This window comes from Arvicola amphibius, chromosome 14 (genome assembly GCF_903992535.2).
Source record: "Arvicola amphibius chromosome 14, mArvAmp1.2, whole genome shotgun sequence".
Lineage (NCBI taxonomy): Eukaryota > Metazoa > Chordata > Mammalia > Rodentia > Cricetidae > Arvicola > Arvicola amphibius.
Genome location: NC_052060.1, coordinates 35558387 through 35702565, shown reverse-complemented (window position 1 = coordinate 35702565; position 144179 = coordinate 35558387). Strand labels below are relative to the sequence as shown.

At 41.6% G+C, this 144179-nt stretch overlaps 3 protein-coding genes across 3 annotated transcripts; 1 reads left to right on the top strand and 2 right to left on the bottom strand.

Moving 5' to 3' along the window:
- Window positions 1-13123: 13123 nt before the first annotated feature.
- Window positions 13124-13921, bottom strand: Neurog2 (neurogenin 2). The gene has a single exon (XM_038310759.1). It carries the CDS (start codon window positions 13919-13921, stop codon window positions 13124-13126), a length of 798 nt encoding a protein of 265 aa, XP_038166687.1.
- A 17355-nt stretch (window positions 13922-31276) lies between these two features.
- On the bottom strand, window positions 31277-85877 carry Zgrf1 (zinc finger GRF-type containing 1). The gene is made up of 25 exons (XM_038311572.1): window positions 85857-85877; window positions 84441-84521; window positions 81636-81695; window positions 80094-80279; window positions 78087-79797; window positions 74457-74527; window positions 71674-71859; window positions 67937-68060; window positions 65401-66038; window positions 64709-64847; window positions 62834-63018; window positions 60942-61138; window positions 58750-58889; window positions 56355-56498; window positions 54748-54862; window positions 52401-52663; window positions 51014-51173; window positions 45475-45552; window positions 44265-44412; window positions 39897-40024; window positions 37876-37999; window positions 32794-32970; window positions 32525-32659; window positions 31590-31851; window positions 31277-31413 (listed from the first exon to the last, which is right to left on the bottom strand). Exons 1-25 carry the CDS (start codon window positions 85875-85877, stop codon window positions 31277-31279), a joined length of 5610 nt encoding a protein of 1869 aa, XP_038167500.1.
- A 2602-nt stretch (window positions 85878-88479) lies between these two features.
- Larp7 (La ribonucleoprotein 7, transcriptional regulator) lies at window positions 88480-104089 on the top strand. The gene is made up of 12 exons (XM_038311888.1): window positions 88480-88614; window positions 93275-93462; window positions 93572-93672; window positions 93894-93977; window positions 94079-94243; window positions 94334-94427; window positions 94500-95001; window positions 96489-96646; window positions 97266-97384; window positions 99356-99515; window positions 99688-99779; window positions 103766-104089. Exons 2-12 carry the CDS (start codon window positions 93276-93278, stop codon window positions 103844-103846), a joined length of 1743 nt encoding a protein of 580 aa, XP_038167816.1. The 5' UTR covers window positions 88480-88614; window position 93275; the 3' UTR covers window positions 103847-104089.
- The last annotated feature ends 40090 nt before the right edge of the window (window positions 104090-144179 follow it).

Below are 144179 nucleotides of genomic sequence, written 5' to 3'. Positions count from 1 at the left end.
CAAAGTTCTGTAGTTAAAGTGTGTGGTGTTTTCAGTAAGAGTCTTACCATGTTGCTGTGGTGGGCAATCAAGAACAATGATTTAACCTGTGTTGTCTGGAAGAGCTCCAGGGTCTCTCTGACCAATGAATGACTCGTAAGGAAACAGCCCATGTCTGGCACTGTGATTTTTGTTTAATAATCTATGTGTGCTGTTTGTTTTATCTCTGTCAACTTGACCCAATTAGAGTCATCTGGGAAGACGGCACACCAGTTGAGGAATTGCCTCCATTGCCTCCATCAGATTGGCCTGTAGGCAAATGTGTGGGGACATTTTTATGAGTAATAATTGATGATTGATATGTGCGACTGATATGTGAGAGAGAGGCCCACTGTGGGTGGTGCCTTCCTAGGTTATATAAGAAAGCTAACTGGGCAAGCTCGGGGGAACAAACCAGGAAGGAAGTAGTGTTCTTTTTCTGCTTTAGTTCCTGCCTGCAATTCTTTTTCCATTTTTTCTCAGTGACGTTTGTTTGTTTTTTGAAGCAGGGTTTCTCTGTATAACAGTCCTAGCTGTCCTGGAACTAGCTCTTGTAGACCAGGCTGGCTGGCCTCAAACTCAGAGGTCCGCCTGCCTCTGCCTCCCGAGTGCTGGGATTAAAGGCGTGCGCCACCACCGCCCGGCTCTTTTCATTTGTAAACATCTTAGGTGTTCATTTGTTTTGAGTTGGTCTCCAACTGATGACCTCAAATAGTCTTCACACTTCATCCCCCTGAGTATCTGCGACTTACTTCAGTCAAGTTCCGCTACCTCCAGCTCTAACACACGTGTGTTTTGAACCTCTACTCTGTGGGAGCATTTACTTTAATCCCGGATTAAACAACGTACACGTGGGTAAACACAAGCTTGTCCTCCTGAAGTTTACATTTTAATGAAAGGAGGCAATACAAACTAAGTAGGTAAAAGAGTATGCTTATCGATGATAATGTATGAAAAATGACACAGCGCGGTGGTGGCGCGCGCCTTTAATCCAGCACTCAGGAGGCAGAGGCAGGCGGATCTCTGTGAGTTCAAGGCCAGCCTGGTCTACAGAGCAAGTTCCAAGACAGGCTCCAAAGTTACACAGACAACCAACACAAAAACAAAGAAGAAAAAAAGAAAAATGAATATTGTCGGGTATAACCCAAACAATTAGATACCTCTGATATGGGGAAAGAATGAAAGCTGAATATCATTCAATACATTGCCTCTGACTGAATTAATGTCTCTTAGAAGCTGGTAAGCCCTAAAAGGGAACCACGAGAAAAGTAGGCTTGCTTAATAAAAGATTATTGCTTTTACAACTTACGGTGAAGTTCAAGGAAAGGCAGCACACTCCGTTAGCTCACAGTTCTAAGCTGGCGCTCAAGGAACACTGGCGCAGAAGAGAAGGGAAAATCCCAGAGCCATTTCCTCTGGGTCTTTCAGATTCCATGGCCTTCCCTCTGCTCTCCAGCCCTAGGCTCCACGGCCACCCTCTCCCTCTTCAACACACCAGCCCGTCACATTAATAAGAACTGATCTGTAAATAGCGTCCCCTCACCCCGTCTCCACCCCCTCTTTGGCCAGGCTCCTACTTTTCGGCTCAATGGCACAGATGCAGCTTTGAGATGACGGGACCAGGCAGCTATTAGCAGCAAATCCAGTGAGAGAAATTAATGAAGGGGATAACTAATAAAAGACAGCTCAGGACAGCCAGACTAACTTGCTCGGAGCAGTAATTAACTTTCTTTCCCCCCCTTTTAGCTCATGAAGGTAAATATGCCTTCGGCACTCGTCCAGTCTAGGTCTTCCTTATTAAAAAAGAGCAGAGCTTTTCATGAAGAGCCGAGATTTAATCTGTCCCCCCCCCCCCCCCAAGAAGAGCAATTTTCAATGACTATGTGATGGGCTTACAGATCCATGCTGCCTAAATCAAGAAACACCTGTGAGGATCAGGGAGCCAGAGGGGGGGGGGCAGGATGAGGGAGGTGAGTCTCTAAATGAAAGAAAACATCCTCCCCCCTCCACCTGGAATCAGCTTAAAGAGATGCCTCCCCACCCCAGCCCCCAGCCCTGAAATACTCGAGGGTAAGTGGTACAGGGTAAGTCAGATGTCAGTGACACCTTAATACAGCTTGAAGGTTACTTCTGTTGGCTCTCCTCAAGCTTTTATCTTTCATTTTAATAAATTTGCATTTATCATTGCTATCAGCACGTGGATGCATGTGTGTATAGCCATTTTGTAGCGTCTGTTTTCCCTTCTTGCTTTATGTGGATTCCAGGGACCGAACTGGGGTCTCCAGGCTCATGCAACTAGGGCATTTGCCTGCTGGGCCTTCCCCCTCGTCCCTGGTCCCTGGCTTTCACTTTTAAAGAGATGGCCAGAAAAAGTGTTAAGGAGATTGTGTAAGATGGTAGATGTCTTTAATCCCAACACCCCAGAAGAAGCAGTCAGATCTCTATGCTTTTGAGGCTATTCCAGTCATCAACGTGGGCTCCTTGTAAAATAAAACCTTTCTGAAAACAGAGGCTGGTGTTGCGGCATGTGCTTAGCATGTGCAAGGGTCTAAATTCAATCTGCAACATGCACACACATACATGCACATGCGTACATGCGTGTGCCTGCGCACAGACACACAAATCTTTCTGAAGATAAATTAAAATGTTAGGTTTTGTTTAGTAAAATTTCTCTGTTTCATGGAAAGATTGAAAATCTTCTGACTTGAATCTTTGGGAAACCCACTTCTGATCATAAAAATTTAGCTAATCTTTTTTTGCTTCTTTGTTTTGTTTCTTTTTTTTTAAAATCAAGACAGGGTTTTTCTGTAGCTTTTTGGAGCCTGTCCTGGAACTAACCCTTGAAGAGCAAACTCAAACTCACAGAGATCTGCCTGTCTCTGCCTCCCGAGTGCTGGGATACTGTGGGACAATGGTCTTGTACCCTGTAAAGATTTGTCACTTGTATTGGTTTAATAAAACACGGATTGGCCAGTAGCTAGGCAGGGAGAATTCTGGGAAGAGAAAAGGCCCAGTCTGAAGTCCTCACCCAGATGTAGAGGAAGCAAAATGAGAATGCCTCACTGATAAAAGGTACGAAGCTACATGGCTAACACAGATAAGAAATGTGGGTTAAGATATAAGAGTTAGTTAATAAGAAGCCTGAGCTACTAAGCCAACCAGTTTATAACTAATGTAGGCATCTATGTGTTTCTTTGGGACTGAATGGCTACAGGACCAGGCAGGGCAGAAACCTCCGTCAATACTGGGAGTAAATGTGTGTGCCACCACTGCCAGTTATATTTGGTTAATTTTAGGCCTACCAGACACAGAGTCTCTAAATAACTGGAAAGACTGTGAGCTAGGCCTCTTGAGTTCATGAACTTTGGATTCCCCCAAATGGAAAACAAAACAAATAACAGCAAAACCAAACACAAATGCTAAGTTAGTGAATCATTACAGCCCTTCGGTTTAGTGGCAGTTAGCCATACTATCCCCTTTTAGGCTTCATTATCTCACTGAATTTTATCCATGTGCCCGAAGATCAATCTACTCTTCAAAGTGCCCTCCAGCCCTGTAAAACTATCTTGGGCCCTTTCTAGAACAAATGAAATAAACTGTAATTACCTGTGGGAGTTTGAATATAATTGGCTCTCATAATCTCATAGGGAGTAGCACTCTTAGAAGGTCTGGCTTCTGGGGAGTGTGTGTGACCATCTTGAAAGAAGTGTGCCTCTTTGGAGGCGGGCTTTGAGGTTTCCTATGCTCAGGATCCTGTTGCCTGCAAGATGCAGGACTCTCAGCTACTCCTCCAGCTCCATGTCTGCCTGTACACCATCATGCTCCCCACCATGATGACAATGGATTGAACCTCTGAAACTGTAAGCAAGTCACTTCAATTAAATAGTTTTTTTTATAATAATTGCCGTGGTCAAGGTGTCTCTTCACAGCAATAGACACCCTAACTAAGACACAACCGATTAGGACTCTTTCAGGGGTAAATGCTGTTCTTAAGGAGGGCCAACAACAATGGGAGCCCTTGATGAGCCACTATGCAAAAGTGAGATTGGCCCCATGTAATCCATCAGAAGGACTGGATGTGGTGAGGGGTGTGATTTTACACACACTTCCACACCAGTGATGTGAAAATGTAAAGCTTTGTAAACTGGGAGAAAAAAAAAACAGTACCTTTCATGCTTCGAAAGTAAGATCATTTTGTTATATGAAATATATTAATGCTATCAAACTCACAGGAGCATAAAGTAGAATAACAGTTGCCAGGAGCTTCGCGGAAGGAGACATGTCATGGAGAGCTACAGTTCAGTAGGTATAAAGTTCGGGTTTTCCAGATATAAAAAGTTATTCTAGAAATCTGTAAAAGTTGTACTATTTGTATAATAATGTGATACACATAGCACTAGTGAATTATACTGCACACTCAAAAACTGTTGATGAATTTATTTTTATTTATGTGTATGAATGCTTGTCTGCTTATATGTATGCGTTCTACATTTGTGCCTGATACTCATATGTTGTAAGGAGGCCACTTGTTGGTTCCCAGCTGCTCAGCCGCAAAATAATCACACAGAAACTGTATTAATTAAACCACTGCTTGGCCTATTAGCTCTAGCTTCTTATTGGCTAACTCTTATTATTAATTTAACCTATCTCCATCAATCTGTGTGTCACCATGAGGCTGTGGCTTACTGGATAAAGTTTCATCCTCGCATCTGTCTCCAGCAGGGGCTCCATGGCTTCTCTCTCTCCCGGCATTCCATTTGGTTCCCCCCCCCCACCTCTATTCCCTATGCAGGCCCAAGACAGTTTCTTTATTAACCAATGGTATTCACAGCATACAGGGGGGAATCCCACATCACTCACAGAAGCTAGAAGAGGGAATTGGATCTCCCGAGGCTGGAGTTGTAGACTATTGTGAACTGCTGGGAACTGAACCTGGGTTCTCCACAAGAGCAGCATGTACTCCTAATTGTTGACCCAAATCTCCAGCCCAAGGTGTTTTTATGAGCCATCAAGATGACTCAGTGGGTAAAGGGTGCTTGCCACACAAACCTAATGGCTTCCGTATGACCTCGCTGGTATCCACACAAGAGCAGAAAGAAAGAAACAACTCCAAAAACTGGCCACCACACACACACTGTAGTACATATGCCCACACATACATACCAAGCATACAGACACAGACACAATAATAATAATAATAATAATAATAATAATAATAATTTTTTAAAGACGTGGAAGGAAACTAGTGAGTCATTTGATGCTATAAATTCTTAAGGCTCAGATACACCTGAGTGGTATATACCACCTTGTTTAAGGATACTTTGTCTTGTGTTTTTGTTGTGGTTTTAATCGTTCTAAGAGAAGGCCTCATGATTTAGCCTAGGCTAGCCTTTAAATCAAGATTTCTCTGTCCGTGTTGGAATTACAGGTATGTGTCATGCCACCAAGCACAGCTTTAATGCTCTTTTGAGATCCTACTCCTTTTGGATTTGAAAACAATTCCCTAGAATTTGAAGGTGCATTACAAATAAATGGGATAGGTGAGAAGCTCAAGGAACAACTCCTCCCTGAAAAGTGGTAACATCAGATCAGAATGACCCCAGGCAGGGTTTCACTCACTTTCCATTCGTTCACATACCTCATTGCTGAGATAAGAAGAGAACAACACTATCGAAAAACAGAAATGTATTATGATGTCTATTATTTGGCAAAATAAAGAAATGCCGTCTACCTAGCAAACTCTCACTAGCCGTTCTGCAGCAGCCTGCTTTTCCAGGGCTTAGGCAATACCCACAAAGCACTGTGTAGGTCAAGGAAGCACCACTGCCCTGTGCTGTCCAGCTGCACCTGCTGGAGCACATAGCAACTGTGTCCTGAGAAAGAAACTCTCGGGCATCTAGAAAAGAAATCCCCCCCTTCCCGGTGCTGGAGAGCACAATCATCTGAAGTACCTGAGCGTGCGGCCAAGGAGCCTGGATACCCTTTTCAAATTATTTTCATACGGAATGATAAGAGTGAGCTTCTTGATAGCCAAAGACGTCTGGTGAAGCTTTCTATATATCTAAAGGAAGCGATGGGGCTCCGTTGCAGATGCTGTCAAGGGCTCCACTGGAAATCGTTGCTGCGCACGTGTCTATTGTTAAACAGGCATCATTTAAAGACACCCCCTCCTTAACCAAAAGGAACAGAGGCCCGGGGAGGAGCATTAGTATTTCACTAGTACAATGTTTCTTCCTTATCTGCCTTCAAGATAGAGGCATGGAAATTTTGAAAGTAGAAAAAAAAATGTGGCTAATTTAGATACATCTGATTTAAAACCACAGGTGTGGGCCATGTTCTAGGTACTTTGGTGGTAGGAGAAGCACAGATGTATCATTGCCACATTCCTCTCAAGTTGGTGCCTCGCCATCCTGCTCCAAAGCTTCCTAGACGTGTTTAAGGCTTCTCTACATCTGACTTATTTCCCAAAATGATTGGTAAAATAAAGCCAGAAAATAATTGATTTGTGTCCTGACATTGCTTCAGTCTTCTTGTATTGGTTTGAATGGGTGTTTCGGTAATGCAAAAACACAAACAAATACAATTCTTCAATTTTCATTGCTCCCATGCACAGTGAGATTTATGTATTACAGGGAAAAATAATGGCAAGCTATAGGGTCCCTTCTTTGTCCCAGTGGCACTGGTTTGGCTTCTTTCTGCTATTCTTATGCCAAGGAGGCAATAAACCCCCTTGGGAGTCACAGAGACGCCTGCAGCGCCCTGTCAGGGCACACAAGCTTTTATGCCAAAATACAATACACAAAAGGATCATAAACACGTTTGAAAAGGAAGATGACCTCTTTGTCACATAGAATTAAGCTTTACTGCAAGCTGCTGCCATGGAAACCAGCTCTCCATTCTCACTTTCAAGATTCCCGTTCCCCTTTTCTACGGAGTTTCACGCTTTTCGTTTGTTTCTACATCAAATACAACCGAGAGATCTGGGTTTTTTGCTCCGCTGTTTAACGTCTCCAGGCATGCTTCCAGGTAGAGAGCAAAGGGGACCGAAAATGGAAATGAGGGTATGAGGATAAGCGGGCAAGGTGAAGAGGGAGGAACAAATGGGACCTGGTGGCTTCGTTAGAAAGGGAGGGGCCTTGTGGACAACTGGGTGATGGAATCCACCAGAGATCTCCAGTCCTTTTTCAAAGACCACCTACAATGGGAACAGCTTCCCTTCCTGGCGTGTGTCTAGAAATGGCGTTAAGTCTTTGGTCTTCTTTTCTGAAGTTCGGTGTACTCTATGTCCGATAGCAGTCCCTAAGCCAGATCCCGAGGGCAAGCTTCCATCTGGAAGAATCAGTCGAGGAACCTTGCCTTTCTTTCTTCTAGTGTGTATTGACTTTTTTTTCTTTTAAAAGTATATACAGAGAAACCCTGTCTCAAAAAACCAAAAAAAAAAAAAAAAAAAAGTATATACAAAGAAAACCCAAGGCTTACACAGTTACAGCCTTGAAAATTAGAAAGAAAAAAATCAGAGGGTAAGTAGCGCGCAGGTGAGCGGACCACAGCTGAAGCTTTGAGATCTAAAGCCAGTGGACCACCTGAAGAATGACCCGGTGAAAGACTGGGAAAAGAAGCCGACCCTGGCGGTGAGGGTGTTCCCAGGGTCCGGCTCCTTTCTGACATCCGTTTGCGCTTGCTGAGAGATCCTTGTATGTAGACTGAGCCTGAACCCGGGCCTAGGAGTTCCGCATGAATAATCCAAGCCTAAAAAGTAAAGAGATCACAAGCACAACCCTCCCTACCTCCCCGCCCCCCTCCCTGGACCTTGGAAAAGTCATTTGATTACAGAGCATGCACCATCAGGAAACTTTCCTACCAAGCCACCTTGCAGTAGGAATAATAATAATTCCACACACAGGCTTTGGCGTTCTACTTTCCAGATGACGGGTTCTCTCTTATCCCGGGAAAGGACCCTCTAAAATTGCCCAAAAGTGCGCCCCCCCACCTTCAGATTGCACCCCGGGACTGGATCTCTACTCTGATTCGGATCCCCCATTAGATGAACCCGGTCCATCTTGGCTGGATAAACCAAACTGGGAAAATCAAACACCGGCGTGGAGTGGGGTGGGGATTGCAGGAAGACACACCACAGCAGACCTACCTCTTCTGGTCCCTGGGGACCCCTGTGGGGACCCTCGCCGAGCCACGTGGGACGGCCTGAATCCAGGCGCACCCCGCCCCCACCTCAAGAGCCTTGGAAAACAAACTCCGGAGGACAATGAACTCCAAAGCGCCGGAGAGGGGTGAGAACGTTCATCTCTCACACACGCACACACTTTGGACATTCCTTAAGTTTAATCATTAAAGTAGATCCTTTTAAAGGGAAGGCAGAGGCTTAACGTTGCTGTCAGTGACAGGCTGCCCCACACGCTCACCGCGAAATGAAAGAGAGATCTGGACCCAGCTTTGTTGCTTCACTCCCAATAGCAGACTTGGGGGACACCAAACCTCTGATTTCTGGCCACATCAAAGCACTGATTATGCAAATACCCATTTTTAGTAAGAATAAAAGAAACGGAGGGGGAATTATTTATCACACAATGAACCCCCTGGCAGGGCAGGGAAACAATAGATCAGACCAGATAGCCCCTCTAGCCCCAGGCTTGGGGAGCAGGAAGGGAGGGGTGCTGCAGCCCTCACGTTTTATTGGCCTAACCTAATCTCACTAATTCTCTTTTCACACATTTCTTTCTCCGATTCGCAGGCCAGGACTTTCACGCTCATGGGAGCTCCCACCACTGGCCGATTCAAGGGCAGCCTGCTTTATTTAATTAATACATTCAAAGCTTGCCTGGGAGCCCTAGGCGAGTGGGGGGAGGTCCTGGACCCTCGTGAGAAGTAGCTTTTAACGGGTTCCAGGTGTCGGTGCCCAGAAGTCACCACCAGCCCACGGCTGTGGGATGCAGGAGATGCTCTGGGCTGCGGGCAAGACCCTTCCGCAGCCTCAGCACCTGCGACCGCGACCGCCCAGTGGCGCTGCAGTGACCGGCGTGGGCGTGAAGACCTCTGTAGCTATTCTGACCACCCAGCCCTAGCGGCCAAGGCCACCGACGACCCTCTCCTCCTGTAGAGCCTGGAACCGCTGCCCATAAGCCCCCAGCTGCACCTCTGAACCAGGGCATTTATCTGGTCCTGCTCTTTCTCCCCCTTCCTTAGCCACAGATTTTTTTATACTTCACAACAAATAATGCGCCCAATGTCGAACCTCCTACTGTCTGTCCCTCGAGGACTGGACCAACCGAAACTAAGCCTCTTTGCTAGAAAGATCTAGTTACAGCGCTGTTTGAAATCTGTCTTCATTAGAGCCTGCTGAGATGGGATGACGTAGTTCCAGATCGGCGAGACCTGTAGTGCAGACCAAGATCTCAGGGCGCGGAGCGCAGGGAGAATGAGAAAACTCTTTGGTGCCAACTGCAGATGCAGCTGGGGCTTCTAGTCTGTGCGGGTGTTCGTCCTTACAAGGAAAAGAGAGGACCAACTGGGCCTCAGGCCCAGTGACAGTGAGACATGGAGAACTCCCAGGCCTAAGTGAGCCAGTAAGAACAGGGGTGTGTGTGTGTGTGTGTGTGTGTGTGTGTGTGTGTGTGTGTGTAAGCCAGGAGTCAACATCAGTGTCCAATTGTCAGCGCTGAAAACATACATACAGATAGCATTATACGGACTGAACAGGTTATATTTAGGAATATACATGTATTACATATACATATATACATGCAATAGCAATGTTGTTTTTTTTAAGCATGGATTTGGAGGAGAACACGGAGGGGTATGCAGGAGGTCATGGAGGGAGCAAAGGAAAAGGAGAAATCCTGCAACTGAATTTTAATCTTGAAAGGAAAAAAAATGGATGTCACTGAACCCAAGCCTCACAGATTGGGGCTTGGCTGACTGGCCAGTAACCCCCAGGAGTCTGCTTGTCTCTGCTTCTCCACGTTGGGATTGCCACAGAACTGCCATGCCTGGTTTTCTTTTCACATGGGTGCTAGGGACCAAATGCAGGTCTTACTATACAGCAAGCATGTTCTGTACTGAGCTGTCCTCACTGCCCTGCGACATGCGTTCTTAGCTATTGAATATGAGTAGGTGCCATATTAAAACAGCGGCACCAAATTTGGTGTGTCCTAGCCTGTGATTAAATGGGGAAGAAAGTAGGTCTCTGGGGGTGCTAAGCAAGAACCCCTGGCAGGTAGCACATGATGCTTACCTGTGGAATCCCTGCAAGCGCCCCCACCTTCAGGAAGTCGGCAAACTTCTGGGCCTGAAGACATTGTGGAGGCTAGACTCCCTGTTGGTGAGTTACCCAAAGCTTTGGTGGCTCTGCCGTCTACTGCTTAAGACCTTAGAACACCTGGCTATGGGATGCTCTTGAAGGATGTTTCTTTAGTGTTTTCCAGAGGAGATGTGATGTAGGACTACTATCATCATCAACATGTTTGACATCAAAACATTGATATTTTTAGCCATTCACACTGATCTTCCTCTGCTGCTGGTTAGCTTTTCCAGTACTAAAAGAACAAGCACAAATAAGAAAAATATCACTTTGTCCCCCTAACGTACCATCGCACCACGAATAAGGGTCTAAACTACAAGGGCTGTTTTTGAGGCAGAAGAGCAGCTCATTGGTAGAGTGCTTGTGCTTTCCTAGCTTCCAGGATACACTGGGTTCATTTCCTAGCCTATCACAAGAAGGGGGCGGGCCCAACAGACCCTCTTTTGTCCAGTAAGAAAGCTGAACGAAATCTTTGGACCGATTCTTCCTTTAATTGAAAAAAAAAAAAATGTAACCATTAAGATCTTAAACCCTGGAGTTGAAAAGGTGGCTTCTGAAAGCACTAGCTGCTCTTCCAGATGACCTGGATTCAGTTTCCAGCAATGGCATGGGACTTTCCTTGCTGGCCTCTTCTGCACTGTACACACGTGGTGCCCAAATATACACAGGCAAAAAAATTATTTATGTATAAAACAAATAAAAAATTTCAAAGGTATTAAACGCCATAAATTCCCTATTAGTGAAGAATTTCAGACAGAAACCTCAGGAGAAGCAGTTATTTCTCTATGCAAAGATACTGAGGATTTAGCCATGACAAAACCGGATATGACATTTATAGGAAGAAAGTACAATGAAAAACTAACTGTTTTAATTATATATTATTTTTTCTGTGTTCATCTGTTCACCTGGGGCTTAATTCTTGAATGTGATCAACTTTTACTTGGTAGCGACCACGGAAGTATTCGGAGGGTGAGTTGTAAGTCACATCACTTTGGCCTCCTCTTCAAATGACTCTAACAAAGATTAGAAAGCAGAGCTGTTTCTTTCAGTATGTCCTTTGATTCTTTGTATTTGAACCATCTCTGAATGTCTCCTTTTCTCTGGAACTTCGCCTTTTGAAGCTAACTAGCTTGTTGAAGTGGCTAGTACAAAAATAGCCTTCCATAACAAACTAAAGAAATATTGTTATATTATGCAAGTTAGAGCTGGAAGGGGGAGTTTGGGGGCTAATATACAATTCCCACAGATGGAGGGTGAATCCAAAAGAAGTTTAACTGGAAGAAATAAATTTGTACACACTACCAGCTTAGGAAGTGAAATCTTCATTTATTTAGAGACAGGGTCTTACTGTATAGCCCTGGCTGTTTTGGAACTCACTATGTAGACGGGGCTGGCTCTGAACTCATGGAGCTCTGCCTGCCTCTAAGAAGTGACTTCTTAAAGGTAAATTTGGGTTTGTGATGAATTCCACTCTTATCTCAGTCTTGGTGTTTCAAATATGATTCCATAGTTTGTAATTTCTTAGTGAAATTCCCCACCAAATATTACCCAGGAAATACAAATATACTCAATTCAACATGTCAAGAACTTTAGTGAAATACAATACATTCTGTATTAAAGGCCACATTGGGGGGGGGGAAGAATTCAATGCAAACTTATGAAAATTAGATACTTTATTTATAGCTTAATCACAAAACAATTTTCTTGTTCTTCAAGATGTAAATACATACTAGAATAAACTCTGTAGAATATACAAAAAATACATACTTTTCCCATGAAATTTTTCTTCAAAATAAATAGAAGGGAACACGTGTGTGGCTGATCCTGGAATGCCCCGTGTCTGCTTAGGTTGTCAGACTGTTGATTTATTTTTAATCTCTTGAAAGGATGGGGGAGTTCCTTCTCCCCTAAAAGGTCGAGATAAATAATACATGAAGCAATCCTCCCTCCTGATTTTTCCCTTTTCCTCCACTTTTTTTTCCTTTTGATAGAGAGTTCAGCCTAAATTTCCACGCTCGCATTCAGTCCTTACAAAAGCCTACAAATTATACAATGACTTCTAACCTGGCCCTCTAACAAAACAAGTTTTTTTCCCCTTATAAATCATAAGAGACAGATGGCAAAATGGAGAAAAAAAGGAAAGAGAAGGGCGGGACAATAGGCATTGTGACGAATCTGGGAAAAAGAACAAAGTGCACATCAGAGAGGGAAAGTTTGGTTTGACAGGTGAAATTCCCACAGCCTGCAGACAGCAATGGGAATAGAGCAGATGCCAGCCATTGCAAATGTGTGGATAATATTATTACCGGTAAATTCATTCAGATGCTAAGATACATTTCTTTCGACTGACATTAACATCTCTATGTAGAAACGAAGGTGAAAAGATCACAGGGACCAGTTGCATTCCCTCTGTGAGATTCACACGGAGTTCTCCTCCAGCAGCTCAGAGAGAGGGGAGGAGCGCCAGTCCGCTCTGCAAACTCGTTAGTTACGGCACCGGCATCTTTTCTCAGCGTCTATCTTTATACTTTCACGAAGTCTCCCCCTCGCAGCCCCTCACCCCAACCCCACACGCCACAATCCTCTTTGACCCTAAATCCTCACATCTTCAATAAATCAGAGACGGTCTGTGTGAAGTTAGCCCATTGAATGCACCTGCCGCCGAGGGCCGATTGCCAGGGCTACCTCTGCTCTGTGAAGCGGAGATCACGGCCTGGAGGGTGGGGGCAGGAGAAAGATGGGGGAGGAGGGCCAGGTAGAGGACGTATTGGGCGGGGGACGCTCGCGGCTCTAGATACAGTCCCTGGCGACGGGCAGGTGAGGTGCATAACGGTGCTTATCCGGAGGTGGGGGCTGCCAGTAGTCCACATCTGACCCGGGGCTAGCGGGCGACAAAGTACAGCTGTATGGGGACGTGGAGGTGGAGGACGCGGAGGACGACGCAGGGCTGTTGGTGCAGCTCCAAGAGGAGGAGGAGGGCGAAGGGCTGTCCCCGCTGGCGCTGAGCGCGGCTCCGGGGCTCAACAGCACCGCCTCGGAGAAGAGCGCCCCCTGGAGGCCGCCGGCGCCTGCGCAGTGGTCCGCCAGGCGCAGGGTCTCGGTGAGCGCCCAGATGTAATTGTGGGCGAAACGGAGCGTCTCGATCTTGGTGAGCTTGGCATCCTCCGGAAAGGTGGGCAACACCTCTCGCAGCGCGTCCAGCGCCGCGTTCAGGTTGTGCATGCGGTTGCGCTCGCGGTTGTTGGCTTTCAGCCTGCGGGTCTTCTTGATGCGCTGCACTGTCTCCGCCGTCTTGGCTCCCCGGGAGACAGCCCGGGCGCGCGAGGGGCGCCGCTTGCACTCATGCACCAAGCCCAGCAGCCGCGCTGGCCGGCAACCCCCAGCACCCGGACTGCCCTGCACCCCCTGCCCGGCTTCCGCCCCACGTTGCCCAAGCACGGCGCCAGGCCGCCGCAGCTCCTCGTCCTCCTCCTCGTCCGCACTGGAGGACATCGGAGTCAGGGTCGCCGAGGCCGGGGAAGCCGAGCCCAGCAGCATCAGCACCTCCTCTTCCTCCTTCAACTCCAGAGTCTCAGTTTTGACGAACATCCTGCAAAAGAAGAGGCAGATGAAATTTACTACAAGAACAGACCGGTAGAAGCGTCTCTGTCGTGTCCCCGCAAGGTGCACCCGTGAAGAAGGCGAGAATGGAGCTGGGGAGGAGCGCTGCTGGCTGAGCCACCAGTTGGCCCTGCACTTTGCGGGCCACAGAAACCGTTGCGTCTAAAGCGACGGAAAGTCAGCCTGTTCAGGGGGAAATAGCCTGCGAAGTTGGGAGGCGCAGAGCGCACACTTACCTACTCTGCTCCAGATGTGTCGCTGCACAGCTGCTGCTCTGGTGTGCGTCCCGGAATGTCCCCACAGTCGGGAACCAAGTGCGTTGTCCTTCGCTCCTTTGGAGCGCTGAGGGTTTGGCGCACCCTAGGCGCACCTCTGCGGGGGGCCTCTCTGCTGGGTGACTTTGCCAAGAGCCCCGGCGACCGCGGCAGCCCGCCCGGGTCTCGTGTGTTGTGGTGCTCGTGCGTGTCTGTCTGTCAGTCAGTCCCTGGCCGTGAGGCTGCTGGCACGCGACACTCAGGCACTCCAGTTAAAGCCGAGCTGCTTGTGGTTCAGTGGCTGCGTGTCTGGCACACGACTCTCCTTAAAACCCCTTATATACCACCTAGAAAACAATCAGATCTGCCCCGGGGCCCCCTCTTCACCTACTCTTCCCCCGCCCTCTCCTCCTCCTCCTGGTCCCCCGCTCACCCTCCCCAGCTTATTCTTTTCATCGTATTATCATCATTCATTTCTTTCCCTTTCTTTAGTCTCTCTCCCCCCTCCCCTGGCCCGGCCATCCATCCTCCTCCTCCATCACCCCTCCCCTCGTCCCCCCTTTATCTAATCAGCATAAAATGGTTCTAAAGCTCCTGTTGGCGCTCCAGGCTGCAGCCCAAGCTACCGAAGCCGCGGTGGCGGCAGTGGCTCAAGCTGCGGCTGTTGTCGCCGCCGCTGTCTATTGTGATTGGTGGCTCGCGCTCGGCTGGAGCGTGCCGCTAATTTATTAATGAAAGGAGGTCGCGAGGCGCAGCTGGCCAATCAGTGTTCCCGGGACTCCGGGAGGCCTGCGAGCCACGCGCACCGGAGCCCGCTCCCTTTCAGCAACTCATTAGGGGCCCGAGCGCTGGGGGCCCATGGCGGGGGGGGGGGGGGACACCCGGACTACTGCTCCTGCCCGGGTCCTCAAGACAGCAGGGGCTGCCCCTACCCGGATGCGCGCATACGCGTCCCACCCATTGCTGTCTGGCCTCGCGGAGGATGGGAGCCTCGGAATTAGTTAGCGGGGAGGGAAGGGGAGAGGTCAGAATCCCGGAGAAGGAGGCCGGGTGGTGCTACCGACCATGTCTCCACAAAACCTCTTTGGGGCTGCATCAAAGAGTAGACGGTGTTTTAAAACGCCTTCGTTTGGTTTGGGAAGGGTAGAGAGGGAAGAGGTACCTACGAGTGGCAGGCAATAGGCACTCTGTGAGTGACTGCATTTGAGTTTTAAAGAAACTCACATAGGACGATGGGTGGTGGGAGTTCACAGAGACGTCCCCTAGAAGGGATGATCGATCGGCGGGAGAGCAATTGATAGGCATTTACAGAAATAAACGCGCTTTCTTGACACACTCGCTTTACCTCCTACACAGTGAGGCTTCATGCGCTGACATAATGGGGGGGGGGGCTTCTGGTGTAGGGGGTATTGGGTATCAACAATACAAGCTTAGACCAGATGATACTTTAGTGTGGTTTCCTGTATGGGTGACAGAGGCAGGAGGGCTGCTGCTCCTAGGAGCGAATGGGCCACGCTGACACTTGTGTGACCTCTGCTCTGCTTGCGCGAGGGAGGGGGGGCATTGTTGGAACCCCGGCCCGTCCTTCCAATTCTCCTGCTTTTTCAATGAGAGAGACAGACAGAGATAGAGACAGACAAACAGACAGACAGAGAACTTGGAAGGAAACTTGTTCGGAATTGCTGGTCAGTCCTTTCCCCTTAGTTCCGCCCCCCACACTCGCCCCCTCCTGCCACTCTACTGATTTCTCCCAGACGCAGAACCAGAGGCCCAGAAGTGAGAGTTGCAGATGTCATTGGACTCTGTCCCCTGAGATACTTTTTGCAAAGACCTTTAAACTAGAAGTGTCTTGGGATTTAGCAGTCCTCCTGAACCAGAGAAAAAGATTATCTGCAGGTCTCCAACTCCTTGTTTGGTAGGGGCTGAAAATAAGTTGAATTTCCGAAAAGAGTGCAGCCAGGGGGTGTTCGTCCTGGCGTGGTTTTCCCAGGGTGCTAATGAGCAAGACTGGAGTGCATAGGGTGAAGAAAAGGATAATTAAGGTCCCCGAAAAGACACTTGGTCTTTGCAGCTTTCCAACCTTCAGATTTTTCTGTCAAGTTTAAAATGATTTTTAATTTGTTTTTTTTGGTACATGCTTTCATTGCTTCTTTTAAAAAACAAGCTTCCTAAATTTAAAAGCATTATTGCATCTAGTTCCCACTAGAGCCTCTCAGAACAGTTGAATTCCCCTTGTAGAAAGGATTGAAATGACAAAAAAGACCTGAAAGACACATTGTGTCCTCAGCATACAGCATCTGTCCCTATCAGAATGTCTTCTTTGGGGTCTCTGGCTCTGTCTAGGACCCCTCAGAAACAGAACAGTCTGGAAGGCAATGTGATCTAAGCAAAATATAGATTCAGAGTGAAAGATGTGGGATGGTCCACATGATTGCAGGTGCACGTGATTGTTATTTTATAAGTAGTGATCATTGAAGCCAAACACTTAACCGCTCCTCAAAGCCCCGCCCCCCAAAAAGAAAACCCACTAAGGGTCTGTTTGGCCTTGGCTGGAAGGATGGGAATTGAAGGAGCTTGTGGGAGTGGATGCAGAGTTTGTGTTTGTTCATAAACTTGAATGGAATAAAGGATGGGAACTGTAGGATCTGGTGAAATGATCAAAGACTATTAGAAACCAATACCAGAATGATGAGAGGAACCTGCTGTGTCAGCCTGGGGATAGCTCCACCTCTCCGCAGGGGCTGCCTGCAAGAAAAGACAAGCCTCTAAATTAATGCAATAGAAAACAAAGGAAGGCTTATTTGGGTATCAGTAGAAAACACATCTCTTTGGGCAAGTTGCTTCCTTTTTTTTTTTTTTTCTTAACCAGGGAGTGTTGGGTGACTTAAAAATAAAATATTGGCAGAACATAATCATAATTCAGTTAAATACAAGCTTTAAAGGGAAACCTTATGAGCTTTGTGTGGCCCCAAATAACAACATCAAGCTGGGTCTAACTAACACTTGATGCCAGTGGAAGACACAACTGAATTCTTTCATTGCTTCTTAGCAATAGTGGGGTGTTTGAGTCCCCACTTTTTAAAATCCTGCTATCATTGTATGATGTTATGATTCCCCGAGTATGTACATGCCTTCCTTTGCCAAATCCACGCCTAAGGGGCTGGAGAGAAGGCTCAGTACTTCACAGCCCCTGTTGCTCTTGCAGAGGACCTGGATTCAGTAACCAGCACCCGCATTGTGGCTCGCTACCACCCATAACTCCAGTTCCAGGGAACCTGTCGACCCTCTCTGGCCTTTTCCCTCCACTTCCGGTCTCCACAGACACCAGGCACATACATAGAGTCTATGCATACATGCATGCAAAACACTCGTACAAATAAAACAGAATAAACAAATCTTTCAGGGTTTCTCTGTGTAATTCACCCCAGTTGTCCAGGAACTCACTTTGTAGACCAGGCTGGCCTTGAACTCACAGAGATCCACTTGCCTCTGCCTCCTGAGTGCTGGGATTAAAGGTGTGTGTCACTATGCCCAGCAATAGTTGTTTTTTTTTTTTTTTAAAAAAAGGACAAGTCCACACTATGTCTGTGGTTCATGCAAACAATGCACACGGAATTGTCTGAGCAGCTGTTGACAAATGGGGAAAGAGGGTGAAAGGTGACTGCACATTTCTTATTGTGGAGGTTTTCTTCAAAGAGTACAAAATACATTCCAAAACTGTCAAGAAACTTAGAATTGTGTGCATATTCAGGTTTTGATATCATCAGTCCCTAATTCATTTAAATATCAAGATGTCATGGCCTCTTTGATTTTTACTTTCTGAGTAAGAAAGTCGTGTTTGGTTTATCAATGGGTGTGTGTTAGATTATTGTGTGAAGTACAGAAGTAAAAATTCTGAAACTAAGAATTATGTGTGTGCTGTTGCTTTCAAGAGCTGCTTTCTGTGTCTGCCTTTGTCTATCTCTCTCTGTCTCTCTCCTCTCTCTCTCTATTTCTCTCTTTCTCCCTCTTTCTCTCTCTTTGTCTAATTTTTTGAGACAGGGTCTTACCAAGTAGCGCTGCCTGATCTGGAACTCACTATGTAGACCACCGGCCTTAAACTCTCAGAAATCCACCTGCCTCTGCCTCCTGGATTCTGAGTCACAATGTCCAACCTTCCGCTCGCTCTCACTATAAAAAACAATATTCACAAAAGGAAAGAAACAAGCCCAAAGATAAGCTGGCAGTACTGTGCAAGCCAGAGGCCCACTAACCGATGGTGTGCAGTTGTCTAGATAGCAGATTTCTATTTGTTCAACGTTGTGCACAGTTTTGCTGGGAAAACCAAAGGACAACTTCAGTTTGTACTCAGCTTTGCGAAGACGTGACCAACGCCAACCATCCTTAGCTAGGTCCGTCTAGCACTCTTTTAACTTAAATAAATTCAAGAGGCACTTGTGTGGTCTGAAAGTTTGTGTGGATGAAACCCGGCTGAAATGCTGTGTGAAGGGGGCGGGGAGCGGGTGAATAGCCCAGGCGAGGCTGGCGACCCTGGGCCACGCCTGTCCATAGCGTGAACTGTCCTAAAGGGTCAAACTGTTCATCTTCAGTCCCTCTTTCAGTGTGCAATCCTACTTTAAGAGAACAAAAGCCCAAAGCATGCTGTTATTACGAAATGGGAGCCTGGTGATTTAAACTCATCCCCAACCAAGCCTTAGAAAGGAGGTGGATTGCGCGTAGCTAGAGAAAAAGTTGAAGTAAGGGGAGGGGTGAAGGGGTGGAGATCTTTAGAAAACCTTTGTTCCTTCTGAGAAGCTTGAACTTTGAGATGGCCCAAAGCCCTAAAGTTTAGGGTAGGTGTCTCTGTAGGGAGGTCAGCACTTCGACCTCACAAGTGGCTAGAGAGGACAAATGGTCCAGACTTTCGACAGATGACTATCCGGGCGTGAAGGAGGGAGACCTCCTTGCGCGTGCTCGTGGCTATCCCGCGAAGACGCCAAGAGGGCGCGTGTCTACCCTCTGCAGAAAGAGACTGCTGTGTAGCCTTAATCCTAACCCTCGGAGTGAGCAGTCCGAAAGAAAGGCGAAAAGATGGCGAGAAAAGTTAAGTCAGCAAATAACGGGGATCTTGTATATGGAGGGTGTCTGGGGCTTCCCTGCGGGTTAAAAGTGCAGTTTCCAGAACTCGGGACGCTGGCATAGGAACAATCAGCTTTCTTTGTAAAATAATCGTGCATTTAAAAAAAAAAAAACAGTTTCTCTGTGTAACAGCCTTGACTGTCCTGGAACTTACTGTGTAGATCAAGCTGGCCTTAAACTCAGGGATCCGCCTGCTTCTGCCGCCCAAACGCTGGAATTAAAGACGTGCGCCATCACCACCGGGCCCATTCCTGCTATTTAAGGTTAGATATTGGTGGTGGAGGCGGGAGAGAGTTCCACCTTCCCTGCTCTCCTCCGGGAGCCAAGGAGCCCGGGAAGCAGTATAAACTCACACCTGCTGAGTCCTGGGTTCCCCAAGCTCCTGTTTGGGAGTCTCACGCCCTCTTCCCTCTTAGGTCCGGTGAGGGGAGGGTGTGGTTTCCACCAAGTCCTGGAGGGTCCCCACTACGTGGCAGCGCTAGCTCATCCCGGTGCCAGCCCCTCCTTCTGTTTCGGAGGAACTAGTTGGAAACAATTGAGCTCAGAGGACTTTCTCCCAGGCCTGAGACCTCTGCTCCAAGCCTCGAAGCGTGCTTTGGGTGCCCTCAAGTCAAACACACTGGTGACCCGGTTTGCCTCACCGGGTCCGGTACCAGCTCTGGGGAAGGCAGGGCCTGGAAAACTCTTGTCCCTGATGCTCCTCTCTTCTTCCCCAAGAAGGAAAAAACTCTCTGGAGGAGATTCTGCTTTGTTTTACTCAGGTGAGGGGGAAAGAAGGGCCGAATGTGAAGCTGGGGAACCTTCTAGGGAGAGAACGCCTCCCCAAGTCTGTGTGCCTGCAAAAAGGGACATTGGCTATCCAGAGAAAGTGCAAGAAAGAGCACTAATCGCTGAACCAGGAGACAAACGCGATTACCAGCCCCGAGCCCTGAGTCAGAAAGTCTCATAGACTTTAAGATGTTAATCCTCGGCATAATCCTTCCTTTGGCGTGTAGGAATAGTGCAGCCACAAGAGTTGTTTTGTTATTTATATTGGCGTTTAATAAAACTCAGCCAGCAGTGAATGGGTTGCCCACTCTCCAATGGTAATTAATTCCCTATTTCAGTGACCCAATTGTCCTGGGACAGAGCAGTGGGCCCGTCCCGGTGCCCCGTCCCCCTTTGTGCGGATACACTGCCCTCGCGCTTCAACAGCTATGGAAACTCGTTCTTTTGATGTCATTCAAGGACTTTCCTTGGGCATCTTCTAAACTTCAAGGACCCTTTTCTTTCTCCATTTCATGAAAAGCAGTGCTAGCTTGACCACCTCTGTAGAATGTAATGATTTGGTGAAAAGACCCTTTGGGGTTTGTGTTAGGAGTTAGACAGAAAGGAAATTTGGCAGCCCGCTGCCTTCAAGAACTGTCCCCAACCTGGAAAGCACAAAACTTCTGCAGAGAAACGGATGAAGATCTTGAAAGCAGATCCCCCACTACCACCGCTCCTGCTCTCATTTTCCCAGTAAGGAACAAAAAAACCTAAAAACACTTCTAGAAACAAACAAGAGTGTTATTTCTTGCTTGTACGTGTTATGTAATGAGGCTGGATTGTAAATAAGTTTGAATCTCAGCAGGCACGATTTCTTAATCTACGTTTCAGGGGAGTAAGATATTTAATTAATTTATTCATTGCCTTTTCCCTCCTTTCTACATTAAAAGGTATGTTTTTGGTTTTGTTTTTTTTTTTTTTTCTTGACAGAGTTTGTCTATGTAACAGTCCTGGCTGTCCTGGAACTCGCTTTGTAGTCCAAGCTGGTCTCGAACTCACATAGATCCGCCTGCCTCTGCCTCCTAACTGCTGGGATTAAAGGTGTGCGCCATCACCACCCCGCTCAAGAATACTCTTAAGAGCATCCAATCTCTGCCAAGCACTGGGCTAGCCCGGGGAAATACCGGAGTGCACAACATGGGCCCCACTCCATAGCTGCATGGAGCTTACATTTAAACAAACAGAATTTTGATTAAACTACAGGCGTCTAAAAATAGTACGTGCTATAAGACAATGCCAAAGTGTGATGCGATACAGCATGGCAAGAGCAGGGGAAAGGAGATAGATATTCAAGCCCCCTCCCCTTAACTATTCAAGGTATATGTACACCTATAAAGCTGATTTCTTCACTCTTTCACATTTACACATACTGTGTGCCAAGCCAGGAGAGAGGCGCCGGGTCCGCACTTGGGGCGAACTCAGTAGTGGGTCACAATATTGAGATCATGTTTCTACTGGAGCAGGCCTGGGCGGAGCTGGGCCTCTCGGCCCGGGAGGGGGCGGACGCGGCGCGCCCGGCACAGCTCCCCGCACAAGTAGCTCTCCTACTTCTTTATATGCACTTCCAAAAAAAAAAAAAAAAAAAAAACTTCGCAAGTCACAGAAACAATTCAGAATTCAACTAAAAAAATACAGAGTGAACCATATGGCCTGGGTGGCTCGAGTCGGCTGCATTTTCCTCCAGACAAAGAGGGGATTGAGAGTTGAAGGAAAGGAGAAAAAAACCAACTTTCCGGCTGATGAAGCTGTTGTCTGGAGGCAATGATCCCAAATCTGAAGGCTTTATTCCGGCTCCGACGGAGACGTGATATGTCATATGATTAGCATCTCTCATATTTACAAGAGAGGTATGGGCTGCCAGTCTTGAGAAAAAGGCGAGAGAAAGAAGGGGCATATGCTGAAATGGATTTAGCATTTGAAAGAGAGAAAGGAGATCGGATAAATACACTTAAACGAGGATTTAGTTTTACTCCTGTTGAGTTCTAATGGATTGTTGATTGAGATTTTAGGGGCCTGGAACCGAGGTGTCAGCAGTAATTTAAAGGAGGTATTCAGTCCGCCAGCGCCTCTTTTCTCCATCTCGCCCGCGCGCCCCTCCCACCCCTCACTCATTCACCCCTAGGAGCAGTGCGGGGCGGAGAAGGCTTTTACAACACAACACCGGGCCTTCCTCCAGCGCCCAGCGGTGGGGACGGGGCTCCAGCAGCCCGGGGCGGCGGGGGGCTGGTGCGACCTTCAGGCCACACCTGAGTCTCGACAGCTTGCGATGGCAGCAGGAGCGCTGGGCTGGCAGGCGAGGTCGCGGCTCCCCCTGGCGGGACTTGGCAGTACGACTCCTCCCGGGGCCTGGAGGAAACCCCGCGGTCAGCGTCCACTAGGCCCACAGGGACCGAGGCGACGCCTCCCTCCCAGAGAGAGAGACAACACAGAGAGAGACACACAGAGATACACACACCAATGAGGCTTTATTAGCAAATGATGATTGCTGAGAGTAGCGCTATACATGTAGAATTCCCTTCATCAGGCTTGGTGCCAATCTCCCTTACATATGGAGCCATTTCACTGGCACCTAACTGTTCATTTGCTTTTAAATATCATGCGTATAAAGTGTCAGTGACATGGGGGGAAGAGATGGCTTGCTAGTTAAGAGCCACTGGCCACTGCTCTTGCTCTCATGTCTCCAGGCCCATGATGGCTTACGACTCCGCTCCTGGAGGCAGCCAGAAACACAATGAAGCTTGTGCCCACACAGACACAGATACATATACAACGATAAATATAAGTCGCAAATAAATAAAAATGTTGCAATTGACAGCTCCTGGAGAGGGCAAGTTAGTTTTCTTTCCTGTCATCCCTGGTAAGTCAACCATTTTCTTCTTATGAGGGTGGTCAGAATCTAATTACTCTAGAAGAGAAAGGCTAATTTCACGATGGCAATATTGTGTAGGAAAAAAAATCAAGGGGGAAAAAATGAAAAGATAGTTTCTAAGTCTGTGGTAAAAGTCTACCAAGAAACTTTGTAAGCACAAAATAAGCTAGAAACTCAAACAAAACTATGCCAATATTAATTAAATCTGAACTCATTGACTGTTGCAAATGAGACACAGTTTCAAGTTCCCCTCTGGGGGAGAATCTAATTCACCACAGAAAGGGGTTGGGGAAGACAGTTGTTGCTTTTGTAAATCTTGAATTCTATTCTTGGCAAATTCTCCAAGTCATTTGAGTTCTTCTGTTGGACAAACGCGTTCTCCAGAGCTGAGCACTGAGAGGCTTGAGGACACTGCTTTAGGGGGAAGGGCATTGCTTTAAGATAAATATCTAGCCGCTCCCAAAGAACTGCACAGTTTTGGCTTCTCCTCTGGCTTCCTTTGGCTCCCACTATCTCTGGACACTGTTCCTGGTGACACCTTTCTCCAAGCTGTTACTCGGACGCAGATCATTTACTCACAAGAGACTTGTTAAGAAACGGTTCTTCATTAAGGTAACAAACAGGCTTGCCTTCCCCAACATGATTTTTCCCTTCCTTATGAAGTGGGTCACAGAAATACACACAAGTAGCTCACTAGGCTCCATCTCAAGTATCAGGCCAAAGAGTTACAGCTGGACAGCGACTTCAGCCACAGTTCACTGACAACTGGAACTTCTCTCGAATTTTGTATTTAAGAAGAAAAGTCTGTCTCTACCAAGCAGTTATGTCTCTTTAATCATCAACGATTTGGTCAGAGTGGGAGCACCAAGTCAGAGTTCATGGCAGCCTGTGGACACGGTGACCTTCCCACTTCTGCCATTTTGTCATTGGATAATATTAATTGGACAATGCATTCCCCTGTCCCGCCAAGACAGTGTTTTCTCTGTGTAGCCTTGGAACTCCCTCTGTAGACCAGGCTAACCTTGAATTCACAGAGATCTGCTTGCGTCTGTCTTCTGACTTCTGGGGATAAAGATGATTACCATCACACCCAGTTTATTTGTTTGTTTTCTGACTCTTTTTTAGGCTAATTCCTAACACATACCTACTAAAATTTTTGAGGTCAGAGAAACTCCTAGCAAGAAAGCAGACCCAGTGATCCAGGAACTTCTATAAGAAAGCAGACACACAGTGAGGCAGAACTGCACCAGATAGGACTCTGCAGATGACTCCCTCACATAGATCCCAAAGAGGACGTTACTGCCAGTATCTGCTGTGGAATAATCCTGCACACTGAAAACGTGTTGCTCTCATTGCTAATAAAAAACAAACTGGCTGATAGGAAGATAGGATTTTCGGGACAGAGAGAATGCTGGGAAGAAGGGCGGAGTCTGAGGAGTCTCTAGCCAGCCCCAGAGGGAGCAAGACAGGTACAAAATGTGGTAGCAAGCCATGAGCCACGGGGCAGCACATAGATGAACAGAAATGGGTTGATCTAAGTTGTAAGAGCTGGCTGGAGATGAGCCTAAGCTATTGGCTGAGCATTTATAATTAATAGTAAGTTTCTGTGTGGTTATTTGGGAGTGGCTTTGGAGACAGAAAAACTCTGTCAATTATTATTTTTATATGAGGAAGTCTTGGCTGAAGATTGCCTGTCTAATAAGGGCCAACATCCCTGTGACAGTTGTAGTCTGTTATAATGGTATTCAGGCCTGAAACTCAATCATTCCCATCTCCCGAGCAGAACTGCTATGATTCCAGTGCCTACCAGATTGCTTCCCTTGATCCCATTGAACACTCCCAGCTCTGGGACTCTGGTACCTCCTGCCTTAGCTTTCTTAATTTGTGTTGCTTCACTGTCCTGGCTGGGTTTTGGTTCTCACGTTATCTTCATAATTGGTTCTTCAGATTCTCCTATTGAATTTCTTAGATGGAGCTATGCATTCCTAATTGGAACCTGACTCATGGGCTTGATTTGAATTGGGCAGTTTTACTTGATTCAGATTTAAATTGTTAACTGGAGTTTAGTTTGAAGAGTATCTGTCTTGTGTAATGAACACAAACATGCTATTTCTCATCCAGACTTGTATTACCAAGTAAAGGCAGCCATGGTCTGATGGTGAAGCCCGTGGATAACCTTATTTTCTATACCAACACGTGCAGCCCAAATCGTGTTTCCAGTCAACTTTCAGTATCTTCCTCTTGACTCTGAAAGTATACCTTTAGTCCTAGCACTTGGGGGCAGAGGGCAAGGCAGATGGATCTCTATGAGTTTAAGAGCAGCCAAGACCATATAATGAGATCCTGTCTCAAAAACAAGTCAACAAAATATATAGAAATTTAATAAAGAAAATAGTATTTTTTAAAGCAAACAGGCTGTCTGGTCACTCTACATTTTTTTCCGCAAAGCTAATTGAACCCAAAGTCTTGCACATGTGGCCAAGTGCTCTACTACAGAACTGCATCCCTAGCCCTATTCTTAATTCTTTAAAAAAAAAAAAAAGATTTATTTACTCATTATGTGTACAGTGTTCTACCTGCATGTATGCTTGAACACCAGAAGAGGGCACCAGATCTCATTACAGATGGTTGTGAGCCACGATGTGGGTGCTGGGAATTGAATTCAGCCAGTGCTCTTCATCTCTGAGCCTCTCTCCACTCCCCTTCTCAATTCTTGTATGACTTGGTGAATAGCGTTTACTGCTCACCTATCATGCTAGTGCCAGTACCAAATTACAGATGCAAAGCACAGTCTGAAGAGTCATTGGCACTGAAGCTATATCAGTTCCTTCACCGACACACAGCCTGTTTTATCCTTGGTACCTCATTCAGTTAGTTTGCTTCTTCCACAGGTATGGCACAAAATAGCAAGTAGCATCTCAGACAAGGGTGTTGAGATCATCAAGTCTCCATGACCTGTTTGCTGTTTGTTACATTTTTGCTATGCCCTGATTCTGTATTTATTTGATAGCACCATGTTGCCTAAGAAGGTTATTATCATCCATTCAAAATACCAGATATGTCCTAGGTCCTATAATACCTAAAAGGAGCCACAAAAACAACAAAAGATGCCATTTGATCTCTATTTGATCTTTCTGTGTGTCTCTCTCCCATTCTCACATACAGAGTAATTTAAAAAAATGAATTAATTTTACAATATATGAGTGTTTGCCTGCATGTGTGTCTGTGCATCATGTGCATCTGACCACAAAGGCCAGAAGAGGGCATCAGAAGCCTTGGAACTGGAGTTATAGAAGGTTGTGAGCTGCCATGTACTGGGAACTGATCCTGGGTCCTCTGGAAAAGCAGCCAGTGCTCTTCTGAGCCATCTTTCCAGTCCCCAGCAGTATATATTAAAGAATGGGAAAGAACAAGAGGAGGAGGAGGAAAAGAAGGGCATGATCCAAGAGGGAACAGAGCCCAGTATTTGTACTTCTAGAATGCTTGGAAGTCTCTGTAAGGGAGAAGGTAGCTTGCCCCAGGCCCTGAGGTTAGAGTAGCATGTAACCAGTCCCTCACTGCCTAGGTTGATCCATAAAACAGGCTGCATACATGTGCCACGGAGACTTGAGCTACACTATTTTGTTGCCCACTTCCTAATTTTTACACACGTGGAACACACAATCACACACACAGAGATTTCTCTAATTTCTCAGATTTCTCTAAAGAGCAGAAAATTAAGGAAAACCAATAACTTAGACTAACAGAAAAGGTTTAGATTTTAATTAAGACAACTAGTGTTTCCGCGTGGAAAGAAGGGAGGATTAGGGAGCAGTGGGCAGTATTTTTCCTTGACTGCATAATCAAGTCATATTACTATAACTTGGCCCAAACTTACTTTCTGCTCATGAGTAATAACGAGGCAGGCATTTCAAATCAGCGCTGAGTTAATGTTTTTAGAGCAATTATTTAATTTTCAAAGCCCAATTATCTGTCAAGTAAATCACCAATTTCCAGTTCATTCTTATTTAATATAAAAAAATCTAATTAGTATAAAGCTACTTCACAGCTGCCTTCAAATTAAACTGTAGTTGAGAGCATGCAGCCTCGGGGGCTTGCCTTGGCATATCCAAACCAAACATGTTTGCTCAAACGTGGAAGAATAATGCCAAAAGTTATGTTTTAAATTGCTGTTTAAAATTGTGCTTTGTAACTTCAGAATTGAACTTGTAATATATATGCTTCCAAACACAGGATTGGCTGCGGAGAGAATCATAAAACAAGCATGTTGTCTTTAAACCACTTGATTATCAAATCCTGAGAATTGTAAGCATAACCAGCTCGGCTACTAATACACTCCAGTCAGCATCATTCTTCCTTGCTTTTAGTAGCATGCTGGATCACAGTGTTGCAGACTTCCCTTCCTTCTATTGTATTTTCTCAATTAGTTTTTGATTGTATACAAAATAAAGGGCTTTTTAATGAAATCCCCATGCATACTTATCACCGGACTTCACTCATACCCACTCACCCATCACCCCTTTTCTTCCGTAGGCCCTTGCTCCCCAAATTGTCTCCCTTGGCCTTCCATATCAGATGGGTAGAGATCTGCCTCAAAATAAAGCATGTAGTATCTTATAATTGTAATATTTAGCTTTCTCCCATTACCCTCTTGTTTCTCCTCCTGTCTCCCCTTAAACACCTTCTGCTACATAGTTCTACAGAGTCTATCTTCAACTCTCATGTCATTATTTTAAAAATCTGAGTTCAGCTATAATAGAAAAATGTTTATCTTTCTGGATCTGGCTTGTTTCATTTAACACAACGATCTCCAGTCCTCTCCTTTTACTGGGAATGTCATAATTTTGTTCTTCTTTCTTTACTGATGAATGAAATAACATTATGTGTGTGCACGTGTGTGCACGTGCATTTCTTTATCCAATGATTGGATCTAAACTGACTCCCCAGGTTTATTCCTAGAAATCTGATGCTTTAAAAACATTTTGTGTATATGAGTGCTTTGCCTGCATGTATGTCTGTGCACCGCGTGCATGCGTAGTGCCTGAGGAAGTAGTGAGCCTCCATGGGGGTTGTTGGGAACCAGACTCTGGGTCCTTTGCAAGAACAGCAAGTGAGCCAACTCTTCAGGCAGATATCTTGTGGTTTTTGAAGCTATTGTGAATGGGATTTTATTTTATTTTTTTAAAGATTTTTATTTATTATGTTTACAGGGTTCTTCCTTCATGTAGCCTACAGTACAAAAGAGGACACCAGATCTTATTACAGATGGTTGGGATTTTTTTTTTTAAACCTGGAACTTTTTAGAAAGTTTTATCACTGATATAAAGAAAATTTACTAAGTTTTTAATGTTGACTTGTATTCTGCTCCTTTGCTGAAAGCATTTATCAGATCTAAGTTTTCTGGGAGTCTTTGGGTATTTTAAGTATTATCTACCAAAGGGATAATTTGTTTTTTTTTTTTATGATTTTCATCTCTTCTGTGTCCTTTTATTGGGTTATTGTTTTAACTATAATTTCAAGCATTTTAATGGATTAAAGAGCAAAAAAATAAGGCTGGATTAGTGGCGCACACCTTTAATTCCAACACTTGAGAGGCAGAGGCAGGATCTCCGAGTTCAAGGCCAGCCAGGTTACAGAGCATTCCAGGACACCCAAGGCTATAGAGAGAGACCACGTCTCAAAACAAAAAACCAACAACCCTTTGTCTCTACTGAGGTGATCATGTGGTTCCTGCTTATGAGTTTGTCTTACATGGACTAATTTGTGTGTTGAATCATCCTTAGATTGATGAGAATGGGATACTGAAGTTGAAGTTGCCCAATATTACTTACCTGGACAGACCCACCTTTTATAACTAGGAGTGGTTGTTGTTTTGTGAACTTGAGTCACCATTATTATACCTTCAGGATGAACTGCTCCCGTCAGTAACATGCAACAACATTCTTTTATAGTTTTGCCTGAGGTCATCTCACCAGAATTGGTCATAACTTTGGTACACCAACTCTGACATTCTTTCATGGTTTTGCCTGAGGTCTACCTCACCAGAGTTGATCATAACTTTGGTGCACCAACTCCCATCATTTGGTGCTCTCTCAGCATGTCTGCCAGAGAGATGTTTTTCTTTTCTTTCTTATTTTACTTATTTTTTTTCATTTTATATACCAACCCCAGTTCCCCCTCCTCCCCTTCTCCTGCCCCTAACTCCACTTACTCCCTCCACTTGTCAGAGGGGTAAGGCCTCCTAAGAGGTGTTTTTCAGCCCAATAGTTAGGGCTTTTTAATGGCAGTTTACATTTGCGTTACTGAGAGGTACTGGCTGGCTGTTGTTTTCCTGTTTGCTTCAATTACTGATTGTTTTTATTGTCTGTTTCCTTAGTAGTATTAGAGTTCTCTGAGTTGAACACAATTGATTCTTCACTAGTTTTTGTTTTGTTTTGGTTTTTTTGCTGTTGTTCACCTATTCCTCTCCTGAACTTTATTCTTTTCTGTACTCTCATGATTGTGATTTTCTTCCTCTGTGTGGGATTCCTTTAATGTTTGTTTAGTCTGTGTCCGTCTTGAAATGCTTGTTAATTTCTATGTCAATTTTAGAAGATAATTTTGCTAGATATACTCAAATATTCCTTATGCATTATAAAGACATGTGGGAAGTCTTATCTTTTACTTCACACATGGACAGGCACTTAAAAAGGATAACTCCTGGGTTGGAGATGGCTCAATCGGTAAAAACACTTGCTGAGCAACCATGAAGACCAGAATTTGGATACCACCACCTACATGACAGGTTGCATGTGACCTCCCATATCTGTCACTCCAGAACTGAGAAAGACCAAGAGTAGTAGGAGAATCAAAGGGGCTTGCTGTTTGCCAGTCTAGCCAAAAAACCATGAGCTGTAGGTTCAGAGGAACCTTATTCAAGGGAATAATGTAGGGAGTGATAGCAGACACATGCTGTCACCTGACCCACTCACACACGTGCACGCACCTACACACACAAATGAAAAAGAACAGCTGTTGCTCTACCACAAGTCTGGTTGGATTTACTTTTTCTTTCACATAGGAGTTTCACAGGAATGGTTATTTTTTTAATATAAACAAATCAGTTACCATTTTTATTACATTCATTTATTTAGTATCTGTGTGAGGGTGGGCCCTGTGGGCCACGGCACATGTGTGGTCAGAGGACAACCTGCAGGAGTCAGCTCTCCCTGCTGTGTACCAAGTAGGGGATCCAGGACTGAACTCTTGTGAAGCTGGGTGCACAGTGCTTCTACCCACTGCACCATCCTGCCAGCCCTAGACTGGTAAGTTTTTATTATAAGGAAATTTAAGAAATCCAAGGAAACATTTTTCTGTATTCTAAATTCTAAAATAATTCTTAAATAAATGCTAAATGACTCAGGCCAGTCACTAAAATGTTTTATTTGCTATAAATAAACACAATGATATCAATTATGATCAAGACTTTGCCATTTTTTCCATCTGGATATCAATATATTCCTTTATAAACAATGTCTAAGAATCATGTGGTTTGAAGCTTATATGTATATATTTATAGAGCGACTATAAATATAGAAAGACTAAAGCAATTTGTTAATGATTAGTGAATAGTGAATTTCTAAGTAATTTTCTTTTCTTTCATATAGCGTCTGTATTTTGCATACTTTTCTGTAAGGAGAATATATTAGCTTTAAAATAAAAAGGGTTTTATCCGTTTATTCTACATATATACCAGTAAGTACTGAGCAAATAAACACACCAGGGGGAGACTTGAAGAGCGCTAATGGTGGCCCATCCTGTCCATTCCCCCGATAAGTATCTATGAGGTATAGTGCTGTGACCACCTTCTCTGTTGCATTTTTTTAAAAGTTTTTTTTTATTGTGAATTGTTTAAGTTTTTAAGTGGTGGGACAATTCATGTATTTCAGGTTCAGAAGAGTCTGCTAGTGGTCTGGACTGGAGCTCTCTGGCACATGAACTTTTGATACTATTGTGCATTTTTTATGCATACTGATATTCTCAGGAATGGTTTTCTGACCTTTGTAAAATTGGTTTCTTTCACAAACAAGACATCTGCCTGTCACACAAACATCTGCCTATCTTAATATAAAATGCAGACCTTTTTAAAGAACAAATTTTTACATGCACTTATTCAGCATGTTATTTAAATAATGTAACTTTTTTGTATCAGAGGCTTTACAATAATGAAAAAATATTAAAAATATACAGTATAAAACAATTCTGAATTTACAATAACAATACTCCTGGTCATGTTTTTTGTTGTTGTGGTTTTTGTTAATAAGATTTATCCTTAGATTTTTCTTTTTCTTTTTTCTTCTGTTTTTCTTCTGCTTGTTTTTCAAAATAATCTTTAAGAAGACGGTCCAGCTGTGGCTCACACTGGCTTGCATGTTGCAATCCATCTTCCCTTCCTTAAGAGATACAGAACATAAGAACTGTTCTTTACAGGGGTTTCCATGTTACTGTAGCCTCAGGCATCTCCCAAGGGGACATGGACCCCAGCTTTTCCTCATAAACCACCCAGGAATTAAGCCCACAAAGTCAGCTTTGATTAAAAATGCTTGAAATAAGTACATTTTTATTTTACCTTCACAATGTTGGATCACACGCCCCCATAGGCGATTTTTCCTCAAACAGGATAAGCTTCCCACAATCAACAAATGCCTTCGTCCTCTGGTCAATGCCACATTCATTCGCTTTTCTGAGTCGATGAACCCGACTTGTCTCGTCCTCACACAGGACAGAACAATGATCTCCTTCTCAGCGCCCTGAAAGGCGTCCACTGTGGACACCTGCACAGCCTTAACATCGGGATGGCCAGCGTCCACAGCACTCAGTAAATGGCAAATCTGCAGAGAAAGGACCAGGCTCATAAAGTACAGAGATTATGAAGAACCTAGTCCCCAAACTGGTCAATACAACCAACTGAAGTAAACTAATTCAGAACATCTTTCTTATGACTCATGAGGATTTAGGTAAAAAGCCTCTAAAATTAAAAATGACATTATTATTATTTATGAAGCATAACCAAGTGATGATTAACCTAGTGCATGGATTTTATTTGTATATGATAATCTAAACTGATAAGAAGCTAATAATGAAAAAGAAAAAAAACTAAGAGAGAAAAGATTATAAAAATCTACTTAGAAGTAACTACCTCTTTTGTATATCCTTTAATTTACTGATGAAATATAATAATGCAAGAACATTTTGAAAAACAGAGTCTCAATTCCATCTGTCCCCAGACACAAAACATACACCACATTTTCTTCCTCTAATCTGTTTATTTGCATTTTGTCCCAACAGCTGTAAAGTGAATTTAATTAAACCTTGTTAGGTTTACATTGAGTTATGTAGAAAAAATCCAGGCCAGAAAAATACATCAGAATGTTCTTTTGTAAGTATACACATGACAGTCCCAAAGGTCTCAGGCACCAAAGTGAACTACTGGCAAACGTAAAACCAAATATTATAGAATATGATGCTTAACATGTGACAAATATCACCCTATGTAGCACATACCTTGTACATTTGTGATTTGTATAATGTTATCACCCCAATCATGGAGCCTGCTATTCCACTTGCAATCAGTGATTGGATTAACTTGAGTGTAAAAGCAGCTTCTGCCACATTTTGAAAGCTGTTTTCTCTTTCAACCTGGAGTAAGAAACAGATCTCAAATTATCTTCCCAGAAAGGCCACAGGAAGACTCAGTGAAACCAGGCAAACAACAACAATAAAATTAAACCAGAAATTAAGTAGTGATTCCCATCAACACTGATGTTATTCACCTGCTCTGCTCCGGTAACATTATAGAAACATAGCGTGGGCAGCCACTCCAGTACAGGGCTCCTCTCTGTCTCTGAAACGCCATTCACGAGGTTTCCTTCATAAAACAGGTCATTAGCTATGGCACTGATCACAGGGTGACAGCGGTACTGGGTTCTCAGCAGAATGGGTTTGTGACCCTAAGAAATTTAGATGGAAAAAAACAAACATTAAAAGACAGCGTTTTCTTTTCTCTAGAGAAAGAGAAATCATGTTTAAAAGTTTTTAATGTTACACCATGTTCTTAGATAAATTACAACTAGAGAACAGACTAAGATAAAGTATCTTAAAACAAATTACTAAAGTATGTTCACAGACTATAAAACCAAAAATACAGAGTAAACCAACACCGTGCTTTTATAATCTCCTGAGTTTGCTCTTCTAACATTAGGCAGGCCTGGTGTACAAACCTGTGATCTCAGCTCTGGGGAGGCTAAGGCAAGCGGATCACAAGTGCAAGCTCTATCTGGACTAAACAAGGAGTTCAAAGCCAGCTTAGACACTGTCTCAAAATGCCAAGTGAAAAGAGGGGCTGTGGTGTTTGCCCAAGGCAACAGTGTTGCCTACTATCCACAAGGCCCTAGGTTCAACACCTGCTACCACAGAAAGAGTTACTGAAGTTTGTTCACTTCTTCCTTGGTACAGCCACTGCTTCCTTCAGAATATGCAAAGCAGCTCCAGCTCTCACTACTGCGCCCTCCCCTCGCATCCCAGTCTCACCACTCCAGTGAGCTTCTGGAGCACAGTATCTGCAACACTTCCTGGTGTTACCAAAACAAGCCAAGCAATGCCGAGAGAAGAGAGCTGTATCTGGGGACAGGAGCCGAGTGCGCACGGAACAGGAGGAAGCCTTCCCAGAAATAAGACCAGAGGTTACCAGGTACAGGGAAAGTTGTTATTTAGAAGGGACAAAGTCGCCATTTGGGATGATTTAAAACAAAACAGTGTGGGCTGATGAGATGGGTAAATGGCATTTGTCATCAAGCCTAATGACCTGAATAGAGAACCACTCCTATAAGCTGTCCTCTGACCTCCATATGAGGACAGACAGACAGACACACCACACATACACTTTAAAGAAAATAAATAAAAATAACATAGTATGGCCACTAAGAGGATCAGCTCTTGCCACAAAACAACCTCAGTTTGCTCCCCAGGACGACTGTAGAACTAACACCCACAAGCTGTCCTTCGGCCTTACACATGCAACCCACAAATACACACATGTGCTTTCATATAAATAAAATAAAAATTTGGGCTTGTTGCAATAGCACACATCTTTAATCCCAGCACTCAGGAGGCAGAAGCAGGCAGATCTCTGTGATCTGGAAGCCAGCCTGGTCTACACAGAGTTCCAGGCCAGCCAGGACTACATAGAGAGAGACCCTGTCTCAAAACCAAGTAAATAAATAAGCAAACAAACAAGCATAATATAGTACTAAGCTATAAAACTATGCTAAGTAAAAGACAGATATAAAAGATACATATTGTGTGGTTCCATTAAGATGAAAACACAAAACAGGTAAATCCACACAAGCAGACTGCTGGTTGCCATGGACTGGAGGTAGGAGGGGGTGGGGAGTAACTGCTGAATGGGTATGAGGTTTCATGCGGGGCAAAACTGGTCTGGTCTACAAAGCAAGCACTGCCTTGATACTAAAAGCAGATCAGATCACCACAAAAAGAAAAAGAAAACTATATACCAATATTCCTGATGAACATAGATACAAAAATTCTCAATAAAATGCTTCTTTAAAAAATTTTATTTATTTATTTATTTATTTATTTATTTATTTATTATTTATTATGTATACAAAATTCTGTCTGTGTGTAAGCCTGCAGGCCAGAAGAGGGCACCAGACCCCATTACAGATAGTTGTGAGCCACCATGTCGTTGCTGGGAATTGAACTCAGGACCTTTGGAAGAACAGGCAATGCTCTTAACCTCTGAGCCATCTCTCCAGGCCCCCCCCCCAATAAAATACTTTAATAACTTCTGTTGGGAGCAGTGAGACCCAAGATCCTGAATTTCTTGTAATCCCCTGATCTGAGTGCCTACAGCTGCTCTGAGCACGAGACCTTCAGGAGTTCCTGATGGCAGGAGAGTGGTTTCTGGTGGGTTTGGATGGGGCGTGGCTATCTCTATATAATCTGCCCTGAACACAATAAAGGGGGCATTTTTGGGGAATTCAAGGATGACCCGTGTCTATGTCTCGCTGTCTGTCTGTGTCTGTGTATTTTAACCTCCAGCCCCTTGCCCGAATCTCGCGAACTGGGTGCCAGCACACAGAGCGCAGACACTGGGGCGTGGGGCACGGCAAACTTCAACGACATTAGGGCAGTCATACACCATAACAAAGCTGGTTTCATCCCATGGATGTAAGGATGAGTCAACATACACCACCAGTAAATAAAGTAATACAGTACAAATATAGACTTCGGAACAGCAATCATGCAAGGCATTATGCTGGTTAGTTTTAGTCAACTTGACACAAGCTACTATCACCTGGGAAGAGGAAACCTAAATTGAAAAAACTGCTCTATCAAACTGGCCCATAGCAAGTCTGTGGGGCACTTTCTAATTAATGATAGATGAGGATGTGCCACCCCGTGTACAAGAAAGCAAGTTGAGCAACCAGTAAACAGCTTTCCTGCCTTCTCTCTCAGCTCCAGTCTCCAGCTTTCTACCTTGGATTCCTGCCCTGACTTCCCTTCATGACAGACTACAGCTATAGGCTGAAATAGATTCCTCCCTCCCCAGACGGCTATCGCTGGCTGTGTTTATCACGGCAACAGAAACCTAACTAGGACAGGCTAACCTCACCAGAGGCAAAGGTTTTTGACTAAGGTCAGCACCTCTTGGGGCTAAAGGGCGAAGAAACTGGAAAGAGAAGGGACACAACAGAGGCTACACACAACAAATCCAAAACCAACTTACTCCAAATAGTGAATATTTAAATAGCAAAAACAGCTATATTACTGAAATATATTATTCAATGCTTTCTTCATCTAAAGTCCAATCATCCCTCACAGAACTAGAAAAATAAACAAAACCCCAAACTATCTGTAAAATTCAAATGAAACTGCAGAAGATCCCAGCTAGTCAAAGCAGAAGACTGATGCTGGGGACATCACAGTCCTGACCTCAAACTGCCAGAGCCATAGTAACAAAACAGCCGATATTATACAGAAACAAACAAACCAGGAAAACAGAATAAAGCACCAAGAAAGGAACCCACAAAGGTGTCTAAAGGTATACTGAAAAACAGCTTCTTCAGCCCTGGAGTTGGGGAAATGCACTATCAACCGCACAAGAATGAAACTCAACCTGCACCAAAACCAATCCAGAACAGATCCAGTAAAAACAGACCTTAGTAAAAACCTGAAACTCTGTACCTACTAAGGAAGCATGGTCACATGGGAAAGGACACAAACAACGTGCAAAATCATACCCAGTAGTGACAAACGGGACCACATGAAATTAAAGTTTTCTACATAGCAAAGTAAACTATGACCAGAGTGAAGAGTTTGGTGAATGGGAGACAATCTGCCAACTCTACACCTGACAGGCGATTAATATCTGAAACTTTCAGAGCTCTCCCGAAATACCAAAACTCAAACATTAACCCAATCACTAAACGGGCAAACTGACTACACAGTTCTCAAGAGAAAGACACATGGTCAATAAATACATTTAAAGTGTTCAACATCCTGGGACAGTAAGATAGTTTGGCAAGTAAAGGTACTTATTGCCATGTCTGAAGACCTGATTTTGGTCCCTTGAATAAACATAGTAGGGGATAACTTAGGTAATAAATTGTCTTGTGACCTCACCTATACTGTGACATGTGTGCCCCCAACTTTGCCTTCCGAATAAATAAATGTAAAAAGAAAAACAAAGCATTCATTATCCTTAGCTATTAGGGAAATGCAAATTAAAACTGTTTTGAGATTCCATTTCACAGTCAGGATGCCTATCATCAAGAAAACACATGAAGAGGACTGGAGAGGCAGTGCCATGCTTAAGAGCACTGTTCAATCCCCAGCGGCCACATGGCAGCTTAACGACTTTAACTCCAGTCCCAATGCCTTTCCTGGCCCCTGCAGGCACTGCACACACATGGTGCACAGACATACATGCAGGCAAACACTCAGTGTGTATAAAAACAAATACAATCTCAAAAACAAAATTAAAAAAAGTAAAGCAAACACATGGTGATAAATGCCAGTGAGCATGTGGAGGACAGCCTTTGGTCTCATGTTGGTAGGAGTGAAAAGAGATTTGACAACTATAAAACTTCAGTATGGAAGTTCCTTAATAAATAAATAAATTTAAAAATATAAATATATAGCTGGGCGGTGGTGATACACTTCTTTAATCCCAGCATAGGCATAGGCAGGCGGAGCTCTGTGAATGCTGCAGGAAGTATCACAACTTGTATTTACCTGCCTACAGGGGCATGGCCTCTTATACTATTTTTGGGGAAGCCCAACCTGCGTGTGGCCCTTCTTTCATTCCTCTTGCTTAGCTGCTCTTTTGGACGGCGTGCTTCAACTGCTCAAGCGGAGGATTCTGATTTGTGAGTTTACCCCTTAATGAATGACTATCCATTTCTCATTTCTGAGCTAGTGTGGGATTTCTTTTAAGTGTCCGACCACCATAACACATGTGAAATGTCAAGGTGAAAGCCATTTTTTACATGTTAACAAAAATAAATAAAAGTTTAAGTATTTACAGAAAATTCTTTTTTTTTCTCCTCCATTAGGGGAAAATTTAGAACTAGGTAGCAGTTGCTGGGTACTGTGACAAAATGTCACTTCACTGTTCCTCTTACCACTCATGGATAATGGAAGATGACGTACACAGAGAAACACTTCTGTATTTAAAGCTATGTTAGAACAAGAGGATTCCACTGTCTATAAGATGAATACTTTTCAAAGACCTCCAACTATAAACTATTTAAGAACAAGGATAGGTACCGTATCCCTTACCCACCCTCACAGTATACAATCAACGATAACCTGAAGTACTGAGGAGTACATGCCATTAAGCATAGTCGATCAAAAAGAGTTTGTTCCAATCCATTTTCATGAGCTGCATCAGAACCCTGAATTGTAGGAGGCAGCTGTTTGGGGTCTCCAACAAGAATTAACTTTTCACATTCAAACCTAAAAAGGAACAATTTATAAAATTAATCTAAGCAAAGAGAAAAAGTATACTAACACGTCATTGCTCTTTCTGAAATGTGTTCTTAGAACTCAAATGCAGAAAGTGCTCTAAGAGTGAGCAAGGTTCAACGGTGCTAACCGACATATTAAAGGTTTTGAAACGTTATCTCAAAGAATCTCGGGTTAGGCAGAGTGGATAAAGTGCTTTAAAGACCTTTGATCTCTGGCATTTCATATAAAAGCTGGACACAGCAGTGTATAAATCTATAATGCCAGTGCTGGGGGCTGAGAGACCTGAGAGACAGGAGGATCTGGGGACTCACTGCCAGGCCAGCTGAAATGGTGAGCCGTGGCTCCAGTGAGTAGGAGCACTTGTTTTTGCAGAGGACAAGGCTTGATTCCTAGCACCCACAGGGCAGCAACTGTCCACCAACTCCAGGTCACACATGATACAGACATATGAGCAAAATACTCATAGGCATAAAATAAAGTAAAAAATAAAATGTTAAAATTAAAAAAGGAAAAGAATGTGAAGAACTACAAAGGAATACATTAGATGTCTACTCTGGCCTCACATGTATACACATCTATCTGATACACATGGGTGAACACTGATGCACACACCCATGTGGACGGACACACTTTCACTTAACATACATTTTTTTCACATAAAATATATTAGGTGTCCCTTGTTTCTACATAGAGTCAGTGTTTACAGAACACATTTGAGAAACAGTGATCTTAAGACGCCGGAACTCTAAAGCTGTCTTGGAATTCTTTGGCTTAAACTATTTTAGAAGTGAGATAAACAAGGCCTGCAGGACAAAATGTCTAAGTAGGAGCAAGGCAGTGTGGGAAAGTCCTAGGTTCACAGACAAACCTGTATCCAAATCTCAACCCTATCTTTCATATCTGTGGCTCTCCCTGCTTCACGTTCTTATCAGTAACCCGGAGGGAGAAACTCCTCCGTGGCTGTTTAAAGGAGCAAATGAAGGCCACAATGTACTTAGGATACAGCAGAACTGTGTTACTACTCTGTGCTCCACCCAGGGCCTCAGTGACCCTCCAAATCTGGTTGCTGGAGAGTGACCAAATCAGTCTGATTGTCCTGTACCATTTCACTGAAAAGCTAAATGCCCAGGAGTCTCGAGTCCCAGGCAAGCCCTGACATCTGGTGTCCTACCGACTCATCAACTGGGGGCTAAGCCAGGTCTCCAGGTCCTACAGTGGTGGACTCTTCCTTAGAGGTGCCTTATTTTTATTCTCCATGGTCCTGGGATTAAACCCAGGAATCACATTAATCATGTTTAGATTTCACACTCCTAAATTTCTGGAGACGGGTTGGAGCAAAGGCAAGTGGTTAAGAGCACTGGCTGCTCTTCTAGAGGTCCTGAGTTCAATTCCCAGCAGCCACGTGGTGCCTCTTCTGGTGAGCAGGCACACATGTAGGCAGAACACTGTACACATAATAATAAACATTTAAAAAAAATACTGGAGACAAATTTTCATTTTCAATGTGCTTTTCTATATATTCTTTCAAAAGCTTAAAAAATACTTTCAAAAGCTAAACCATCAAATCATACAAGAGAAAGGAAACTGGAGGACACTGCCCAATAGAGTTAGGAACCACTGATCTAGCTAACAAATTTGAGAAGTCCTATAATGGTCCTAGCACTAACCCTCTTATGGCTTTAAGGACTGTATGATTCCAATGGCTAAACTATAAGTCCACAAAATTTTAATATATTTACTTCAAAAAGTTTCTATTTATTTACAAAACTAATGTTAGTAACTGACTCGCTAAGAATTCTGACAAGTGTCTATTAGGGACTGAACTCAGGAAAGATCTGAAATAACTGACTTGTGTGTATTTTGGGAAGAAAGTCTTTTGGATTACCTTGCAATAGGAAGGAGTGAGGCTGGTTCTGTCATCTGGCTGCACTCATCCAGCACAACCACAGGGAATTTAAGGTCATTCATGCATGGGAATGGGCAGGCTGCACAGGTAATGCCAACAACTCGAACCTTTATTTAAAAAAAGAAAAAATGTGCTTTTGAGACAGAGACAAGGTAGCCCAGGCTAGCTTACAATGCACTATGTAGCCCATGCTTAGCCTCAAAACCTACCTCAGCCTCTCTCCAAAGTGTTGAGATTATGGTTGTGAGTGACCACGCCCAGACAAACAAAAATATCACTAACCAATGGCTTTTAAAAGTAAATCAAGATCTCCTGGAGAACTTGAAGGTTAAGTCAGACGATTAACCAAACCTATGATTCCTGCTCATAAGAAAACAGTCGTCACTTTACTGCTACATTCTCATTGCTCTCACATACTAAGTGGGTGTTACAGAAAACAAGCTACTTTATAAGTCATTAGCAAGAACACATCCACTCTGATGTTCCAACATAAGAAACCTATTAAAGCATGAATGGTTCGGGAAGCTTCAAGGATGACATATGTCTTCCTTTATCTTCTAGGTAATAAACACATATTTTATTAACACTGACCCATGTTTTCCACAAAGACCACAGAATATGCTAACAAAGCCAGCCTTTGCTTAACTTCTGAAAGCTATAGCACTGTGATTACTATAAAAGGTAGCTGTCTAAGCAGGGCATGCCTGTAATTTCAGTGCTCAGGGAGTTGAGGCAAGAGGACCAGAAATTCAAGGGCAATTTGGGCTACACAGTGAGTCCCTGACTCAAATAAAATGAACTTCAAATGTACTTTTACCCATTAGTGTATCTGAATTGTATAAACCTTAAATTTTATGTCAAAATACCACTGAGTTTAAGGCACAAAGCTCAAAAGGCTAATATTTAACCATTATATAATATACAATAGAAAAATTTATGAATTTTTAAAATTAGACATGGTTATTGATCCATTATCTGTGAGTTATACATATATATGGAATGAATGCTATGTATATATATCTACATCCATTTCCCTTCCTAGTATCTATAGTATAATTACGCCTGATAACAAGAGCAGTCCAAATAAACAGAAGATCTATTTTTAAAAAATTTCTTTTTAGGACTAGAGCGATGGCTCAGCACTTAAGAGCACTGGCTGCTTGCTCTTCCAGAGTTCCTGAGTTCAATTCCCAACATCCACATGGAGGCTCACAACCATCTGTAACTCTAGTCCCATATGATCTGAATACACTTACACATTAAATATATAAATCTTTTTAAAAATCATTTTTTGAGATTATAATATAATTAAATCATTTCCCCTTCCTTTTCCTCCCTCGAAGCCTACCAAATACCCACCTTGCTCTTTCAAATCCATGACCCTGTTTCATTGCTATGTATGTCTGTTCCTAAATACATCTGTATAATCTGTTCAGTTTACATGTATAATGCTACTTGTATATGTTTTTAGTGCATCCAATACCAAATGGTTTTTTTCAATAAACCTAACTGACAAAAGTAGGGTTCTTAACTGTTGCTTCCATAGAGCCTACAAAAATATTATAAGCATTATTTGTTAATTTATTTTTATTTCATTGGTGTTTTGCCTGTATGTATGTCTGTGTGAGGATGATAGGTCCTGGAGTTACAAACTGCTGTGAGTTGCCATGTGAGTGCTGGGAACTGAATCCATGTGAGTGCAGTGTTCTTAACTGCTGAGCCATCTCTCCAGCCCCCTGTAAGAATTATTTCTATTTTTATTTATTCATTCATTCATTCGTTTGTTTGTTTATGGTTTTTTCAGGACAGGGTTTCTCTATGTAACAACCTTAGCTGTCCTGGAACTCACAGAGGTCTGCTTGTCTCTGCATCCTGAGTGCTGGGATTAAAGGTGTGGATCAGCCCCGTCCCCTTCCCCACCCCTTTCTGCTTTGTTGAAGCATTATTTTCTTGATAATCATCACTCACAATAGCTCTTTATCAGTTAGGCTTTTAATCTTTCATTAAGCCCAATGACCCAACTTTACTCCCCAGGACCAATGTGGAGGAAGAGGAGAGCTTCTGCAAGTTGTCTTCTGACCTCCAAACACATGCTATGGCACATGCACACACACACACACAAACAGACGCACACACGCACTCATACACAAATGTGATCTTAAAAATATAAGACCAGATGTGGTGCACACCTTTAATACCATCACTTATGAGGCAGAAGCAAGTGGATCTCTATGAATTTGAGGCCAACCTGGTCTACACAGCAAGTTCCAAGTCAGAGATACACAGAGAAATCCTGTCTCAAAAAACAAACAACAACAAAAAAATGTAACTTTAAAAAGACATCTGGGAGCTGGCAAGATGGTTCAGTAGGTTAGGAACCTACAGTCTCTTCAGAGGACCTAAGTTCAGTTCCCAACACCCACAATGGACAGCTAACAAATTCCTATAACTCCAGGTCCAAGGAATCCAACTCTCTTCTGTTCTCTGCAGGGACCTGCATATCTACATACAGTCACACACATACATACAAACTAAGACAAATAAATAAATAACTGAAGCCACTTGGTCTTAGAAATCCTAGCATGTAAGCATTTAGCTCTTTAAAAATAACCAATCCCTATAGCTCGTACACTTTTTAGTCCAACTCTCAAATACTATCTGTTATTTAATTTCTATACTATACTGACAAAAGCAATTTAGAAGAAAAATCTTAAATTTATAAATCAATAAACTTTTAAAAAATATTAAAGAATAAAAGATTTTTCCTTAAGAATTACATTATTTTTAGCTTGCTGCTGTTGTTTGCGTTAGGGTCTACAGCAGTGTAGCCCCTGCTGCACTGGACACACTTTGTGGACCAGGCTGGCCTTCAACTCAGAGACTCACCTGTTTCTGGCTCCCCCAAGTATTGGGATTAAAGGCAACACCAGGCTAGGCCATTTTTATCTTTTAGTTCATTGTTGTCCTGCTAAGAGTGGAACAGTAGAAGGCATTCTATTGCTGACTCGGAAGCAGTTACTATAAAGCAGGTTTTGGAAGTTTTATTGTAAAGTCAGGGTACTAAGGAGCATCAGGTATGTCTGTTTGACTGGACTGGGCATTTGTTAGTGCAGGTTTTAAAAAAAAAAAACATTTCATTTGTGAATAACTCTGGTCATAGAAAATTAATTTCAAGGGCTCTGAGAACTTCTAGCTGCTTGTGGCAGCTCACTGTTAATCCCAACACTAGGGAGGCAGAGACAGGTGATCACTGTAAGTTCCAGATCAGCCAGGACTACACAGTAAGACCCCATAACAAAAACAGAATCAGTAACCTGGGAACTCCTAGAATGCGAACCTAACATGTACTGGTCATTACTTCCTATTTCACTTTCCCTGTAAAGTTTTTATGACACCCACCACACTTGCACTGCTCACCACCAGAGAGGCAGGTGGAGGTTGCTTCCTAGCCTAACTGATGTGGGCTTGACCACATGCCTGATAAGTTAGAGCAAACAGAACGTTAGAGGACAGGACATGAACAGAAGCTTTTAAGGTCTAGCCTGCTCTCAAGTGCTGCTTTAAGTACAAAGTCGTTTGCAAACTGAACAAAGAAAAAGCCTGGCTCACAGTCTAAGCTGAGCCAAAGCAGCTGACATGGAGTTGTAAGTTGTCCTGAGATCCTGTTGTTCAGCAGCATGAGCTCAGCAAAAGCTGACCAAGACAAGGTCTTGGATAGGCTGGTTTCCCAAATTTCTTTGTAGAAATTGATCAATGTCCAAGTGGCCCAAGAGAGCCAATGACTTTCCTTTTTCTTTACCCATTGTCCTGTTCCTCAGGTACCACTTTCATAAGATGAAGCCACTGAATCTTTTATTGTACCCATAAAAGCCCTTCACCAAGGAGATAATACTTATTACAGCCCAGGCACCTAGCACCCAATGCCTGGGAGTAAGTGGAGTGCTACTTGGATTCTTGGGTACAGACAGATCCTGAGGGACCTGGCTTTCTAGGAGCACATCAAAGACAAATCTGCACTTTGATATCTCACCCAGAGTAAAAATTTTCTTTTTCTTTCTCCTAGAATACAATTTTTACTGGGTTCACCGCGAATCTATTCAAAGCTTCCCATTTTTGTCTTCAGGCTTCTATGTACAGGGAGAAGAAAAAATGTCGCAGGCATGGTAAGATGTTCACCACAAACTTGAAGAATGTTTGCAGCAATCAAAAGATGCACTAGGTAAAGTCTGAAAGGACACAGAAGGCACACACCTTGTTGAACCTAAGATCATCCATCCCACAACTAAAGAGAATCGATCTGAGCACAAGAGACAAATCAAGAAAGGAACTGATATAATTTCACCTCACCTGCTTCAGCAGAGTTCTGTTGGTCCCCAGTTTATGCTGCTCAATACTTTTTCTCACATAAACCCTTTCTACAGCAGTCAGTTCTTCCTTCATCAATGCATGAAGTTCTTTCAATTGTTCATTTTCATTTTCTGAGCCAGCATGCAAGCTGAAATTGAATTAACATGAAAAAATATTCCTTGTTTATTTCATTTCCTTTTTTTAAAGAAATTATTTATTTATTATGCACACAGTGTTCTGCTTGCATATATGCCTGCAGGACAGAAGAGGTCATGCGATCTCATTATGGATGGTTGGGAACCACCATGTAGTTGCTGGGAATTGAACTCAGGACCTCTGAAAGAGCAGCCACAGTTCTTAACCTCTGAGCTACCTCTCTAGTCCCTATTTCATTTCTCATCATACATTCTTATACAACACAAGGAATAAAGTGGATTAGATTATTTTATGTTTGTTTGCTTGTTTTTGCTTTTTGGAGACAAGATCTCACTGTCTAGTCCTAGCTGTCCCGGAATTAGCTATGGAGATGATATTGACTTCAAACTCACAGAGAAACCACCTCCTTCTGCCTCCCAAGACCCAGAATTAAAGGCATGCACCACGACATCTACTTTGGCTTACTCTTTCTAAGGTAGAATTTCTACTTAGGTTTCCTAATCTAACTAAAAACTAAAGCTATCTCTTTCTCAAAGGCCAAATTTCAGGTTAAAAAACATTTTCATATTTCCTTTTTTAAACTTTATTCTTTGTGACTTTCACATTATGCCTCCCAATCCCACCCATCTCTCCCCTGACACCCCAAAAATAAAATCAAAATAGAATTTAAGCAAAAAAAGAGGGGAAAAAAGGAAGAAGGGGAAAGGGAAATCTCATCGTGGAAGCTGCAGTGTGACACAGTGAGTCACGCAGTAAACCCCCTCTCCATACATTTTTACATGCAGGTGTTCATTACAAAGAATCATTGGTCTGGTTCGAGGCCCCTGGGCTCTCTTGTACCATCAATGCTGGGCCTTCACTGGGACTCTTCCTGGACATCCCACTGCTGCCCCGTGTTTTGGAGATCCTGGAGCCCTGGCTCCACAGGACTGAATGATACCCCACTACCCAGCTTCCAATGCTCCAGCAGATCACAGATAGGATGGATGTAGGGGTGGACCCATTTTCGTACTTCTTAGAATATTCTGTAACTTTTAGGATTTAGCAGTCTCACCTGTATGGTAAGATTGGCTTGGCAATCTTCCTAACACTGCCAACTCTGATGAACTTTTCAAATCCAAGACTGAGAAGCCTTAAAGAAAATAAGACAAAAGAGATTCTCCTTACTTACAAAACATCGTGTAAAACAGTTTCATGTAAGTTTTTCACACACACACACACACACACACACACACACACACACACACACACACTGTGTGTGTGTATAAATAATTTATTTTTTATTTTGTGTGCATTAGTGTTTTGCCTGAATGTATATCTTTATGAGAGTTTTGGATTCTAGAGTTACAGACAGTTGTGAGTTAGCATGTGGGTGCTGGGAATTGAACCTGGATCCTTTGGAAAGTCAGTCAGTGCTCTTAACTACTAAGCCATCTCTCCATCCCTTTGAACTTTTCTTTAAAGACAGTACCAGTATATAGGCCAGACTATCCTTAAACTCTCAATGCTGTTGTCTCAGCCTCCTGAGTGCTGGACATAAGATGTGCACAAACATGTTCAAGTATATTATTATTATTATTTCATAGGGCTAAGAGCCCTATGAAATAATTAGATTAGATTCAGTATGAAATATCTAAACTCAAATAAAGTAAAGCAATGTAGCTGAAAGATCTCTCATAGAACATATTTGAGATTTTTGCAATTGTCTTCCTTTCTTGGGGCTGGAGGTCAAACCCAAGACCTTATGCATGCGATATAATCACTCTACCCCTGAACTACCTCCTCCTGAGCACATTCTGCAAAGATTTTTAAATACATTTATTTTACACTAAAAGGTTACATTAGTTCTTTTCTACTGCTGTGATAAAACAGTGACAAAGGCAACTTAGAGAAAGAAAAAGAGTTTACTTGGGCCTTATGGTTACAGGGGAATAACAGTCGAAGATGGTGGGGTAGAGGCAGCAGGCAGTTGGAGCAGCAGTTGAGAGTTCACATCTTGATCCATAAAGCAGAGAGGGCTTCTGAAAGCTCAGAGCCTACCTCCAGTGATATACTTACTCCAGCAAGGACACACCTCCTAACCTTCCTCAAACAGCCACCAACTAGGGACCCAGTATTCAAATCATCATAGAGGTCATTAAGCATTTGTAAAATACCAGTGTTGGGACTGATCAGAAATAAAATGCCAGTTGGGCAGTGGTAGCACATACTTTTAATCCCAGCATTCAGAAGGCAAAGACAAGCAGATCTCTGTGAGTTCGAGGCCAGTCTGGTCTACAAAGCGAGTTCTAGGTCAGCCAGGACTGTTACACAGAGAAACCCTGTTTTAAAAAATCAAAATGAAAGAAAGAAAGGAAAAGTCTACAACATGTAATAATTTGAGAAGCAATAGATACTCCTCTAAATTTTGCATCAAGAGCATCTTCAGTATGTTACTATATATATGCACACTATCCCATCTTAGAGAGGAGGGCACTGAAGCTCAAGTGGAGATGATTTAGCCAAGCCTACATCATTAACAAGTAGACAGGGTTGAAGACAGGGCTCAGAGGTCAAGAGTATTTGCTATTCTTCCAGAGGACTCTGGTTTAATTCTCAGCACCCACATTGTGGCTCATAACCATCTATTACCCCAGTTCTAAAGGATCCAATGTGTTCTGGCCCCTGAAGACACTGTAGATTCATGAAGAACAGACATAAATGAAGCCAAACACCCATATATATATATATATATATATATATATATATATATATATATATATATATACAATCTTCAAACAAAAATGATTTTTTAAAAAAGTGTAATCAGCCAAGACTAGAACTCAGACTAGACTGTCTACCTCCAGAGGCTAGGATGCTCCTCTACAAATCCTGATCCCCTAATTAGGGCTTTGTGAAGGAGACATGATTCCCTCCCCTCTTGTATCTTACCACTAGTTCCATGCTAGCTCAGTGAGTACCAGGTCCTCTAAAACACCGGCACCACCTCAGAAATGGTAACTTAAAGAGAACTACAGGAAATTACAACCCTTTAAACAGTTTCCCCAACTGCTGACAAAAGGCACAGTGTTAGTATGTATATAAACAGATGACAATTCTTACCTTTCCTAGTCTGACAAGATCTAGAACTGGTTTGGAAGTTAAGTTTTTCATTACAACTGCAGAACTTAAGTCCCACCCTAACTGTGGGCGGCACCCCCTCCTTGGTCCCACATTAAGTAAAAAGGGGAAACGAAGCAAAGCCCCAGCCTTCGCCCACCTCACACTTTGTTTCCAGTGTATGGGTGCACTATGCCTAACTGCCCCATGCTTCTGCAGCCATAATTTTCCCACCAGGAGGCCCTGCACCTTGGAACTGTGGACATGATAAGTCTTTTCCTCTCTAAATCATTTGTCAGCATATGAAGAAAAGTATCTAATAGGCCTCAGTTTAGAGAAAAGTTAGCTACTTTGCAATCCAAAATAGTGATCATTTTTCAATACAAGTTTGTATTAAATCTGTAATGATACAGGGCAGTATGCTCAGAGCGATGCTATGTTCATGCTTTCACTTTTTTCTAAAAAACAAACAAACAAACAAACAAAACCCTTGATCTTATTCTGTCTATCACACTAGACAATGTTGTTCCAACACAGAAGAATGCTATTTCACTGTGAAGAAATAGAGGAACCCAGCCGATGTGCAATTGAGACACGTATCTAGTAAGATTCACAGGTTCACATTTCTCAGGTCCTCTTCAGAGATTCATTATATTAAATAGCCTTCTAAAAATGGCCGTGAGTGTGGTTCAGTGGAAGAACACTCACTCAGCATGCACAAAGCCTCAGGTTCTATCCCTGGCACTGTACATGTACATGCACACATGCACATGCATATACACGTGCACTTGCACACACACATACACACACACACACACACACACACACACACACACACACACACACAGGGAGAGGGAGTGAGACAGAGGGAGACAGAAAGTGCACAGACTTCCTGTATTTTTAGATTGAATGTTTACCTGCCCTTTTCATTCTAACCTCTCAATACATGTTTTCTAACAGTCTCGTGTAAATTTTCATTTCGGGCTAAGCAATCTTAGTTTGTTCTTTCCATCGAAGTGCTAGGAAATTCCTCATTATCTTAGATTTTTTTTAAAAAAAAATGCTAACCTTAGCCGGGCGGTGGTGGCACACGCCTTTAATCCCAGCACTCGGGAGGCAGAGGCAGGCGGATCTCTGAGTTCGAGGCCAGCCTGATCTACAAGAGCTAGTTCCAGGACAGGCTCTAGAAACTACAGGGAAACCCTGTCTCGAAAAACCAAAAAAAAAATAAAAAAAAAAATAAAAAAATAAATAAATAAAAAATGCTAACCTTATTCACTCTTAGATTTCTCATGAGAGTGCACAAAGCAAAACTTTCCCAATGGGCAATTTTATAAAATATATCAAAAAGCTTAGGATGCTTCTAATTTTTTATAAATATTTATTTATTTATTTATTTATTATGTATACAATATTCTCTCTGTATGTATGCCTGAAGGCCAGAAGAGGGCACCAGACCTCATTACAGATGGTTGTGAGCCACCATGTGGTTGCTGGGAATTGAACTCAGGACCTTTGGAAGAGCAGGCAATGTTCTTAACCGCTGAGCCATCTCTCCAGCCCTGGATGCTTCTAATTTTTACCCTAGCTTAGGATGCTTTCCTTAGCTTACAAGTTGGCTTGGTGGGTAAAAGCGCTTGTTGCATAAGTCACACAGGCTACATTTGATCCACAGAACCCGTGGTGGGAATAGAGAACCCACTTCTGAAAATTGTTCCCACACCTCCATGCATGCGCTGTGGCACAGGTGTGCCATAGTCTGTCCATCTGACTGTCTGTCTCTCTCTGTCACATGCAGTTTTTTTAAAGTTATTTAAAAAACAAGATATAGAGATAGATATAAAGACTTATGTCCAAGATTTTTGTCACAATATAATTTATTGGTAAAATTTTGAAATTGACTGATTAAAAATCACTTGAATAATGGTATAAGCAAATCAATGAATATAATTATGAAAAGTTATTAGGCATTGTATCACACAGCTTGAAACCAAGCGCTCAAAAGGCAGAGGTAGATGAATCTCTAAATTCCAAGACAGCCAGGGAGTAAGATCCAGTACACGTGTATGTGCACACACTTGTGTGTTGTACATGTTAGACCACTGCTTCACTACTGAGCTACATCCCCAGTCTAAAATAATCTTTAAATTTAAAATGTCCTCTGATCTCCACATGTATGTATGATGTGGTACACACACACACACACACAGAGAGAGAGAGAGAGAGAGAGAGAGAGAGAGAGAGAGAGATTAAACAAAAAGACTAGCTATATCAATCATGGATTTTTAAAATAAAAGCCTTTTTTTATTCTGATATTCAGATAACTACTAAATAATTGATAAATATTCAGCATTTCCTTGGTATTTAAAAACTATATTTATTGTCTGTGTGTATGAGCATGCTCATGCTAATTTGGACACACACGCCTACGTTCATCAGGCTTGGCAGCAAATGCCTTTGACCCATCTCATCAGTCCTTCTTTGTAATTAAAAAACAAACAAACAAAAAGTAGGAGCACTTGCTATGCCAGCGCGAGTCCGGAGCTCAGATCCCTAGCACACCATATTAGAAAGCACAAACCTGACTCGGTCATGCAATCACCTATAACCTCGCACTGTGAGGGACAGAGGCTACAGCCAGGCTCAGAAAGAGACCCTGTCTCCAAGTAATAAGGCAGAGTGATAAAGTAGGATATGGCATATCCTCTGAGCTCTATACATATAAAGGTGTGCACTTGTACCACCGAGAGTAAATTAAAAATTCTTATGCATTTACTATTATTGTTACTGCCTTCTTTGTATCCCTCTTATGAAAAACAATGGCATAACTTACATTGTTCAGCTATATTAATGTGTTTATACAAGTGCATGAGTAAGAGAATGGGCTATAACTGTTGGCTTGGAGATTGGATTTTAACTTACATCTATAATAATAAACCCAACCTCTGAGTCAGAGGCAAAGGATTTTTACTTATGACAAGAAATAGCATAAGCACCATGGTGCGTGCGAGTCCTTTGGTCCCCACAATCCCCCAGGAGATGTAGAGCATCCTGGCAGATGCCTGCATATACAATGGGTTCAACAGTCAGCTAAGGAGCACTGAGGTTGGAAATCCACCACTCTTAGCAACAAGCAGGAGGCAGTCCTCTCTTTAATTTCAGAGGACAATATTACCTCATCAGTCCAACTTGCAACTCTGAGAAATGCCTTTCAAAGGAATGCTCAGGGCTCACACCAGATGGCCTCCCCCAACAACACAATTTCAGCCCTACATGCTCTTGGCTGAACTTGCATTCTAGAGGGTTATTAAAAACTGTTTATTATAAACTGTCAGATAAATGAACAATTATTACTTAACAAACTAGACTGTTACTACTTCATAGCTCTTGGGTCAGAAGCAATGGCCTTGCATTCTTGTCAGGCAGCAAGAATACATATGGACATTGGGAATAATCTAAAATATCAGCTATTTAAATCCGCTTGTCATACTTACCCAAGAAGCACTCTATCAACAGCTACATTAGTGGAAGAAGAAATGAGAAGCTTCCAAGGCCTTGCGTTTCCAACTGTTCCAGCACCACACTTTTCAAACAGTTGTATAAAGAACAAAATCACCACAGCCAGCAAATAGCTTTTGCCTGCTCCAAAAACACCTAAAATATCACAAAAACTTTTATGAATGTACAAGCAATATTTTCTCTATCTATCCCTCCTTCGTTTAATTAATTTATTCAAAAACGATGTCCACTTAGTGCTATGCAAGAGAATAAACAGATAAACATTTTCATCTTCAGTAAGGCTACAGTCAACAAAATAAATAGGTAAAGATATGATATGGTAATAGGGTAACACTGCTATGGAACCAGAGAAGGACGACTATCTTTGCCTTGGTGGAGATGGGAAGATGTCCTTTAAAAAAAAGAAGTCGCAGAACTAAGTCTCCCAGAATCCCACACCAACAGTCTACAAAATATCAGCTAAGCATGTCAACAGCATTCTTAGAAATTTCTAGGTATATAGCAAGGAGGCAAGAATGGAGGTTTGGGTAGGCAAAGTGATAAACCACAGAGGATAAATCAAACTTGGGAGGCACAGGCAGGTGGAGTTCTAGGCCAGTCAGGCTATATCAAACAAAGATAAATCATAAGTCTACTATGGCTAAAATTTTTGAAATTTCTCTGAAAGCTGGCAGGCAGACACTGAAGGATTTTCAACAACAGGACTGACTTGTAAGAGTATGTGTCTTAGAAAAACTATGTGGAAGCTGGGCAGTGGTGGCACATACCCTTAATTCTAGCACTTGGGAGGCTCATGCAGGCGGTTTGAGACCAGCCTGGCCTACAAAGTGAGTTCCAGGATTGTTAGGGCTGTTACACAGAGAAACGCTGTCTCAGAAAAGCATTTTAAAGAGAGAGAGAGAGACAGACAGAGAGAGAGAGAGAGAGAGAGAGAGAGAGAGAGAGAGAGAGAGAGAGAGAGAGAGAGAGAGGGAGGGAGGGAGGGAGGGAGGGAGGGAGGGAGGGAGACTACATGGGTCAAATGTGGAAAAGGAGAAACTACAATGGAGCATCAGCATAGTGAATGCTAACTGTACTGAGGGTCCCACATGCTGTGCACTCCTCTAAGCATTCTACTTGCATTTAATCATTTAAGGATTCAACCATATGAGGTATGCTATTTTTAATCCACATTTCCAGGAAATTAAAGCTAAAAAGTAAGTCTCCTATTCAAAATCATACAGTCAATAAATAATGATGAATATTTCAGGATATGAAAGCAGTGTTCTAATTTAAGATTTTACATTCTTACCCACTAGAAAACTACGGAAGAGCAGGATAACCTATAAATGTCCTCATTTACTATGAGTGTCTCTTTCTTACCATGAATGATGGTGATAGGCAGGGGAGGGGTGCAGGGCTCCAATGCGTCTTCACCACTTTCTTGAGCAGCCATCATTTGAGCTATCTGAATTAGTGCTGTAGCTTGATCCTTGTTCAACCTGTGTATATGAATCAACTCACTAGCTAACTGCAGGGTCGCTCCCAGGTTCAGGAGTTCAAGTTTTGTTTTAATATTTGCAACGGCTGGTGGGATAAATTTTCTTTTACTGACATTTTTATTGCTAACTGTAGCTGGCCGAGACCTAGTAAAAAGAGAGTACACCAGAAACATGACTTTTTAAATGTGTGATTGGACTCATTCATAACTTAGCTTTCACTTTACAATTGTCATAGAATTTCTGGAGAATAGGATTCAATTTGGAGGGTGCAAGAGAACTAATATTTACAAAATACCTACTATATGCTGGCATGAACTTAAGTAGTTTACTCATTGATTTATATACTCTTCACACCAAAAAATTAATGACCCCAAGTAGAGTATGCAAATACTGAAATGTTCCCACAAAAATCACAACACATAGCTTCTACTTAAGGCAAAATTACAATAGACAAATGATTTTATTGTTATGTATAAGATATAAAAATGAAGTTATGGGCTGGAGAAATGGCTCAGTGGTTAAGAGAATTGGCTGCTCTTCCAGAGGACCTGGGTTCAATTCCCAGCATCCAAATGGCAATTCACAACTGTCCAATTCTAGGGGATCTAACACCCATGGCAAAATACCAACACACATAAAATGAAACTAAATAAAAATGTATAAAAATTAAAATATAAAAGTGACACTATAAAGCTCTAAAAACAAAACAAAACAAAAACCTAGGGCATTACGACAAAGAAAAGGGTAACGCTGCAAGATAATAACAATCCAAATTGGAAGATAGGAGTTCAGTAGTAAAGCACTTGTATGGGGATGGATGCCTAGTGCAAGAAAACATATTTTTCTCATTTTAATGGATTCACTTTCCAGTTGTTATAATTAATTTATCCATTCTTTGATTTATTAAAACAAGGTCTCATGCATCCCAGATTGACCAGAAACTCTCAATGTTGCTAAAGATGAACTAGAATTCATGATTTTCCCATCTCCACCTCTGAAATGGCAAGAGTACGATATATTACCACAGCTGCTTTATGTGGTAATAAATATGAAACCTAGGGTCTCAAGGATATGGCAAAAATCCTTGTAGCCAAGCCCCATTTCTGATTTAAAAAAAAAAAAAAAAAAGCCTTGATGTTAGAGAAATTAAGATGTGAGATACAGGTAATTAGAACAAAAATAGTATCAATATCAACACTATCAGATCGTTCTTTTGGATGCTAAGCAATATGTAACATAAAGATACAGAAAAGTGGCTGGAGAGAGGCTCGGGGGTGAAGAGCACTGGCTGTCCTTCCAGGGAACCCAGGTTCCACTCCCAGCATCCACACTGCAGTTCACAACTGGCTGTGTATCTAGTTCTAGGACATCCAGTAGCCTTTCTGGCCCTCAGACACAGGGACACTCATGGTGTACACACATGCATGTATGTAGGCAAAACACCAGATACACCATACACAGTAAAAACCATATAGATGAATAAAATTATGCACTATAACGATCCTTTAAAAAGTTGTCCCCAAGATAAAGAGAAATAAATTTCAATATGAGCCCAAACCACAGTAAATAAACAGATGGAAGGGAACTAATACATACTTTTTTCCTTTCCTCTTACAAATTTATTCATTTTTGGTGCTAGGGATCAAAGCTAGAGCCTCACACATGCTGATAGCATTCTACCACTGAGCCACATCTGGTTTATGCTTAACTTCTAATACACAATAATCTCCTAATCTAAAAGATAATTAAAATTTTGTTGGTGAAATATATTTAATGTTCTGTTATTGCACTTTCAGTTACCATCTAGGCTGATTAATTTTTTTGTCAACTTGACAAGCTCATGTCATCTGGGACGAGGGAACCTCAGTCAAGAAAACAATTCCATCATATTGGCCCATGGGAAAACCTGTGGGGCATTTTTTCAGCCCACTGTAGGTTGTGCTACCCTTAAGCAGGGGATTCTGAGTTGGGGAAAAAAAAAGGCAGACTCAGCAAGCCAGTAAGCTATGTTCCTCCATGGTCTCTGCTTCAGTTCCTGCCTCCAGGTTTCTGCACTGAGTTCCTGCCCTGTATTCCCTTCATGACAAACTATACGCTGGGAGATAAAATTAAGCCTTTCCTCCCAAGCTGCTTCAGCTGATAGTGTTTATCACAGCAACAGAAAACAACAGAAAGCAAACTAGGACACCATAATTTAAAACCAATGATCAAGATAAAAAATGACTTACATTGCTAAGAGGTATGGCATTACAGGAAGAGTTGCTGGGTTAAAGTAGTCCTGAATGTTCTGCAGTGTCGTCAGCTCTGTGCTGGCATTACAAACCAATAATGCATGGACTGTTACTACAGAGACAACGTAGAAAATGAATATTAGATGTAAATAAAACCAACACAAACAAACTGATTAAATGTCCTTACAACTCAGAGGTTAGCTTCTGAACTAGTCCAAAGACAGAAAATGAAATTTTCAGGACATGCAGAAGTGTTTAAATGTCTTTTACATTACTATGCTCTCCAGTCATTTATTTTGAGTGTGAGCACTCATAAACTGTGTAACTGAAATCACACTTGGAACGATCAGTAGTGTTAGTATTTAGGCATCTGTACTGGCCTGCTCTTGGGCTGCAGCCACTAAGAGCACCTTCTGTGCTCATTCTTACATTCCCTTTTAAAAGGCAAGCCTCGCCCACCTCCAATCTCTCTCTGCTTCTCTGCCTGTCTCCCCCCACCCCATCTCTCTGCCTCTCTCTTCACTTCTGTGCTTCTGTCCTCAGAAGCCGGTCCCTTTTCCCTAATAAAAATTCCTCCATGTGAATCCTGTTGCATGGCGTCTTTCTCTCCCGTGCTGCTTTTTAAGTCACAACACACAGGAAATGAGAATCAACAGCAGCAGTTCTTCTCAGTTAACCCAGCGCTTGTGTTGCAGAGAAGCGCTTACGAAGTTCTCGAATTTTCGAGTATTTTTTCCTCAATCACTTATTAAAACATATAAAACTAGAATGTGAACATTGCTAAGAAAGCATCTGCAACAAACAAAATTGTCCACATGAAAAGCGATGAATTGTTAAGTGGGCCCTTGTTAGGGTCATACTGCCTTAACCACTGATATATCTCTCAAGCCCCTCAAGATTTCATTATACTGTTAGTTCTATGGGACTTGAACTGTAGAACTATTTACAAAGCTGGGCGGTGGTGGCACACACCTTTAATCCCAGCACTCGGGAGGCAGAGGCAGAGGCAGGCAGATCTCTGTGAGTTAGAGGCCAGCCTGGTCTATAAGAGCTAGTTCCAATGCTACAGAGAAACCATGTCTCAAAAAAAAAAAAAAAACCCACAAAAAACAAAAAAGAAATATTTACAAATTCAACTTTCATACATGTGTTAGTTTTATTTCAACCTGACACAAACCAGGAAGAGGTGACCTCAAATGAGAAGATACTAATACTCCCATTGGACTAGTCTGTAGGCAAGCCTGTGGGGTATTTTCTGAATTTACGTCTGAAGGGCCCAGCCCACTGTAGGCAGTGCTACTTCTGGGTAGGTGACCCTGGGCTATATAACAAAGCAGGCTGAAGAAGCCACGGAGAACAAGCCAGTAAGCAGTGCTCCTCTGTGATTTCTACTTTATTTCCTGCCTCCGTGTTCCTGTCTTGAACAACTGCCATGGCTTGATAACCATCCATAACCAGTAAGCCAAAATAGACCCTTCCTTCCCCCAAGTGGCTTTTGGTCAGTATTCTGACACAACAGAGAAATAATACATATTTTAGGATCATATCGCATACAATCTGTTGTTCTGTTTAAATAGAAATTAGGTGGACATAATGATACTTACTGTTCATGGGCCAGTTAGAAGGGAAATAGCCTTTCAAAGGCAGCAGCTCCACTTCATTGACAGAAGATGGCCCATAGAAGGCACTGCATGCAATGAAGGTATCTAGTTGGAAGTCTAGGGTTTTTGAAATCACCCAAAGATCACCTGAAAGGTCAAACATTTTCAAATTCCTGCTTTACTGAGGTAAGCTTGACCAAAACAAATAAACAAACAAAACAAAACTATAGCTCGTTAGGATTTCAGCATGGCACTTTGTGGGTGGTGGTAGGGATTGAACTCAATGCTTTGTGTATGTTATGCAGCCATTCTATCATGCACTACAAGTCTAGTACAACACATATGATGTGTCTTCTGTGATGGTTTCCACAAGCAAGCTAATGAACACATCCATCACCTGACACGGTCACTGCTGTGTGCCTGCTAAGAACCCTCAAGATCTCCACCTTTTGCAGACTTCAAGTAACCATACATCATGATTGGCTGATGCTGGGATTTAGGTCACTAAAACTCACAACAGAATACATATATACTCAGACAGGTACTTGCATGTACATAAAATAAAAATACATCTTAAAAAATTATGTGTTTCTATTGTTTGTAAAAAATAAATAAAACAAAAATGTAAAGAACAATTTGCTAGGCCTGGAGGGATGGCTCAGCCGTTAAAGACTAGGCTCACAACCAAAAATATAAGAACAATTTGCTGATATTTTGATCAATGAAGACAAAAGATGCTTCACAAAACTAACAAAATAGACAAATCTCAAGCAAAACTAATCAAGAGAACAAAATATACAAACCATATAAGTTTTATAAAATATAAGTATTAATACATTGAACCAATGACTTCTACAGAGATTTGCCCAGCCCTCAGGGGGTGAGAAAAGAGGTAGTGAGACCCTGTCCCCCACAAACATGAAAGTTTTCAAAAGTTTATTTATTGAGTTCAGAGATAATAAAACAAGATGTCATTCTCTAAGGCTGGCAAGGCAGCTGAGCAGATAAAGCACCTGGAACCCACATGGTGAAAAGGAGAAAACTCACTCACTCAGCTGTCCTGATTTCTACATGCGCACTGGGATGGGTCTGAATGTAATCTAGAGATTCAACTTGCATCAGAATTCCGCAGGCTTTTTTTCATAAAACTTCACCAGATGCCTTTAAACGCATATGAAATTGCAGAGTGCCAAGAGCAATTTCTGGAAGCGAGGGGAACTCTGTATAGTATGATTATTAGGACTTAAGCTACAACAATTTAAGCACTGTGGGATTGGGACATATATATATATATAATAGAAGCCCAGCATGGTAGTAACTACCATTAATCCCAGTCAGCGATCAGGTGGCTGGGGCAGGAGAAACTGTAAAGACAGAAAGATACTGTCTCAATGAACCAAAAATTAAGAAAGGAAAGAGATGTGTCTCAGTGATAAATTCTCTCCCTAACATATGCCAGGCCTTGGGTATAAAAGAAGTCTAGAAAAGACTTGAAATAAAAAGACTTGGTACATGAGAAGATATTCACAATAAACCTGACCAACAAAGGAATAACATGAACACATAAAAATCTTTTATAAAAAGGATTGCTAAAAATTCAGTAGTAAAGTAGATGAGAAACACATACAGCTAGTAAACACATAAAGAACATTTTGAAGTCACTGAAGAAAGAAGTGCAAACCAAACTACAGGTTCACTGTATACCCACTTGAGTAGGCTGACCCACAGCTTCTCTTGTACTAAGACTACACTTGGCAAAAACTACTACGGAAATCAGTTTGGAATTCTAAGATAAAGATGGATGTTACATTTTCATGATCTGTAAATCAACATTTCCCTTTCAAGGATTGTATCTCAAAAAGTCTTTTGTATATTTACAAAAAAGTGTAAGAATCCCATACCAGGCTATGGGAGGACTGGGGTAAGAACAGGTCATGGACGCTGAGAGGTGGTGGTGCACAGAGTGAGTTCCAGGTCAGCCACTGCTGTTACACAGAGAGACCCTGTCTTGGGAAAAAAAAAAAAAAAAAGGTCTAGCACAGAGTTAAATTACTTTATTGTTTATATGGTATCAAAAATTTAGTGCAATTTTTCAGTAAAGTGGTTTCTGGAATAAAACTCTTAAAATTTTTTTGTTTTTAGTTTTTGGAGGTAGAGTTACTCTGTGTGTCCCTGGCTGTTCTGGAACTCTCTGTAAACCATGCTGGCCTCAGCTCACTGTCTCTTGAGTGCTGGGATTAAAAACTCTAAAAATTCTCAGTATACTTTTTAGAAATGATCTACAATACCACAATTTCCACTATATGGCACTGTTAAATTATACTTTAAAAATTCTCTTTACTATAAAGGATTTGCAGAGCTATGGAACTCAGTCATGAACACGGTCAGGTCCACCTACCTTTACTATAAACTGAAGAGCTCTCCTTCCGGCTCAGCTTAAGATAAATCCTAGTTTTTGTTTTACTGCAAAATTCAGGGTTCACAGTTGCAAATGTCTTTAGTTTACCGTACTGTTTCCTCTGAAGATCAAATCCTTTCCTGAAAAAAAACAAAAGATTCAAATGAATCTGAGTGGCTAAGAAATTGCTCAGGTTAAGAATAACTCCCTGGTCTCCCAGGAACCTTTGGTTCCCACATCCACATCTGCCAGCTCACAAACACTTGTAACTCCGGCTCCAATAGATCCAATAACCTCTATGCTTCCACAAGTACCCACAAACATATGCACATACATATACACACAATATGAATAAATAAAAATCTCCAGCTGGACTGGGACTGAAAAAGCACAGGATAAAACCGGGCTCCCTGAACATGGTGGACAATGAGGGCTGCTGAGAAGCCAAGGACAATGACACTGGATTTGGATCCTACTACGCTTACTGGCTTTTTTGGGGGCCTAGCCTGTTTGGATGCTCACCTTCCTGGACCTGGATGGAGGGGGGAGGAACTTGGACTTCCCTCAGGGCAGGGAACCCTTACTGCTCTTCGGACAGGAGAGGGAGGGGGAATGGAGGAGGGGGAGGTAAATGGGAGGCGGGGAGGAGATGGAAATTTTTAATAAAAAAAATTTTTAAAAACAGTTCCCCCAAAAAAATCTTTAAAAAGGAATTATTTTAATTTTTTAACACAGAACATAACTTTATTTATTTACTTTCAGAGACATTGCAAAATATAATATTATAAATATATAAATATTATAAATAGATATATAAATGTATCTATTAGCTGGGTGGTGGTGGCACACGCCTTTAATCCTAGCACTTGGGAGCAGAAGCAGGTGAATCTCTATAGGTTCAAGGCCAGCCTGGTCTACAGAGTGAGTTCCAGGACAGGCTTTAAAGTTACACAGAAAAACCCTGTCTTGAAAAACCAAACCAAAACAGAGAGAGAGAGAAAAAGAGAGATTCACAGATGTTAATCATCATCATCATCATCATCATTAAAGCCAGGCAGAGGTGGTGTATTCCTTTAATCCCAGCACTGAGGAGGCAGAGGTCAAGGCCAGCCTGTTCTACAAAGAGAGTTCCACAACAGCTAGAGCTATTACACGAGAAACCCTGTCTCGAAAAACCAAAATCATCATCATCATAGAGTCAGAGAAAGTATTTAGAAACTAAACCATCTACGTTTAGATAGCTGCAAAATTAAAATAATAATCTTAATTACTATCATCTTATACATTATTGTTATGAGCAAATAATATACACAAAATCCTTGGGAAAGACCCTGGCATCTATAAGCCTGCAATAAGTTATTAAATTTTTATGCAAACTGTCATTATGTTTAATTGTTATCAAGCCCACTTTCATCCTATCAGCTCTATAATCAGGCTTGGGAATGACCTATTCCTGTACTGTTAAAGACTTATTACTGTGATTTTATAAATAGGGTTTCCCTTAGGTTTGTGAATAACTATGAGAAGGAAGGAGAGAGGGAGGAAGGGAGGAAAAAACAAACTACCTTCTGCCAGTTGTCATGATACTATTGACATCACTTGGTGTTTAGAGAGAATCAAAATAACTTTAAAGCCTTACTTTCATTTAAATTTATAGGACTGAGAGTAGTCTCCTTGATATATACTTTCCCCATCTGTGGTGGTTTGAATGTAACTGACCCACTAAACTCAGAGGGAGTGGCACTCTTAGGAGATGTGGCTTTGTTGGAGTAGGTATGTCTTATTACAAGAAATGTGTCACCATGGGGGTGGGTTTTGAGGTCTCATATATGCTCAAGCCATATCCAATGTCTCAGACCTCTTGCTGCTGCTTGAGGGATCAAGATGTAGCTCCTTCCCTTAGCTCCCTCCCCAGCTGCCTGCAGGCTGCTATGCCCACGATGTTTTCCTCTATGAGGCTGCCATGGCCATGGGGTCTCTTCTCAGCAACAGAAACCCTAAGACACCATTTCAATTTCTTTTCAAATTTTCAAATCAAAACCACTGATGGGATGGGAATATAGCTTAGGAGAATAACAGTCAAGCATGTGAAAGACTATGGGGCTAACCCCAGAGTACCTGTTGGTGAGTTCTGTGAGGGCTGCTATTCTCTGATACAATTACAGGAAATTTTATGGTACCATAAAACATACCTCAACAAAAGCTGGCATTCCTCATAGACCGGTACCTTATGACTTCTTAAATATGAGCCAATACTCTTAACATCATTAAAAACCACGTTGGGCTGAGACTCATCCTGTGATAACTGTCCTGGAGTTGCTTCCTCAAGCCATTTGAAAAATTTACATTGATTACCTTTGGGCCTATCACATGTATAAAAGAGACGACCCTAATGGGGAAGAAGATATAAAGAATTTAATGTACAGTGTTTGCCTAGGATGCATATTAGAATACTGAAAAACTATTTCTATTTTTCTACTGTTTTCTGCACTATGCTTGTCAAGCATTATATAACAGCTACCTGTTATTAATATATTTCAAAAAACAAATCACTTATTAATTTAAGCAATACATTAATATTATAAAGTACCTATTTTTCCATTTATTTTCTCTTCATCAAGAGAGTATATTATCCTGACAACAAAACCTAATTCGAGAGACTGGAGAGTTGGCTCAGCACTAAGAGTACTTGCTGCTCCTCCCGAAAACCTGCACTTGGTTTCCAGCAACCACATGACAACTGATAACTACGTGTAATTCCAGTCCTAGACTTGAGGATCCAGCACTCTCCTCTGGCTTCCACGTGCTCCAGGTATACATGTGGTGAACATATATATATATATAAATGCAGACATTCACACATACACATTAAATAAAAATAAATAACTCTTGTTTTAAAATATATTTAAAAACTTGCCAGGCGGTGGTAGTACACATCTTTAATCCCAGCACTTGGGAGGCAGAGGCAGGCAGATCTCTGTGAGTTTGAGGCCAGCCTGGTCTACAAGAGCTAGTTCAAAGAACGGTACCAAAGCTACAGAGAAACCTTGTCTCAAAAAAACAACGACAATATATAGATAGATAGATAGATAGATAGATAGATAGATAGATAGATAGATAGATAGAGATATACAGATAGGTAGATATTTAAAAATTAGTAATAAATTATAATTTTATTTTTCACCAGTTAAGTGTTCACTAGACAACTTGACATTGACCCAGAAACAACTACTAGCAATATCTCTGCATTTCTTTCTACATACACACATACACATGCACAAACATATACATAGATTTTGTAAAACAAAATTCACCAAATGATGCATTTTATACTTTGTGACCTAACCCTTTAAACAACATAGCATGAAGATGCAAACATACTATCAAATAATCTTGAAAACAACATGTTAGTGGCTACATATTTCAATCTATATAGCTATGCTATTATTTATGAATTCTTGCTTTTGACCTTTTTTTTTGAGACAGTTTCTCTGTGTAACAACTCTGGGTGTCCTGGAACTCATCTCTGCCTCCTGAATGCTGAGATTAAATGCAAGTACTGCCTGGCTACTTTTGAATTTTTAAGGTCAAACTTATATATTTAACTAATGATGCATGCAAATAGTGCAATTATTTAATTGCTACTATAGGTGTATGCAGTTTTACAAATGAGTAAAAGCTACCAATGTGTTACGAACCCTTCTTTGTGATACCCACCATACACATTAGGACAGCATGCTTTTCTACTCACTTGGCCTTGTCTAGTGCTGGTTCAGTTTCCAACCTTCATTCCTTTCAGTCTCATCTCAGCACTTTCTAAGCCCTAAAGCAGACCCCTTTCTCAGTGCTGACACTGTGCTTAGGCAATTTTCTTTCCTGTATCAGTTTGTTTATTATGCAATAAATTTTTTGAAAATTAACTTTAATTCTTTTTTTTGTATCCTGGAACACAAATCATTCATTTCATTAGAAAAGTACTGAGAGCTTATTATGTTACTAATGCCACAAAGAAAACTCACATCTCAGTTTCCATAGTACCTAAACTATGAATAAGGTAAGTGTGGGGAGGGAGCAGAAACAATACCTTATTTGGGCCTTCTTTTTTAACCATGACAAGTTTGGCAGGTTGATTATGATGGCAGGATGGTAAATTATTTTTTCCGCTTTTTAGTGTCTCTCCTTTTGAGGATGTATATAAGGATATGTCAACTTTGGAAAGTGCTTTGTATAGCCTTTGCGCCAAACCGAATAGCAATATATTCAGATGTTCTACAAGAAAAAAAAAGAGCTGAAAATCAAATACAAAATTATTTCATATTAGTATCAATTTCACTGTTTCCTAGCCAATTTGAAAATAGCCTTTTGCCAGGCAGTGGTGGCGCACACCTTTAATCCCAGCTGTCGGGAGGCAAAGGCAAGTGGATCTCTGTGGGTTTGAGACCAGCCTAGTCTACAAGAGCTAGTTCCAGAACAGGCTCCAAAGCTACAGAGAAACCCTGTCTCGAAAAACCAAAAAAAAAGAAAGAAAAAGAAAATAGCCTTTTAACAGTCAACTGTAATACAATACTATAACATCCATTATTTTAAAGATTTGTTTTTATTTTATGTGTGTGAGTGCCTGCGTGTATATACTCACACCAAGTCTGTACAGTGCTCACAGAGGTCAAATAGTTCCAAAGGTTGTGCTTCCATGTGGGTGTCAGTAACAGAATCTGGGTCCTCTGCAAGAGCACTGAGTACTTTAACCACTGAGCCAGCCCCCTAACTATCCCTTTTGTACTTTATTATTGTCTCAATTTTGCCAAACTGAAACAAAAACAAAACAAAAAACCCAGCTTGAGTTCGAGACCAGCCTGGTCTACAAGAGCTAGCTCCAGGTCAGGCTCTAAAGCTGCAGAGAAACCCTGTCTCGAAAAACCAAAAAAAAAAAAAAAAACCCAGCTTCACTGCCATCCAAGTAATGCACAAAGCAAATACTATTGTATTAAGCCCTTATCTATCAGATTCTGTTATGCTCCCTCTGAAAGTCATCCACACTTTTTATTATTGTTGCAAATTAACTGTATATATTAAAGGACTTCACTGTATCATTCCTTTTTCTTTAAGAAATGTTATTTTTAATAACATGACTGTAATACCCAAGGAGTATTGGCTCCCCTGGAGCAGAGTTACTGATAGTTGTGAATGATGTAACTCTGGGCTTATGTAATAGAACACAGGTCCTCTGCAAGAGCAGAAAGCATAATTAATAGCTAAGCCATCTCTCTAGTCTCTCACTCTAACATTTCAATACATATAAATATTGTGCTTTTAGCAGCCACACCAGTTATTTACTTAACTTATTTTACTGTAGTTTTTGGGACCGTCTTACTATGTGGTCTAATCTGATTTCAGGCTCGTATTATCCTGCCATCTTCTACATGCTGGAGTAACAGACAGGCACTGCCACACCTCATAACAATCCAGCTTTCAAAATGCAAGTTTTATTCTTATAACTCAAAACATTCAGACTTAAACCAGGCAGTGGTGGCGCACGCCTTTAATCCCAGCACTGGGGAGACAGAGACAGGCGGATCTCTGTGAGTTCGAGGCCAGCCTGGTCTACAAGAGCTAGTTCCAGGACAGGCTCCAAAGCCAGAGAAACCCTGTCTCGGAAAAAAAAAAAAAAAAAACACACACACACACATTCAGACCTAAGCATGCATCATATTTAATGGTTTCATTTACATGTAATGGACTCATTTGTTTCTATTATTAATAGATAAAAAGCCATAATTTAAAAAATATTGCAATTTCTCACTTTTAAAGCTTTTGATCTGACATTCAAATAAAGAAATGATAATTTCTAAAATAAATTCCAGAAGAAAATTTACTATGAAAATCCATACGGTATTATTCTGTTTTATAGTTCTAATACTCACAGTAGGTAATCATCAGAAAAGAAATATAACAGCCATACCTATGATAGAAGATGTAAAGATCTGCTTATAGTGAATGGGAGACTGGAAAACAGCTGGTACGTAAACTTGCCTTTGAGGGAGATAAGCTGATATTATTTTCTGCCCATTTGGAAAGCACAGCTCAGAACCATTTATCTCCTGAAAAAAAAAAATCACCATTTACCAACAAATTGCTTTTCATATATATAATGAAGAAAACACTAATTGTAGTTTTGAATTTTAGAATCTATGAAAATTGTTTTATGATCTAAAATAAAAAACAAAATAAAGCGTGAATATCTACATAAACTTTTAACTCTTAAAAATACTAACTCTTCTCATTGGTCTCTTAATATGATTTTAATATGTTATAGCAAATTTTTAATAGATGCATGTGTCTTATTTTAATAATCCAATCAGCAAAATTGATTTAATAGTCAAAAATAAAAACAGTCACAGTGAGCTCAGTACTAGAAGGAGTGGCAGAAAGAGGAATAAGAGCTAATATTTATTAAATACCTCTTACATGCTCAACAGCATACCCAAGACTTTTAAATACATAATTCAATATTCATAATTACTGGGAAACGTCTAACAAATAACTATCTGATCAAAAAGTGAAACGTTACCAAACAATCTGCGCCTTCTTCTGCTGGAATTCACACAGTAACTATCGGAGAAAATGCACTGAGAGCTTGGAGACTTCCCTTACCTGTAAATCTTTGACTCTGGAGTTGTAGCTGGCGGGGCTTCCTAACATAGCTTGAATTTTCTCTGTCTCGGAAATCTGCTTTGAGTTCAGAGAAAAGGCTTTCTTTCTGGAAGCCCACTCTTGACTGCTAAAGTCCTGTTGCTGTTGATAGAGCATTCCTTTCATCCTCTGCAAGTGCACAGGGTCTACAGAGCTTTCCTTTGCAGCATTCCTCTGCTGCTCACTTGTGTGGCTAGAATGCAGCCCAGAGCAAACCTCAGCAAAGCTGTCCTCTGCCACTTCACCATCAATTCTGCTTAGAGCAGCTGAGCTGCACTGGGATGTGTTTTGATATTTCAGCCACTTGCTTTGCACAGAATTCTTATGAAGCAGTGAAGCATCTCCTGGAGTTCCTTTCCAGCGAGAAGTCTCACCCTGGTCCTCAGGCCCAAGGTCAAATGAAAGAACTGATTCTTCACACAGGTTCAACACAGAAGAACTAGAGGACTCTCGTGTGTCGTCATCAGCCATAAATGAACAGGAATCTAAGACTGCTGGCCCATCATCGGGAGGCAAAGTAATGAAGGGAACTGAGGCCCTGGTTGCACATGGAAATCTTTGAAGGTTCTTACTTTCCAAAAAACCAATGTTTTTCAATCCTGAAAGAAACATAATGCTGATTCAATACGAATATTTAACCAGTCATCACCCAGACTCTAGAAAACAGTTGGTACATGGGTAAGAGCAGAAGGTTCTGACTTGCTGTATAGAAAAAGAAGATAACACTATTTTATTGTCCCCTCCCAAAGTAAATGCTTTAATATCAAAATCTAAAGGTTTAAAGCTTGATGTATAGATCTGAAGACTCTTTTAAGGCTAACAAATAAGTCCTCCTCTTTTCTTCTACAGAACTAAGTATCTAATTTAATTATTCATCACATTTTAGAGCCGCTAAGTTTTCAAAGCATTCAAATCCGAGAGAAGCTGCGTCAGTCTCATTTCACAGGTCCAGAGCTCAGTGTCCATCAGGTAGAAAGAGCACAGGATGAGTTGATATCTATTCACATTCCTTCTGCGGACAAAGTTAACAGCTCACTTAATATGATGTGATTGCAACTGTTCAGTATATTCATGAATTATGATACCTTTCATAAAAAATTTTTAGCTTTTTATGTTAAATTAATCATAGATGGGATAGTAAACTCATGTCAGATTTTGTCTGAATGAGCTTTGTAATTCCTTCTTTCTAGAAGCAGCTATTAGAATAGAGACGTTGCTGAAAGTGTAAAAAGCAATAAATATCTATTGGATAGATTAATGAATCAGCAAAACTGCATAGGAATTGAATACTATTAAAGTCTTTATCTAAAAATATAGATTCTTACTTTATTTGACACAGTCTCTATTTTATAGGGAATAAATTCTGACGACCACTTGGGAAGTAGTAGAGCAGTAAGTGAATCAATGAATATTCTTAGATGAAGTGTTATGTTATAATCCAACAACCTAATTGGGTAGCAGTGACAGAAAATTAAAACGTCATTACAGAACTAAAGATTCATGCCTGTTTCAGAGGATGTATTCCCCCCATACGAACTTTTCCCCATCCTTTTTTACCCCCAAGTAGCGCAAGCTAGCCTTTAAGTACTGATCCTCCTGCCTTGTCTCCTGAGAGCTGGGATTATAATACCATCTCACACCCATCCCCACCCCATTCACATCTCCTCCTACCCTCCCTTTTTTCACCTGCCTTCAATCAGACATAACCATGAAGTCAACTCCAATTCAAGTACTGATTCACATTAAATTTTTTTCATGCTAATCATCAATTCACAACCAAAAAAAACACTAATCACCTATAACTTCAGACTAGGAAAAAAATACATAAATGAAATTATCAAAAAAAAGAGAAGTTAGTGGGAAGTGATTCTATTAAACAATACAGTTTTCAAGAAGCAGAAAATGACTTATAAGAAAAGTCAAAATGGATATAAAAGCTTGAGGCCTGAGAACAATGATGGCATCAGCCACTGAAGAGTTCCTGATACTGACAGTATCCCAAAGCAAAATGAGGAGATGAAGAAGTTACGCTAAGGTCAACCAGTGGTGTTCATGAGACATTTGCTATGAACTACTTCACAACAGGAAAGAGGAGCCAAGTGTTGGCATTTTATATGGTGCCTGTGGTTTGGGTTTTTTATTTTTTTGTTTTTTTTCCGAGACAGGGTTTCTCTGTGTAACTACCCTGGCTGTCCTGGAACTAGCTTTGCAAACGAGGCTGACTTTAAACTCAGAGATCCACCTGCCTCAGCCTCCTGAGTGCTGAGATTAAAGGTGTGCGCCACTGTCTAGCACATTGGCATTTTAGCTGCAAGAAGTCCTTCGACAGCAGAGACGCTTTCAGAGGGAGTGAAGAGACCATGGAGGAGGGAGCAAGAACTAGAAAGGAAGGAACAGCATCCATGACAGAAAAAGCCTGAGGGAGAGACAGTGGGTTCCTTGGCCCTTCTAGCCCAGCAACATTCTTAGAGACAACAGCAGAGAAAACAAAGATCACCAGGGAAAGTCCTTGCTCTCAGAGATTCCTCAGAGAACTCAAGCACAGAGTCTTCATTTCTCGTGTTGACAGAAAAAGTAGGTGCAGAGCTCGATGCAGAGATCTTTTGTCCTGGTGAAATCACCTGTCCAGAAAAAAGAAAATCACTAAGATGTTCTTACTGCGCCCTTTCCTCTTAGTTTGAATTCTAGTGACCGCTCTTCCAGAAGTCACTATTCTAAATACATTGGGAACAAAACTACAAAATTTTCACCAAAAAGGACAGGCTAGCAAAAACTTACTAACATAAACAATAATTTTAAGTACAAAAAGGTTAGGATTTATTATGAAGTGGATGGCATTCTGATTTGGACTGATTCCATTATGAAGACTTAGTTCTGAGGGTAAATTTCCATTCTAATGGGCTCAACCCAAGTCCCATCTCATGTGTACAAACTATATTTCTGCATACACAAGGTCTGAGCAGTTTTCTCTTATGTTTGTGGATTTCGGGTTATGCATAGTTGATACACATTTTAAGATATTCCTTCCAAGTACAGGGACTCTTTAAATATATTCAGATCTGAACAGTCACAATTCTCACTAGAACAATAGTTTTAAGTTGTGTTACAGATTCTGCCCAAAATCAAAACTTAATGACAATCACACTTGATGCTGTTCTAGTTTGCCTTTAGTTGCTATCATAAACACATAAAAGCAACTTAGGAGAGGAAATGGTTTGTTTCAGCTTACATTTTCAGGTAACAGCCCATTACTAAGGGATGCTAGACCAAGTACTCATGCAGGAACCGAATCAGAAACCTTGAAGAAATAATTCTTAATGGCTTACTGGCTCTTACACAGCTCAGGACCACCTGCCCAGGAATGGCACTGCCCACATCAATCAGCAATCAAGACAGTTCCTCAAAGATATGACCACAGGCAGGCCAATCTGATTTGAGTAATTCCCTAATCAAGGTTCCCTCCCAGGTGACTCTAGGCTTTGTAAAGTTAACAATAAAGAACTGTCAGGCACAGTGCCACATGTACTTAATCTCATCATTCTGGAGACAGAGGCAGGCAGAGCTCTGACAGATCAGGATCAGCCTGGTCTGCACAGTGAGTGAGGCCAGCCAGGGCTACACAGTGAGGCCATGATTCAAAAAACCAAACAAGGGGTTGGAGAGATGGCTTAGTAATTAAAAGTTGTGTTTGTTTTCAGCTCCTAGTACTGATATGGCAGCTCACAACTATCCAGTTTCAGGGACTCCAACACCCTCTTCTAGCTTCCCTGGGCACCAGACATGCAAGACATACATGTACACAGACAAACATGCAAGCAAAATACTCATACACATAAAAGAAGAAATTCTTAAGTATTCTACCCTGTTCCCCTGCCTAGTACATTCTCCACAACTGGCCAGAGTTATTTCTAAAAATTAAGCTAAATCTTTTTTTTCCTCACTGATCCAAACCCTCTAATTGTTCCCAGTCTATTCCAATGTAGACTGCTTTGTGCTATCTTACGCGGCCCTACCTGACCAGGCCCCTGGCCTGCTCTCTGGCTTCACTTCTGTCACTTTCCTTGTCCCTCATTCACTCCACATTATTCTACAAACTGGCCAACTGTCTCTTGCCACAAATTCTTTTCCCCCAGATACTGGCATGGCATTCTCATCTCTACTCCAGTGTCACCTACTAGAGACGGCTGACTTTACCTGGGTACAACAGAACCCCAGACCGTCTGTACTGCCACCCCTTACAGGGCTCTATCCTTACTCAGAGCACTCAAGCCCTTCCAGGTACTATGTATTTATCTTTATTAGCATGTAAGTTCTATGAGGACAAGAATTTGCCTCTTTTATACACAGGCCTATTTTGACAGTACAATAGACAGTGGACAGTTGCTCATGAGAATATCTGTTTGTTGCCTGGGAATACAATTCAATGATAGAGCACTTGCCCAGCAAGTGTGAAGTCCTGATTTGATTACCAATCCTGGGTGGGGGAAGGGTGGGAGGTAGGAGTTGAACGGTTGACAAACATATACATTTTTAGGAGTTAGCCATAATTCTACTTTCCTATCTCTCATTTATTCTTTAATTCCCTCTAAATTGGCCACTACACATACTATTTCATTGCAATTGTTCTTGCCAAGGTCACCAATGATCTCCAAGTAGCTAATGAAACGGGACCTATTTCTATATTCCTTTTATTGGAGGCCTCAGTAATAACAGACTCCATTCTGGAGATGATGTGCCCCAAAAGCATAGAGGCAATAAAAGGAAAAATTAGTAAAAGGGTTCTAAGAAACTAAAAACTCTCTGCATAGAAAAAGAAGAGATTAACAGAGACCACATACAGGATGGAAGAAGTACGGGCAAAGCATTCTTCTGACAAGAGACTGTGAGACAACTGGATCTATAAGTGGCAAATGGGGCTCGGGGATGACTCAGTGGCAGAGGGCTGGCCTAGCATTCACAATCGCAAAGCAAAGGCTCAAATTCGACAGCACAGCTGAAATGACATAAAAGGTAAATGACTGGGGCAGGCCTACTTACCTGCCTCCATTCCTTTCCTTCCCTACTACCTCTCTTTCTCTTTCAAGAATCTCATTATGTACCCCAGGTACACAGCCACATATAGCTCTTTTTCTTTTCTTTTCTTTTTTTTTTCCTCTTTTGAGACAATGTCTCTCTAGATAACCCAGCTAGAGCTAAAACTTATTTAGCCAGGCCAATTTTAAACTCTAAACAGATTTCTTCAAACATTATACAAATGTTGAATACTGATTATGCAAATAGCTAACAGATAAATGATGTTCACTATTACTTGTCAACAGAGAATTTACAAAACAAAACCACAATGAAAAATTATCCTACTTGAATATTTTAAATTAGAGGATTAGGAATAAGAGGTGTGCATGTTAGCTCATGCCTGTAACCCCAGCAGTCTGGAGGATGAGGCAGGAGAATCATTAAATTCTTGAGGCCAGACTGTACTACATGTAAGTTCCAAGCCAGGCTGGCTACTGAGTGATACACTGTCTCAAAAATCAAAAAACACGCTGAAGAGATGAAATAGAGAACATATATTTAAGTTCAGAGACCACCATATATTAGCAATCCATCACACTTATTGACACTATCTTGAGAGGTCTAATCATTTTGTGACAAACTCAGAATTCATACCTTATGACCATAATTAGCATATAACAATAATTAGAAATATGGCAATGGATACAAGTATACAAATTTCTTCCTCTTTTGTTCTTTTTTTCCTTGACTGCCTAGAAGTCTCTATACAGCCCAAGCTGCCTCAAGCATTTTTTTTTCCTGCTTCAGGCTCTCAAATGCTGGGATATACAGTCAAGAGCCACTAAACACAACAAGTTGCTTTTTCAATAACTCAAGCAATGGTGATCACAAATTATATTATGAAGAGTGGGAAACAGTACAGACTTGGAAACAAAGAAAAAATGCAAACCAAGATACTCAATAGAGGAAAACCTAATAATACGTAGGCTGATTTACTCCAGTAGTTGTAGAAAGCCTCGAAATCTGGTACTGCTGAAAGGAGGCTAAATCGGAAAACTACAACCATGCCAACAAGTCAGAAAGCAGGAGTGCCTTGTGCAGTCTGACTAGAGCTATTCTGGCTCTTGCCAATTTACCCATGGACTCCTTTTCTATAAGGATTTACAGAATGTAGTAAAAGAAAACAACTTGGCGGAATGCAAGTATAAAAATGACTTTTACCTGCAGGAAGTCAGTCTGCACACAAGCGCTAGGCAGCTCTGGTGTCCAGACTGGAGCACATGCCATGAAGTTTCCATAGTCAACGCTATCTGGAAGCTGACTGGATTCTAGCTGTGTGCTGTGTCCTCTCACCATTACACCACTAGTAGCTGAGCCTTTCACCTGATGGCCTTGAAACTCAACAGGCTATGGGTGAAGTATTAAAAATAAGAATTCTGTAAGTATATGGCACAGATATTCATACTGTATATATACAGAAATATTCTTCCTTATTGTACACTAAGCCCTTTGAGTGCATAGACCTTTCTATTTCATCTAAGAATCACCATGTAATGTGTCAGACTTAACCATGAGGTAGACAGTGGGATCTCTGCAGCCCTATATATCTGAGCTTTCTGCTCTGAAGTGTGACTGCAAAGCAGACTTACTCCCTCAGTGACTTCATGCCTACCTAGGCCATGCTTTCAGGTTTCAAATGGCTTTCTCTGCTGCCCCCTTGTGGATTTTAGCATTTATGCCACACAGGGTTTAACAAAGCCCACCTAGGATACAGGAAAATAAAACAGCTAAAAGGGCCAAAAGAATGTCTCTAAAGGATTTATTTCTAACGGATGGGTGAATTAACAAAATGATAACTATAGACACTCTGAATCTACTATTACTTAGAAATAAAGATCCTAAAGATCATTTAAAAGGACAATCAAACTTAATGTGCTTTTTCACAGAGCTTCAGATGAGAAAAATGCTGTATATAGTACCTGATGGGCGGCGTACACTGTATTTCTAGCCGTGCTCACCTAGAATGAATTGCTAAGTTATTAGGACAGGCGTACTTACCATTCAATGCTAGCATTCAACAAATGGACTGTCAGGATTTCTTTGGGCCAAGAAACATTGTTTTAAAAAAAAAATTACTTAATTGTGAGGGGAGTCATGAATCCAAAGAGTTTGGGACCCTGTGTACTGCTACAATTCTATTATAAATTACAGAGCATTCTTGTGCTTGCTAGTTTTATATCAACTTGACACTTGCTAGAGTCATCAGAGAGGAGGGAGCCTCAATTAAGAAAATGCATCTACAAGACTGGACTGTAAACAAGCTTGTAGACATTTTCTTAGTAATCGATGAGTAAGGACTGAGCCTGTCCGTTGTGTTTTGGGGGGGAAAGTGAAAGGCCTTTGGAACTTTGGACTGGAAAAGCCATTGAGTGTCCAAACCTCAGTAGGCTGCTCTAGAGGAGCTTGGAAAATACGGATTTGAGAGCAGCGTAGGCAGTGGAGACTTTGCTTGTGAAGTTTCAGATGTGTGAAGAATCTGTGGTGCCTAGTCAGCTGGAGCTGCGATCACCAAGAGATCGGAACCATTAAAGGAAACCCTTGCTTTGCTGAGACAATGGATGTCAGCTGGCGCTGAAGAATCAGCTGTGCTTAAAAGGCAACCAACATCACTGAGGTGAAATCTTCTGGGAAGTGGTTCCTCAGAGTCAGCATACAGCTGTGTTCCAGAAGCGGGCCAAAGTTGTAACTTGTGCTGGCAGCTGAACTTGGTAGTTCACCCATGGTACTGGTTGTGAAGGCATAAAGCACTGAGGCTTGGCACTGTGAGGCCAAGAGAGACCACTGGTGAAGATGCATCCTCAGAAGCAGTTAAGGCCCAAGATTAAAGGGTCATGCAGAGAAGGGAGAGGCTACTGATGAAAGTGCAGCCCAGCTGCTGTAACTACAGCACTTTGGAGAGACCAGTACCATGGGACGGCCCCCAGGAACAGGAGCAAGTGTAAGTGAAGCCAGCCTGAGCCTAGAGGGCAAGCTGTATGAGCTGCAGAGGGTGGAGCCTGAGAAATGATCCCAGATATTAGACACTGAATTCTTTACACTGTTGTTTTGCTATGCTTTGATTGTGACTCTGTTCTGGTTCTTCCCTCTTGAGGTAAGGAAGTATTTAACTTTTTATTGGTTTCACAGGAGCCCATGCTTTAAAAACTTTGAACTTTTAAGAGGATTCTGTATTTTAAAAGAAATTTTGGATTGTTTAAAAAGATTGTTTATAAAGTGTTTGACTTTGTAAAGACTATGGAACTTTAAGTTTTTAAAATGTTCATATTGTGGTTTTTATATTAATATATGATCTTGGGAATTAACAAGAAAGGAAAATTATAGCTTAGCAGTAATGTGTTCATGTGTCAAGCTGAGTAGGGATCAGTTATGCTATAGGCTAGTTTTACGTTAACTTCATACAAGCTAGAGTCATCAGAGAGGAAGGAGCCTCAAGTGAGAAAATGCCTCTGTAAGATTGAACTATAGAAGAGCCTGTAGGGCATTTCTTAACTAGTAATTGAAGAAGGGTCCGGCCTACTGTGGGTGGTGCCACCCTTAGGCTTGATGGTCCTGAGTTCTATAAGAAAGCATGAACATTGTCGAGAGGAACAAGCCAGTAAGCAGCACTGCTCCATGGCCTCTGCATCAGCTCCTGCCCGGTTTGAGTTCTTGTCCCAACTTCCTTCAATGAAGAACTATGATGAAGAAGTGTAAACCAAATAAGCCCCTTTCTCCCCTACTTTTCTTTTTGGCATGGTGTTTCATCATAGCAATAGCAATCCTAACTAAGGCAACACTTATCAACTATATGGTAAGAGACACATAAATACTAGGAAGGGGGCATAAGAGGTGGCAGTACAAAGTATGATCAAAGTATATGCTATACAGTTACGGAAATATTATTTTCTATCAAAGAAACACACAGTAGTTTAGAGAGAGAGAGAGAGAGAGAGAGAGAAATGTACCTGCTGAGAAGTCCACTGCTCAAGAGGACGGTCTAGCATATGGGAAACTACTGTGGCAGGTAAGTTCCTGGCTAGGATGGAAAAATTAAACAGCCTTATTTATCATATGGATCACAATGTTTCCAAAAATATTTACTTCTAAAACTGAAATAATACATTTTAAAAAGGTTTAATCTGGAGTATGAGTAAAGATTCAGAGTACTATTCTATATAGACTGGTACATTCTTAAGGCAGAAAAGTCAATATATTTAAATTGAAAACATTATTGATTACTTTAAAAAAAATTAAAACCAGGTGTGGACTCATGCCTTTAATCCCAGTACTCAGGAAGCAAAGGTAGAGAGATTATAGGTTCAAGGTCAGCCTTGTTTATATTGAGTTCCAGGACAGCCAGGGCTACCTAGAGAGACCCTGGCTCAAATAAATAAATTTCTTTATTTTGCAGGAGTATCTGTCTGCGGGCATATATTTGTGCCATGTGCATGTTGGGTACCTAGAGAGGTCAGAGAGGATGTTGGGAACCAGATCTGGATCTTCTGCAAGAGCAGCGAGTTCTTTGTAGCTGCTGAGCCATCTCTCCAGTTCCCTTACTGGTCACTATATCTTAGTGGGGATATGTTCTTACAACTTTTTTGGCACCTAATTTTAAAAAAAAATAATATATTCTAAGTCAACAGAATATATTTATCACCTATATTACAAATGTTAAAAATTGTTGAGAACTGCCCAATTGTTAAGAACAAGAAAACTGAGAAAACTACAATTAACACTATTGTATGCACAACCACAGTGGGGCAAGAGGGGCACCAGTCTATCCAAACCTATCTCAAATCCATCTGACTATAGCTTGGGAACTTTGTTATATTTGCTGGCCTGCAAACCACTATGTAGAGCAGAAATCTGCCACACAGTGTTGGAATTAAGGCAGGTACTGAAATGCCTGGCCCGCACGGGGGAACATAGTGGTAATGAAAAGGGAACAACAAAGAGACAGAGACACAGTTAAACTAGACAAAGTCAGAGTATGATAGGAAAGGATGCCACACAGAAAAATGAAGTGTTACTGAGACCTACAGCAAGGCTAAGCTACACGTCAGAAGATGTGAAAAAGAAAGCAGAGGGTAAGACTGACAAGGTGGCCGACCAGCAGCATAGCATGAGCACACTCCCAACAAGACAACACTCAGCCTCACTTCATACTGCACTCAGAAGTATTTTTTCAGTATATTTAGTACCAAAATTGATGATTTCACTATTTTAAAGTCCCCTAGAGTTAGTGCTACATAGCGTTCCTTGTTTTATTTGTTTGTTTGTTTGTTTATTTATTTTGGTTTATCGAGGCAGGGTTTCTCTGTTGCTTTGGAGCCTTCCTGGAACTAGCTCTGTAGACCAGGCTGGCCTCGAACTCACAGAGATCCGCCTGCCTCTGCCTCTCAAGTGCTGGAATTAAAGGCACATGCCACCACACATCTGGCTCACTATCTATTGTTCTTAAGTGTGTCTGCTGCAGAGAAAATATGTATGGATTGTTTTGATCATAGCAATGCCAGCACCTAATTCAATGTTAATAAATCAAAAACATTAAATAAAGTGGTGTTTAAATAAAAACATAATTAATTACATGTTGAGTAGATAAAAATGTTCTGGCCAGAGATGTGCAGGAAGCCAACCTTGCATGTCCTGTGTGACGGGTGATTCAAAAGTTTGGTGTTTAAGTTCATCACAGAACACAATGACTTCAACTAACATGAAGCAACTGGAATCTTGTCTTCCAAATGGATGAAAGAATCATGTTCTCAAATACCGCATTCCTCAAATCTTCATATTACAATGCTATGCTCGTTTCAGTTTATAGATCAGTTATCTATTCATGTTTATATTAATTTATTATAAATTTTTTAGAAAATAAATTGTAGCCGGGCGGTGGTGGCGCACGCCTTTAATCCCAGCACTCGGGAGGCAGAGGCAGGCGGATCTCTGTGAGTTCGAGACCAGCCTGGTCTACAAGAGCTAGCTCCAGGACAGGCTCTAAAGCTGCAGAGAAACCCTGTCTCGAAAAACCAAAAAAAAAGAAAATAAATTGTAACTACTATCAAATTTAGCATTTCAAAGAATTTCAGAATGTACAGTAATTTTCTCATACTTTTAGTAAAAATGACCTAACATATATGAACAAGAATTTAAAATTAAAGTCGGGTGGTAATGGCATAAGCCTTTAACCCCCGCAGAGGCAGGCGGATCTCTGATTTTGAGGCCAGCATGGCCTACAGAATGAGTTCCAGAACAGCCAGTACTACACAGAGAAATACTGTCTGAAAAACCAAAATAAAATAAAAATAAGATTTAATTTTAACATTGGGTATCACAGAGTGTCATTCATTTACTGTCATGTATTATAAATCAGTCGGAGCTATGCAACAAGATGTTGTCTTAAAACATACACACATTATAGCTGGAGAGATGGCTCAGTGGTTAAGAGCCTTGGCTGCTCTTCCAGAGGTCTTGAGTTCTATTTCCAGCAGCTACATGAAGGGTCACAACCATCTATAGTGGGATCTGATGCCCTCCTCTGGCATAAAGGCATACATGTAGATAGAGCACTCATACATAAATAAATCTTTAAAAAAAATTAAACCACACACACACAAACTGGGTGGTGATACCCAGCACTCAGGAGGCAGAAACAGGCAGATGTCTGAGTTTGAAGCTAGCCTGGTTTACAGAACAAGTTCTAGAACAAAAACCCTGTCTATAAAGACCAACCAACAAAAAAAAAAAAAAAAAAAAAAAAAAAAAACAAACAAACACACACACTGGTTGATGTTAAGTAGACTGGGGAACCATGAAAGGAAAGAGACTCAGTCATCACTATATTATCCTCTATTAAAGTTGTCATTACCAAACATACGGGTTACACTCTGCAATCCCTGACCCCCTCTGTTGAAAGATGATCTTCGTAGCAGACTGGCCTCAAATCCACTCTAGTTGAAGATAACTTTGAATTCCCTTGGTATTGCCTTGCTTTCCAAGTGCTGAGATTACAGGAATAAGCCACCATGCTCAGCCACCACATATGTAAATACAGTAGACTGCTAGTATCTTCCCTTTTTCTGAGCTACAAAGGGAACAACCAAAATAAGACAGGTGACTCTAACCTTCAGGACTGACATCTGGGTCTTGTATATGCCAAGCTTCTTGTTGGGAGGCATGGTTTTCATTGAGTATTGCCAAGCTTCCTAAAGTTGTGCCATGCTCAGACAGTGACTTTAAAAGGGACATACTGTTTATTACTTCAGAAAGTTCTGAAGAATTTCTAGAAGTAGCCGAGGATTGTTTGCCTCTCTGTGTAGTTTCCACTTCAAAACGATCACATGGCAAACTTCTAATCCACCCTAAATCTTCAGATTCAGGAATGTATGCTTCAGTGTCTTTATAAATAGGATGTTCTGTTCCTACCGGGTAAAATAAAGAACTAGAAACCTGGGTGTTGGATTCATCTAATTCACGACATTCAGAGTGATGCTGAGTGGTTTTCAATAGCTGGATACTAATGCCACTGGTAGAGACTGGTGATAAAAGCTGCCCATTACCTACGTGACTTCCCAAAATAAAAGGCTGAGGCTGGGTACCTTCTGAGAGCAGGTCACTGTTTTCAGGAGCCGGAGTACTGAGTGTGTTTAAAAAATAAGGAATATGTGAACATGTATTTATACCTTTGGGTGTATTTGAGGGTGAACCAATACCATAATTAGTCCCATCTCTTTGGATACATTTACTAGCATCGTCTTTGCTGTCTCCTGGCACATCCTCATTCCATTCCTGCGATGAGTCCAGACTGCTCCCCCTGTCACCACCCTGCTCTGGCACTGCTTCTCTAGGGTTTGCATCTTCATGAGGTCCTGTGTAAAAACCAACACAGGTTCTATCACAAAACTCTGACAGCAGCGTCTCGTTAGCAGGAAGGACGTCTTTAGGCTTGCCACTGGCTGAGGATGGGAACGGCAAGGGTTGCCGTGCAGTTTCTTGGCAGCCTATACTCCCACAGCTCTTTAGAACACATGAATCATCTGTAGGCAAGATTTCCTTTCCTCTACTCTCTGAGTCCTGGGAAAGTTTGTCGTCCTCTTGTGATGCTTCATCAGTGTCACTGTCCTCAAAATTGCTCAGATTAAAAGAAACTTCCATAAATGGCTGTGAAGATGTACGAACAGTATCCAGGCTTCCTCTCTCAGCACCACTTTTAGAACCCACGTCTGCAATGTCAGAGATGCTGGAGTTCTTACTTAGAGAAGACTCGACTTCAGTGTGTTTATATTCTACTTCTGGCAACGGTGACACTGATGAACAGGACATACATTCTTGTTCCAGTGTGGCATCTGCATCTGCCACCAGAATACTTTCTCTAGTGCAAAGCAAGGCTTCCATACACTCCTTGTCATTTTGGTGAGAAGTTACTTTGTTATTGTTCTGAATGTCAGGTTCTAATAATAAATCAACATTTTCTTTACTACTACAGTTAACCAGTAAGTTGTTGTTCTCACAAAACAGAGGCGCTCCGAAGTTTTCTTCGTGATTCCAGTTCTGGCAATTATTGTCTACTGGCTTGTCTTCATTGCACAGTTCTCCCTTTTCGGCACATGCTTCAAAGAGCTCTGCCTTTTTTTCCACCAAAAGTTCAGACAAATTAAAAATGTTCACATCTCCTTGGGCTTCAGGTTTGTCCTCTGTACCATTCTCTCTAGGAGAAGAGGGAGGCGACCTCTGGGAGGGCAAATACACGGTCCACCGGCTTGTAGCTCTTCTCTCAGCATACTCTTCCTCTAGCTTAGACATGGTCTTGGAGCACCCCTGTGGTTGTATCTTAGGAAAAGGTGCTATAATCTCACAAGTCACATTCTTACTCATGTTGGCTGATTTGGACTTCAGAAGAGCTAATATTTGTGCTTTGCTCCTGAGGTTCTGTGAAACTCCAGGACAGTGAGATTCCAAACTATTACTTCTTGTGGGCTCACTGCACAGTAAACCATCTGAATGCTGGGTTGTAGAGGTGACAGGAGAGCAAAACTTGTCCTCTCTCCTTAGTATGTCTGAGTTAATACTAAAGGATGAAGACACAAGGGAAAAAGGCCTGTCGCTTCTCTCTCTGTTCCTGAAGGTATTCTCATTGACTGCCAGTGTATAATTTATATCTTTCTCACCAACAGTAGAAAACAAAGGAAGTGTGCTAGAGAGCGGGAGAGGAAGTGTCGGGCCAGGTTTCAAATCATCAAATGAGGCAGCAGATTCACCATTTTCTGTAACAGTCACTTTCTTTGGCATCTTATATGGTCTTTGAAAACCCTAAAGACATTAAAACAATCGTTAATGATACCATTATTTCTAAGGAAAATGTAAAATAAATTTTCTAAAAAGAATAACAGATATGTATATCTTGCCCACAGTATACAGTATTTAAATTTTGCTGAATTAAAATATAAACATTCATTAGTAAGACTTTCTAATTTAGATCTACTGTCTTGTCACTTAATTAAACTATGAGGTATCATTTTACCAGCAAACCGTCATAAAAATTTATCAGCTTCAAAAATAACTTTTTAACTATACACTGAAATATTAGTGTTCACACAGAGACTTACAGTAGCCTTCCTTTTTAAGCCAGAGGGCTGACAGCCAAGAGACCGGCTCGAGGATGTAAATGTCCCTGGACCTGACTCCAGAGCTTCTCTAGGGCCATCCAGTTTAGCACCTCTACTTCCAGCAGCCTTAGCCTCCTCAACTGTGATTAAGTAACGCTCACTTTCCAAGTCATCGCCAGGTTTCACCTACATTTTAAGAAATAAACATCAAAATTGCATTTGTGCCATTTTATTTTCCTCACACACTAAGACAGCGAGCGGAAAGCTTCCTTTCACATAGCTCACTTAGAGTCCATGCAACTAAATGCAGTACTTAAAAAAGTCAAAGCCATTAGTTATCAACTCTGTATTCTTACAAATTATGTGAAGTAGAACTTCACAATTATCACAAATAGTTACATACATAACCACTTGCCTTGAAAAAAAAAAGTATTTTCAGTCATTTTATTAGTCACCAACTCTAAAGTAAAACATTAAGATTAGAAAACATCAGCTTAGAAAATATATCTTTATCATATTAAACATTTAGAAATTAAACTACCTAGGATAAAAATAACAGTAGTTACATTAATTAAGCACCTACCAAGAAAATGTCTCCCCTTGACCCTCTTTTCATAAATCTAAAGGAACAACCACTATGAATGATATAAGATTTCATGGCCAAATAGTCACAAAGTGATGTTATGAATTTTAACACAAGACATTATAATTGGTCATTTCTAATCTTTAGAACAATGCTGATCTATGTTTCTAGCTGAGGAGTGGACACGGGTCACGGGCTGAATAAAAGGTGTTTCAGAGTCTGAAAGGAGACAAAAGCAGTTCAAAGGCCTTCAATTCCTTTCCTTCTTCAAACACAAGAAAAACACTGAATACATTATGTGTGTAATGTAATTTTTTTTGAGAAAGTGTTTAAATGGGAATAATTTCAAAGACCATCAACCATGAAGGCTAAAGACAGAACACAAGGGGGCTGGAGAGATGGCTCAGAGGTTAAGAGCATTGCCTGCTCTTCCAAAGGTCCTGAGTTCAATTCCCAGCAACGACATGGTGGCTCACAACCATCTGTAATGGGGTCTGGTGCCCTCTCTGGCCTGTAGGCATATATGTAGACAGAATATTGTATACATAATAAATAAATAAATATTTTAAAAGAAGACAGAGCTCAATAGTGGAACACACAACCTCATGTGCATGAAGTCTATCATCCCATGCCCAACACAACAAATCCTCACCTATTAGATTCTAGAATCACAACCTGGGTTTGAATATGTCCTGCAACCAGCATTCTACGAGCATAAACAGCTACAAAACCTTTCTGTGCTGCATTCCTAATATAAACACATCATAACATTGTCATAAAAATTAAAATGAAATAACTAAAAGCCGTTAGCACAAGGCACATCTATAATAAATAAACAGAAATACAAGGCTATAATTATCAGCATTAGTACTATAACTAAGCCATTAACAACATTCATAAAAAAGCATCTAAGTAAATTTTTAAATTTCAAGGAAAGTAAGGTAAACACATTAAAATACCTCAAGGCTCTTAAGAAATAGGCTTTCCAAACATGCTCCTTTGTCATCATATAGAACTGCCTGTTATAAAACAAGAAAAAAGTTACAAAATTTTCCTTTTCATTTCTTAATACCTTCAATAGCAAATCAAATGTGTCATATAAGTAAATCATGTAATAAAAGAATTATACACATTCTGTAACTTGGATTTGAAAGTCCATCTATTTCAAATGTTACTGCATCCAATGAGCATGAGAGTTTAGGAATAGAGGAAGCAATTCAAGGACTCAGGCTCCGGGGAATAGCTCAGTAATGCACTTTTTGACAAGCAAAAGAACCCGAAATCAGTTCTCAGCACATAAAAGTCTGACATGGTGGTATGAGCCTACATCCCTAGGAGAGATGAGGGAGATGGAGAGACAGGAGGCCAGTCTAGCAATTGGTGAGCTAGCTCTAAGTTCAGTGAAAGACCCTGTCTCAAAAGATAAGGTGGATAGAGGACATCCAATGTGGATTTTCTAGCCTCTACACATTCAAGAACACATATATACTCACTCCCAACACCCTTAAAAAAAGAGAGAGAAAAATAAAAAAGCATAATTCCTACTAGAAAAATCCTTGAATGGAACTGGGAACAAAATAGAATTAGAATGCATTGAGTGTGGCCAATAAAAAATAAAATCAGGGACTGAAGAGATGGTTCAGTGGTTAAGAACACTTGCTTCTAGAGGGCTTGAGTTTTGTACCCAGAACGCATGTCCAGCGACTCACAATTGCCTGAAACAACTCCAATGTCTTCTTTATAAATTTACAAAACAAACATATAAATAAATAAAAGCAGGTATGGTGATTCATGCCTGCAATCCAGCACTTGGAAGGCAGAGGCAGGTGGATCTCTGTGAGTTCAAGGCCAGCCTGATCTATATCCTAAGACTATTGTAGGAGGAGGAGGCCGCTTGTTGGCTTCTGGCTGCTCAGCCCCAAAATAATCACACAGAAACCATATTATTTAAGTCACTGCTTGGCCCATTAGCTCTAGCTTATTGGCTAACTCTTACATCTTAATTTAAGCCATCTCCATTAATCTGTGCATTACCACGAGGTCGTGGCCTACCAGAAAAGTTTCAGTGCTTCTGTCTCCAGGAGCTTCATGGCTTCTCTCTGACTCTGTCTCCTTTCCCCAGCATTCCATTTAGTTTTCCCCAACTAGCTCTTTTCTCCTATAGCTCTGCTATAGGCCCAAAGCAGTTCTTTTATTAACCAATAATATTCACAGCATACAGAGGAAAATCCCACATAATTCTGTCTCAAAAACAAAAATATATGTGTGTGTATATATAATACACGTGTATATATGTGTGTGTATATACACCTACATACATACAGGCTGGCATACATTGAACTTGCAGGCTTAAGTCAAAGCTAATTTTTTAAATTATTTATTTATTTGTATTTTATGTGCATCAGGGTTTTTTTTGTTTGTTTGTTTTTGTTTGTTTGATTGTTTTTTGAGACAGTGTTTCTCTGTAGCTTTGGAGCCTGTCCGGGAACTAGCTCTTGTAGACCAGGCTGGCTTCAAACTCACAAAGATCTGCCTGCCTCTGCCTCCCGAGTGCTGGGATTAAAGGCGTGCACCACCATCACCCGGCTGTGCATCAGTATTTTGACTGCATGTATGACTGTATGAAGGTGTTGGATCCCCTGAACAGGAGTTACAGACAGCTATGAACTGCCTGTGGATGCCTGGGAATTGAACCCAGGTTCTCTGGAAGAGCAGTTAGTGCTCTTAACCACTGAGTCATCTCTCCAGACTGCTAAGCTAGTTTTTATTTTAACAAATCAAATTTTTAAAAAATACAATAAATAACCTCTTCCCTATTGAAAAGCTTCTGTAAGTGATAGTTCTACAACAGTGGCTCTCAATGTATGGCTTACAACCTTTTTAACAGATTTCTATCTCCAAAAATATTTACATTACAATTAATAACAGTAACAAAATTACAATTATAAAGTAGGAACAAAAATAATTTTACGGTTGGGGTCATAACAACATGAGGAATCCCAGCATTCGGAAGGTTGAGAAGCACTGATTTACAATGACAGAAGCAGAATAAAGACAGAATGTGAAGGGCCTGAATAGCATCACTTAAGAGCATGTGCTTCATCAGGAGGCCATGACTGTTATTAGTATGCACATGATATCATAAACTCACAACCAAGTTTCTGTAAGAGGTTAGTATTAAAAAAGACTTAGCTAAAGCAGTGTTGTTGTGGCACACGCCTTTAATCCCAGCACTCAGGTGGCAAAGCCAGGGCTTCTCTTGAGTTTGAGGCCAGGCTGGTAAACAGAGCAAGTTCCAGGACAGCCAGGGCTACACCGAGAAATCCTGCCTTGGGGGGGTGGAGGAATGAGGGGGAGACTTACCTAGAAAACAGGCCCTGGAGCCATCTCTAAATTCATGAATGACTCTTGCACTTTCAGCCGGGACTCCTGGGTAAGATGTTCCTGTGCCCCAGTTTGATCATTGGTTAAATAAAGACGAAACGCCTAACTCATAGGAGACTGGTGCAGACTAAACTGGTAGACTGAGAGCTTTATGACCGCTCATCGTAAGTCTCTCTACTCAAAACAGACTGAGTAATGCTTACTACTGAACTTTCATAATGTACAAAAAAACATAAGAAAATGATCTGAAAATTTCTTTTTCACGCCATGGCAATGTATGGCCATAACTGACATCTTATTATCAACAGAGTTATCCTAATGCTCAATCAAAAGGCAAGAACACAGCAGTTACATGCCAGAGTCAACTGCTTGGCACTCACCTTGTTGCCTAAGTGAGTGGTCTTCAGAACGCCATCTTGCCACACTTTCGACTTCTTCATCTTTTGATGAGTATATAGGACCTTATTTCCAAAAGTACAAAAGAAATCATTGCTATTTACACAGTTAATATTACAGTTTACAGGCCATAGAAAAATAAAACATCCCGTATCAAAATAGCACAGGCATCACCACAATAACAAAGTCCGTGACAGAGTCTGGAGGTGGAGCTCAGTGACAGAGTACATCCTCAGCATCATGAGGCCCTGAGTTTAACCCTCAATGTAAAAAAAGGAAACAATTTTAAGGAAAGGAAGACAGCTGACTAGGTGGGTAGAACCAAAAGGCAAAGGAAGAAAGGGCAAGTGAAGGCCTATAGGGTCTTTTAGTTAACTGAGCATCAAAAATAATTTTAAACCGCCACACCATCAGAGGGAAGGAAAACAATCTTTGGGCTACACGTTTCTTATTCACATAGCTCTCTGAACACAGTCCACAGACTCTGGACAGTCTACTTAACCTTCACAGCACCTGAGGACAGAACGATTTCACACTGCCTTTGCCTTTAGATTCCTCCTCTATTATTGGAAGAATGGAGTTTCCAAGCATTATATATGGTGCCAGATTCAATCACTGACTAAGTAGAGAAACAAGTATGAAAATCTAGCTGACTATTACTAAATCAAATGTTAAAGAAATTTAGAAAAAAAAAAAAAGCCTAGCCATGTAGAGGCTTGGAGACATAGCTCAGCTGAAAAGCATTTGCTTCGTAGGCATGAGGACCTGACTTTGAGCCCAGAATCTAAACAAAATGCTGGACATGATAATGTATTCTAGGCACACAGAAAACACCTAGGATCCCAGCCAATCTAACTTAATTGGTAAGCTCCAGACCACTAAGAGACCCTATCTCGAAGAGGTGGGTGGTGTTTCTAAGGCTGGCATGTACACACATATGCATATACACAGGCCTTAATTGTCTTCAAAAAATATCTAAGAATGCTACCCTTGTAAATGTTATCTCCTAGTGCAGTTATTTCTTTGGAAAATTTAGCTACTTATCATTAAGAATGTACATTACATTAAAATGTAACATATTAGTTACTTTTTAATATTTTTAAACTGTTTTAATGCCTAACATAAGTAATATTATAGAAAGAAGTTCTATGTACAAAAGCTATTTAGTGTCTTCAATATTGTTTGAGTACAAAAAGGTTTTAAGACCAAATTATGTGTCGCTATAGGCAGGAATGTCACCATTGACAGGTCTTAAAACAAAAAATGTTGTTTCCTGGTCAAAAGAAAAAATACTCACTAATACTTCATCAAACTTCATCAAGAGTTTGAGGCCAGCCTGGGATACATGAGTCCTATCCCCCACCCCTCTCCCCACAAAAAAGAAAATTATTAAGACTTACAATAAATTCTTGACTTTCCATTGTTCCTTCTGAAATTATAAACCAGTCAGGTCCAGAAAGCAATCAGTTTTTACTCAACAATTTTAATCCTCTAAAAGGAAAAACAGCAAAGAATGGTCAATCACCCCTGACAAAAAGACTAAGTATCAAATACAAAGATTCTCAATAAATCTTGATTAGAGACAGAAACCAAAGAATTTCAAGACTATCAGTCTATCTAGCCACCATGCGAAGCAAAAGTGTGTCTGTCGGGGAGGACACAACTAAGTGATACCACATAATGGAAAATGAAGATGAAACTCCTACACTTACTAATAATCTGTAAACATCTCTCTAGGTACCTTAGTATGTATCAGAAAGTGGATTTTTTTTTCCTTCAATAATGTTTTGCTCTTCAGAACTCAAATTCAATTATTTTCCTAAAGCATAAACCTCACCACCAGATGGCCCCCTTGTGTCTTACATTTTTCCTGTTCAAGTAGTTACTTAGTATTCAGGGACTAGTTTCAGGACCACAAATAACCAACATCTAGGCCTACATGAATTAACATATAAAATGTCATAGTTTTTTATATATAATATAGGAGTAGGTGCATATTATCCAACATACATGAAACTATCTCTAGATTATTTATACCTAATGCACTGTAAGCAATATGTAAACAGAGAATGATTAAACTGTATTGTTTAAGAAATGATAGCCAGGGTTTTTACAAAGAGAAATCTGTCTCAAAGAGAGAGGAGGAGGGAGAGAGGGAGGGAAGAAAAGAAGGAAAGGAAATAAGGAAGGAAGGAAGGAAGGAAGGAAGGAAGGAAGGAAGGAAGGAAGAAAGAAAGAAAGAAAGAAAGAAAGTAGGCAGGCTTGGTGGCACACACCTTTTTGTGTACTTTTTTGGGATTTTGTTTTGTTTTGTTTTTTGAAACAGAGTTTCCCTATGTAGCTTTGGCTGTCCTAGAAATAGCTCTGTAGACCAGGCTGGCCTAGAACTCACAGAGATCCACCTGCCTCTGCCTCCCAAGTGCTGGATAGGACACATCTTTGATTCCAGCGCAGAAGCAGCAGAGTCAAGTGGGTCTCTGTGAGTTCAAGGCAAGCCTGGTAGCCTGGTCTACATAGACAGCTCCAGGACAGCCAGGAATACATAGATGAGAGACCCTGTCTAAAAAGGAGATAGGAAATTGTAACCAAAAAACCTACATGTTCAATACTGCCATTTTTTTTCTAAATATTTCCTACTCACAGCTGGCTGGATCCAGTTACAGAGGGCTGACTTACACCTTAGCCAATGTAACCCACCATAAGACCAAACACGCATTATTATAATACCTCTGCAAGGAAACATCTTTCCTTTCTTTCCCCACTTCTAGGGGCTGACAACAGGGCCCTGTGTAAGCTAAGCAACAATGCTTCCACATGCCCAATTCTTTCTGTTTGCTTGAGACAGGACCTGGCCAAGTTGCACAATTCTCCCATCTCGGCCTTTGGAGTAGCTGGGATCTATTACAGTCAGCTGGCCACCACGCCCAGGAAGAAAACTCTTTTGAACAGTGTTGCAGCAGCTACTATAACTATCCTGTTACTGGATTAAATATTAAAAATACGACCAAATTTTGAAATCTGAAATCATCGATGATGAATTGAATAGAGATGCCAAAAAAAAAAAAAAGGCACACAAATGAGTACATTTCAAGTGTTTCCGTGGCCATGACCTGATCACTACAGGAGAACTAGACAGTAATGAACATTTTAGGCCCTATTCTTGCCTACTGAATTAGAAAGTCTAGTTCTGGTGCTCAACAAACGGCTCTAACAAGGCCCCTTCAGTGCTGGTGACGCCCACCCCGGAAACAGAATGCGCAGAAGCCTGATTCCTAAAGAAGCATTCGAGGGCGTGGTGAGCGACAGGGCTGGCGTCATCAGTAACCGGATATGTGCAACCTTATTCTGTTAGGCCGAGAGGGAGAGCTTTCCGTGAAGGCAGCGGGAAGCCATGCCACAACCTTGCTTTCTGAGAAAAGCTGCTACAGCAGTTCAATGAGAGCTCACCCGAGCTAGCCCGAAGTCCCTGGTTCGCTCCCCGGCACCGCCCAAACCACGAGCATCCTGTTAAGACACCACCAGGACAGATAACCGAAAGAAACATTACTTTCACTTGCCGAATTTTGGACTGATCTGAGTTTTATGTCCCTAAATAACAAAGGAGCCTTGGTTCTATGTCAGCCCCTAAGACAACCATGACCAGGCTGGGACTCGATGGTGACCGCCTCACCCGGCATTCGAACGGCGCCCCGAGGGCCGCTCCCGTGGAGGTGAGTCAGCGTCCAGGCTTTCCCAGCCGTGCCAAGTCGTCCGGCCTCCCCACCCTACATTCCGTAGAAAAAAGTCTTCACCTCCTCAGAAACTCAGACAGAATCCACTTTCGAATTTCTCCCGCGAACTCGCGCGACGTCATCAGTCAGGGACGGATTGCTGAGGGCTCCGTTCCCCCCCCCTCGCCCCGCCGCTGTCCGCAAAGCACCAATGGAATTCCTCATAGAAGGGCAGTCACCGCCTCGCTGTCCCGCCAGATCCCGCCCCCGAGGGGCGTCACCCATGACGTCACGACGGAAGTCCCGGCTCGGACGCCGCTTCCCACAGAGGGCCGAGGGAAGCGCGTCGCTCGTCGGATGACGCGAATTTACGCCGACCCGAAGGAACGGGAGGCGGAAAGCGTGGAAGGAGGCAGTCGCTGACCGTGGCTTTGGGGACGTGAACAGAGTAAGTCACAGATGGCCGGTAGTGCCACTCGGACGCGGTGGGGTGTACACTCGGCCTCCGGTCCCCTGCGGTCTAGCCCACCAGCCGTGGTCCGCCTCACCCCACCCCCCTCGCCCCTAGTCCGTTGGGTCGGCTGCTCGGTGCGCACGCGCAGTGCTCTGGCGCCGCTTGCAGTTCCAATCTCAGGACAGAGGGGGCGAGCCGAGCTCAGTGTTGGGAGGTTTGGGGCACGCCCGGCTTCTGGGGGGGGGGGGGGGTGGCTGTCCAGTGGCTGAGCGGAGCTCTGGGCGCTGGGCAGCTTAGGGTTGAGCTTCGGCTCCCACGACACAGCAGTAGTGAGGACTTGCATTCTAAAATTGAGTCTTTTCTTTGGCAAGACTTCCTGCCTTTTAGTCTCCTATAGAAAGTCCGTTTTAAGGAGGAGCTGGCATTAAACGATGAGTGTTAAGTTCCGAGCGCGCTTAGGAAGAACTAAGGGAAGTATGAGTGGACAGTTCACGGAGACTGCAAGGCCTCAAGAAGACTACTTTTAGTGGGAAATCGAATGGCTTTAGAAAGCATGTTTACACGAGAAGGTTCATTCGGAGCAATGATCCAGGCCACTGTCTTTTGCGTTTGGATAGTCTTGCCATGACTACAACTTTGGTTCTCAATCTTTTGGGCACACTTCTTTTTTGTTCAAAATAATAATAAAAGTATCGTGGCCAAGTTTCTTTGGAAATTTTACAAGTACCCATGGAAACATTTCGTGTATGCTTTTACAAGCAAAATGTTTACTTTACATCTAGTATAAGATATGACATTCACTGTCTTTGAACAATGTTACAACTTTGTAACTTGTAGGAGAGCATAAAAATGGAAACCATGTTTGCCCGAGTCAGATGTAATTAGTTACTGCGCTGACCAAGGTCTGTTAGCATTCATTTCTACTTTCTCCTGCATTGATCTGCTCTTTGCTTCTTTAAATGGACTTGTGACGCTAAATTTTGCCATTCATTTTGTATTTGTACATTTTGTTTTTTCTTTAAAATTTATCTTGTAACCATCTCTTGAATTTCTAAGGTTTCTTGAAACTCACCTGAAGGGTCATGGCTTCAGACTATTCCTGGGTCAGACTATAATCTGAATAGTCACAACTTGTAGAAGCTTCTACTAAAAGGTAGCAGTGTAAAAGTCAAACATACTAATGTTTGCTTACCTAACTAGCTTTGACTAAGTTGCATAACCTAACAGCCTCCTTTTAAAAAGTTGAAAGAAACTGCATAGTAGGCTTGTCAAGATTTAGAACAATGTATATAAAATATATACATTGTTTCACAATAATTTTTTTATTCTTTGTTCCAAAACCATGATTGGGAAGGGGTGTTTTTTCCACACAGGGTTTCTCTGTGCAGCCCTGACTCTTTTGGAACCCGCTCATCTGCCTACCTCTGCCTCCTGAGTACTAGGATTAAAGTTGTGTGCCATCATCACCCATTTAACAGAGCTTTAATACTTACGACAGCACAGAGAACCTGATGAGGAATATACTGATGTTGCAAACTTAGAAATAACCTTCACAAACCATATCAATATTTTGAAACATAGGCTTCTGTAAAGAATAGATGACTTGTAGAGCATGTTATAAACTTGTCGTATTCTAATCCAATTGTGGGGAACACTAAAGGGGGATGAAAACCATTTCAAAGATCAGTTTGGTAGGATTCAATGACAAATTGGTAAAGAATAGCTTGGCTGCCTGTTGTGTTCTCCAGAGCAGCTATTTTTGTTTTGTTTTGAGAATCTTTTTAATTATGAATTTATGTGTCAAAATGTGTGCATGCGTACCACATGCCCACAGAGGCCAGAAGACTGCTTTGGATCCTCTAGCTAGGAGGTTGAGAACTTTGATGTCAGTGCTAGCAACTGAACCTGTGTCCTCACAAGTGATGAGTGTTCTTAACCACTGTGCCATCTCTGTAGACCTCTTCACAGCAGCATTTTAAATGCTTAAATTACATTTTCTTTAATTAATATTCACAGTAACAATTATATAGGCAAGATTTATGTTCACATTTTATGGACCACAGAGTGAGAAAACTTGCTCGAAAAGCATACAGAGCTTGCTTAATCAGCTTTGTGAGTTAGCGGTAATGAGAGTAAATAGGCGTTGGAAGGAAAGGATAAATTTCCTTTGGAATGTTATTGCCATAGAATCTCAGGAGAGCACAAATAGCATTAGGAATATAGTAAGGACTGAAGAATAGTTCAGTGGTAGGATATTGGCCTAGGATATGGAAGACCATCAGTATCAGGGAGAAAGACAGACAAAGGGGGATAAAGATATGGGGGCTCTGTAACCCAGGTATTACCATGATGTAAGGAGGCTAAATTGTTCTACAGTTTCGTGACTTTCTATTTAACTGTATCTTGCCCTAAATTGAAGGTGTGTTTGATTGTTCTGAACTGGAATATCCTAAGCTACAAAAGTAACCCTTAATAGAACCAAGGAAGGAGGGCCTCTGGACTAAGAGAGTAGAATGATAACTGTAACATTCTGTTTTTTCTGTTCTGTCTGCTCTGCTTTAATTAAATCTAGTGATGTAGAGTAGTGTGACTATAGATTCCACTATGCTTGACTAAGATTAATGGTTCTTGACCTTCTTAATTTTCTGACCCTTTAGTACAAGTTCCTCATGTTGTGGTGACCCCCACCATAAAATTATCCTCTTCCTACTTCATACCTGTAATTTTGCTACTGTTATGAATCATAATGATCTAATATGTGACCCCCAAATCTTGACTCACAAGTTGAGAACCGCTACCTTAGATGGTGGGGTTTAATGGAAAAGTTAATGTAGAGTACTTTTAAATGTATCTAACTACTTCACAAATAAATAATGACCAAATAGAAGTTTCTCCCTCTATATATTTAGATTATAGTGGGGTGGATAGAAACAGAAGTCTTAATTGCAGAGAGTGATGAGCAGAAGAAGAAAAGCTTGGAGTACAGTTCAGATTGGCATCGAGGGTACTGTTTTAGGTTGGATAGAAGAAAAGGCCTCTCTGAGACAGTAACATGCACAGATCTGGGGGAATTAAACTGTATAGGTGTACTGGGAAAAGAAACAGCAGAAAGAATAAAGACCTGGAGACAAAAATGGCTTTAACATATATAAGGAATTTAGGGATAACATGTTATAAGCCTGCTGAAAAGACTTGTGGAAGGGCTGGAGAGGTGCCTCAGAGGTTAAGCGCACTGGGTGCTCTTCCAGAGGTCCTGAGTTCAATTCCCAGCAACCACATAATGTCTCATAACAATCTGCAATGAGATCTGGTGCCCTCTTCTGGCATGGAGGTGTACATGCAGGAGGAATATTGTATACATAATAAATAAATCTTTAAAAAAAAGACTTGTGGAAGATAAAGTTGAAGAAATATGTTCAGGTCAGATTGAATAGGACCTAGTAAACCTTTGTAAGGTCTTTGGACTCTATGTTTAATGTGGTGAGTCATTGGGAGAATTTGTACTAATTGTCCTGATTTACATACGTAAAAAAATTATTATAAGAAAGCAGTAGTAGAAGCAAGTAGACTATTAAGGAAGATCTTGGATAGTTAAGTGAGACATAATAACTTGGGCCAAATGGTTTATTAGAATGAGAAGAGTTTAATGTTCAAGCTCTATTTTAAAGCCAATGCTTGTACAACCGCTAATGAATTGACTTCAGTAGCAGGGATTGAGACTATTTTCTGCTCTTACTCTGTCTTGTAGTTCGTATTTTTTAAAGTGGTAAAAAAAAATCTGTTAAAATTTTAGACCTCTGTTTTTATCATGTTAAGGTTAAAATATGCTGTAATGAACAAATGAAGATGTCAAGTACAACTGACTACTGGAATGTAGAACTAATGAATGTGGTTTGTGAAGTATATAATAGCCCAGTACTGATTAGCCAGGACCCTCAGAAAGGATAAGTCGAGAAAGGAAGCCACGATATGACTTTAGTCATAGACAACATATGAAGGTAAAACACAGTAGAAGGAACCAAAAAGGGAAGCTCTTATTTAAAGCTGTATGAAGAAAATATTTACAAGGAAGAGCTGCTGGGAGGTCAGGGAAGCCGTGCAGTGGGGCAGACACTGAGCACTAATATCAGGCTTCCACTAGAATGGTAGGAATGAATCCCTACCTCCATTTTATGTCTTCAGCTATCAAGTAGATGTTTTATTACTTGTGAGATGTATCAAGGCCTTGCTACTGCTACCCTCACTTTAAAACAAATTTCTTTCTTTTTTTAGGAACACATGCAGGGTTTTAGATATAGATAGATACTATAGATAGACAGACAGACACACACATGCATATTGGTGTTTTGCCTGAATGTTTGTCTTTGGGAGGGTGTCAGAACTTGGAGTTACAGACATTTGTTAACTTCCATGTGGGTGCTTGGAATTGAACCTGGGTAATCTGGAAGAGCAGTCAGTGCTCTTAACTGCTGAGCCATCTCTCCTGCCCCTGAAACACATTTATGTCTGGCAGCAGGAAGGCACAAATGACAGATGCTTCAATATCATACATATACCTTTGAGGGTTACAGCAACTTCCATGTAGGGCATCATATAAAAGATGTGTGCATTCCCTATCAAAAGGTAATGTGTACATTTCTATATGAACTTACAGAATGGAAACTGAAAATCAGAAAACTATGGAAGAAAGCACTGAGAAGAGAAAAGAAGAAAAAAAGAAGCGCTCAAGGGTTAAACAGGTGCTTGCAGATATTGCTAAGCAAGTAGACTTCTGGTTTGGAGATGCAAACCTTCACAAGGACAGGTTTCTTCGAGAGCAAATTGAAAAATCTAGAGATGGATGTAAGTTTCCTTCCTCAAGAGAACTCCCAGGCCTTATGAGAACTAGTTTACATTTATATTTTACTTTTAAAACAAACATCTTATGCTTCACATTTTACATTTCAACTAGATGTGGACATATCTCTCTTGGTGTCTTTTAACAAAATGAAGAAGTTGACCACTGATGGGAAGTTAATAGCAAGAGCATTGAAAAGCTCATCTGTTGTAGAGGTAAATTTTTTTTTCATTACAAATTAACCACATCTGATGTGCTTGGGTCGGGGGTCTGGCACTGGGACCTGGACATATCCATATCCATATCCGAGGCACATAGCTTGTTGGAACATCTATGGTAGGATCATAACCATTATCGAGGGAGGTGAGAAAAGTGGAGGAAGGGGAACTGGGATTAAAAACGTACATTAACACCAAGTTTATTAATATTTTAAAAGTTGGACTTAGAGGGAACCAGAATCCGGAGGAAAAAGCCCCTAGGTGAGAGACCAAAGGATGAGGAGGAACGCACCGTGTACGTGGTAAGAAAAACAAATAAGTTTAATTCTAATTTATTTTTATTGATAAAATGTACCATTTAAAAATGCTTAAACTGTTGTTCATGACACTTTGATTTATACAGGAGTTACTTCCCAAAAATGTTACCCATAGCTGGATTGAAAGAGTATTTGGGAAATGTGGCAATGTGGTTTACATAAGTATTCCACATTACAAGTCTACTGGGGATCCAAAGGGATTTGCCTTTGTGGAGTTTGAAACAAAAGAGCAAGCAGCAAAAGCCATTGAGGTATGTCTGTAGGTCCCTGAAAATTAAGAAGTTAAAAAAAGGAGGTTAGTATGGATATAAGTTTGCATTCTCTTTTGCAAATTTTTTCAGTTTCTTAACAACCCACCCGAAGAAGCACCAAGAAAACCTGGCATATTTCCCAAGACAGTGAAAAATAAACCCATCCCTTCCTTAAGAGTAGCTGGTGAGTACCTAGTATTCAGGAAGTAAATATTTAATTAGCAGAGAAAAATAATTTTTAACATTGTCGTTACAGAAGAGAAGAAAAAAAAGAAAAAGAAAAAAGGCAGGATAAAGAAGGAAGACAGTGTGCAGGCTAAAGAGCTAAGTATGGACACAGGCAGCACGGGAGTGTCTAAAGCTAAGAGACAAAGGACTGCTTCCGAGGGCTCTGATGCAGAAACGCCTGATGCTCCAAAGCAACCTGCAAAGAAAAAGAAAAAACGGGAAAAGGTCGAGACATCCGTCTTGACTGAAGTGAGAGCAGGGAAAAGGGAGAGGAGCAGTGCTGAGGATGAAGACTGCCTCCACCCCAGGCCAAAAGCCAAGAAAAGGGCTCAGAAGGATGGCGTCAGCGAGGCTGCTTCTGAAGTCTCCAAAGAAAGCAGAGACTTAGAATTCTGCTCTACAGAAGAGGAGAAGGAGACTGGAGACACAAAAGGTGATTCACTCCTAAAAGTGAAAAGGAAGCACAAGAAGAAACACAAGGAGAGACATAAGATGGGAGAAGAGGTTATACCATTGAGAGTGTTGTCTAAGTAAGTACCCGTTCTCCGTGGCAGTTGACACAAGCCCATCACCATTGCTAAAGTGCAATTCCAATTTATATTCGACAGAGTTGTATATTAGCAACAGTGATGGCCTATGGTCAGTCCATTTGCAGTACAAGTGAAGATAAGTAGGAGCCACCACACTCAAACATGGAAGCACTTATTTTTACAAAATCACAGCAAGTGGCTCCATGTTAAAGTAAAGGAGGCCCCTTAAACGGTTCAGTGAAGTTCTCTTAAAGGCACAAGATTATAAAAGGAAAACTTACCATCACCAAAACATGGGAGCACTTACTTTCTTAATTCCAAAGCAAGTACATCCACGTTTAAGTGATGGGGAGCCCAGTCTTAATCTGTAGCATTTTTAAATTAAGATGCTAAATGGTTGAGATTATAACACACCAGGTATTCCCATGTGAAAATAGAGGAAACTCCTTAGCTTTTTCTGCTCCAAAGGTGTACATTGAATTCACTTCTACTAAAACAGAGAAGCACTTACTCTTTCTTAAATGAGACAGAAAGCACTCCCATGTTAAAGTTGAAGGGAACCCACCCACAAGGCAGCTGTTATAAAAAAATAGGAGAAAGCATGGAGAAAAGAAATAACACGCATTACAGACATACTTTACCATTGCGAACTGGCAGCAAAAGAATCCGGTTCTCTGCTTGAAGGGTGAAAGAGGGGAACTTTAGACACTTGTATTTATACTGCTCCTAAACTCCTGAACTCCTTTTGGCTTTCTATCTCAGAGAATCATTACAAGAGCCTTTGTTATTTTAATGTATCAGCTCTCAGGGAAAGTAGATCCTGGGATCCTGGGTAGGGCTGGATTTTTTTTTTCCTTTTTTGAAGTAAACAGATGTCAATGTTAACTGCTAAAACCATTACCACAAGATATCCTTCTCTTTAAAAAAAAAAAAAAAATCTCCTATCTGCTTGTTTGATGGCACAGATTAGGGTAACAATGAGCACTCCCACAGAGCCAGGAGATGCATTGTGCTTCTCTCTGGAGGAGCCCTGGCTGTTTGAAGAGACATCTACATGGTAAATGTATGTAAATAAATAAATTGCTTCCATGGGGTGTTTTTTTCTTCTTAGAAATTCCTTTCGATTTACGTAAATCCTAAGGAATGTTATCTCTCAAATTGGAAGCAATTTAACAAATCTTTGAATTTTAGTCTCTCATTTTCCCCCAAAGTTGCCTGATTTAGTGAATGTTAGAGGAAGTAACTCAGAATTTTGCTTTTGCAATTAAAAATTCTAGAAACACATCAGGAACTTAGCTGAGAAATGAAAGCATTTTACCTTACTATTAATGAAAAGGAACTTTGTGTGTTTGCTAGGTAGATTTATGACCTAAAAGCTAATTAAGTGTGTGCTTTTAAAAGAGAGGAGAGTGGGAAGACTAGGGACTTCAGAGTTCCCAGAGAGTCATCGTGTCACTATTTCAGTAGTTTGTTTCTTTGTTTTACAGAACTGAATGGATGGATTTGAAAAAAGAGTATTTGGCACTGCAAAAAGCCAGTATGGCTTCTCTAAAAAAAACAATATCTCAAATCAAACTGGAATCAGAAATGGACACAGACTGTGCAGTGCCTAGCAAGTCTGGAGAGGGGAGCGGCAAAGGTGAAGGTCAGTATAATAGTAGCTTTAGTGTTGTGATGCACTGAGGATTTTCGGGTGGTTGTGTTGCAGTGATAAGAGTGCTTTCCCCAGATTTAAGATGAACCACTACCGGAAAAAAACTGAAAGAAAGGGGGAGAAAATTGAAGTATTTGTACTCTCTCTTCATCACCAGCAAGTTTACTCACGACTGCCAGGACATATCAATAAAAACTGAGGTTTCAGTGGAAGATAAACCCTGATCATGAACATATTAAAGAATTATTTTTATTGATTGTAACATTAGTAAAGATTTATTGTTGTAAATATTTTTTATTTGTTTATTTTCGCTCGTGTATTTATTTTACATCCTAGCTGCAAACTCCCCCCACCGTCCCCTTGCAGTCCCTCCTCCCCATTCTCCTTTATTCGAGTTTTATTTTTTGGTTCAGGCAATGATGCATTTTATTTCATGTTAATTTCCAGATGAGCAGTGTGATGCATTAATAGTAATTTTAAATTTACAAGTACTAAGTTACTTCAGTTCATTAGCCTGAGAAATCACTACTGCTGTTGTAGAGTGGTGCACCTCATGTTAATGTCAGGTGTGGGAAAGTCATCTCTGGCCTTTTCCTTTTCACCTCCGCAGTCGGCCATCCAGAGTGCTGCCCTCAGGAGAAGGTTAATGCCCAGGGCCCACAGTTTGTGAACGGAGTGATCGTGAAGATCATGAGCACAGAGCCTCTGCCTGGCAGGAAACAAGTCAGGGTAATGTTTATGTGTGAAACTTACTAAAGGAATATGAAAACCAAAACAAGTCCAGTTAGAATTTGGACCTCTGATTTTGTAGAGTTTGAGTCTCTGGTAACACTGATAACTCGTAGGTTTAATCTGAATACAAATTCCTCAGGAAGTGTTCTATACATTGAAGTGTCTGAATGCCTTACCGTCCCGAGTCACTAATGACTGCTGTGTAGTTCAGGGAGAGCGGTGCAGGGATTCTAAGTTGCAGTTGTTGGGAAATAAGTATTCACTGTTGTGCTCTGAAGGTTTTGTTAGTTGTGAGAGTTTTAAAGAGATATTTGGTGCCGTAGTTTCTTAAGACTGGATTTAACAGTAATCTTGTTAAGGATTTTATTTTGAAAGATGTAACCATATGCTACTGTTTTGTTTTGAAGCCAGCCGCTGTATTTATGGATTTATGTTCAGCAGGACTAAGATTCCCAAATGATCATCCTTTTGTTGTTTTTCTAAGACAGGTTTTTTGTTGTAGCACATTATTTGTCCTAGGCCAGCAATCCTCCTGTTTCAACTTTCCAGCCTAGCCAATTTATTTTATACTGTATGAAATTTTTTATAACATTCTAGTTACTTCTTTAACATCTTAGGACTTTTAATACTATATATTATGTTGTTTTAGTTTTCTATACAACTGTACCAATCACATTTTTTAATTGAAAGAAGCAGTGAGGTAGTTTTTCTGTAATCTGCATGCACTTTTGTTACTGATTACCAGACTGTCGGTCATTATATGGGTTTCATGTGAAGAGATTAGCCTGACCAGTAGATATATAGTAAATATCTTTTGAACTATGGTACTCTTAAACTCCTACCACTACCAGGGGCTACATTACAGTTTCATCAACTTACTACAGACTGATCTCTTGCTGTATCCTAATTAATATGATTAGCTAGATTTAAAAGCTGTGAAGACATCTCAGGTATAATTCTCTCTACTTCTTTTTTTGTCTTGATTTATTAAGCAAGTACTTTTACTAAGGGTGTTCTTATGTTACAGTGTATTATGTGTAAGACTACTTTCTATCTTCTAAAAACTCGTAAATCTTTATTATCCTTTACTGTTAACTAATCTATTTTTATCCTACAATGAAATAATATTTCAAGATCCTCAATTCCTTCTATGACTCCGGGAATTCATTACATTAAAGTAATTTTAATTCTTTGTGCCTAGAAAATTCTGGTCTAAACTAAAGACTTCCTTTCCAGTTAGAAATCTGTATGTATTTCATTTGCTTTAATGACGGAAATTTGGCAGGTTAGATTACTGTAACATTCCTGCATAAATGCATTGTGTTCTGTAGAGAACCTACTGTGAGAAAAAAAATAGACTAAGAATGCAGGAGTCTTCTTAATTAGTCTTCACAGCGGGACATTATAGGTAGACCTGTCCCCTTGTGGGGTACCTCAGCTTGCTTAGAAAGGGTTACTTCTGTCGTATATCTGAAGCTTAGCGCTGTCAGCTTGTTCCAGTAAATCTACCCATGAACCCAGGATCCCTGTTGGTTACTGTAAAATGTTGAAAGATGGTTCCATGTGTTCTAGGTCAACATGGTTTTGTAAGGGCGAGTGAAAATAAATTTCTCAAGTCCTTTCCTTAATCTTCCTTGTACTAACCTGGCTAGGTTGCTGGGGGAGGGGTCATTTATATTCCACTCTACAAATCTTGCCTTTAGCTGATCCTCCCCACCCCATGTAAGTTTATGTTTAAAGACTTCCAAGAGGATGAGGGAAGGTAATTTGCAGTGAGTTGTTAGATTGCTTCTCATTTTTGTCTAAATTATTTTAAGATTATTTTTGTGTATTTTAAAAGTGGTTTATGTATTTACCCATCACTATAGAGTAACTTATTGATATATTTGACAACCTTTGTGGGTACATTATTGATTGTGAGACATTTTGGGTGTTGATTTTAAATCTTTATACTTTTTTATCATATAGGATGTTTTGGCCTCAATCTCAGAAGTTGTTTACGTTGATTTGCTAGAAGGAGATACTGAATGCCATGCCCGATTCAAAACTCCTGAGGATGCACAGGCAGTAATGAACGCACAGACTGAAATTAGAAAGAAACACTGTTGGAACCTCGAGGTCCTTTCTGGTAAAACCTAATTTGTTTTTTTTTTTTAAATAAACAGCTATTATTGTAGGTAATTGTTCTTGTTTTGCGTTGGGCTAATGGAACTAACCTTCCCCACCCCCATACATTCTCCTGCTAAGATTAGAATCTATATCCTTCTACTCGGTGATGAGAGCTATTGTTTGTTTTTAAGGTGATCACGAGCAGAGGTACTGGCAGAAGATATTGGTAGATAGACAGGCCAAACTTAATCAACCTCGGGAAAAGAAAAGAGGCACGGAGAAGGTAAGGGCAGCAGTCAAATGCATCTTCTGACAGTAATAAATGAGGATAAATTCACTTTGACTTTCCTATTAGAATACTGTTTGAGACAGAGAAAGAATGCGGTTTTCTCCTGGCTTCAAATTTTTTTTTTTTTTCGAGACAGGGTTTCTCTGTGGCTTTGGAGCCTGTCCTGGAACTAGCTCTTGTAGACCAGGCTGGTCTCGAACTCTCCTGGCTTCAAAATAGATGAAATTAAGATCGTTTGCTCACAGGGATCCATAATTGTAATTTAGAATTTTTCTGTCCTTTGAAGCAGTGATGCATGTTAAGTATACACAGTCTTGATTTGTAGCTGTTGTGTTTTGTAGTTTGAGAATAATGTGGTTCTGAGTGGCAATGAGAACTGTTACTATTATTGTTGTTGTTAAAATTGTTATTTTTCTAATAATAAATAAGTGGTCCAAGTAAACTGAAATAATTAAAACAGTCATCAACAATTTTATTTTTATGATTATTTATATAATTAGTTGCTCACCAAGAATAGTGTTTATTCTTTGCAAACAGAGTATTATTCTTTTAAATATTGTTCAGCCAAAGTACTTAAAACAACTTGTTAAGAACTTTGAAAGCCCTGATTCAAATGTTCTATGCTTATTGGCTTGGTATGTTTTTCATCAGTGCTCCTTTGGCATTTATGATGATTGACAGGGACGTTTGCTGCTATTGCTCTTTGTGAATTTTTTTTCTTGAATGGAGCCTGATCTTGCTGAGATGGGAAGGCCCCCCCTTCCTCTCTCAAGGCTCTTTTGAGTCTTGGAGGTGTTAATTTCAAAGCTTGTTTGAGATGGTCAGATGTTAAAGTCACTATTTCAGAACAGATAAATGAACTGTAATCAGGTCAGTAATATTTATTCTTCTAATTGGTGTGAAGCTCTGTTTAAATTGTATTTTTCTTACTTAGTAATTACAACATTTATAAATTTATCAAGATTCATCTTAGTCTCAGGCAAAGGAATAAGCATTTCCAGAGTATTTTATAAAATTAAACTAGAACAACAAAAATTGAAGTTACTCATTTTCCAGTTTTCACATGCTTTAATTACCAAGCTTGTTAGCATGGTCTAGGTAGAAACAGCTGACTTCAGGGATTAAAATGCAGTGAATCCTCCACACCAAGTAAATGGTATTGGAATCTTGTTAGAAGAAATTTAACCACAGCTAACTTGTTAGCCAGTCTTGTTGGTGTTGTTTTTTTCTGGTGCTGGAGTTTAAGTAAGTTTTCTGCCACTGAACTAGGGCATGATAATACTCTCTGAATGTATTAGCCTCCATTCCTGCAAGTAGAATAATAGGCATGGATAATAAATCCTCTTGTTGTCCCTTAGCTGGCCTAAGCATTACCAGCATGGCACGGAGCTTTTACATCCACCCGAGAGTTCAGAAATGTGTCATTGTAGGCTAAAAAAAAAATGGGAATTAGGTGTATAAGAAACAGTGGAAGAATTTCAGTGATTCTGGCATGATTCCTTCCACTCTAGACGCTGGTGCACCTCGAGTGGGAGAAAAGCACTTAACTTAAAACCCCAGAGTTCTTAGTTTCATGCTCTGGGGTGGAACACATTTCAGAACCTTGTTCCTGTTCAGTTTATCAGGACGGAAAGTAGAAAACTAAATCAGTACAGAGTATACTTTGCATAGATGCTTACATATGAAAATCAGTCACATCTAAATGAACTTATAAAGGATTGGGAACTTAAGGAAGGATCTGCCAAAGGGAAATGACTTGTTTTTTCTGCCCCAGATCTTGGTAGGATGCCCTTAAATGAAGTCACGAATTCCAAACCAAGGACTTACGGTGCTAGCTGAGTGTTCTTTCACTCTCAGCCCAAAAGTAAAAATTTTATTTCTTCCCTTGAGTTGTTAATATTCTGTAAAATTTTTAAGTTTTATTTTAAATTTATGTGAATGTGTCTGTGCCACAGAATGCATTTGGTAATTAAAGGACAGCTTGCTGGAATCAATTCTGTTCCTCTACCATGTGGGTCCTAAGTATGGAACTCTGATTATTAGGCTTTAAAGCAAGTGCCTTTAACCCTAAAGCATCTCGCACCACCCACTTTTTTTTTTAGATGTTTGGCTTTGTTTTTAATCAGAGTGGCCTTTTCAATGCAAGTTACTGCTGTATGTTTCCCAATAAAGGCAGAATTCCTGTTTGTGAACAACATCATTGGTGTGCTGGGGTGCTATGAATTTTTTACTCTTGTCATTTGTGAACAGTATTTTCATTTAATTATGTCATGACTGCCTGCCAATCAGATATGGCATGATATTTGATTCATGGATTGATTGATTTAGACAAGGTTTGTGGTATCTTATGCTGACCTCAAGCCCACTGTGTAGCTGACAACAACTTTGCAGTGCTGATCCTCAGCTCTTGCCAACTGAGTGCTGAACTTACAGGCTGGTCCCTCTACCCAAGTTATGTGGTGTTTAGATATCAAACCTGGGGCTTTGTATATTCTACCAACTCAGGTCCATCCCTACCTCCAGAGCCAATATTTTTAAGAGAAAAATAAGACTACACTATAATTTTTTTTTCTCTTAAGGAAGCTTTTGGCTGGCTGGTGCAATAATTTGTGCCTTGCAATCCCAGCTACTCAGAAGACAGAAGAATGACCTGGGTTACAGAGACCTACTGCAGAAAGCAGCATCTGCTTTGGGAATGTTTCAATCTGTTGTCTTATATGTTTCAAAAAAACCTTCTTTTCCTCCTTTATACATACATATATACATATGTATATACATATGTGTGCATGTATATATAAAATCATTTTATATATTCTGTAATATAGTACATTTTTATTTAATAAAGACAGGTTTTAATAGTAGATTATTTGAAATATTAATTTTTCACTTGTAAAGCAAATTTACACGTTTTAAGAGGTATAATTGGCACAAAAAAATTGTAACATGAGCTGGGTGTGGTGATTTATGTCTTTACTCCTAGCACTTGGGAATTCAAAGTCAACCTGGCCCTGTAGTGAGTTCCAGGATAGCCAAGGCTACACAGAAAAACCCTGTCTCAACAAAACAGAACAACAACAAAAGAATTGTGTAATATATGAGGTAGGGTGAAAAATTAAGTCTGGTGTAGTGGTGCACACCTTAATGGCAGCACTCAGGCTAGATCTCTCCAGTTACAGGCCAGCCCGACAGGACTACAAAGTAAGGTTTAGTCTCAAAAATAAATGAATAAGCTGGGCATGGTGGCATACGTCTTTTATCCTTAGTACTCTGTGAGTTCGAGGCCAGCCTAATCTATAGAGCAAGTTCCAGGACAGCCAGGGCTACACAAAGAAACCTTGTCTCAAAAAACCAAAATAATAAATGTGTAGAATGGCCATGTGTGTCACTCTGCTTGGATTGTCCCTCCAGTAAACAGTTTGTTTTGATTTGTTTTCCTAAGAAAGGGTCCCACTGTGTTGCTCAGGCTGGCCTTGAACTGACAGACAGAGATCCAGCGTTCTCTGCCTTTGAAGTGCTGGGATTAAAGGTATGTGGCACCTTGCCTCTTCAGTTAGCAGTTTGTAAAGCAAATATGAGTAATACACAGAGGTATCAAATCTCACTCAGGTAGTATATAATAAGTCTTTAATCACAAAGTAATTGAGGACCCCATACCATTTAGTCTTAGGAATTAATAACCAAGTCCAGAGAATATACAAAATAATGCTAAGCTGTGACTCTTCAGTGATGAGTGACCTACATTTCAGTTGAAAGATTTTGAGTTATGCAGTGTAATTGGAGGGAGATAGAGGTTTCAAATATTTAAGATTGTTGCAGAAAAATCTCCAGTTCTCTGTAAACTGATTAGATCAAAACATAACGATCTTATTTGTTATTCTACCCCTGACTTTTAAAAATGTCATTCAACCTGATAACGTAAGAATTTCATAGTCCATTTTGGAATTTCTGAGACATTCTAATTTCTTACTTTTTCTCTATAGTTAATCACCAAAGCTGAGAAGATTAGACTGGCCAAGACTCAACAAGCCAGTCAGCACATTCGATTCTCTGAGTATGATTGAGAAAGATGGCAGCTCCCTATGGGTTTCCTTGCCAGAGTGTTCTAAGAATGCTGGGTCTGCTTCATGAATGTTCTACTGAGATCTACATTTAAAGAAAAAGAAATCCTTTATTCCTCAATGTGGAACTAAGACCTTTCTTAGAGACAAACATTATATTGTCATATTTTTTTTCAATGACGCTCATGTTGAAATTATGCAGGTCAACTTCAAATGATTTCATAAATAAATGTGTTTTGAAAATTATTGTTTTGTTTTTGTTTACAAAAAGCAACATGATTATAAAAATGCATGAATATCAGATGCAAACTAACTTGCTTTTCCTTTTTTTTTTTTTGCTACAAACAGATGTGGTAAGTTTTTCATTCTATTTCCTCATCTTCCCTTCCTTTGAGCAACAGATCATATGAACTGTTTCTTATTAAAATATTGAATTTTAAAAGCATTGTTTTTCATAAATAGACATTTTAATTTGATTGAATGATGTGCCAATAAATAGACATTTTAATTTGATTGAATGATGTGCCAATAAATAGACATTTTAATTTGATTGAATGATGTGCCAGGTACTATGAGCTTGGAGGGAGTCTGGGAATTGACCTTGAGGAAAACTGAAGTCTGTTATGTTTTCCAGAAATTCGTAAGACTTAAGTAATTAAGTTGTTTTCAGAAGTTTATTTACAGTCTCTATGAAGGAGCAGCATCTCCATCAGAATCCCCTGAAAGTTGTATCTGTTCCTTGAGGTAATATATCGATCGTTTCTGCTCCCACTGGCTTTGGCCACTCCCTGCCAGAGTGGCGGTTTCTGTGTACTGTGTGAAGCCTATGGTCAGGCAGCTTAACCTCTGGACCCACAGAAAGGGTCACTAGCCCAGAAACAACAGCTGAAGTTGCCTTTGCCTTCTTTTTTTTTTTAATCTTATTTTATTTTTATTATTTTTATGTTCATTAGTGTGAGGGTCAGATGCCCTGGAACTGGAGTTACACAGTTGTGAGCTGCCATGTAGATGCTGGGAATTGAAATCAGGTCCTCTGGAAAAGCAGCCAGTGCTCTTAACTGCTGAGCCATCTCTCCAGCCCCCTTGCCTTTGCCTTCTTTTTCCTGTCTGCACTTACAGCAACAGAAAACCTGGAAATAGTTGTTATAGCCTATAACTAAAGGAGCTGCAATAAAGAAAGAATTGAACAATCAGGATTCTCCTCGTGGGATAGAAGCAGAGTTCAAGGCTAGCTAATAATAGAGTCCTAGGACAGCCATGGTTACATTTACTATAGAGTAGCATATATTGTTGTAGCACTTGAGAGATTCTAGTCAACAAAGCAAGGTTTCTTCCTCATGAAACATATTGTTTATAAAGACAAGCTTTAAAAATGAAAGATTGTTAGAAAGTTCCTGGTAACCTGACAAAATACTTCAGTGGTAAAAGCTGCTTGCTTGGCCTGGATTCAGTCCCTAAAACTCATGTGATAGGCCCTTACTACATACATGTACTCTTTTTCCGTCATACATAAATAATAAAATATGCTTTAAAAAAAGGTACCTGTCATGCATATGGTGCATATACATGCATGTCGTGCATAAAAATAAGTCTTGCTTAAAGATATTCATTCTAAGAAAACTGGGCTTGGTGGTACATGCCTTTTGTCCCAACATTTAGGAAGTAGAGATGGGTTCATCTCTTTGCTGTGTAAAGCAAATTCTAGGCCAACCAAGGTTATATACTGTGAGACTGTCTCAAAAAAAATAATCTTTTTATATGGGATTAATCACTTGTCTACTGGACCAAATGAATTATGTGTGGGTTTAATTTTATCCTATCTTATTTTTAAGTATGTGTGTACATGTCTTTGACTTTTGTCTTGCTATGGACCCATGGCTGATCTTGAAATTGCAGTGATGTCTGCTTCTGCCTCCAAGTGCTAGGATACAATGTGTGCTACCATGCCCAACTTCACATTAAATTTTTATTGAACAACATTGATTTAGGAAATATGTGCAACTGAAATTGATGACTATTTACTTTATCTGATTATACTGATAGTTACTGACTGAATCAAATGAGAATATCTAAAACTACTTCAGAAGGCTTAAGTAATATGGAGATACAGGAAGCTTTTTTTGTTTTTGATTTTGAGACAGCGTTTCTCTGTGGAGCTTTGGAGCCTGTCCTGGAACTCACTTTATAGACCAAGTTGGCCTCAAATTCACAGAAATCTGCCTGCCTCAGCCTCCCAAGTACTGGGATTAAAGATGTGCATCACCACCATATCCTGGCTACAGAGAGTATTTTTGTGCCTAGACTCCATTGATAATCTCTCTCTCTCTCTCTCTCTCTCTCTCTCTCTCTCTCTCTCTCTCTCTCTCTCTCTCTCTCTCTCTCTCTCTCTCTCTCTCTCTCTCCTGTCTTTCAAGACTTTTCTTTCGGGGCTGGAGAGATGGCTCAGTGGTTAAGAACACTGGCTGTTCTTCCAGAGGTCCTGAGTTCAATTCCCAGCAACTACATGGTGGCTCACAACCATCTGTAATGAGATCTGGTACCCTCTTCTGGAATGTGGGCATACATAGAAGCAGAATGCTGTATACATAATAAATAAATCTTTAAAAAAAAGACTTCCTTTCTCCCTCTCTCCCTCCTTCCCTCCCTGTCCTTTCATATGTATGTCTGAATGCGAACAGGTGAGCATATATGAAAGTCAAGAGAACACTTTTCAGGATTTGTCCTTCTCCAATCACCTTGGTGTCAGGGATCAAGCTCAGGTTGTCAGGCTTATATAGCAAGTACGCCTACCTGCTGAGCCATCCCACCAGCCCTTATTTTGTTGATATAATTTCTTTTTTTACCTGCAATAGATCTGGGCTTATGTGTCCATACACCTCTATAAGTATATAGAAGTCATCATGCTATAAGGGTTGGGGGTGTAGCTCTGCCACAAAGTATTTACTCTAATACTCTAATGTGGGTCAAACCTTTGATCTATTCTCTTTAAAAAAAAAATCAAGGGGGCTGGAGAGATGGCACAGAGGTTAAGAGCATTGCCTCCTCTTCCAAAGGTCCTGAGTTCAATTCCCAGCAACCACATGGTGGTTCACAACCATCTGTAATGGGGTCTGGTGCCCTCTTCTGGCCTGCAGGCATACACACAGACAGAATATTGTATACATTAATGTTTTTTTTAAAAAAATCAAGATTTGGGGCTGGAGAGATGGCTCAGTGGTTAAGAGCATTGCCTGCTCTTCCAAAGGTCCTGTGTTCAATTCCCAGCAACCACATGGTGGTTCACAACCATCTGTAATGGGGTCTGGTGCCCTCTTCTGGCCTGCAGGCATACACACAGACAGAATATTGTATACATTAATGTTTTTTTAAAAAATCAAGATTTGGGGCTGGAGAGATGGCTCAGTGGTTAAGAGCATTGCCTGCTCTTCCAAAGGTCCTGCGTTCAATTCCCAGCAACCGCATGGTGGCTCACAACCATCTGTGATGAGGTCTGGTGCCCTCTTCTGGCCTGCAGGCATACACACAGACAGAATATTGTATACATAATAAATAAATATTTTTTAAAAATCAAGATTTGGGGAATTTGTTGTGTAGAATTACTTAAAAATTACCATGGGGTGGGGTTGGGGGTGTGAAGAGAGGACTCAGTGTTTAGGTGCTTCTATTGCTCTTCCGGAATTTAGTTCCCAGCACCCTCATTGAGCAACTCAACTACCTGTTACTGCAGCTCTAGAATTACAGATGCCTCTGGCTTCTAGGGGCACTTGAACCCTGTTGCATTCTGGTATGCATGCACAACAGAGTGTACACACACACAGTGTTAAAAATTTACTTATACCCTCTGTCTAATTCTTATTTCAACATGAAAATATAGATATGTAATAAGATTGAGTGTACTAAATTTTAAAGTTAATCTTGATAGCTTGTGGGCTAGTTAATGTAATGGAAATGACTGCTCAAATAATTTGCAAAGTTAATCTTGAGAGCTGGTGGGCTAGCTGAAGAAAGAATGTAATGGAAATGACCACTCAATTTGCATTTTATAAAGTTTCACTTGAAGTCTTAGAAAATTTTGTCTTTCTGTTCCATTTAAATCTCAGATTATAAGATGTACAAGGACTATAACTTGAGCCCACTGTGCTGCTACAGCCCTCTGTCTTTCCCACACTGAGGAAAGCAGAAGCAGGAGAATTAGTTTAAGATCACCAGCCCTGGATACAGAGCAGTTCGAGACCACCATAGATTACATAAGACTTTATCTCAAAAGGAGCAACAAAATCAGTAACAACAAAACCAAATCAGAAGAGGAAAAGGAGAAGAGTTTCGAGAAGATGTAACTCTGGTTTTGTAGCTTGACGTGGTGGCATGTGACTTCATCCCAGCTTTCTGGAGACTGAGACAGGCTATTGTAATTCTGCTGGCCTGCCCTGTCACCTGAATCCCTTTAAGAGACAAGCTCCACCCACCCCCAGTCTCCCTTTTCCTGCCTAGGCAAGCTGATCTATCTGTGCCCCCCCCCTCTCTCCTCTCCCTCCCTCCTTCCTTCATAACCCCCCTTATATCCTTCCCAATACCCACTAAATAAACTCTCTATACCCATACTCTCTCTCTCTGCATAGCATATCTGTCTGTCTCCCACCTTCCAGGGAAGCTGCCAGGGTTGCACTGCCATAAATCATAACACAGGCAATCTCTGTGAGTTCAAGACTCAGCTACATAGTAAGATCCAGGCCAGCCAGTGATATATGTATATGTGTGTATATATGTATATATATGTATGTTTGTATGTATGTGTGTATATATATATATGACCCTGTCTCAAAAAATATATTATTTTCTAACTCAGCTTTGTTTTCTATAATACAACTTAACCTCTTTCAAGTTCTAAACCCCACAAAGACTTCTACTGTCACTCAGATTTTAGATCCCTTTAATCTGAGAGTGAAGTGGAAATTTGAGGTTTATTCAATAACACATTGGGGGACCCAAAACAACCTGTCTGAGAAGTCCACTGTTCAGCTTTGTCCTGAATCTAAATCCATCCTGGTTGGTCCTGCACAGATGGCCCCAAAGTCTCATGCTGCTTCTGAAACATGTTCAGGGCCCAAAATAACGGGAATTCTACAGTTTCATTCAACTTCTGAAAATCACATTAGATGGTTGTTGGGTCCCATTCTTCTCATCCTGTCAAATCAAAGCAGGGATAGATTAATGCTGGGCATAACAATGCATTTACAAAATTAAATATGCAACAGCAGACAGGAAAATGACTCAACAGGTACAAAATGCCTGCTGCCAAACCTGAAGTTCAGTCTCTGGGACTTCATGGTAGGAGAGAACCAGCTCCCGCAAGTTGTCTTTACACTTTCACATGTACTCCCCAGCATGGGAACAACTCCCTCCGCACACACATGCACATACATACACACACACATACATACATGTTAAATTGTTCAATATCCAAGACCACTTGAAAAGTTGTATCGTTTATACTTTTGACTGCAAGAAGCAAAAAGTAACAACTACACTAAAGGAAGGAAAAAGATTATTGTGAGAATTCACGATAGGTTTAACAAATCCAAGGAAGAAATAAATCAAGATTTCAGTACTAGACACCCTTGGGACATGCAGCAGCTTTAGCCAACATAGAGGTCTCAGTAGTGGAGTATAGAGTAACTCAGTACTTCATGGTTGAAGTATTAGCCACAAGAGTACTCATGGGCCAAAATGCAGCTCCTATTTCCGGTCCCCAGAGTGGCAATGATTCCATGGTAGAGCAGTTGCACAGAACATGTGACATTCTGCATTCAATCACGAACCATCTGAATAACCTAAATGTACCCAGTTGGGCCTTTGCCTAACAAAGCAGTTTGTTTGGAAGCACAAAACAAATAGTAGAAAACACAAAACATCAGTAGAACTGTCTCACAGAGATAATAACAGAAAAAGTCTGAATGAAGACAATGGAGTTTTCAAAAAACCTATTACTTTCCTTGGCTTGGAACACAGCAATGTATAATTAACAGAATGTATGTGGTACTTAAGAGTATTATGACACGGGCATTTCCTTAATAGTACTACCTAATCAGACATGATGGCACAATCTGTTATCTCAGCACACACAGGACGCAGCCTAAGGACCTTAAGTCAGAGTAGGCCACAAGTAATATCCTTTCTCGGCAACACAACAGAACACACACAACACAACACAAAGTACAAAAGACAACAATGGTCCCAAATATACTTGGAGACGCGCTAAATTTTTATTTTATTTTATTTGGATAATCTCATATATCCCAGGCTGTCCTTGAACTTGTTATGAAGCCAAGGACTAGAAGACCCTCCTGCCTCCACCTCCTGAGTACAAGGATTGCAGGTGTGCACACCCACACCTGGTTTTGAGATCAAACCAGGACTTTGTGCTAAGCAAATACTCTACCAATTGAACCACCTTCAGCCATCACTTTAAAAAAAATATCTTTTTAAACAAATCTCTTCTTTTGTTTTTATTTTATGTGCATTGGTGTTTTGCCATGGGTGTTGGGTCCCTTGGACATGGAATAACAGACAGTTGTAAGCTGCCTTGTGGCTGCTGGGAATTGAATGCCAATCCTCTAGCAGAGCAGTCAGTGCTCTTAACCATTGAGCCATCTCTCCAGGCCACAACTTCAGAAAATTTTAATATGCCCTTGTAATGGTGGCACACTTCTTTAATCCCAGCATGTGAGAGGCAGAGGCAAGTGGATCTGTAAGTTCAAGGACAGTCTAGACGCTCTACAAAGTGACTTCCAGGACATCCAGGGCTACACAAAGAAACCCTATCTCAAAAAAAAATGTATATGTATTAGTTCATGATATTAAATATTTTTGATCCTTTATACTCCCTTTTTTGCTTTAAGTAGCAAATTTAAAATAGGCTAAATCTCTCTCTCTCTCTCTCTCTCCCTCCCTCCTTCTCTCTCTGAAACACTCTTGCTATCCCAGGCTGACTTTGAACCTGAAAATTTCCTGCTTTAGCCTCCTACCTTCTAGGTATGAGACCACTATACTAGCTGAAAAGATTAATTCCTTAAGCCCAACAGAGCTGATTTCTCTGTTTCAACTGGTACCAACATATAAGAGGTCAAGTCAGGTAAATGTGCATCTTCACATTCAAAGCCGCACTCCAGCGGAACTTAATAATCACACTCAGAGAAGACACCAGTCATGAAAAGGGAGTGTTTTCCCTTCCCCATTAAGTAGGCTATTTCTGAGGTCAATTAAATTATCCCACTTTCCCTCATCCCGTCCTTGTCTCCATTTCCTTCCTCTCTCTCTCTTTGTGAGCCCCACAATGGTTGCTAGTTAAAGTAAATAAGTGTTTGTTGTGACTCCCTGGTAGTTTATGGTCCCACTTAGGGACAAGAAGAATCAGGCTAAATGAGAACAGAAATGAAATGCAAGACCCGTAAGTGCTGCTAAGGAAGAAACTAAGTGATCTTCTTTGGTTTTATCTACAATGAAATCTTTACACTTTTCTCCCGTTTCCATTACTCACTCCCCTTCCTTATCTCTCAGAACTTAGCAGTTTGCCTCAGAAAGTCAAGCACACAGCGCTAAACTGTGGACTCTGCTTTTTAGGATTTTCCTGTCTCCAGTTCCTGATCCCTGGCTGGTTTCACTTAGTCATCAATCACTCCCAGGGCTATCAAAGCCAAAGCCGCTGCAAAATTCCTGCAGGCATCTGTTATCTGGCGGCTTTGTTCTTATTTCCAAATCACTCTTGGATTCCTGCGTTCCGTGGCCCTGCAATTATAGGTTATTAGAAGTAGCTTCTTATGATTGTAGATTATAATACAGGGTTGGTGCCACACAGCAAAGCATCACAAGATCTGAAGAGCTATTTCAGCATGGTCATGCTATAGTTAAAGATGACGCAATTCATGGGCCGGAGAGATAGCTCAGCAGTTAAGAGTGATGACTGCTTTGGCAGAGTTTTTGTTTGTTTGTTTATTCTTATGTGCATTGGTGTTTTGTCTGCATGTATGTCCACGCCAGTGTCAGGTCCACTGGAACTTAAGCTACGGATGACTGTGACTTGCCACGTGGGAGCTGGAAATTGAGCTGATATCCTCTGGAAGAGGAGCCGGTGCTCTTAACCGCTGAGCCATCTCTCCAGCCCTGCTCTTGCAGAGTTTGGTTCCATTGATTCCCAGCACTCATACCAGATGGCCCATAGCTACCTGTAAGCCCATGTCTGAGAGGTGTGATACAGCCTCTGTGGGCATCTCCACTGATACATAGTCACACAGAAGCACACACATCTCCCTGAGATACATATTCACACATAAGCACACACATCTCCACTGAGATACATATCCACACACAAATACACACACACACACACACACACACACACACAATTTTTTAAAAGGCAATGCCACATGAATGAAGGTACAGTTGTCTTCATTGCAGTTCAGGGCTTGTGTGAAAATATATAGCCGGCCCAGACTTCTCTGGTTGGACTGAGCCTGAATGGTACAGCCTTACACCTTGGTGCAAAATCAACAAGATCTTAGTTTCCACTGTCACAGGAATTTGCTCAAGAAAGGCTAAGCTAATTCTGTGGCAAGGGTCACTGCTTAGCATAAATAATTCACGTTAGAATCATTTCTCACTGTGACGTTGGGGTAATAGGATAGAGTTCTTAAAGCACATTAAGTAGAAAAATAGAAAAGAAAGACATAATGGTGCATCTTTCTCATTTTTCAAAAAAAAAAATTTAGCCTGATCAGACAGTGGTGCACACCTTTAATCCCAACAGTTGCAGGGGGAAGGAGCAGAGGCAGGCAGCTCTCTGTGAGTTTGAGACCCATCTGGCCTACAAAACAAGTAACAGCCAGGACTGTTACACAGAGAAACCTTGTCTAGAAAAACAAAAATAACAACAAGATTTAGCCAGGCAGTGGTGTGCACGCCCATAAGCCCGACAGTTGGGAGGCAGAGCCAGGAGGATCTCTTTTGAGTTTGAGGCCAGCCTGGTCTACATATCAAGTTCTAGGTCAGCCAAACGTACGTAGAAAGAGAGTTACTATCTCAAAAAATATCAAATAAATTCAAAATAAAATATTTATTTTTTATTTTATGTGTATGTGTGTGTACTTACATGTATCTGTTCACCATACATGTATGTGTGCTGGTGCCCACAGAAGCTAGAACAGTGTTGGGTCTCCAGAATTACAGGGGATTTGTGAGCTGCAGTATGGGCAATGGGAACCTAACCCAGGTTCTCTGCTGGAGCAGCTAGTGCTCTCAACTGTTGAGCCATCTCTTCAGTTCCTATATATCTTGTTTATAAAAACCCTACTTCAAGCTGAGCGTGGTGGCACACGCCTTTAGTCCCAGCACTCTGGAGGCAGAGTCTGAGTTTGTGGCCAGCCTGGTCTGCAGAGTGAGTTCCAGGACAGCCAGGGCTACACACATAAAACCTGTCTCAACCAAAGCAAAATAAAACAAAACAGAATATTAATAGCGATGAAGAAATAGTGATGTTAACGACAATAATAGTAAATACTGCTTCAAACGGCTTCCTTTGCGCATGCCCATGGATTTTATTTCTGCAGCTGTATTAACTTGGTATCATCTTTTTTTTTAAAAGGATACTGTAGTTTTCATGATCTCACTGCCTCTTTGTGAATGCATTGAGATCCCTTGTTTACTGGTCACTGTATTTCTGGGTTTAGCATTCTGGGCTTGCTGTCAGCCTCATTTTTGTTATGCCCTAACATGACCTTCCTCTGGAGCCAAGTTAATTGGCAGATAGCACCCAGCACATGACTTGCTAGTTCCTCTCCTTGGGCCCTAGAAAGGCCATTCTCCAAACCTGGAATGACTTCCCCACTCTGTGCCAAGGTGTCCTTTAGCCGTGGCTTTGCCTGTGTTGACCAAAGCTTCCTTTTCTCCTGAGGGGCTCCCCATTGTCTTCAGGCCATCACTTCCCATTCCGCAAGGACTTAATAAGCTCCTCAGTGCTCCTCAGTGTGGTCCTTGCTAATTCTCTAAGTTACTTTTACAAGACTATTTCTCTGGAGAGCAGGGACCAATCCTTTGTGTTTTTGTTATTTGAACTGAATTTCCCTGCTCGGTGGCTCTCAATGTTGCCTTTAAGAGCAGTTTTAAACATTACTACCTCTGTTTTTCAGATAAAAATCACAGTTTAGTCATTTTGTAGAGAGAAAAGACCCACTGAGAAATTATAAACCATGAGAATAACAAAACTATGACCTAAAATGATACATATAATACATGAGAGCGCTATATAGTAACCCTAAATATTATAAAGCATAAGCAGAAGATCCTACATATATGTGACTTATACACACACACACACACACACACACACACACAGAGAGAGAGAGAGAGAGAGAGAGAGAGAGAGAGATACCTGTGCAGCTACGTGGCAAAATACATGCTTCCACCATGCCTTCAATTTAATTCAATTCTGCAACACAGAATTGAAAACTATCATACCACAGATCACAAAATATTACATAAACATTCATTTTAACCCGGGAAAATATCTAGGAGACACACTTGTTTGATGCAAGGGGAATGTTGCTAGCGTCCTAATCTTTCACTGTAAACCATCTGTGTTATAAAACGAGTACACTGCATGAACTATATACTCAATTTCATGTGTGTGCTGAAGTAAACAAAAGGCAAACTCCTTTCTGCTTAGCTGCCTAGGGAAGACTCGACTTTATGGCTTTTTGTTTTGTTTGTTTGGTTTTATTTTTAAGACTTTTAAAATATCTTTTGGTTGTACTACACTAAGAAATCTCCCCCACCTCTTTTTAAAAAACAAAGAAACAAACAAGCCGAGTGGTGGCAGATGCCTTTAATCCCAGCACTCTGGAGGCAGAGACAGGAGGACCTCTGAGTTTGGGGCTAGTCTGGCCTACAAAACAAGTTCCAGTATAGCCAGGACTGTTACACAGAGAAACCTTGTCTTGACAACCCTACCCTTACCCCCCACCCCCCCAAAAAAAATTCATTCATAAGAGATAAGTGGCAATGATGTCTGGTTTTCTGGTGTACTGGGTGTCTGTATGTGGGTCCTGCTTCCCTTGCTTCCCTTCCCTAGTCCACAGGAACTGATGATATACCCACTCAGCACAGGGTATTAGGGGTAGTGACCTGGTGCTAGGGAACGAGTCTCTTTGGGTAATGTTTTTCAGTTCTGGGTATTGAATCTAGGGCCTGGTGCCTACTAGGCAAGTGTTATGTCATCAGGCTTGCTGAACTCTGCTCACAGTGGGTCTGCAGTGGACCCGAGACTTTTAGGATGACCCCAGGCCATGGCTCTGGACTGTGGTCATCATTGAAGTAGACTTCTCTTATGTTAGCTATAGAGAATGCTCAAAATATTTTTTAAAGCCTATCATGGCCTAAAGGTGCAGGCCTGGGTTCTAACAGAGAATAAGCTATTCCACACCACTTGGCTTTATCCACTCCCGTTAGCTCCATATCATATTCTCTTGTGAACAAAACTACTCTCTTCTGCCAGTGTACTCCTTCCTGAGCTCATTTTCCCACCTTCTACCTTCTGCATTTATGCAGAAAAGATCTCCCATTCTCTACGACAGGATCTCTCCTTTCATCCCTTCCTGGCAAAGAGCACAGAGGAAGCCATATATTCAGACAAGGCTGCTTGGCTTTGATGTAGCTATCATTGTTTATCTTATCCTAAAGCTGATGCTCAAGCCTGGTGTCGGGAGACCCTGTGTCGGCCTGAAGAGCCGTCTGGGTTCACCATCCTAGCCTCAAGCTGCATATTATTTACCTGTGATCTCTACTGACGATATACTTTGGACTGGCCTGAAAAAGTACATTGTCTTCACGCTCTTCTTTCAAAGTGTGCTTGAAAACCCTGGTCAGAGAGTGAGCTATTAGCAGAGGAGGCAGATTCCATTAGCACACAAGTGTCCTGGCAGCAGCTGGGAAGGCACACACAGCCTCCAGGGTGATACCGTGTATTTTCGTCTGGAGTCACATAGTCCCTGCCTTTAAATATCCAGGTTGCACTTTGAAAGGACAGTTAAAGGCTAGGTCATTTGAAATTCTGGAGCTGGAGGGTGACTCAGTGGCAGAGGGCTTGTCTAACATGCCTGAAACCCTGGACCCTGTTCCCGAAAATTCTAACTATTGTATAAAACAGGGAATCGAGATTCCTCGTCCCTTAACCTTCTCTACATCAAGGTTGAAACGAAGAATGCCACGATGTGCTCCTTGTTCATGCGATCCAGTTTTGGCAGGCTTACATGGCTGGTGTTTTTTACAGTACCATGCAGCTATATTTAGCTAGTTGTTCTCTTCGAGGCCCTTGAAGTCATTTCTTTTGGCTCTACTGCTCTGAGAGGAAGCAGAGAGCTCTATAAACATGAATGAGAAATGACAAGGACAGGGTTTTTAGAAGTCAACGGGATTTCTGAGGTCTGAGTTTTCCTGAATTACCGAGATCTGAGCTTTGATGTTGGTGAACGCGATGAAAGGAGCTAGCCTGCTCCAAAGCTATCCTCTGCATACGCTTGTCTTCAGATACTCTCAGTGGTCCTCTTTGCTCCTTCAGCCCCTGCCTGTTTCTCTTGCTCTCTGAGTGCACTTTCGTTAAAGTGTTTTCCTAAATCAGCTGATGCAGAGTAATGGTGTAGGGGCTGGCCATGGTGGGGCTCGGCTTGCACAATGCTTGCCGAGCATGAAGGAAGAAACAAGACGCAGTGGCACATGCCTAGCTCTCAACCCAGCACTTAAAGATGGAATCAGGAGGACCGGAAGTATAAGGCCATCTTTGGCTTCAAAGCGCGTTTGAAGTCAGCCAGGGACACACAAGACCTTGTCTCTGAAAACAAACAAAACAAACAAACAAAAACAAAGACAGGCGGTGAAGGCTCATAGGGTAGAAGTACTTGCTGCCAAGTCTGTCAACCCTGAGTTCAATCCCCACGGCTCACGTGGTAGAGACGAGCTTTGGAGCCTGCAGGCTCTGCTCTGACCACCCATACACATATATAAAAGTAAATAAATAATCTAATAAAACAAAACAAAAAAACGTGAAACTAACCAACCAAACAACAATCAATAACCACGGTAGTTCTGCATATCACTCATTCTCATTCATTAATTCATATTAGTTATGTAGCTACCAAGGGACAAACATCAGTAGCAAAATAATGTATCTACCCTCACTGAGGGTATAGTAAGGAGATAGCAATGCATAGGTAGCTACAAGTACTCTATCAGATGATGATACACATCATAGAAAGGCAGAAAGAATAAGAGGAAGCACCAGGAAGTGGTGGGGAGGTATGCTGAGACTTCCTTTCTGCTTTCTTTGTTTTATTTTTAACAGTCTGTGCTGCCCAAGCTGGTTGGCTCTTCCTCCTGGGTAAGGATGCTCCCTCTTGGCTTCCGTGTCGGGCCTGGCTGCTGGAAATGTCACAGTTTTTGCTGAGACAGCAATAACATTTCAGCAAGGCACTAGAAGGTCCAAAGCTGGGCACAGTGGAGAGACATTCAGGCCTAATGACTGAGTGTGAGGGCCTTGGGAGGGAGCATGCCCCGGATACTGAGATGAAACCCAGAGGCTGGTTTGGCTAGTACTGGAGGAACAGGCATTAGTGGCAGGAGACAGTCCTGAAGCTGGAGGTCAGGAGGTACACGGTCATGGGAGGTAGACATAAAAATCTTACATCTTGATTCTGAAGGAGTGGAGAGACCTTTGGGGAATGTGACTGTTAGGTTGGTTTTTGGTTTTTTGAGACAAGGTCTCACTACGTAGCCAAGATGACCTCAAACACATGGTCCTCCTACCTCAGTCTCTGAACTAGTAGGATTTTAGGCACCAACCACCATGATCAGCAAAACAATTTAAGCAGATTGATAAAAAGCCTAGAATATTGTCCCTTTCTGGGTTGCAAAATTGTAAAGAGAAAATGACAGCCTACAACACTCAGTGTGATGTGGCGGCAATTCTAAACTATTGTGTTTAGAAGAGGTAGACTTGCAAGGTCTAAGACAAGCATTTTACAGAGGGCTTCTGTACCAGTGCCAGGAAATGACAGATCTTTTCAGCTGGGGAACCTGTTATCCTGAAATCACCTCATTCTCATTTCCCTTTGACATGGGCAAGACTAGCAGGGCGATGCTCTTAATATTACTGGTGATATGAGAATAAGATTATTTTTCAATGAAAAGAAGTGAAATAAGGAACATAGAAAAGATGTTTCAGATCACATTGTTCTGGAGGCATTGTCCTCTGGGGGAGCATATCTTTTATCCACTGAAGACCGAGGCGCAGCTTTCCCTTCATGGAGAGCTGAGTGAGACTCCTCTCCAGCATTTGCGTTCCTGATAGGATGCTGCCAGGCAGCCACTTCTCATGTCTTTCCTGTCTAAGCTGTAGGTCTGGACCAGGTCTATAGCTGATGGCTAATGTCCTGTGCAGGTTGATCATCCCTAAGCTAAGATACGTGGGATCAGAACTGTTTTTAAATTTTGGATTTTTAATGATTAACAAACTTCTGCCAGGCAGTGGTGGTGCATGCCTTTAATCCCAGCACTCGGGAGGCAGATCTCTCTGAGTTCGAGGCCAGCCTGGTCTACAGAGTGAGTTCCAGAAACAGGCTCCAAAGCTACAGAGAAATCCTGTCTCAAAAAACCAAAACCAAAACTAAAACCAAAACCAAACAGACAAAAAGAAACCAAAACAAAATTATTATTGTTTGTAAGTTTGTGTACATCATGGTGTGATGGGGGTGTGTGTGCCATAGCATGAGCGTGGAGGTCAGAGGACAACTCTGGAGTTGGTTCTCTTCTTCCCCCTTAAGTAAGTTCTGGGAATTGAACTTAGGTCTCCAGGCTTGTATAGCAACAAACTCACTAGTCCCAGATTTCACAAAGTTTAAAAAAAGTTTTATGTATACATATGAGATAGAATAGACTCAATTATGATACAAAATTAATTTTCCTGTTCCGGTATGCTAGTGGTTCACAACCTGTGGGTTGTGACTCCTTGGGGGCTGAATGCCCCTTTCACAGGGGTCACCTAAGAAGACCATCTGAAAACACAGATATTTACATTATAATTCATAACAGCAGTAAAATTACATCTATGAAATATCAACAAAAATAATTGTATGGTTGGGGTCATCAGAACATAAGGAACTGTATTAAAGGGTCACAGCATTAGGAAGGTTGAGAAAGACTGCTGTATGGGATTTTGTTATTTATTTATTATTTATTTACTTATTTACTAACTTACTGACTTACTTTTTGTTTCTGGGATTGAATCCAGGGATTAAAGAACATTAGATAAGAACTATATCATTCGCCAGATGGTGGTGGCACATGCCTTTAATCCCAGCACTTGGGAGACAGAGGTAGGCATATCTTTGTGAATCTGAGGCCAGCCTGGTTGACAGAGTGAGTTCCAGGACAGGCTCCAAAGCTACACAGAGAAACCCTGTCTTGAAAAACAAAACAAAATAAAAAAGAACTATACCATTGAGTTCACACCCCAACCCCTAATACACACATCAGTGATAATAGCTTAGTGATGAACTTGGTTAGGTGTGGGTGGGGGGTATGCATGCGTGAACAAGTATGATGCTGGGAATAAGCCCAGGACCTTTTGAATGCTAAACCAGCATACTGTTTTGCTTAACTGCTGAGCCATCTCTCCAGTCCCCAACTTTATGTTTTGATTGTGACCTCTTGCATGGGGTCAGGTGTGGAATTTCTTCCTTTGGCATGATACGAGTGCCCACAAAGTTTATGAGTTTAGAGTATTTCAGATTTCAAAAAATTAGTTTTGGATTTAAGATAACTTACCTATTAGTTCAATAATGCAGGCTCTTTGGCAACCTTCTGTAACTCTAAGATCTGAGTACTGTTAGCGTCTCTCCTTTCCTTTTCATGGACAAACACTGAGATTCTAAATCTGGAATGTGCCTAAGTGAATGGCAGCCTGAAGTGTCATTACACTATGTTGAAAGGCCACCAAGCAGGAAGGGTGTGGTGGCTCATGCCTGTAACCCAGCCCCCCACTCCTCCCCACCCTTTACCCCACCTCCACCTCCCCCCACCCTCTCAACCCCCACCCCTGCACTAGGGAGGCAGAGCAAATCTCCAAGTTCAAGACCAGCCTGGTCTATAGCGTGAGTTCCAGGATAGCCTGTGCTACAGAAACACTGTCTCAAAAAACAAAGAAAAAGGAAGGAAGGTCACCAAGCTTTTTCTATTCTATACCTTAACAAAGTTCTCAGATTTCTGTGGTGGCAAAGAATTGGAGTCATGTTTATATATAAGCTCATTTATTTAGTTCACTAGCCCCAAACACACAGAAGATACCATTTGTGGCCTGATAAGAAAACACTTAAAAGTACTTGCCTAGTCTTGCATTATTTTTTTTCAATACATGATGTCATTTATCATTCACATCAGAGTCAGATAATGCTAGCCTCATTCTGGGTAAGGTACCTGTGGCACAGAAATGAAAACAGATGAAGTTTCTATAACCAGTAAGTGACCAAGCCAGGCATAAGATTTAAAGTTCATCTGATAGGAAAGCCCAGCACAGATGGTAAGATGTAAATAGCAACTATATTTCAAAGTTTCAGTATTCTCAGAGATACAAAACACAAAGTATCCACAGTGTATATTCTTGTGGTGACCAATGCTTTTGATCTCTCATTGAGCCGAGCATGTTGTCCAAACACAAGGAATTCTGCTAAGGCGGTGTTGGCTGGTGGGAACCACACTTTGTCTAGCAGGGATGTCCTGAAACTTCTGCTGTAGGGAGGGAGGACAGAAGGGTAGGAACATAGGCCTGAGCGTGTGTGTCCGGGGCAGGATGCAGGAGAGAGGTAAATGGAGGGGGCAACTGGTGCTGGGCTGGAGGCCAAGTGCAAAATGAGAAGCCACAGCTGCTGAGGCCCCAGCAAAAGGAGGGACCAGTCCTTTCCACGCTGCCCTTTCTCTTCAACCTTGACTCATTTGTTCCACTTTACTTTGCAACGTTAAACTCTCTCTCTCTGTGTCACATCCCAGAATAGGTAAGTCTTCCTAAGTCCTTCCGATAAAACCATAGGATTAAGAAACTTTAGTTAAAAGATGCAGTGTTACTGATTTTTTTTCAAGATGGAGAGGTAGGTTTTTTTTTCCCATCATTGATGGTTTAAAAAAAAATGACAAGAGCAGGTGACAGGTTCATTTATTTATTTTTAGTTTTATGTTATGTTATCTAGGTCAGCCTTGAACTCTCTGCTTTTTTCAGACTTCCATGCAGCTGAGACACATTACCAGGCCTGACTCGAGCCTTGTGCATATGCTAAGGGTTAGGACCAGCAAGATGGCTGTACAACTGGTTGAGGTGCTTGCTGAGAAGCCTGCTGACCGGAGTCAATCCCCAGAACCCAGATTAAGGTCGAAGGAGAGAACCAACACCCCAAAGTTGCCCACTGACCCCACAAAATAAATATAGAATATAAAAGGAACTTGCATTTAATAGGCAGTCTGGCTGGTATAGATCAGTGATCTAGTCAGTGGAGAGGGTGAGACAGGACAATCAGAGTCCCAAAGTGAGACACTGTCTCAAACAAAATGAAACAGATATAGTTCTTTTTTTAATATTTATTTATTTATTATGTATACAACAGACCCCATTATGGATGGTTGTGAGCCACCATGTGGTTGCTGGGAATTGAACTCAGGACCTTTGGAAGAGCAGGCAATGCCCTTAACCTCTGAGCCATCTCTCCAGCCCCAGATATAGTTCTTTTTTTTAAATATTTATTTATTTATTATGTATACAATATTCTGTCTGTGTGTATGCCTGCAGGCCAGAAGAGGGCACCAGACCCAATTACAGATGGTTGTGAGCCACCATGTGGTTGCTGGAAATTGAACTCAGGACGTTTGGAAGAGCAGGCAATGCTCTTAACCTCTGAACCATCTCTCCAGCCCCCAGATATAGTTCTTGAAGCAAGAGAAATTACTACACATAAGAACACATTTTGCCTGGTCTACAAGAGCTAGCTCCAGGACAGGCTCCAAAGCTACAGAGAAACTCTGTCTCGGGGAAAAAAAAAAAGAAGAAGAACAAGTTTTGCTGCATAGTGACAGTGCATGCCTTTAATCTCAGCACTTGGGAGGCAGAGGCAGGTGGATCTCTGAGTTCGAGGCCACTTAGTCAGCTAGAACAAGTGCCAGGACAGCCAAGGCTACACAGATGAAACCCCAACACTCGGGCCGCTACGATTGCTATTTTTCCTTGTCATGCTTCCTTTCTGTTTGTTTGTTTGTTTTGAAATGAGATTGCTCTGTTTAGCCCTTGTTGTCCTGAAACACACTCTGTAGACCAGGCTGGCCTCAGACTCAAAGAGATCCACCTGCTTCTGCTCGGGAATGCTGGGATTAAAGGTGTGCACCACCACCTGGCTCTTCGCCACATTTCTAATCTACCCTCTGATTTTTTTCGGCCTTAGTGGACTTCTGTCATTTCGGCACGGACACTATCAGAATCAACATGAATATATTCAACTGGACCATGTCCACAGTGTCTTACACCCTCTTCTTATAAAACCTGCAGTGTGACTCGGAACTTAACCACTCCTTGCCTCTAAAATTGACTGTTGCTTTCCATCAAAATGAAATCCAAAGTTCCTCCAGCGTTATCGAGCCCTCTGTGAACACCCTTGCCCCACTTCTCTCTGACTTCATTTCCTACCCTTGTTCCTGCCTCTCTGACCACAATCGCCTTTGTGCTTCTGCCTTCGGTCCGTCGCACCTGCTTGCCTTTGCCTGGAATGCTCATCCCCCAAATAAGTTCACATCAGGCTCCACTGCCTCACTTACATCCCAGAGCAAATGCCTGCGTCTTCTCAGGTCCTACTCTTAGAAACAGCGCCCTTGGGGCTGGAGAGATGGCTCAGCGGTTAAGAGCATTGACTGCTCTTCCAAAGGTCTTGAGTTCAATTCCCAGCAACCACATGGTGGCTCACAACCATCTGTAATGGGGTCTGGCGCCCTCTTCTGGCCTTCAGGCATACATGCAGAGAGAATATTGTATACATAATAAATAAATAAATATTTTAAAAAAAAAAGAAACAGCGCCCTTCGCCTCCACCGTCGTCTTGTCATCTCTGTCCTCTTATACTAAGTTCGCCTCCCCATGTGATTTTTAAATGTCATAGAGATTGATTTGTTTAATATCTGTCTCCTCTCCCAAACCTGTGACGGGAATGTCAGTTCCATCAGAGCAAGACTTTTCCTATCCCCTCCCTCCTTACTGATGTATACAAAATTAATTCCTCAAAACTAATTTTCACTATTGTTTTGAGACAAGGTATTGTACGGCCCAGGCTTGCTTTGAACTTGCTTCATAGCTGAGGCTGGCCTTGGAGTCTAGATCCTCCTGCCTCTCACTCCAAAGTGCTATGGTTACAAGGCACGCATCACTCATACCTGCTCTCATGCTGTGGTGAACATACCCAGGGCCTTGTGCCTGCTAGACAGGCTAGCCCTATTCCTGACCCTAAAACTATTCTTGTTTTAATGAAGACACAATGCTGTCAAAAGGTTATGATGTATTCTTTTTTAAAAAATATTTATTTATTTATTCATTATGTATACAATATTCTGTCTGCATGTATGCCTGCAGGCCAGAAGAGGGCAGCAGACCTTATTACAGATGGTTGTGAGCCACCATGTGGTTGCTGGAAATTGAACTCAGGACCTTTGGAAGAGCAGGCAATGCTCTTAATTGCTGAGCCATCTCTCCAGCCCCCGGTTATGATGTATTCTACAAAAAGATGTTTACAAGGCCCAGTCGACAGGACAATCAGGTCTAATCCCTAACCAACCACCCGGGCTAGTGAGTAGTGGATGGTAGAAGAGAATCTACTATCACCACTTTGCTAGTCCAACATAATTCCTTAACTGCATTCTAAATCCTATTCTCAGCCCTACAGATAAGTGTAGCTGTAACCCTCATCAAAGAAGCATCTCTCTACAGCAAATGGAAACCATTAACAATCAATAAAAAAAAAATAACTGAACGCAATGCAGAGATCAACAGAGCCCAGTCCTGATGTGGGATGATGTTCTTATACCCTGTAAAGATTTGTCACTCACACTGATTTAATAACACTAATGTTTATAAAATAAAAATAAATTAAAAAGAGAGAGAGAAAAAGAAAAAGAAACTACCAATTTGAGGGGGGTAAAAAGAGTGTTGAAGGGAGGAAAGGCAAGGGGAGAGCTGATTAATTATATTTTAATTTAAAATGTAAATGAATTAATTAAAAGGTATTTAATGTTTATTTATTGTGGAAGGTGAGGCACACATATGGTGGTCAGGGTTAGCTTGTTGGAAACTGGTCCTTCCCTTCTACTGTATAGGTCCTGGGGATGGAACCTAGGTTATCAGCCTTGAAGGCAAGCACCTTTACCCACTGAGCCATCTTGATGGCCCAATAGTGAATTCTTATTCTTCTCTCTGAAGCATCTCACATATTTATAATAAGGACACACTAAATTCATTTCCTTTTTAACCTCAACTTTGAAAAGTCATAGTCTTCAAATAATAGAATGTGGCAAGATTGGCTGTGTTCCAGAAATAACTACGCGTCTGCCCTGCAACGTACATTGCAAAACAAATTAAGAATATGTTAATTGATAGCATTTTGGTTGATTGCATTTTTAAAATCTCTTAATTACCAGGTAGCATTAATTCATAATGTAGATATGCTGTGACCACTCGGCTCTAATTCCGCCTCTGACACTAGCAAGGTGACCTACAGCAACTTGTACAATCAAGCTCCTCCATCCCTTAGATGCATGATGGGGGACATAAGTTCTTTGGCCAGGCCAACCTGGGTCCCGGAAACCCGACTAGGGCCAGCAAGGGAGAGAAGAAAGTGTCAGGTGGGCTGCGCATGCTCAGATGGAGCTGCAGCGATGAAATAATCGAGAACCTCAGTGAATTTATCAAGCACAGCACAGAGACAGAGCTAGCCAGCCACGACTATAGGTCCTCATAGGTAGCCGTCTCAGGCTGGAAGCATCTTGGAAAAGGCAGCTGCAGCTTTTGCTCACTGTACTGACTGGTTTTCAGCCTCCTTGACACAAGCTAGAGTCATGAAAAAGGAGTTTTCTCATTGAGAGAAATGCCTCCATCTATACAGCTGTGAGGCGTTTTCTTAATTGGAGATCAATGGGGGAGGACTCAGCTCATCATGAGTGGTGCCATACTTGGGCTAGTGGTCCTGGGTTCTATAAGAAAGCAGGCTGATTAAACCATGTGAAACAAGCCAGTGCAGCACACACACACACACACACACACACACACACACACACACACACACACCGTCACACATACCTCTGCATCAGCTCCTGCTTCCAGGTTTCAGCCCTGCTTGAGTTACTTACTGTCCTGATTTCCTTTGATGATGAACAGCGATACGGAAGTGTAAGCCGAATAAACCCTTTCCTCCCCAATTGCTTTTTGGTCATGGTGTTTCATTGAAGCGGTAGAGATCCTAACTATCACACATACTGCTAACATTCACACTTGGACACTTGGATCAGAGGAAGGATTTGCCATCCCTTTGAGCCTCACTCGTGGTGGGGGGGAGGGGGCATTCCTGTGATGATGATGGGTTTTTTTTGTTTTTGTTTTTTTTTTTTTTTTTGGTTTTTTGGTTTTTTTGAGATAGGGTTTCTCTGCAGCTTTAGAGCCTGTCCTGGAGCTAGCTCTTGTAGACCAGGCTGGTCTCGAACTCACAGAGATCCGCCTGTCTCTGCCTCCCGAGTGCTGGGATTAAAGGCATGCGGCACCACCACCCGGCGATGATGAAGTTTTTGATGTGGCTGGGCCCATGTCAACAATGCACATTCACTGAGGACTCCCTTGGCTCCCCATACATAAGGAACTGTACATTCTCCAGTAGTCAGGCTAAAGAACACTAGAACAAACAGATGAGGGTTGGAAGTGTAGGTCAGTGGTTCAGAATGTGCCAAGGCCTGGCTGTGATTCCCCAGCCCTGGAAAAGGCAAAGAAAGGAAATAGGGGATTGCATTTCACTTAAGTAATTTATCAAAAACATTTCAATGTGTAATTAATGTAAGTCAATTTTAACAAGGCAATTTGTTCTCTTTGTGCTGTCTTTATGGCGTGTTTTACACTGAGATCTTAATTTGGACACATTTCAGGCATTCAGTTGCCACATGTGCTGTTGCCTAAGATATTGTATGGTGCAGACTTCAACTTTCACTACAGTTTTCTCACTGTAAAATGTGCTTGATGTTAATATCTATCTCCCTTGATTAAATTCATTATTATAGACTCACAATCTAGACTACAAGGCTAGGCGAAAGCATTGCAGGAGAAGAGTTGACTGGTCAGAGGCTTGGGACTATGACACAGCATTTCTGTGGTCTACCATGAGTGTGTTCTTGGAGGCAGCTTAAGACCCTTTGTAAGACTGGCCCAGTGGAGCCTGGCGGTGGTGGCGCACACCATTAATCCCAGAACAAGGCAGGTGGATCTCTGTGAGTTCGAGGCCAGCCTGATCTACAGAGTGAGTTCAAGACAGCCAGGGCAATAAAAAGATAAATAGAAAACAGAGTGGCTGGGCGATACACAAAGAAGGCTTCCTGTCAGTCAGAGTGGAGAAGGCAAGATCTTGTGACAGGAGGATCAGCAAAGGCTGAAATCATGTGACAGGGTCACAGGGCTCTGGTAGCCTGTACTGAAAGATTGCCAGGCAGCAATGTGGCTTTTTAGAATTTTTTTAAAAAAATTTGTTTAATGAAAGCAAACATTTTTAGATTTATTATATGTGTATATATGCACATGTATGTTATATATAAACATATATATGAATGTTTTGCCTGTATGTGTATATGTGTACCACATGTGTGTCTGCCCTCAGAGGTCAGAAGAAATCATTGGATTCTCTGAAATTGGAATTAAGAACAATTGTGAGCCACTATGTAGGGTGCTGGGATCTGAACCTAGGTGCTCTGCCAACAGCAAATGCTGTTAACCCCTGAGTCATATCAAGCCCGATCAGTGGCTTCTTGAGGAGTTTGTGGTCCTTTGTGCGTATTGTACGTGTCCCTAGACTATCCTGGAGGAGCTCATTTTGGCAACAAAAATGCCAGGCAAACAATTGTTCTTAAATGATCTTAATCTAGCTGCAAGCAACACAGCAAGAACAGGGTTTTTATCTCTATGTTTCATAGATGAAATCAAAGGAGAATAGTCAAATTTCTCCAAGTCACCCAAGGGAGCAGCCAAAAATTTTCACCTTATTCATTTTTGTGTTCTTTCCTTTTCTTTATATGATTAACAATGCCACAGATTGAGCCAGATACCTATTTATTTATTTTGAGGCACAGTCATTGGTAGCCACAACTAGCCTTGTACCCCCTATTCTCATGCCTCTACCTCGCAAACGCTGAGATAGCATGTCCATGTTAGCATGTCCATCGGTGTTGTCCTTGCTCAGGTCTTGCTGAGACAGCTGTGTTGATGAGGTATCACAGATGCATGTTTCCTCCCCTTTCTAGGAGACGCAGTCTTCCAGCAAACTCCTGTTGCCCAGACTCTTTCAATCTTCCTTTCCCCTCTTCTGCCCTGATCCCTGAGCCTCAGATGCAGGAATTATGTTGTAGATGTATCAGTTGGGACTGGGTACCACACGACCTCTTGTCCTCTGCATTTTGATCAGTTGTGATTTTCTGTAATGGTCCCTATCTGTGGCAAAGAGAAGTTCCCTTGATGAGGAGTTCTTATTTATTTTTGTGTGAGTCCACATGTGTGGGCTTATGTACGCCCTGGAGAGAGTGTGGAAGTTAGAAACAACATTTGGGACTCTGTCCTTCCATCCTGTGGGCCTCAAGGATAAAACTCAGATTGTCTGTTTTATAAGCAAGCACCTTAGCAGCTGATCCATCTGGAGAGCTGTGTCTACCAGTATTCATTATTTCCTAATTAGATGTAAGTTAATGTGGGTAGGTGGTGGTGCACACCTTTAATCTCAGTACTCAGGAGGCAGAGGCAGGCAAATCTCTTGAGTTTTACATCAGTCTTGTTTATATGGGGAGTTCCAGGACAGGCAGGGCTACACTGAGAAACCCTGTCTTGGGGGTTGGGGGGATCAGGGGGAAACTTAACTAGAAAACAGGCTCTGGAGCCATCTCTAAATTCATAAATGACTCTTGCACTTTCACCCCGGACTCCTGGGTAAGATGTTCCTGTGCCCCAGTTTGATCATTGGTTAAATAAAGACGAAACGCCTAACTCGTAGGAGACTGGTGCAGACTAAACTGGTAGACTGAGAGCTTTATGACCGCTCATCGTAAGTCTCTCTACTCAAAACAGACTGAGTAATGCTTACTACTGAACTTTCATAATGTACAAAAAAACATAAGAAAATGATCTGAAAATTTCTTTTTCACGCCATGGCAATGTATGGCCATAACTGACATCTTATTATCAACAGAGTTATCCTAATGCTCAATCAAAAGGCAAGAACACAGCAGTTACATGCCAGAGTCAACTGCTTGGCACTCACCTTGTTGCCTAAGCGAGTGGTCTTCAGAACGCCATCTTGCCACACTTCTGACTTCATCTTTTGATGAGTATATAGGACCTTGTTTCCAAAAGTACAGAAGAAATCATTGCTATTTACACAGTTAATATTACAGTTTACAGGCCATAGAAAAATAAAACATCCCATATCAAAATAATAGCACAGGCATCACCACAATAACAAAGTCCGTGACAGAGTCTGGAGGTGGAGCTCAGTGACAGAGTGCATCCTCAGCATCATGAGGCCCTGAGTTTAACCCTCAATGTAAAAAAAGGAAACAAACAATTTTAAGGAAAGGAAGACAGCTGACTAGGTGGGTAGAACCAAAAGGCAAAGGAAGAAAGGGCAAGTGAAGGCCTATAGAGTCTTTTAGTTAACTGAGCATCAAAAATAATTTTAAACCGCCACATCATATATACAGTGGCTGTTGATGTTGCATGAAACAAAGACTGGGACCAGACTATGAAGACCCTTGCCCGGTAAACTAAATGAAGAGTTTGGATTTTATCCCAACTACTAAGAAGAACCATTATTTATTATTTATTTTGAATGTTCTGGGTCAAACCCAGGGGCTCATGACTTGCTGAAAACAAACTTTATCTCTGTCCAGGACTTTGGAAGAGGCCTGGAGAAGGTGACAAATATCTTTAATCACAGTACCCGGGAGGCAGAGGCAGGAGGATTTCTGCTTTTGAGGCCAGCCTGGTTCACAGAGTGAGTTCCAGGAAAGCCAGATAGATGCAGAGAAATCCTGTCATGAAAAACAAAACAAAATAAAATAAAGCAAACAAAAACAAACAAAAAGAACCTTAGAAGAATGGAAACAGGGGGGCTGGAGAGGTGGCTCAGAGGTTAAGAGCACTGACTGCACTTCCAGAGGTCCTGAGTTCAATTCCCAGCAATCACATGGTGGCTCACAACCATCTGTAATGCCCTCTACCAGCCTATTGGACATACATAGGCAGAATACTATATACATAATAAATAAATAAATCTTTTAAAAAAAAGAAAAAAAAGAATGGAAACAGAGGCACCCCTGTTCAGGCTTACTTTAGAACAGGACCAACCACAAGATCAGTGTCATCATAGGTGCCCATCAGGAAGACCCTGCTGTGCAAACAAGGAGAAAAGTGACGTGAAAGAACTGGGGGGCTGAAGAGAAGAAGACTGTGAAACAGAGGGAACTATGGTCATTCTGAGCCCCTGGTTCTCAGCCAGAACAGAGAAACAGCTCAGCTTAGAGATGCTCGGTGTAATAGTTGACCTGTACACGATTCTGTGTTTAAATTTCCATTTATTTAATTATTTACTTGTTGAAACAGGATCTCCTTGTGTAGGTCGTGTTGCCCTGGCTGGCCTTGAACTCAGAGAGATCTGCCTGCCTCTGCCTCTAGAGTGCTGGGATTACATCACAAGCTTGTCAGGCCCTGTACACGATTCTTTTTCCTCATTTTGTTCTCTTAGCCTTCTTCATATTCTCATTTTCAAATAAGAGAGAGGGGAAGAACTCAATGACACAGCTGAAAGTTTGTTTATGTCTTAAAGGGAAGAAGAAACATAGCGGTAACTATCTCTAAAGTGAGCATATAAGGCATTTCTTAGCAAAAGTAAGAAAAGCGTTGTTCTATTTCTGAAATCTAGATTTTTTTTTTCTCGGTCTCTGAAATAAATTTCTCTCATTTCCCCCTGTTCTCTCTGGTCTATTTTTGCAAAGTCACATTTACGTACCATCTGCAAACCAATGAAATTTGCTATTCAAATGTTTCCTAGTTGCCTCTGAATACTCTGCTTCTATTTCCAGATCCTTAGTCCATACTTTAATTAATAAAACTCAAAAACAGGGTTGAGTGTGTGTTTTGCCACCTAGACACGATATATATATATATCTATTTCCTTTTCTGTCTTCCCTTCATGACCTTACCAAGAGTTAATGTCTCCAAGGAAAGAGCCTCCGTCACTTGGCAGAATTCTGATATGCATATTTGTACATTTTGCATTCTAGTTTCCTCTTTTAGAAGCAGGACTCCTGCAGAGTACTACATGTTTTCTGAAGGACCTCATAGAGCACTTTGAGTAGTAGTGAGGCCCAAGGTGGCCTGAATTGCTGGTGTTCCTAAGCGTTCTTTTCCTTCGCAGCTTCCCGGAGGCTCCGCAGGAGTGATATATTATTTTATTTATTTATTTAGTTAGTTTTTCGAAACAGGGTGTCTCTGTAGCTGTCAAGCCCATCCTGGAACTAGCTCTTGTCAACTAGGCTGGCCTCGAACTCACAGAGATCCACCGGCCTCTGCATCCTGAGTGCTGAAGTTAAAGGTGTGCGCCACCACTGCCCGGCTGAGTGATACTTTCTTACTACACTCCCTGGTCGTCTGATCCTCAATAGGAAGTTCTCTGAACTCTAGCTCAGGCTCATAAAGGACGACTTCATCCTGTTGATTCACTCAGCTTGTCTTCACACTGACTGCTCATGCACCAGGCACACTGCCCTGTGAAGCCTGGAAATTATCCCAGTGGAGAAGAAGGTCAGAAGCTACTTCTGGAGGCTTCAGTCAAGCTAAGATTACCACCCTCAACCCTCAAGGTCAAAGTAGATCATGCTGGCCAAGTGACTGAATAAATCCAGTAGTATTTCCTAAGTTTATAGTTTTCCCATTAACAAGATCATCTTTGGCCTCACGCAGGCCATATTCAGAAAGTTCATACCGCGCTCCTGGATGCAACATTAAGCCTGTACTAGCTTCATGGCACTCCTTCTCTGGGAGTCACATGTGTTTAGAGTCTTAAAATGGATTACAGAGGGACACGTTCTGCTGTCTGGGATTAAGGCCACAACTTCCACTAGTCCAGAATAAAAAGGAATGAAGTGTTAATGCATGCAACAGCATGGATAAACTTCAGAGAATTTTGCTGAGCAAAAGAAGCTAACCTCAAAAGATTATAGATGCTAATAGTCCATTCACAGGACGCTTTTGGGATAGCATTTTAGAAATGGAGGACAAATTAGTGTTTGGAGGAGGTGTTTATAAAACGGGTGAGAAAGGAGCTGTTCAAAATTCCTTCTGTGGTTGTGGAGATATGAATCTATCTACATTTGAGGGCATCTTGCCTTATGCTCCCAAGTAGCTGGGATTACAGTCATCTGTCACTACTCTTCTCTATATAGGACTTCACACACATGTGGGTGACAAAGTCATTCAGCCACAAAGTAACAAAGGGAATTTGGAAGATTAGTGGATTGTACCATGCCTCTATCATGATTATATTATATTTGTATCTTTAAAAATATGCTGTAATAGGAGTAGCTGGAGAATGTTCACAAGGGCTCTCTCTCTCTCTCTCTCTCTCTCTCTCTCTCTCTCTGTGTGTGTGTGTGTGTGAAAACTATATGGCACTCTACAATGATCGTAATTTAAAATTTCAGTTTATTTATTTGTTTGTTTGCTTATTTATTTGTTTTTGATTTTTTGAGACACGGTTTCCCTATGTAACAGTCCTACCTGTCCTGGAACTCGCTTTGCAGGCCAGGCTGGCCTCGATGTCATAGAGATCCACCTGCCTCTGCCTCCCGAGTGCTGGGATTAAAGATATGTGTCACCACTGCCCAGTCAGGTTCTTTTGCTCTAATCTTAATTACTAACTCGTGTAGCTGTAGTTTTTGCTGGGACCACTAGCCTGCATATAACAACACAGAGACTTCTTATATGAACGCTTAGCCTTAGCTTAGGCTTGTCCCACTGGCTCTTATAACTTAAACTAGCCTGCTTGTATTAATTTATGTTCTACCACATGACTTGGTTGACTTTACTCTGTACTGTATGTCCGGCCTCTTCAGTGTCTCCCTGGCATCTCCTGTGGGCCTAGATTCCTTCATCTCTTCCTTTTATTCCCTAGAAATCGTACCTGTCTTCTCCTGTCTAAACATTGGTCATCCAACATTTTATTGCACCAATCACAGTGACCCATCTTCACATAGTTTACAAATATTTCACAACAACCTGTCATGTAACAAAACACACAGCACACAGTACACACACACGCACGTATGTATGTATGTATGTATGCATGTATGTATTACAGGATGACAACAACTTAAAGAGGCTGCAGCAGAGTTCTAAAGGGGTGAGAAGTGGGCTAAGAAGGGCTGGATTGACATGATAATGAACCAGACCAGTGCCTGAGTGGAATAGCTTGGGGAGCCATTGCAGTCAGGTTTGGGAGCAAAGCTATTGAGTTCAGCTGTGTGGTTAAAGGCTAGCTGGGGCTCTGAGGGCAGGAAACACACCAGGAACAAGGGAATGGCAGATCAGGTTCAAATGGACAGGTAGGTGGGTGAGCTCAAGCAGGCAGTCAACACAGGTCCACCAAGCTGAGCCCAAGCTCAAGGAACAGGTGGGGAGTCCTTGTCCTTGAAGCGCACACCAGGTATCAGATAATAAATTGGTGGTGTGGGACCATGGCAGCACAGTACTAGGGAGTCTGGGAGAGGAGTTATAACCTTTCCTTAGTCCAGCACGCCTAATAAATTATGATTTTAATGGGACATATGTAGTTATATGGTCACATCATTATAAACCTATAGGGGAGCCCCACTGAATCCCCAGGAATAATTCACCTATTAGTCTATGCTAGATGAGTGGCTCCAGACAGTGGTATAGTTTCTGTGCACCCGCAAAGTCTACAGTCATTCTCCTAAGAATGGAGTCCAAAGCTGTTTGTAAAACGGGGTCTCCAAGGGCAGTGGACAGCCTGAAAAACCACTGTTTTATATAATATGGGGTGACTGAGATTAGAGTATAGCAATGGTGCTAGAATTCTTTTTTCTTTTTTATTTTTTAGTGCTAGAATTCTTAAGGGGGGGTTATTGATCCTTTTCCCAGACCAATCTCCAGTCGTCCCCCAACCCCTTTTCTGTTTTTCTTCTAGAATCTAAACACTTTCAAGAAACAATCACATATACTTGCAAATATGAAGCGTGATAAATACAGTTCTTTTTGAAATTTATTCTTATTTATTTATTTTGTGTGTGCAATGCATGTGCCATGTGTTTATAGGCACCTGTTTCCTTCCCTCAGAGGCAGGAGAGGATGTTGCATCCCCTGGAGCCACAGTTAAATGTAGTTGTGAGCTGTCCAGCACCAGTGTTGGGAACAGAATTCAGATCTTCTGTAAGTGCTGCTAAGTACTGAGCCATTGTCCAGTGGAGAGGGTGGTAAATAATAATATCTGGGAGCTGGAGAGATGGCTCAGAGGGTAAGAGCACTGACTGCTCTTCCAGAGGTCCCGAGTTCAATTCCTAGCAACCACATAGTAGCTCACAATCATCTGGTGCCTTCCTTGCCAGCAGTACATTGTATGCCTAATAAATAAATATATCTTAAAAAATAATAATATTTGGAATCACTGTTCATAGTATGGTACCAATAAGTCATCACTTAAATAAATGGTGATTGTTATTTGTTTTTGAGTTAGAGTCTTGCTAGGTATCCCAGGCTAGCCTCAAACCTGTGATCCTTTTGACCCAACTCACCAAATTCTGGAATATAGGCATGTACCTCTATGCCACACATTTTCTTTTAAAAGTTCTTCTGAACAAAATTCCCACTTCTAATGATTTTTCCATTTCTGATGAATTCCTCAAATGATCATTAGTCATCTATTTCATTTCTACTATTTATAGAACACATACTGGGTTAATAAGTACATGATACAATCCCTAACTCTAAAAAGTCAATAACATAGCTACTGAGAAATAGGATGTGAAGAAAAAAGGTAAGTAACCATATTATATAGCATAAATATTATGTATTTTGTGTTAATAATACATAAATTATAATTTATATGTGATCACTATTACAGACAATAAGTGCTAAAAATGACCAGAGGACAAGGTAATTCCAGAAGTCTAGGGAAATCCAATAATTCCTTTGCTTAGAGAAATAAGATTGGTATTCCATTTAATATTGAGTAGACTGTTATAGCCACACAAAAGGTTTATGGAAAGAAAAGATAGAAATACTAGAAAGAAAGAGCCTTAATGTGATGACTCTTAATTTCAGTCTCCTAATGTTCAGTCTCTGTTTAGTATGAACAGAAGTTGGCTCAAGATCCAGGTAAGCTAGAATACTGCATTTCAAGCTATCGATTTGATAGATATGACTGCAAAGCCTTTGGATTGATGAGTTTTCATATGGCTTTGGACCCGGTGCATTTGGTCTCAGATGCTTACATGGGAGCGAGCTCACTTCTCCATGGAGATTGATTAGCCCTCTCACTTTTTTTTTTTTTTTTTTTTTTTTTTTTTTTTTTGTTTTTTTTTGTTTTTTGTTTTTCGAGACAGGGTTTCTCTGCAGCTTTTTTAGAGCCTGTCCTGGAACTAGCTCTTGTAGACCAGGCTGGCCTCGAACTCACAGAGATCCACCTGCCTCTGCCTCCCGAGTGCTGGGATTAAAGGCGTGCGCCACCACCGCCCGGCTTAGCCCTCTCACTTTTATCTGAAGCTGTAGTGTATAGCAATGTTTTAAAACTTAGTTTGGCTGTAGGATGGAACAAGGGCTACAGCTTTGAAACAACTACAAACCCCACCCAAAATGGCAACTCCATTGAGACTGGCTTAGGGTAAGAAGGTCTTTAGCCTGTTTTCTGGCTAAATATGGTTGCTATATGTATGTGTTTGGGACTGCAGAAGTTCATGTTAGCCATATACATACAAGAGCCCACAGAACACAGAAGAAGGTGTCAGATTTCCTGGAACTGGAGTTACAAGTAGTTCTAAGTAGCTATCTGGGTGCTGGGAAAAGACTTGGGTTCTCTGCAAGAGTAATGAGTGCTCTTACTCACTGAGACTTCTGTCTTACTGTTCTGTTGTTGAGAAGAGACACAGGACCAAGACAACTCTTATTTAAAAAAGGGGGGACAGGGTATGGTGTTTAATCCCAGAGTTTGAGACACAGAGGTCAGCAGATCTTCATGAGTTCAAGCCCAGCCTGGTCTACAAACTGAGTTCCAGGAGAGCTAGGGCTGTCACACAGAGAAACTCTGTCTCCAAAAAAAAAAAACAAACAGCAACAAAAAACAAAACAAAATTTCCAAAAAACAAGCAAGCAAAAGACTTTTAATTGGGGGCTTGTTTACAGTTTTAAAGGGTTAGACCATGGTCATAACCCCGGGCCCTGACAGGTGCTGGAGCAGTCATTGAGAGCTTTACATCTTGATGTGTGGGGTAGGGGGTGAGGGATGGGGTACCCAATAAGGGGTGGTGGGAGATGCCTCCTGGTGTAAGCTTTTGAAACCTAAAAGCCCACCCTCAGTAAAACACCTCCTTCAACAAGGTCATACCTCCAAATCCTTCCCAAACAGATATACAAACTGAGGAAGGAACATCCAAATGTACTATGTACTATGAAGGCTATTCTCATTCAAACCACCACACTACCTATCCCTCCCCTTGGCTGAATTTGAAAATTCTCTGAAATGTATGATATGTTTCTTTGCTTCAAAGCTCAGATAATTGTCTTTCCAAATTATTTATACAAACATGCACATTCATGTGCCATTTAATCTATACGCTATGGTGAAATCTGGATGCTGGCAACTAGCTGGAGATCACTATTACCCCAACTTGTGTTTTCTCAAATCGTAAGTTTTATTTAACAGTTGTTAAATATCAAGAACTGCCATGCACAATGGGAAGTCACAAACTAATTGCTCATAGTCAGGTTGGAGAAATTGTGTGGTCAGATGGATATGGCTTATTTGGCAGAGTTCTTGCATAGCATCAAGGCCTTCCTTGAGTTTGATTATCAGCACCACACAGACTAGGCATGACGGTGAATGCTTGTCATTCAAACACTGGAGAGATGGAGGATAGCAGTTTCAGTTGCAAAGTGAGTTTGAGGCCAACCTAGACTACATGAGACACGATCTCACAAACAAGCAAATGGTAGGCAAGATGGCTTCGTCAGTAAATGCACCTGTCACCATGCCTAATGACATAGTTTGATCCCAGGGAGCCACTTGGTGGAAGGAGAGAACAACTTGAGCCAACTGTCATCTGATCTCCATACAGGCTCTGTGGCATGAACGTAGTATGTACACACTCTCACACACATACATGAATGCACATGTGGGTTGGAGAAATGGCTCAGCCATTAAAAGCTAGACTCACAACCAAAAATAATAAGAACACACATGTACACACACACACACACACACACACACACACACACGCAAATAAAATAAAATAAAAATTCAAAAACAGATAAATTAATTAATTAATAAGTAAATAAAATAGAAAAATAAAACAGAACAAGTTGTTGTGTGGCCAAAGAGGACAAACCAGGGCATAAGAAGACATGCATTCTGCCAGCTGTGCTATATCTCTGGCCCTTGGGTAAATGCTAATATGAAGATGATTTACATTTTTTATTGTAAAATAATCTTTTTTTTCCTATCCTTCCTTTAGAGCTGTTCGTCTCAGTAATATACTCCCTACTTCCCTTAACACCGAAAGCATGTAAGTATCGAGAAGGGCTTTTATTTCAAAGCAAAGGGATGCAAGGCAAAGACATTGAAGCTTTTTAAGTGGGAGTTTATTTATTTATTTAGTGGAAGATATTCTTAATAAATTATGCAGGATGTTCTAGGATAGGAAGAGCTTTGAGAGCCAGCATCAAGAAATCACAGTATATTGAGAGTAGCTGGAAGCCTGGATTAAAGCTCTCAACACTGAGACAAATATCTAAGCGAGTAAATACCTGGCTCACAGTATAGAGGGTTCTGCCTATTCCCATCTGGAGGGGAGAGAGGGCCTGGCAGAATAGAGCCGCTGGCATGTCATGGCAGCTGGGAAGTAGAGAGGAAGAATACTCAACTATGGGGCTCTTTCATTGTCCCCTTTTATTCCATTACAGGAAACACCAAGGCAGGAAGGAGTCCTGGGAGTCAAGGGACTGGAAATAGCTCACCAAATCCACCCAAGCATAGGACAACAAGTAGGTGACAGGCAACCTTGACAAGGTTAGCTTTTGCAAAATGTTAAGGAAAAACCCTAATAGGACGGTTTCAAGAGATCTCAATGGGGAGGAATTAGAGGTGCCAAGCACTGTGCCGACAGCTTTTCAGAGGTTTCCTGTTAATCCAGAAGCATGGGAAATGACTGAGTAAAAAGGGAAAGTACATGGGGGAGATAAAGAGGGATGGAAAGGGAGAGGAAGAGAGAGGAAGGGGGGCCTGTCAGAACGATGTCAGCAAGTATGTTTGAAAGGTTGAGAGTACATACTCTCAAACGGCCAAGTGGAGGGTTTAACATGACACGACAACATGCCTAATTCATCATAGTAAGTGGATAAAAGATGACATTCAAAATATTGGCAGACTGAGAGAAATGATGATGGGACTGTGTTTTGGTTGCTTGTCTGCTCAGTGAAATAGAAAGGTCAATAGCTGAGAATGAAAACGCTGAAATTCAAGGAGTGGGAACTCGCTAACGATTGCACAGGAGAGTAAGTTGATCTGTAAGCATGGCAGAGATTTCTTCATTTTTCTTCAGGCACACAGGGCATGGTTTCGTGCTTAGAGTAGACAGAAAGTTCAACTTAATTAAGATGCGAGCCAACTGATGTAGGTGCTGGGAATTGAACTCAGATCCTCTGCAAGAGTAATATGTGTTAATAGCCATTGAGCTATCTCTCCAGCCCCTTGATTATGGCATAAACTGATGGGGCAAGTTGAAGTTTATACACAGTTATGGCTATAACAGTATAACATCAGTACATGGAATCACAATAAATTAGGAAGACAAGGAGGACACGTAAGGAAAAGGGGATAAGTTGAAGGAAGTAGAACTGAGTAGAGATTTCAATAAGACTAAAGAATTCTTGGTGAAGCCAGGTCATAGTGGCATGAGTTCTTGAAGGCAGAATCAGGCAGATCTCTGTGAGTTCAAAGCCAGCCTGGTGTATAGAGCGAGTTTCAGGACAGCTAGAACTACACAAAGACATCCTCCTACCTTTAATCCCTTACCATCTCCAAAAGAATTCTTGTTGATATTAATGAGGTCATCTGGAAAGCTAGTAAATAGTGATCAAAGAATGGGATGCTTAATGCTGAGGTCAAAGAGATGTAGTTATCAGTAACTCTAGGGTATCACCATGGAAGAGGATAACAGCTGTCTAGGGTGGGCTGGAGGCCAAGACCACTGGGCGTGATATGGCTTGTGTAGGTTTTACTTTTTAATTATTTTTCTTGAGATAGAGTTTCACATAGCCCAGATTGACTTCAAACTCAGTATTAAGGAAGACCTTGAACTTCTGGTTTTCCTCCACTTCTTGAACGTGTGCATATTGGGGGGGGGGGGCAGGGGCGGTGGTGGCATTATATGTGTATGCCACCAAACCTGAAGGAGGACTTGAGTTCTGTAGTGGAAAAGGAGGCACACACAGTTGTGAGCAAGGATGAATCAGAGCTACAGCCCCAGCGTCATGTCCATTAACATTTTAAATGTCGTTTATTGATGTTGAATTGGATAAGGCATACAAATGGCTTGGAATGGAAGATGCTGATTTGGGGCTTGTGCGAGTCCCATCACACTCCACAGCATCTGGGCCATAGCAGAGCTCTCAGAGTTTGCTCCTTGTTTCCTTTAATTTTATCATGGAATAAGTGACTAATTTTTTTTTTGGAGCACCTTCATCCCTGGTCTTGTATTTTCGGGTGGATGCTGTTCCATAAACAGCATTATTGCTATAGTTCCTTTGTTAAGTATTTACACAATATGCTGACAGTGTTTATGTATACATTTCATTTCCTAGTAGTCATAGCAACTCTGTACAAAGTAAGTACTATTGCTAGTTCCCTTTCACAAATAAGGAAAAATAAAATATAGAGCTGTGGCGTATCAGGATCTTGGAGTTAAGGACTGACTTCAGTTCATGGTACAAACCAGGTAACGCTGTTGTCTTGCAAATGGTCAGACTGGGGCTGGGGGCGGAGCTTGGTTGGTAGAATGCTTGCCTAGCTTCAGAAAACCCTGGGTTTGATCTCCAGTACCACATGAATAGGAGTGAGTAGTATATGTCTATAATGAAAGCACTTGGGAAGTAGAGGCAGGAGGATCACAAGCACAAGGTTATCTTTAGCCACATAGTGAAGCAGACATCAGCCCAGGCCAGCCTGGGCTACATGGGTTCCTGTTCCTAAACACATACAGAAAATCAGTCCTGTTGGGTGAGTTAGAAAATGACTTTTGGGGATTAAAACCAGTTCTTATTTTATCCATTTATTTATATATTATTTATTTATTTACTGTTTTTGTGAGACATGGTGTCTCTGTGTAACCCTGGCTGTCCTGGGTAGACCAGGCTAGTCTCGAACTCACAGAGATTTGCCTGTCTCTGTCTCCTGAGTGCTGGGACTAAAGGTGTATACCAACCACTGGCCAGCTAGAACCAGTTTTTATGACACAATACCATGAAGTTTTTTATAACTGGATATAAATATACCTTACTCTTAATTATGAATGTGTTATTTTAAATAAATAGCTCTTTTATTCAAGTCCTGGGCTGTACACACTCTAGACAAGCAGTCTATCAATGAGCTATGCCTCCAGTTCCAGCTATGTATAATTTCTAATGCACATTTGAGAAAACTGTTACATGTAGAAAGAGTGTGAACTTTAAGTTGTGAATTAGACTTCAAATCATGGCTCTCCAAACTTTTAAATAACCTTAGCAAAGATACTTGGATATTCAACGTCTATTGAACATAATAGCCATAATAGGTTTGAAATGGTAAACAGAACCAGGTTCTCATGGACTCTACCTTCAACGGTAGAGTTGAAGAAGTGGAAGAGCCAGGGTGAACAAAGAAGTAAACACAAATCCTGTCACCAGGAGCAAAGTGTGCGGGATGGATGTATATGGCAGGCAGAGGATTGACTATCGTTTTCCAGAGGGAATTCATTTTTTTAGACCTGTTTCAAGCTATGAGGAACAAAGGTAGGAACACGCAGATTGGCTAGACTTTGGATAGTAGCATGTTAAGCCATGATAGTGGCTTGGACTAGAGGAATAGAAAAAATACAGAAGAGCCTGAACTGTAAAATCAAAATGATCTACTGATGATCAAAATTGGGACATGAGAATAATCAATAACTAATGAGATTTCCGAGGATTTTTCTGTCTGGTGCAGGACCATTTCTGTCTTCCTATGTTAACCAAACTGCCCCCTACTCCTGTGTTCAAGCATCTTCTTGGTTCAGTATACCAATGCTGCCACTATAGACATGGGATATGGAGCTTGGCTGTTTTGTAAACAGTGAATATATATTTGAGTGGAGATTCATAGGAAAAGGAAAAGGAAAGGAGATACTTAGGCTCATGAAGGCCACCTGAATAGACTTATTTTCTTCCTTCCTTTTTTCCTTTCTATTTATTTATCTATTTGTTTGTTCGTTTGTTTGTAAATGGTCTTGTGTTTCACAAGCTGGCCTCGAAATCACTGTACAGCCAACGATGACCTTGACCTGATTTTTCTGCCTCTACCTTCCAAGTACTGGTATTACAGACTTGCTTGGTTTACGTACAGCTGGAGTGAGCAGCCAGGGCTTCTTTCAGAACAGGCAAGTAGATAATCTTTTGAGCTGCTTTTAAAAACAAACAAACAAACAAACAAACTTTCCACCTCACTGGGACAGCAGTCATTGAAGGGAAATGATCAGGTCTTGGATGGCAATTTTCCCTACTAGTGATAGTTCCAGCTTTACTCAACGTTAGGCCAGCTCCCCTGCAGTATACACGACTTGTACCCCAAGCTCTTGTATAGGTCACTAAACCTGGTCCTCTCGTTCAAGCTCCTCCTGGATCTGTGAAAGTGCTCAGGGTGCCTTAGGCTCTTTTTTTTTTTTTTTTTTTTTTTTTTTTTTTTTTTTTTTTTTTTTTTTTTTTTTTTTTTTTTTATGGAGAGAAAAAGGTGGAAAAGAGGAAACGCCCAAAGCCAGAAAGATTCTCAGCTTGTGACATTTCACCTCCCTCAGTCCACATTTGACAGGAGCTAAGGTCACAGCGGCATTCTCCATTCTGGTCACTCCACATAAATGAATTCTTCCTCATAAGGAGGGAGTGGTTGGAAGCACAAAGAATGCGGGCGCTAGAGGTGGGTGGGTGGCTCGCCCACGCCGACTGGAGATCCGGCGTGTAGCGGGTGAGAGAGTGAATGGGAGCAGAGCCGGCCCGCGCGGGGCAGGGAGGAGCCGCAGCCGGGCCTCCCGGGGGACGTCTCCCGGGCTGCGGGAGCGCCGCCGAGCTTCTTATCCCCACCCACCTCGCGAGCTCCGGCAGGCAGTGGTGCATATAGACATATTTCTGGGAGCTGTCCATGAGCTCATCGCCCTCCCGGCGCGCGGCGAGGGAAGGAGCCCTCCTCTTTCTCCCGGCGCCTCCAGCAACAGTCGCCCGCCCAGCCCGCAGCCCACCCGGCGCGCCATGGCCCCGCGGCTCCCCGCGCGGTGGTAGGTGGGCGCGATCGGCTGTCCCCCACGGGCCATCGCGGCCACAGCCGGCCTTCTGCCGCAGCCGCCCAGGAACACGCGGCTCTCCCAGTGAGCCCGAACGCTGCAGGCCCGGAGCCGAGGAGCCGAGGACACGAGGGACGACCGGGCTTGACCGAGGCAAAAAGCCCCGAGAGCGCGGACATGGCTTCTCCCACCTCCCCCGGCCCAGAGGGCGGGGCCTGCACCCCGACGAACCCATCGCGGATCCGTCAGGTGGGTGCTGGATGTGAGGGGCCGCCGCCCCCCACGTCCTCGCTTCCCCCAAGGATCGGGACCTCGACCTTAGGGCAGGGGCTGGCCCCGCAGGGGACCCACACAGGCGCGCCTGGACAGCTCGCCTGGCCCAGGAGTATTCTCGAAACCTATTTCACAGTCCCCTTTGCAATGCACTCACGCTCCTCCGCCCCACACACACACACACACACACACACACACACACACACACACACACACACGAAGCGCGCGCCTTCCCCAACCAGGCACGTAACTTCTGTCCGTACACACTCGGGCACACCCGCAAACTGATCCCTCCACGCAGCACCGAGGCACACACCCAGCTGTCACATGACCCACTGCAGAGCTATACCGTTAGAAGCCACTCAGGGTGCTGGGATGGGGTTGTACCCCCCCCCCCCCACCCCGAACGGAATTCCCTGAGGACCTTTGCCAGGGATGGCTGCAAACGTTGGCTTCTCACCCACAGGAGAGAAGGGACCACAACTTTCAATACAGCTATTCCCAACCATTGCAGCCATGTAGTTGTCGGAAAAACGTTCGTGCTCGCCCACATCCATGATCACACAGTTTGCGCAGCACTCCAGCCCCACAAGAAGGGCTCTTGTACTTGTCTGGCTGTTTGAATAAGTCCTGCTTTCTGTCTCCATGCTAAGAATTTTAAAAAGGAGTAGTGGTCAGGCATGGCAGCCCATGCCTTTAATCCCAGCACTTCTGAGGCAGAGGCAGGAGAATCTCTGTGAATTTGATTGAGGTCAGCCTGGTCTACATAGTGAATTCCAGGCCAGCGGGGGGTTGCTTAGTACAAAAGGGCGGGGGGGGGGGGACTGGTGGTGGTAGGGCTGTGGGGAAGTGGTCCTCTATCCACTAGTGATCTGAGGTTAGGTGTCTAGGCCTTTTACTTGCTGCCATAGCCAGGATTCCCACCCTTAGTGCATTGGATTATTTTATCACAGTGGTTGCGATTGTCCTCCAGCCGTGTTCCGATGATGTATTATTCTGAGACGTGGTTTGCTAAAGGCAAGCAAGGCACTCTTTTAACAGACAGAACTGGATTCCTAGTTAGAAACGGTAAAAACATGATTATTATATGGGCAGAAAGGTAACCCCCAACAGAAAGAAATGATGTTTTTTCCTAGCAGTGTGAAATTTTCGAAGAACACCTAACTCCATAATTTATGAATGGGTAATAGTAAAATTTGGTTGACATTTAATTTGTCTCATTTGACACCTAATATCTGTAGGTGGAATTGTATTATGTACGATGGTATGCTTTCTTTGATGGGCATTTAAAATCCAATGTCTAAAAATTGGTGTGAACTCGTTTTTATGGCCGTCTGTTTCCAAAGCAATTGTTAGGATTTGAAATCCTTATGGGGACCAGGACTCCAGTTTTATGACAGTAATGTTTGAAACTGCACTTGAAGCTATTTTTTTTTTCCTCTCAAATTGTGAGAACAAGTATTACATTTGGGTTAGGGATAGTTATGCATTAAGAATGAATGTGTTATTTCTCTTTGCCATGTAAGAGGAATCGCATTGTAAGCAAAAAATCATTTTTATAACTGTATTGGCTAGATATGCTAATATGTGTGTAACACTCAGATATGAATATTTATAGGAAGTAAAATGCTAAAGATATTAACTTAGATACAATATAAGCATGCACAAATGTTTCTGTGAAGTCTTATTCTATATTTAGAACACTTTTACTGACCTTAGTTATACTAGAGATGAGAATAGTTACTTGGAGAAATTTGCATGAAAGGTCATCGCTGTTCTGCGAAGCAGACACTTTCCTGAGAAGACCTCGATAAAAGCTGTATGAAATGACCATAATGCAACACTGAAGTCACCAACTGGTGTCCTCTGTCCAGGGTCCCACGTCTTTGACCTTCCGGCACTCTTCCAGTGATTGGTG

Bases quoted from the DNA above. Each gene is read 5' to 3' on its own strand.
- Neurog2 (XM_038310759.1), bottom strand. From the start codon at position 13,921: ATGTTCGTCAAAACTGAGACTCTGGAGTTGAAGGAGGAAGAGGAGGTG.
- Zgrf1 (XM_038311572.1), bottom strand. From the start codon at position 85,877: ATGGAAAGTCAAGAATTTATT. The intron at 32,660-32,793 runs GTGAATAACATC...TTCTTACTCCAG, and splicing joins ATGTTACCGGAGCAGAGCAG to GTTGAAAGAGAAAACAGCTT. The intron at 31,414-31,589 runs GTAAAATAAAAA...GTATCTCTTAAG, and splicing joins TGTGATCCAACATTGTGAAG to GAAGGGAAGATGGATTGCAA.
- Larp7 (XM_038311888.1), top strand. From the start codon at position 93,276: ATGGAAACTGAAAATCAGAAAACTATGGAAGAAAGCACTGAGAAGAGA. The intron at 93,673-93,893 runs GTAAATTTTTTT...ATATTTTAAAAG, and splicing joins AAAGCTCATCTGTTGTAGAG to TTGGACTTAGAGGGAACCAG. The intron at 99,780-103,765 runs GTAAGGGCAGCA...TTTTCTCTATAG, and splicing joins AGAAAAGAGGCACGGAGAAG to TTAATCACCAAAGCTGAGAA.